General features: G+C 48.2%; 1 long non-coding RNA gene across 1 annotated transcript; it reads right to left on the bottom strand.

Annotated features, from left to right (window-relative positions):
• Positions 1-60,477: 60,477 nt before the first annotated feature.
• LOC139262262 (uncharacterized) lies at positions 60,478-119,366 on the bottom strand. Its single transcript, XR_011592933.1, has 3 exons — positions 119,332-119,366; positions 117,613-117,714; positions 60,478-60,576 (listed from the first exon to the last, which is right to left on the bottom strand). It is a non-coding gene; the product is annotated as an uncharacterized lncRNA (long non-coding RNA).
• Between the last annotated feature and the right edge of the window lie 24,813 nt (positions 119,367-144,179).

Below are 144,179 nucleotides of genomic sequence, written 5' to 3'. Positions count from 1 at the left end.
GTGCGGTTCCAGGACTCGTTCCGTCGATTCTGGTCCGACTGGAGAAGGAAGCAGGGGGGCTTCCCCTCCTTGAGGCTATGGTGGGACGTGGGCAAGGCTCACGTCCGCGTCTTCTGTCAAGAGTACGCGAGGGGGTCGACCAAGAGGCGGGCGGCCAGGGTCGGGCGCCTAGAAAAAGAGGTGCTTGACCTGGAGTCCCGTCTCGGTCAAGTCATCGAGGCCCCGGCCCTGCGGATGGTGTACAAAGCGAAGAAGGCCGCGCTGAAGGACCTGCAGCTCGTCGGGTCCCGAGGCGCGTTCGTGAGGTCACGGATCCGGATCCTGCGGGATCTGGACCGCGGCTCCCCCTTCTTCTACTCGCTGGAAAAAAGACAGAGTGTCCGTAAGCAGCTCTTGACGCTGCTGGCCGACGACGGCTCTCTCGTCTCGGATCCGGAGGGCGTCAACAACAGGGCCCATGAATATTACGGGGCTCTGTTCTCTCCGGAGCCGTCCAGCGAGGAAGCGCGTAGAGGTTTGTGGGAGGACCTGCTGAGGGTCGGCCCGGAGGGCGCCGAAAATCTGGAAGCTCCGCTAAGCCCTTGACCGGCTCTCAAGGGGAAAAGCCCCGGGGCTGGACGGGCTGACCGTGGAGTTCCACAGGGTGTTCTGGGACGTCCTGGGGGGGCGACTATGCGCGGGTCCTGGGGGAAAGTCTGGCGACCGGGGAGATGCCCCTCTCTTGGCGCAGGGCAGTCATTGTCCTGCTGCCTATGAAGGGCGATCTCCGCCTCCTTAAGAACTGGCGCCCGGTCTCCCTCCTCAGCACGGACTACAAAATCTTCGCCAAGGCGATGTCTGCTCGCCTTGGTGCCGTGCTGGACCACATGATCCACCCCGACCAGTCCGACACGGTCCCGGGCCGGACAATCCACGATAACATCCATCTGGTCCGGGACCTCATCCATCATTCCCAGGAGGCTGGTCTGTCGGTCGCCTTCCTATCTCTCGACCAAGAGAAGGCGTTCGACAGGGTAGATCACGACTCTGTTTGGAACTCTGCGCGCTTTCGGGTTCGGGACGCATTTCGTCGCCCGGATCCGACTTTTGTACGCCGCCGCGGAGTTTCTGATAAAGGTTAACGGGTCCTTGATGGCGCCCCTTCGCTTTGGGAGAGGGGTGCGCCAGGGATGCCCCATGTCCGGCCAGTTATATGCCATCTGCGTGGAGCCTTTCCTGCGCCTCCTGCGGACGAGGTTGACGGGACTGGCTCTGCAAGGGCCGGGCATGGAGTTTGTCCTCTCGGCTTACGCCAATGACGTGCTCCTCGCAGTAGAGGATCCCGCTGACCTGCGGAGGATGCGTGAGTGCTAGGAGATTTACTCGGCCGCATCCTCTGCCAGGATCAACTGGGAGAAATATTCCGGACTCCTGGTGGGTCAGTGGCGGGTGGACTCCCTGCCGGAGGAGCTCAGGCCTTTTGCCTGGAGCATGACCCATCTCCTCTATCTGGGAGTCTACCTTAGCCCCGACGAGGAAGCCTGGCCGGCGAACTGGCAAGAGCTGGAGGCCAAGGTCGCCGCTCGCCTAGGGCGCTGGAAAGGACTGCTCCGAGTGCTGTCCTACAGGGGTCGAGCGCTAGTCATAAACCAGCTGGTGGCCGCCATGTTGTGGTACCGGCTGGTCACTTTGACCCCTCCCCCTGCGTTTGTCACCAAGATACAGAAGAAGCTGGTGGACTTCTTCTGGAACAACAGGAAGCACTGGGTCTCTGCCGCGGTCTTGAGTCTCCCGCTTGGGGAGGGCGGTCAGTCGTTGGTGTGCGTCAGCACCCAGCTCGCGACTTTCCATCTTCAGACCCTGCAGAGATACCTTTACGTCGAGCCCCCTCCTAGGTGGCGTGCGCTGGCGACGTATTTCTTCCGCCAGCAGCACGGCCTCAACTACGACACGCAGCTCCTGTTTGTGAGCTTGGGGGGCGTCAGGACCGCCTTCCAGGAGCTGCCTGTCTTTTACAACTCACCAGGGTCTGGAACAAAGTCTCCACCAAGCGCAGCTCTCCACCGGCTGGAGTGGTGGCTGTCCTGCAGGAGCCACTGCTCGGGAATCCGTACCTCCACGACCGAGGTTTCAGGTGGCGGTCGGACGAGAGGGCTGTGGCTGGTGAGGTGACCAGGGTCAGGGACCTGCTCGATGGCGGAGGAGTGGGCTGGATGGCGCCAGACACGCTGGCGCGGCGCCTAAATTCTGCCAACGTCCGCCGCGCGGCCGATGCCATCGAGTCGCTAAAAACAGCTCTGGGCCCCGACTCCGTTAGGTGTGTCGAGGAGGCTCAAGCACGTGGGGAAATCCCGTCCGAACTGACCCCCGTCCGGACGGAATTCCTCATCGGCGCCAAACCCCGGAACCTCCCTCGGGAGCCGGCGCCTCACAACTTGAGCCGCCTCGAGGAAATCCCCTCCGTGCCTTTCAGTTCCGCACGGAGGGGTTTCCTGTACGGGCTGCTCCTGCATACTCTCAACTTTGTCATCCTCGCCTGCCGTCCGGACACGCCATGGTGTACCATCTTGCCGTCCGGAGGAGACGGGGGTCCCCGATGGAGGGCACTCTACGCGGGAGTCCTCCCACTATTTATCGGGGACTTGGCCTGGAGGGTGGTGCACGGAGCAGTGCGTGCAATAAATTTTTAAGCCGGTTCACAGGCTCCCAGGCCGCCTGCAATTTCTGCGGTCTGGAAGAGTCCGTGTTCCATGTTTTTACGAGGTTGCAGCCCCTGTTTTATTATTTAAAGGGGCTGCTCCTGAAATTCTGGCTGCACTTCAGTCCCACTCTCCTGATCTTTGGGCACCCTGTGCGGAGGGGAGCGGATAGGTCTGAGGGCCTCCTCGTAGGACTGCTCCTGGGCACGGCCAAGGGTGCCATCAGCCGGTCCAGGCAGCAGGCGGTCGAGGGGGTCGTTCAACCTGACTGCCTGCCTCTCTTCCGCGCGTGCATCCGAGCCAGGGTGTCCTTAGAGATGGAGCACGCGGTGTACACCGGTACGCTCGCGGCCTTCCGCGAGAGGTGGGTGCCGGAGGGACTGGAGTGCATCATCACGCCTGGTAATCAAATTTTAATTTGATTTTATGTTTTAAAGTTTAATATGTTTTAATTGCCTGTGTTTTTTAGTGTCCCCCTCCCTTTTATAGGGGGCACTTGGAGAGAAAAAAAAATATGATTTTAGTGCCCAAAAAAAACTTTAAAAAAAACAAAAACACAAAAAAACAAACAAACAAAAAAAGGGTCTTGGAAATGTTTGGTGTGCCCCCCAGATCGGGGGGACACGATTTAATGATTTAATGTTTTAGTTTCCTCCCAAAAGAGTTCTGTGGACAAGCACTCCAAGGTCCCTTTGTTCATCTACACTTCTAAATGGCTTACCGTTTAATGTGTATACCTTTTCCTTATTAGCCTTCTCAAAGTGCATTACCTCACACTTCTCGGAATTAAATTCCATTTGCCACTGCTCTGCCCACCTAACCAGTAAATTGATATCCTCCTGCAGCCAATGACTTTCCTCATCATTATCAACCACACAGCCAATTTTAGTGTCATCTGCAAACTTCTTAATCATACTCCCTATATTCAAAGCTAAATGGATATATACCACAAAAAGCAAGGGGCCAAGTACTGAGCTCTGTGGAACCCCACTGGAACATCCTTCCAATCACAAAAACATCCATCAACCATTACCCTTTGCTTCCTACTTCTAAGCCAAGTTTGGATCCAACTAGTCACTTTGCCATGGGCTTTAACCTTCGTGACCAGTCTACCATGTGGGACCTTATCAAAAGCTTTGCTAAAGTCCATATCCACTACATCGTACGCACTACCCTCATTGACCTTCTTGGTTACCTCCTCAAAAAATTCAATCAGGTTAGTCAAACACGATCTTCCCTTAACAAATCCGTGCTGACTGTCCCTAATTAATCCTTGCCTTTCCAAATGTAGATTTATCCTGTCTTTCAGGATTTTTTCCAATAACTTTCCCACCAATGAGGCTAGGCTGACAAGCCTGTAATTACTCGGCCTATCCCTTTCTCCCTTCTTAAACAAGAGTACTACATTAGCAGTCCTCCAATCCTCTGACACCATGCCCAAATCCAAAGAAGACTGAAAAATGATGGCCAAGGCCTCTGCTATTTCCTCTTTTACTTCGCTCAACAGCCTGGGATGCATTTCATCCGGGCCTGGGGACTCACCTATTTGCAAAGCAGCTAAACCCCTTAATACTTCCTCTCTCACTATATTTATTTCGTCCAGAATATCATACTCCTCCTCGATAGCAGTATCTGCATTGCCCCTTTCCTTTGTGAAAACAGATGCAAAGTATTCGTTAAGAACCTTACAAACATCATCCGCCTCCACACAAAGATTACCCTCATGGTCTCTAATAGGCCCTGCCCTTTCTTTAGTTACCCTCTTACTCTTAATATATTTATAGAACATCTTAGGGTTTTCCTTAATTTTACTAGCCAAGAATTTTTTGTGCTCTCTCTTAGCATTCCTAATATCCTTTTTAATTTTGCCTCTTAACTTTCTCTATTCCTCTAAAGATTCTATAGTATTTAGCTGTTGGTATATGACATATGACATAAGCGTCCCTTTTTTTCTTTATCCTCCCCTGTAAGTCCCTAGACAACCAGGGGGCTCTAGAATTACTTGTGCCACCCTTTTTCTTTAAGGAAACATGTTTAGCCTGAGCCTTCCGGATCTTTTCCTTGAATGCCTCCCACTGTTCTGACACTGATTTACCCACAAGTAGCTGTTTCCAGTCCACTGTGGCCAAATCATTCCTTAACTTAGCAAAATTAGCTTTTCCCCAATTCGCGACTTTTATTCCAGGCCTATCTATGTCCTTAGCCATAACCAACTTGAATCTGACTGAATTATGGTCACTGGCACCCGTGCTCTTCCACTAATACCCCTTCAACCTGCCCAGCTCCATTCCCCAAAACTAAATCCAAGACCGCCCCCTCTCGTGTTGGGCTTGCTACGTACTGACTAAAAACGTTCTCTTGAATGCATTTCAAAAATTCCGCACCCTCTATTCCCTTCACACTATATTTGTCCCAATCAATATTTGGATGGTTAAAATCACCTACTATTACTACCCTATGGTTTTTGGACTTCACAGCAATTTGCCTACATATTTGCTCCTCTATCTCCCTCCCACTGTTTGGGGGTCTGTAATACATGCAGTGTGATCACCCCTTTTTTATTTTTCAATTTGACCCTTATGTCCTCATTTGATGATCCCTCTAAAACATCATCTCTCCTCACCGCTGTAATAATTTCTTTAATCAGTACCGCGACCCCCCCTTTTTTACCCCCCTCTCTATCTTGTCTAAAAATCCTGTGACCAGGAATATTGATCTGCCAAACCTGCCCCTCTTTCAGCCATGTTTCTGTAATGGCTATAATATCATACTTCCAAGTATCTATCTGTACTCTTAGCTCATCTGCCTTATTCGCTATAATCCTTGCATTAAAGTATATACAATTTAGCACAGGAAGACCTCCTTGATTACTACTTAATAACCCTTGTTTCCTCTGTCTTACAGATTCGCTTTCTAAATTCTTGCTATCCACTTTCATGTGGACATAAAATATCTCATGGCACTATTTCAAAGAAGATCAGGGGAGTTCTCCCCGGTGTCTTGGCCAATATTTATCCCTCAATCAACATAACAATAAAAATAGATTATCTGGTCATTATCACATTGTTGTTTGTGGGAGCTTGTTGTGCACAAATTGGCTGCCACATTTCCCATATTACAACAGTGACTACACTCCAAAAGTACTTCATTGGCTGTAAAGCACTTTGAGACATCCAGTGGTCGTGAAATGCGCTATATAAATGCAAGTCTTTCTTTCTTTTTATTGGTAATTCTACTAGTGGAGAACCATCGTGGTTGAACTGCTCTGGAGTGATGAAAGTTGAATCAGAAAACCTGACAGACAATTTTTGTGCCATTGATCTCTTTGATTAACAGGTCTGATAAATTGTTAATGTACTTAAAAAAAATTACCATTGTTATGTTCAAGTGTCAGTTTGGCTCAGTTGGCAGTACTTTCACCATTGTCAGAAGGTTGTGGATTCAAGCCCATCTCCAGGATTTGAGCACAGAATCTAGGTTGACATCCCTATGCAGTACTGAGGGAGTGCTTCACTGTTGGAGTTGCTGTCTTTCAGATGAGACATTAAACCCAGGTCCCGGCTCCTTGTTCAGGTGGATATTGATGATTCCATGGCACTATTTGAAGAAGAGCAGGGGGATTTTCCTAGTGCTGTGGCCAATATTTATCCCTCAGCCATTACTATCAAACAGATCAATTAGTCATTTTTCCCACTGCTATTTGTGAGACCTAGTACGCAAATTGGCTGCTGTATTTGCCTACAAAACAGCAGTGACTACACTTCAAATGAACTTCATTGACTGTGAAACACTTTGAGACATCCTGCGGGTATGAAAGGTGGTATATGAGTGGAGGTTCTTTCTCTTGTCTCAGCTTGGATCAGAGGGCAGCGAGGCATATACACAGGATGCCTGCCTTGCTCACTAGTTTATTTCTTGTTCTGTACTACTCAGGCTGAGAGCAAATAGAGCACTCGCTGTCTTTTGGATGTAAAAACTTCTCTTCATAGATGTGAGGTCCAAGGCTATCAGCACTACTCGAGGTTTTATTAGTGTGTGTTAGGAGGCCAGTAGTTGTTATCAAGATCTGGTAAGAGGTATTTGAGAAACTGAATGAACCAAGTCAAATTTGCATAAATGTAAGACATGTCTGATGGGAATATAAGATATCCAATGTGAGGTGTTATCACCAGTAGAGTGAGCAATGTTCATTGAGAAGGTAAATTGGGAGAAAAGGTGTTGACGATTGGGAATATACAAATACCGAGGCACCTTAAAAATACAATTCTACACTGCTTGGGACCAAACATCATTCATGTTTGTGATTTAATCGGAAATGTGTTTGAGATTTGAATGTCCAGTACATGCATTGTAAAAGATAGATGTGCATTCAAAGGGCATTAAGTGTCAGGGAGAGGCATCATAGGCAAGATCAGCTGATAAGTTGTATTATTGGTCTGTGTGAGATTTGGACTTTTGGATTTGTGACATTGGATTGAATAGAGAGGAGAATGAGCATTGGGAGTGACACAAGAAAAACTAGTGTGGCACCTACATTGTTACTGGATCCATTGCTGATCAAGTGGATACAAAACAAGATTTGTGTATCGAGGTGAAAGTCTGACTTTGAGTTAATGTTTTCCTATATAACATTGTTCCAAATATCCATCTTCCAATTAACTGGTATTGACACTCTAGATAATCTCATTATCAGTCCCTCGCATAGGATAGCATGGTGTCATTCTCTAATGCTCCCAATGATCCTGGGTTGTTCTTTTATTCTGTCAATTTGCATTGACTGCAGTAATATGGGATTTGACTCATCATTACGAATTGATCCAAAATTTCTTGTTAACATGCTTGGCATTAAATAACTAAATGGAACATTGCCTTGTGAAGAGTCATGTAGATGGAGGCAGTTACCTTGGGAATATTAAACTGAAGATAGAAAGACTCATCATCATAGGCAGTGCCTCGAAATCGAGGAAGACTTGCTTCCACTCTAAAAGTGAGTTCTCAGGTGATTGAACAGTCCAATACGGGAATTACAGTCTCTGTCACATAAGAACATAAGAACATAAGAACATAAGAATTAGGAACAGGAGTAGGCCATCTAGCCTCTCGAGCCTGCTCCGCCATTCAACAAGATCATGGCTGATCTGGCCGTGGACTCAGCTCCACTTTTCCGCCCGCTCCCCATAACCCTTAATTCCCTTATTGGTTAAAAATTTATCTGTCTGTGATTTGAATACATTCAATGAGCTAGCCTCAACTGCTTCCTTGGGCAGAGAATTCCACAGATTCACAACTCTCTGGGTGAAGAAATTCCTTCTCAACTCTGTTTTAAATTGGCTCTCCCATATTTTGAGGCTATGCCCCCTAGTTCTAGTCTCCCCGACCAGTGGAAACAACCTCTCTGCCTCTATCTTGTCTATCCCTTTCATTATTTTAAATGTTTCTATAAGATCACCCCTCATCCTTCTGAACTCCAACGAGTAAAGACCCAGTTTACTCAATCTATCATCATAAGGTAACCCCCTCATCTCCGGAATCAGCCTAGTGAATCGTCTCTGTACCCCCTCCAAAGCTAATATATAATATATCCTTCCTTAAACAAGGTGACCAAAACTGCACGCAGTACTCCAGGTGCGGCCTCACCAATACCCTGTACAGTTGCAGCAGGACCTCCCTGCTTTTGTACTCCATCCCTCTCGCAATGAAGGCCAACATTCCATTTGCCTTCCTGATTACCTGCTGCACCTGCAAACTAACTTTTTGGGATTCATGCACAAGGACCTCCAGGTCCCTCTGCACCGCAGCATGTTGTAATTTCTCCCCATTCAAATAATGTTCCCTTTTACTGTTTTTTTTTTCCAAGGTGGATGACCTCACATTTTTCGACATTGTATTCTATCTGCCAAACCTTAGCCCATTCGCTTAACCTATCTAAATCTCTTTGCAGCCTCTCTGTGTCCTCTACACAACCCGCTTTCCCACTAATCTTTGTGTCATCTGCAAATTTTGTTACACTACACTCTGTCCCCTCTTCCAGGTCATCTATGTATATTGTAAACAGTTGTGGTCCCAGCACCAATCCCTGTGGCACACCACTAACCACCGATTTCCAACCCGAAAAGGACCCATTTATCCCGACTCTCTGCTTTCTGTTAGCCAGCCAATTCTCGATCCATGCTAATACATTTCCTCTGACTCCGCGTACCTTTATCTTCTGCAGTAACCTTTGGTGTGGCACCTTATCGAATGCCTTTTGGAAATCTAAATACACCACATCCATCAGTACACCTCTATCCACCATGCTCGTAATATCCTCAAAGAATTCCAGTAAATTAGTTAAACATGATTTCCCCTTCATGAATCCATGTTGCGTAAGCTTGATTGCACTATTCCTATCTAGATGCCCCGCTATTTCTTCCTTAATGATAGCTTCAAGCATTTTTCCCACTACAGATGTTAAACTAACCGGCCTATAGTTACCTGCCTTTTGTCTGCCCCCTTTTTTACACAGAGGCGTTACATTAGCTGCTCTCCAATCCGATGGTACCTCCCCAGAGACCAGAGAATTTTGGTAGATTATAACAAATGCATCTGCTTTTACTTCTGCCATCTCTTTTACTACCCTGGGAAGCATTTCATCAGGACCAGGGGACTTGTCTACCTTGAGTCCCAGTAGCCTGTCCAGCACTATCCCCCTAGTGATAGTGATTGTCTCAAGGTCCTCCCTTCCCACATTCCCGTGACCAGCAATTTTTGGCATGGTTTTTGTGTCTTCCACTGTGAAGACCGAAGCAAAATAATTGTTTAAGATCTCAGCCATTTCCACATTTCCCATTATTAAATCTCCCTTTTCATCTTCTAAGGGACCAACATTTACTTTAGTCACTCTTTTCCGTTTTATATATCGGTAAAGCTTTTACTATCTGTTTTTATGTTTTGCGCAAGTTTACCTTCGTAATCTATCTTTCCTTTCTTTATTGCTTTCTCAGTCATTCTTTGCTGTCGTTTAAAATTTTCCCAATCTTCTATTTTCCCACTAAGCTTGGCCACCTTATACGCATTGGTTTTTAATTTGATACTCTCCTTTATTTCCTTGGTTATCCACGGCTGGTTATCCCTTCTCTTACCGCCCTTCTTTTTCACTGGAATATATTTTTGTTGAGCACTATGAAAGAGCTCCTTAAAAGTCCTCCACTGTTCCTCAGTTGTGCCACCGTTTAGTCTGTGTTTCCAGTCTACTTCAGCCAATTCTGCCCTCATCCCACTGTAGTCCCCTTTGTTTAAGCATAGTACGCTCATTTGAGACTCTACTTCCTCACCCTCAATCTGTATTACAAATTCAACCATACTGTGATCACTCATTCCGAGAGGATCTTTTACTGGGAGATCATTTATTATTCCTGTCTCATTACACAGGACCAGATCTAAGGTAGCTTGCTCCCTTGTAGGTTCTGTAACGCACTGTTCTAAGAAACAATCCCGAATGCATTCTATGAATTCCTCCTCAAGACTACCCCGTGCAATTTGATTTGACCAATCGATATGTAGGTTAAAATCCCCCATGATTACTGCCGTTCCTTTTTCACATGCCTCCATTATTCCCTTGATTATTGTCCGCCCCACCGTGAAGTTATTATTTGGGGGCCTATAAACTACGCCCACCAGTGACTTTTGCCCCTTACTATCTCTAATTTCCACCCACGACGATTCAACATTTTGTTCATTAGAGCCAATATCGTCTCTCACAATTGCCCTGATATCATCCTTTATTAACAGAGCTACCCCACCTCCTTTCCCTTCTTGTCTATCTTTCTGAATTGTCAGATACCCCTGTATGTTTAATTCCCAGTCTTGGCCACCCTGCAACCACATTTCTGTGATGGCCACCAAATCATACCCATTTGTAATGATTTGTGCCGTCAACTCATTTACTTTATTTCGAATGCTGCGTGCGTTTAGGTAGAGTGTTTCAATACTAGTTTTTAAACCATGATTTTTATTTTTGACCCCTCCTGCAGCCCCTTTATATTCATACATATTGTCCCTTCCTATCACCTTGTGGTTTACACTTACCCCAGTGCTACTCTGCTCTGTTGCCTCCTGCCTTTTGCATTCTTTCTTGGGGTCCTGTTCATCTGAGCTCTCACCCACTCTAAGGCTCAGAGCCCTCTCCTGGGTTCCGAATACTCCTCGCATTGAGGCACCGAGCTTTCAGGCTTGCCTTTTTATTACACTTTGACCCTTTAGAATTTTGCTGTACAATGGCCCTTTTTGTTTTTTGCCTCGGGTTTCTCTGCCCTCCACTTTTACTCATCTCCTTTCTGTCTTTTGCTTCTGTCTTCATTTTGTCTCTCTCTATCTACCTGCATTGGTTCCCATCCCCCTGCCATATTAGTTTAACTCCTCCCCAACAGCACTAGCAAACACTCCCCCTAGGACATTGGTTCTGGTCCTGCCCAGGTGTAGACCGTCCGGTTTGTACTGGTCCCACCTCCCCCAGAACCGGTTCCAATGCCCCAGGAATTTGAATCCCTCCCTGCTGCACCACTGCTCAAGCCACGTATTCATCTGAGCTATCCTGCGATTCCTACTCTGACTAGCACGTGGCACTGGTAGCAATCCTGAGATTACTACTTTTGAGGTCCTACGTTTTAATTTCGCTCCTTGCTTCTTAAATTCGTCTCGTAGGACTTCATCCCTTTTTTTACCGATGTCGCTGGTACCAATGTGCACCACGACAACTGGCTGTTTTCCCTCCCTTTTTAGAATGTCCTGCACCCACTCCGAGACATCCTTGACCCTTGCACCAGGGAGGCAACATACCATCCTGGAGTCTCGGTTGCAGCCACAGAAACGCCTATCTATTCCTCTTACAATCGAATCCCCTATCATTATCGCTCTCCCACTCTTTTTCCTGCCCTCCTGTGCAGCAGAGCCAGCCACGGTGCCATGAACTTGGCTGCTGCTGCCCTCCTCTGATGAGTTATCCCCCTCAACAGTACTCAAAGCAGTATATCTGTTTTGCAGGGGGATGACCACAGGGGACCCCTACACTACCTTCCTTGCACTGCTCTTCCTGCTGGTCTTCCATTCCCTAGCTGGCGGTCACCTGCGGTGACCAATTCGCTGCACGTGCTACTCACGTCATTCTCAGCATTGTGCATGCTCCAGAGTGAATCCACCCTCAGCTCCAACTCCACAACGCGGACCGTCAGGAGCTGGAGGCGGATACACTTCCTGTACACATAGTCGTCAGGGACACCGGAAGTGTCCCTGAGTTCCCATATGTTACAGGAGGAGCATATCACGTGTCCGAGCTCTCCTGCCATGACTTAACCCTTAGATTAACTTAAATTGGCAACAACAATGCTAAAAGTTACTTACTGATCTAGAAGAGAAAAAAGAAAAACCACTTACCAGTCACCAGCCAATCACTTACCCCCTTGGCTGTGACGTCACCTTTCTATTTCTTTCTACTTCTTTTTTGCCTTCTCCCTGTAGCTGCATTCGCCTCTCGCCGTCGCTGCCCGACTCCTGCACTCTCGGCCTTTTGTAGGTCTCCACGCACCCCGGACTGTGGCCTCTCATCGACGCTGCCCGACTCCTGATCTCGCGGCCTTTTGTAGGTCTTCACACACCCCGGACTGTCGCCTCTCGCCGACGCTGCCCAACTCCTGATCTCTCGGCCTTTTGTAGGTCTCCACGCACCCCGGACTGTGGCCTCTCATCGACGCTGCCCGACTCCTGATCTCACGGCCTTTTGTAGGTCTCCACGCACCCCGGACTGTGGCCTCTCGCCGTCGCTGCCCGACTCCTGCACTCGCGGCCTTTTGTAGGTCTCCACGCACCCCGGACTGTGGCCTCTCGCCGTCGCTGCCCGACTCCTGATCTCGCGGCCTTTTGTAGGCCTCCACGCACCCCGGACTGTCGCCTCTTGCCGACGCTGCCCGACTCCTGATCTCGCGGCCTTTTGTAGGTCTCCACGCATCCCGGACTGTCGCCTCTCATCGTCGCTGCCCGACTCCTGCACTCGCGGCCTTTTGTAGGTCTCCACGCACCCCGGACTGTGGCCTCTCGCCGTCGCTGCCCGACTCCTGATCTCGCGGCCTTTTGTAGGTCTCCACGCATCCCGGACTGTCGCCTCTCATCGTCGCTGCCCGACTCCTGCACTCGCGGCCTTTTGTAGGCCTCCACGCACCCGGACTGTCGCCTCTCATCGACGCTGCCCGACTCCTGCACTCTCGGCCTTTTGTAGGTCTCCACGCACCCCGGACTGTCACCTCTTGCCGACGCTGCCCGACTCCTGATCTCGCGGCCTTTTGTAGGCCTCCACGCACCCTGGACTGTCGCCTCTTGCCGACGCTGCCCGACTCCTGATCTCGCGGCCTTTTGTAGGCCTCCACGCACCCTGGACTGTCGCCTCTTGCCGACGCTGCCCGACTCCTGCACTCGTGGCCTTTTGTAGGCCTCCACGCACCCCGGACTGTCGCCTCTCGCCGTCGCTGCCCGACTCCTGCACTCGCGGCCTTTTGTAGGTCTCCACGCATCCCGGACTGTCGCCTCTCGCCGACGCTGCCCGACTCCTGATCTCACGGCCTTTTGTAGGCCTCCACGCACCCCGGACTGTCGCCTCTTGCCGACGCTGCCCGACTCCTGCACTCGCGGCCTTTTGTAGGTCTCCACGCACCCCGGACTGTCGCCTCTCATCAACGCTGCCCGACTCCTGATCTCGCGGCCTTTTGTAGGCCTCCACGCACCCCGGACTGTCGCCTCTCATCGACGCTGCCCGACTCCTGATCAAACGGCCTTTTGTAGGCCTCCACGCACCCCGGACTGTCGCCTCTTGCCGACGCTGCCCGACTCCTGCACTCGCGGCCTTTTGTAGGTCTCCACGCACCCCGGACTGTCGCCTCTCATCAACGCTGCCCGACTCCTGATCTCGCGGCCTTTTGTAGGTCTTCACACACCCCGGACTGTCGCCTCTCGCCGACGCTGCCCAACTCCTGATCTCTCGGCCTTTTGTAGGCCTCCACGCACCCCGGACTGTGGCCTCTCATCGACGCTGCCCGACTCCTGATCTCACGGCCTTTTGTAGGTCTCCACGCACCCCGGACTGTGGCCTCTCGCCGTCGCTGCCCGACTCCTGATCTCTCGGCCTTTTGTAGGTCTCCACGCACCCCGGACTGTGGCCTCTCGCCGTCGCTGCCCGACTCCTGATCTCTCGGCCTTTTGTAGGCCTCCACGCATCCCGGACTGTCGCCTCTCGCCGTCGCTGCCCGACTCCTGATCTCGCGGCCTTTTGTAGGTCTCCACGCACCCTGGACTGTCGCCTCTTGCCGACGCTGCCCGACTCCTGCACTCGCGGCCTTTTGTAGGCCTCCACGCACCCCGGACTGTCGCCTCTCGCCGTCGCTGCCCGACTCCTGCACTCGCGGCCTTTTGTAGGTCTCCACGCATCCCGGACTGTGGCCTCTCGCCGTCGCTGCCCGACTCCTGCACTTGCGGCCTTTTGTAGGTCTCCACGCACCCCGGACTGTCGCCTCTTGCCGACGCTGCCCGACTCCTGATCTCGCGGCCTTTTGTAGGCCTCCACGCACCCCGGACTGTCGCCTCTTGCCGACGCTGCCCGACTCCTGCACTCGTGGCCTTTTGTAGGCCTCCACGCACCCCGGACTGTCGCCTCTCGCCGTCGCTGCCCGACTCCTGCACTCGCGGCCTTTTGTAGGCCTCCACGCATCCCGGACTGTCGCCTCTCGCCGACGCTGCCCGACTCCTGATCTCACGGCCTTTTGTAGGCCTCCACGCACCCCGGACTGTCGCCTCTTGCCGACGCTGCCCGACTCCTGCACTCACGGCCTTTTGTAGGCCTCCACGCACCCCGGACTGTCGCCTCTCATCGACGCTGCCCGACTCCTGATCTCACGGCCTTTTGTAGGCCTCCACGCACCCCGGACTGTCGCCTCTCATCGACGCTGCCCGACTCCTGATCTCTCGGCCTTTTGTAGGCCTCCACGCACCCCGGACTGTCGCCTCTTGCCGACGCTGCCCGACTCCTGATCTCACGGCCTTTTGTAGGCCTCCACGCACCCCGGACTGTCGCCTCTCGCCGACGCTGCCCGACTCCTGCACTCGCGGCCTTTTGTAGGCCTCCACGCACCCCGGACTGTCGCCTCTTGCCGACGCTGCCCGACTCCTGATCTCACGGCCTTTTGTAGGCCTCCACGCACCCCGGACTGTCGCCTCTTGCCGACGCTGCCCGACTCCTGCACTCGTGGCCTTTTGTAGGCCTCCACGCACCCCGGACTGTCGCCTCTCGCCGTCGCTGCCCGACTCCTGCACTCTCGGCCTTTTGTAGGTCTCCACGCACCCCGGACTGTCGCCTCTTGCCGACGCTGCCCGACTCCTGCACTCGTGGCCTTTTGTAGGCCTCCACACACCCCGGACTGTCGCCTCTCGCCGTCGCTGCCCGACTCCTGATCTCGCGGCCTTTTGTAGGTCTCCACGCATCCCGGACTGTCGCCTCTCGCTCTTGCCGTCACAGGTGGGACAGAGTCATTGAAGGAAAGGGTGGGTGGGGAGTCTGGTTTTCTACATGCTCCTTCCACTGTCTGCATGCTCTCGGCGATGAGACTCAAGGTGCTCAGTGCCCTCCTGGATGCTCTTCCTCCACTTAGGGCCGTCTTTGATTTTCTATCTACCAGTTAGATGGGGGGAAATTGATTGTACAATTTAAGGTGATTACAATATAACCCATCAAATTGTACTTTACCTTCGACTGGTGGAGCCTCATCACAAATACTTATTTTATTGGTCTTTTGGAGGCATATAAGTGCAGGTTAATGAAACAATAAATGGATTTGTGGTTGATTGAAAGCATTGTATGGTAGTAGTGGGTTTCAGAAGTTTCATTCTTGCACTTCAAGTAATTTGAACATCAAAAGTAGGGGAGGATGATTCCTCTCAGCGAAGTTACTACCTATCTGTGGCTGTTTTGAAACATTAATCACCTCTCCTGTAGTCTGTCTCTCTAGCTCTTCAGTTTGTTTTTCTCTCCCTGTTTCACATCCTTAATTCCACAGATCTTTGCCAACCCTACTGGTTCATTTTAAGATTCATCTTTCCTGCTGAAAGCACTTAAGCACTGAGGGCTGGATTTTTGCTCTTAAGATTTGGGGCGGTAATGGCGACGGGGCAGTCCTGCATCCTTGTCTGCAAAATTCGGCAAAAAATGAGATTCCATGATCGGTGGCGCAAAATCAGGCATTACACAAAGAAGTTTTTGTGCCCCAGCCGAAAATCACGGCGTTAAATAAGTCTGAATAATGTGCAGGACAAGGTTGTGCAGATGCCCTGATTTTTGCTGATTACGCTTGTAAATAATTTCTTTGATTTAATGCACTTCATTGTTATTCAGTGCCCTGCAGCATAATGTTGTATATTGACTGGTTTTCTTTTGGAGGGGGAGTTTTTGTTACTTTGTTGCAGTAAAATGTCTGTTTGATCCTTTGCCATTGGTGTCTTATGCATCATTCCAACGTTCACCGAGGTTGTGCCTTTATGGAGGCACATAGCGTGTCCAGTATTAGCTCCATCCATTTAAGGGAACTGGTCCATTATGAGCTGGCGATGTGTGTTGCCCAAAACTCACTATAGGTTTGTAGACAGTTTACTCGGTGGGTATTTACTCACTACAGTCACAACAATTTGGTGGGGCTTCGAGTATTGAAAGAAAGTTGTCGACAAACATTACATTTAAACCAAATAAACTTTATTTCCCAAAGTAGAATTAAAGTACAAACAGTGTATAAAATAGCACATAAGCCTCACTACTTGTCCTCATATTACCAGTTAACACAGGTGATCAATCTCCGCCACTGGTGTCCTGCTTTAAGCTCCCAGCTTAAGGTCCGGCTTCTCTCGAGGGTAGGTCCTAGGTCCTCGCTGCCTAGGTGGGGTTTCCCCTCCTGGTTTATACTATTCTATAATCTGTCTCATCTCCTTTGATTACACATTCGCCTGCCCTGATGATTAGTTTATTCTAAACTTTATTTTCCATGATTAGTTTATAATTGTTACTGGCTATGCTAAGGAAGGATTGACCAAACTTCAGTTTCAATTGCTAATTAATTTCTACGTTCAAGACACCTTAACCTTCCCATCTTATGTTGCCATAGCCTGCATATTTCTACATTCCTCCCTTTGATCATGCTAAATCGAAGATTATTATGATCACCCGTTCATGTCGTCATAAAGCTCCTCTCGTCTTGATTTGTGCAAAGCTTGATAAACCTCTACATTCTCAAGTCTCAGCTTGAACCCCTTTTCTAGTTACAACAGACTTCTCCATGTGAGGCATAAGCATACAAACACCACCACGATTAGGATCACTGTAACCTGTGGGAATATTCTGATTCAGCGATGGATGTTGATGCTGTTTCATATGTCGTTCCACCAGGTGTCTGCTGGAATATTTTTTATGTCTTTTCCTATTCCTTTGATATTTTGTTCCACCTTTACATAGGTTTGATGTACTAATTCCAGCTGGCTGTGGATCCTAAACAAATGTTCCTTTTTCAGCGCAATATCATTATCATATTTGGCAAAGTAGTCTCTCAGATGTCCCCTTAGTTTGTCAATCATGTTGATTTCTACAGCTGGCCTTCTTTCTATGTTGATGATTTCTTCATTCCCCAGTCTCATCGGTATTTGAGGATGTAGACAGAAGGTGGAATACTTTATGGGGCATACTCTATTCCCATAATGGTAAGTTTTTTCATTCGTGGTGATGCAGTAAGCCCTGTTTCCTTGGTAACTGGTTCTTACGATTGATTTCGTAGTTGCTTCCATCTTCATGGTGCAATTTTCGGACAGATTTCCTGGCGGGGTTGGTGGAATAGATTTTGTATGGACATATCACAAATCGCTCTGTTTGTTCGCATTGATCAAGTCTGGTGCCAGCCAAGGTATCGTTCTGTTTTACGGCATATAGCAACAGATGATCATACTGTTATGTATTTAACCCCTTGTAACCTGCATCACACCTGACCACCAGAGGGTCTACCTGTTGGAGTCCCAAGTGATCCCACCATCCCTTGGGAGCACAATATATAAGCAGGCCACCCAAGAGGTACCTGCACTCTGGAATCTTAATAAAGGAGCTAAGGTCACACTTGCTCATTACACACAGTACTCAGTCTGCCTATTTATTATGAGTGTAATAATTGGCGACGAGGTGACGAACAACCGCAAAAATGTAAAGAACAGTCGGCATCCAGGAGAAGTTCTCAGAAGGGGACGATTGGGAGGCCTTCGTGGAGATACTCGTCCAATACTTCGTGGCCAATGAGCTGGAAGGGGACGAGAACACTACCAAACAAAGAGCGATTCTCCTTACTGTCTGTGGGGCAACAACCTATGGCCTCATGAAGAACCTCCTGGCCCCGGCAAAACCAACAGAGAAATCCTATGAAGAATTGTGTACACTGGTCTGGGAGCACCTAAATCCTAAGCAAAGCGTTTTGATGGCGAGATATCGGTTCTACACGTGTCAACATCAGAGGGCCAGGAAGAGGCGAGCTACGTCGCCGAACTAAGGCGCCTTGCAGGACATTGTGAGTTTGAGGGATTCCTAGAACTATTGTTCATAGACTTTTTTGTACTGGGCATCGGACATGAGACAATCCTTCGCAAACTGTTGACTGTAGAAACTCCGAATCTGAATAAAGTCATATCAAAAGCCCAGGCATTTATGTCCACCAGTGACAACACCAAGCAGATTTCACAGAACAAAGAAGTTTCGGCTAGTACTGTGCATAAAGTAACGTCGGTTTTGAGCAGAAATGTACAGGGCAGAGCGTACACGCCGACTGCTGTGGCCCGACCTCAATTGATCCAGAGTCCGCCATCATCTATTAATGCGAGGCAATTAACACCCTGTTGGCGCTGCGGAGGTGATCATCAGCCCCATCAATGCCGCTTTAAGCACTATGCGTGCAATGGCTACAGAACAATGGGACATCTCCAACGAATGTGCAGGCGAGGTGTAAACCCTGAAAACCACCATGTTGCAGAGGAAGATTGGTCCACAGTGGATCAGACGGAATTGGAAACTTGTACGGAGGAGGCAGAGGTGTACGGGGTACATACGTTCATGACAAAATGCCCACCAATAATGTTGAAAGTTGAACTGAACGGTATTCCAGTGTCAATGGAGCTGGACACGGGGGCAAGTCAGTCCATAATGAGTAAAATGGCCTTTGACAGGCTGTGGGGAAAGAAGGCACTCAGGCCCAAGCTCAGCCCCATTCACACCAAACTAAGGACTTACACCAAGGAACTAATCCCTGTAATTGGCAGTGCTGAAGTCAAAGTGTCCTATGATGGAGCAGTGCACGAACTCCCGCTGTGGATTGTGCCAGGGGATGGCCCCACGTTGTTTGGCAGAAACTGGCTGGGGAAAATCCGCTGGAACAGGGACGACATCCAAGCGCTTTCGTCCGTCGACGACACCTCATGTATCCAGGTTCTAAGCAAGTTCCCTTCGTTATTCGAGCCAGGCATCGGAAGCTTTTCGGGGGCGAAAGTGCAGATCCATTTGGTTCCCAGTACGCGACCTATCCACCACAAGGCTCGGGCGGTACCGTACATGATGCGTGAAAAAGTGGAAATCGAGCTGGACAAGCTGCAGCAAGAAGGCATCATCGCGCCGGTGGAATTCAACGACTGGGTCAGTCCGATTGTTCCAGTACTCAAGGAGGACGGTACAGTTAGAACTTGCGGGGACTATAAAGTAATGATTAACTGTTTTTCGCTGCAGGAACAGTACCCGCTACCCAAGGCAGACGACCTATTCACGACCCTGGCTGGAGGGAAGACGTTCACTAAGCTGGACCTGACCTCGGCCTACATGACGCAGGAGCCAGAGGAGTCATCGAAAGGCCCCACCTGCATTAACACACACAAAGGTCTGTTTATCTACAACCGGTGCCCGTTCGGGATTCGGTTGGCTGCAGCAATCTTCCAGCAGAACATGGAGAGCCTGCTAAAGTCGATTCCTTGCACAGTGGTCTTCCAGGATGACATATTGGTTACAGGTCAGGACACCATGGAGCACTTGAAGAACCCGGAGGAGGTTCTTAGTCGGTTGGATCGCGTGGGACTCAGGTTGAAATGCTTGAAGTGTGTTTTCCTGGCACAGGACATCGAATTCTTAGGAAGGAGAATCGCAGCAGACGGCATCAGACCCACTGATGCCAAGATGGAGGCCACAGAATGTGCGGTCGTTCCTGGGGCTCCTTAACTATTTTGTTAATTTCCTACCTGGGCTAAGCACCCTGCTAGAACCCCTACATGCGCTACTATGCAAGGGAGATGACTGGGTGTGGGGTAATTCACAAGAGGCTGCCTTTAAGAAAGCTAGAAACTTATTGTGTTCTAACAAACTGCTTGTCCTGTTTAATCCATGTAAATGATTGGTATTAGCTTGCGATGTGTCGTCATACGGGGTCGGGTGTGTGTTACAACAGGCTAATGAATCGGTAATTTTGTAACCAGTTGCGTCTGCATCTAACAGTTTGTCCAAAGCCGAAAGGGCCTACAGCATGATTGAAAAAGAGGCTCTGGTGTGCATTTACGGGGTAAAAAATATGCACTAGTACTTATTTGGCCTCAAATTCGAGCTTGAAACTGACCACAAGCAGCTCATATCGCTACTCTTGGAGAGCAAAGGGATTAATACCAATGCCTCTGCCCACATCCAAAGATGGGTGCTCATGCTGTCGGCAAAAAACTATGTAATCCGTCACAGACCGGGCACAGAGAACTGCGCAGATGCTCTCAGTCGGCTACCATTGTCCACCACCGGGGTGGAACTGGCACAGCCAGCAGACTTGCTCATGGTCATGGAGGCATTTGAGAACAAGAAGGCACCGGTTACGGCCCGCCAAATCAGAACCTGGACCAGCCAGAATCCTTTGCTGTCCTTGGTAAAAAAACTGTGTCCTCCATGGGAGCTGGTCCAGTGTCCCAGTGGAAATGCAGAAAGCGATTAAGTCGTTCCTCAGACGCAAAGACGAGCTGTCCCTGCAGACGGACTGTCTTTTGTGGAGCAATCGCATAGTCTTGCCCAAGGAAGGCAGAGACACATTTATTTGCGAACTGCACAACACACACCCGGGCATCGTAATGATGAAAGCCATAGCCAGATCCCACGTGTGGTGGCCTGGCATCGACTCAGATTTAGAGTCATGCGTATGCCAGTGCAACACTTGCTCTCAGTTGAGCAATGCACTCAGACAGGCACCGCTAAGTTTATGGTCATGGCCATCCAAACCGTAGTCAAGGATCCATGTAGACTATGCGGGCCCATTCCTAGACAAAATGTTTTTGGTTGTCGTGGACGCTTACTCAAAATGGATTGAATGTGCAATAATGTCTGTAAGCACATCCACGGCCACCACTGAAAGCCTACGAGCCATGTTTGCCATGCACGGCCTGCCTGATGTCCTAGTCAGTGACAATGGGCAGTGCTTCACCAGTGCTGAATTCAAGGAATTCATGACCCGCAACGGGATCAAACATGTCACATCTGCGCCGTTCAAGCCCGCATCCAATGGCCAGGCAGAATGGGCAGTTCAGACCATCAAGCAAAGCTTGAAACAGTGTCGGAAGGCTCCCTGCAGATCCGGTTGTCCCAAGTACTGCTCAGCTACCGCACCAGACCCCTCTCACTCACTGTAATTCCTCCAGCTGAGTTGCTCATGAAAAGGGCGCTTAAAACAAGGCTCTCTCTTGTCCACCCTGATCTACATGATCACGTGGAGGACAAGCAACATCAACAGAGTGTGTACCATGACTGCGCAAATTTGTCACGCGATATTGAGATCAATGATCCTGTGTTTGTGCTCAATTATGGACATGGTCCCAAATGGCTCGCCGGCACGGTCACAGCCAAAGAGGGGAGTAGGGTGTTTCAGGTCAAACTGACTAATGGACAAATGCACAGAAAACACTTGGACCAAATTAAATTGCGGTTCACCAACGGCTACGAACAACCCGAAGAGGACCCCACCAACTTTGACCTTCCAACACACACACAAGTGGCAACTGACATCACAGGTGACCATGAAACCAAACTCATCATCCCCAGCAGCACGGCAAGGCCGACTGCCCAACAGCCCAGTGAAGAACTGACCAACCCACCCTCACCAACATTTGTACCAAGACGATCGACAAGGGAGCGTAAAGCCCCAGATCGTCTCACCTTGTAAATAAGTATACTGTTGACTTCACGGGGGAGTGATGTTATGTATTTAACCCCTTGTAACCTGCATCATACCTGACCACCAGAGGGCCTATCTGTTGGAGTCCCCAGTGATCCCAGCATCCCTTGGGAGCACAGTATATAAGCAGGTCACCCATGAGGTACTTGCACTCTGGAATCTTAATAAAGAAGCTAAAGTCATTACACACAGTACTCATTCTGACCATTTATTATGAGTGTAATACATACCTTACTCAGACTTCTCCCTGTATTCTCCCTATATTCTGGACCTCCACAAAATTCATCTTTCTTTGCTCTACCATAATTGGTATACCTACAACTAGACCCAAGGTACTACTACTGCTACTGCCCTTGCAGTCCTTGTTGAACCAAATTTTACTAAGTTTCCTCAGTTCACAATTGTTAATGTGACCATCATAATAATCGTTGCTTCTGACTAGTCTAAACAGTTGGGTATTGTTTATCCAGGTTGGTATTTTCCCCTGGTTAGCTAACATCAAATTTTCTCTTAGTTGATTCAAAACCCAGTCAACGTAAACACTACATAACGTTCGGCTTTAGATTATATTTTCCTGTCTCTGAGTTACCCGGATTATTTTATTGATGGTTTGAGCATGTCCTTCTAAAAGTCTCACTATCCCTTCCTGTGTCTGAGCATCTTCCTTGCCTGCCTGTGATGAGGTTCACTGATTGTTGTTCAAATCCTTTAGGACTCCCTTGGTCTGATTAGTCAAAGTTTTAATCTTATTGTTCAAATTTGTAATAACCAAGGTATTTACAGTTGCCATACCGGCACCATATACAGTGCCTACATCATTTACTAGTCCTCTCTTCCTTCTCATTTTTCCCTCGGTGGTACTATCTCCTACCTCTTGCTTAACCAAATTTGCGTAGATCTGATTCTGCTCCTTTGGACACCAGTCGGGCAATTTCATATTTAACATATTTAGCACAACGGGTACTAGTTCATACCGTACATTGTCATACACAACCTTTCTTGCCGGTCTTATAACAATGCCTCCCCTTGGACCTGGCTTGTGTTTGGGGCAGTCCCAAACCAGAAGCGGGGTCGTAGTGATCGGGGTGGTGGTCTGAACCATGAGCGGCGTAGTGGGCTCGGGGGTAGTAGGTGTCTAATACCTAAACCACTATCTTCCCTTGGTGTTTACATGAGCACATTGGTTTTAAGCTCTTCTGTGGGTTACTGATTATGTTTCTTACAGTTGGACTGCTGATAAGCTCTTAATGAACCTTCTTAAAATATTGTCATTCCAGGGAGCAGTCCAGTCCGCAAGAACACAACAGACTCCCCCCCCCCCCCCCCCCGCATCCCCTCCCCGCCAATAAAAACCATCCCTTTAAACACAGTTTAAATGGAACCATATAGACTGGACCTTTTCAAAAAAATAAGATTGAATTATCCCCTTAAATTTATGATAAATTTCCCTTCCCGAGTGCTTGAGCAGCAACTCATATCAATTTAGCTAATCGATTTTAATTTCACAATAAGCTATGTTCAGCCTTTGTGATTTAACAAAGCACAAGGTATCGGCACTGCATTTGGACGGAATTCTTTATCTTCATTGTCGAGTGTCGTGGAAGATAACACATGCCTCCAAATTATTAATTCCAAGCATTTTTTTAAAAGCAAAGTCTTAAGTTCAATTTTGTCACCATGCTGCGACATTTGAGATCCATCATTGCAGGTAAGAAGTTCAAACTCTTGAACATTCCTGGAGCTTTTCTCCTTTGTTCCAGCATAAGTTCAAGTTCGGTAACGTCTTGAAGTCACTTCTATATTAAACAACTCCTCTTGGTAATCTTGCACCATCAGCGCTCCTGCTTAGAAGAAGAAAAAAACAGAAACTCCATTGTGGCTTTCCTGCCAGCCCAATAGGTTAATTCATCAATTCTGATCCCCTTTCTGTTACTGAGGGAAACATCCACTCTAATTCGAAACTTAAAATTTTCTTAACATTTTACAAAATCTTTATTCAACTCTGCACAAGGCGTTGCTTTCTGAAGTCTTGTTCAGAGAGTTATCTTCCCTTTCCCATGCATTTTAAAAGTTGAGACACAGACCATTACTCATTACAATCATTCTGTAAAGCATTCCATGCATACCAACAGCATTTGCCTTTTTTCCCTGGTCACACATTCTTGAAATTGGTCTGAAATTTTATTTTTAAAATAACAATATATGTGTTTGCCTCATGTCCGGATCTAGAGGTTTTTCACACAATTTAAACCAACCAGAATTCCACCATGGCCATAATAAAAGTCTGGTTTTAACAGGTTAATTAACCTCAATAACTCCAATTCATTCAAACCAATCTCAAACTAACCAGTGCCAGTTGAGAAAAATTCTATAGACACACTTAAAGACAAATAAACATCCACATGCCTTTTTAAAAACAACCTTAAACATTCTCCCTGAAAATATCAAAGGTTTTTACACAGACAGGCTTTCACACACAACACATTTCATGACTTCTCAAACATCCATAGCAGCAAATTCTATGTTTTATTTCTCTCGGCACGAAAGTTAGAAGCTTAAGTGTTGGGTTCACCTTCTTAGACTCATAGAAATGCTTTTCTATTTTTTTCGTCTCTTAAACAAACGGTTTACTGCCGTAAACACAATGCTTCCCTTCTATGTTTTGTACGTCCTTTTGGATGCTGCAGGGTCCTTCTGCCCACCTTTTTTCAGCTATTCCTGCACCACCTTACTGACAGCTTTCAAATTTCTAAAACTGCATTTGCAGCTACTGAGGAGGATCTGCTTCAAGTTCACATCCCCCATCTCCGGGTTACCTCTTCAAAAATCCACCCTGCATCTATTAACATCCAGCGGACCATCCGTGGAACAATGGGGCCCATATCCCGGCTCAATGCTGCCAATTCATCCTCATCACAGTTATTGATCGGTCCCAGTGCTTCAGGAGCCGGCCAACCCTTACTATACTGGGTCTCATCATTGAGCTCCTTTATCTCCTCATTTAAGTTTACCCCAACTTCCCCCCGTGTCATAAGACAAGCCATACCCCTGGCAAGGATAATGCTCGGGTCAACTTACTGATTTTTTCATTTCAGGGCCCGTGATCAGACTCTTCATATACCCGATTTTGAGCTACCCTGTCTGCCACCTTTATATCTTTTAACTGACCCTCAGACTTGTCAACTCTCTCTGAGTTCCTATTTCCTTCCTCTCGCTGAGCCTGACACTGCCTTCTACTTTCAGTGGCCTGAAATTGCAGGTACTCTATCGTGTATCTAGCCATTTCTTAATGCGCTTTTCTCTCCTGCCTTTCAATGCTCAAAACTTCTGTCAGCCGGTTCACTACGGCCTCTCTCTCTCCTGCCCTACTTTCTGATTCCTGTTTCTCCTTTTCTAAATGCTCAACCTGCTCTGTGAGCATCTGAATTTGTTTCTGCATACATATTAACCAAATCGCCTTTTCCTTCGATTTCTTGTGTACGCTACTACCTGTCTACTCTACCGCTTTCTCATACAGACTGTCAGAGTGTAACATTTCTAACATCCAGTGTTCAGAAAGGTTGATGTTACCAAATACATACGAGGATATCCTATCCTCCATCGCGGGTTTCTTGCCCTTAACCCTGTCCATAATTATTGTTCTAAACCTTGAACGTCCTTTTAGTTTCCATACTGACTATCCTTAGTCCTTGTCTCTGACCAGTTCAAATACTGACTTTCCTTAGTTTTTCAATACCCTTTAAATTCACAGTCCCATCTGCGTCGCCAATTTGTTGCCCAAAACTCACTGTAGGTTTGCAGACAGTTTACTCGGCGGGTATTCAGTCACTATAGTCGCAACAGTTTAGTGGGACTTCAAGCATTGAAAGAAAGTCGTCGACAGACATTACGTTTAAGCCAAATAAACTTTATTTCCCAAAGTAGAATTAAAGTACAAACAATGTATAACATAGCTCATAAGCCTCACTACTTGTGCTCGCATTAACGTTAACAGAGGTGATCAATCTCCGCCATTGGTGTCCTGCTTTAAGCTCCCAGCTTAAGGTCCAGCTTTTCTCGAGGATGGGTCCTAGGTTCTCGCTGCCTAGGTGAGGTTTCCTCTCCTGGTTTATATTATTCTATAATCTGTCCCATCTCATTTGAATACACATTCGTCTGCCCTGATGATTAGTTTATTCTAAACTTTATTTTCCATGATTAGTTTATAATTGTTACTGGCCATGCTAAGGAAGGATTGACCAAACTTCAGTTTCAATTGTTAATTAATTTCTTTGTTCAAGGCACCTTAACCTTACTCTCGGGTCTTCCCATCTTATGTTGCCGTAGCCTGCATATTTCTACAAGATGCGAATCTTGGTCTGGCAGCACCTCCACGCTGCCTCCCCCGTGGATGTTGTGGCTATGCAATGGGGGCCTCGCCAGGCTCCTCTTCATCCTCCTCCTCCCTGAGATGGGCCTGCAACCCCCACTGGCAATGCCTGGCCCCTCATGATGGCCAAGTTGTGCAGCATGCAGCCCACCACAATAAATTTGGATATCTGTTGAGGGGATGATTCAAGGCTACCTCCAGAGTGGTCTGCCTGTAGGAGGTGGCATATCTCTGTCTGCCAGCATTTCCTTTTGGAAGCTCAGCCTTCTTACACACTGCTCCTCAGAGAGCTGGAGGTCTGAGCGTTGGTGCCTGTAAACCCGTGGGGGGTAAGCCCTCCTCTCCAGCTTTAATCGCGCAAGGCAGGGGAATATCTGCCGCAGCAGAGTATAATCGGTTGGGGGATATGCAGCGCTGCAATCCAGAGATAGAGTCTCTGTTTAAGGGCCCAGGGACCCTGTGGGGTAAGAAAATACAGGTCAAGCATGAAATGGTTATGGTAGAAGTAGAGGAGGGTCAGTGGGTGTGGTTGGTTCCTGAACCTATTCGGAGACTTCTCATGTCATGGATACATGACTCATTAGTTGGGGGCCACCCGAAATTAGAGGAGGCAGTTTCACTGTACTGTCTCTGCACCTTGTTACAAACTCACACGAGGCATGTATATATCAGACACGGTCACTCTGTGACCTTCACTTTATTCCCAGGACCAAGGAGTGCTGACCCTGGGTGGGACCTCCCCTTTTATACCTGGAAACCCAGGTGAGGAGTGTCTCCCGCAAGCTCACCCCCTGTGGTCAGGGTGTGCATTTCAAGGGTACAGGTACAGTGTGCATGAGTTACAGTTACATGACTATGTCATTGCAAGATGGTGAAATACATGACATCACCTCCCCCCTTAAGTCTTTTAGTTTCAGAGGTTAAGTCTATCGGGTGGTCGACGCTCTCTCGTGGAGCGCCGCAGTTGTGACTCTGGTGGCTGAGCCTCAGCACGCGTCTCTGTCACTTGAGGTGATTCCGGCCTGTCCGGGCTGTCCGGATGTGCTTGATCCCATTGCCCGACATAAACTCCTGGAATTCATGGCTGGTAAAACACAGGCCATTGGCGCTGACCAGGATGTCCGGCAAGCCGTGGGTCGCGAAAACCGTACGCAGACTCCATTGTGATGGATGTCGTGCACGAGTTCAATATGATGCACTCGATCCACTTTGAGTATGCATCGACTACGATCAAGAACATTTTCCCAATGAACGGGCCCGCATAGTCTACATAAATACGTGACCATGGCCTGGTGGGCTAGGGCCACGGGCTGAGTGGAGCCTCCCAGGGGGCATTGCCTAGCTGGGCACACGTCGTGCACCTGCGAACCCAGTGTTCCAAGTCTGAGTCAATCCCCAGCCACCATACATGTGACCAGGCAATGGCCTTCATTAACACGATGCCAGGGTGCTCGCTGTGGAGTTCCCTGATGAACGCTTCCCTTTCTTTCTGGGGCATGACTACCTGGCTGCCCCATAACAGGCAGTCGGCTTGGATGGAGAGTTCATCCGTCTCTGAAACGGCCTGACTTCCTCAGAGCACGCCCTGTGTGCGGGCGCCCAATTCCCAGTCAGGACACATTTCTTTATCATGGATAGGAGGAAGTCCCTGTTGGTCCAGAGTTTGATCTGTCGGGCTGTGATGGGGGAGCCCGCAGTGTCAAAAGCCTCAATGGCCATGACCATCTCGGCGCTCTGCTCCGACGCCCCCTCGGTGGTGGCCAGTGGGAGCCTGCTGAGTGCGTCAGCGCAATTTTCGGTGCCTGGCCGGTGCCGTATGGTGTAGTCATATGCAGCCAGCGTGAGGGCCCAGCACTGTATGTGAGCTGACGCGTTAGCGTTGACAATCTTGCTGTTGGACAACAGGGATGTTAAAGGCTTGTGGTCCGTCTCTAGCTCGAACTGTCTACCGAAAAGGTACTGGTGCATCTTTTTCACACTGTGCACACACGCGAGTGCCTCCTTCTCGACCATGCCGTATCCACGCTCTGCCTGGGAGAGCGACCTGGAGGCGTAAGCCACCGGTTGGAGTCGGCCGTCATCGTTACCCTGCTGCAATACACACCTACCTCGTAGGATGACGCATCGCATGTTAAAACCAATTTTTTTACAGGGGTCATACAACGTCAACAGTTTGTTGGAACACAGCAGGTTCCTCGCCTTATTGAAAGCCCGTTCTTGACAATCCCTCCAAAACCATTCACAACCTTTATGGAGGAGCATGTGTAACAGCTCCAACAATGTGCTTAAGTTCGGCAGAAAGTTCTCAAAATAGTTCAAAAGTCCCAGGAATGATCGCAACTCCGACATGTTGCCGGGCCTGGGCGCCTGGCAAATCGCCTCAGTTTTTGATTCAGTGGGCCGGATCCCGTCTGCGGCAACCCTCCTGCCCAGGAACTCAACCTCTGGGGCCAAAAACACACACTTGACCTTTTTCAGCCGCAAGCCTACCCGATCCAATCGGCGTAGTACCTCCTCCAGGTTGCGAAGGTGTTCCTCGGTGTCTCGACCCGTTATAAGGATGTCGTCTTGGAATACGACCGCTCCAGGGATGGACTTGAGCAAGGTGTGCATTTCAAGGGTACAGGGACAGTGTGCATGAGTTACAGTTACATAACTATTGTCATTGCAAGATGGTGAAATACATGACATTCACGGTTAATGAAATTCGCCTGGTGGCTGGGATTAAAACGCGATATAGCTGCATGCATACAGCTTTGTTTAACTTGTGTACAGTAAGATCCCGCATGCTACAAATCAAGGTGGGGGGGGGGGTGCGCGCTATTGCGGCAAGCTCGTAGGGGCCCATAGGAACAGATTCAGATCGATTTTGTCGGACCTCTCCCTGAAGTTCGTACAAAAACGGTTTCTGTTGGTTGTGGCGGACGCATTCATTCGGTGGGTGGAGGCATTTCCTACGGCCAACCGGACCAGTGCCACAACTGCTCGGGCATTAGCACAGGAAATCTTTGCACGATGGGGATTGCCACAGGTGATTGACTCGGACGGTGGCCCAGCCTTCGTCGGGGAAGTGTTCAAGGAGTTAAACGAATTCCGGGGAATCCCACAGCGACTTCATATTCCATATCATCCCCAGGCCACTGGGCAGGTGGAACGCATAAATCGCACACTTAAAGCTGAGTTATCCAAAGTATGTGATCTTGCTGGAGAAGATTGGGTTAACCTTTTGCCATTCGTACTCATGCGAGTGAGGTCCCGGGTGAATCGAATGGTTGGGTTGTCACCATATGAGACCTTGTCTGAACGATCCATGCCAATGTGGGAGAACATGTTTGTACCTATGGACCTGAGCCTAACATCCACCCTCATGATGGAGGAATGGGTCACCTCGCTCCAAAGACACCTAAATTTGGTCAATGGTTTGGTTGGACACATTGATTCTGAGCAGGTAGCTTGCACGAAAAAGGAATTTGATCACAAGGCTGTCCTTCATGTCTATCGGGTCGAGGGTCAGGTTATGGTGAAAGGAAGAGGCAAGAATTCCCCAAGGGAGATTGGGATGAGCCCTACAGAGTAATCGATAAATTGAATTCCTCTATGTATTTGATCGGGATGGGTACTGCATTTGTCTGGAAACATGTGATGCAACTGAAGTTCTTGGGGAAAACAGTAGAGCGCACGGATTAATGTCACGAATGAAGCGGGGAGATGGATAATGTTGGGTTATGCGATTTTTGCTGTTACGTGTTTACCCTTTCAGGGTCAAGAACTATGATACAGAGTGTAAATCTATGGGCCTAAAATTGTGGTCGGGGGCTTCCTTCGTACGAACTCCTCCGACCCCAAAAAAATCTGCAAAAGTACCTGGTGGTCCCGCAGGAACGTAGGATCCCAGTCGGAGGCCTAGATTCGCCACGCAGCACATGGGAAGACGCCTTTCAGGTACGTAAGTCCAAGCTGGAGTCACGTGGGCCTGGACAACCAATCACGATGCAGTATTCTCGTTGATAAAAATGGGAGCTCTGTTTGTACGGGTTCTCATTGCTATCAATGAGAAAAAAAAAACACCCAAACACAGCATAATAAATAAATAAATAAAACACCTGACATATTTAAAATTAATTAAAGTTAAATGTAATTAAACGTTTTCGAAAACATATCAATTTTTTGGAATTTTTGATAATGGGCCCGAAAACAGTGAAAGCTAAGTAACACCCAAGTACTGCCCAAAGGGCCGCTGAGATCCTGACGCTACGTTGGGCGGAAGTTTCATGAAAAAAATCTGGGAAAGACCGCCCGGCGACAAAAATGGGACTTATGCGCCAAATCTGGGCGGCAGCGGGCGGTAGCTCCCATTCTCGGCAGCAAATGCGATCCTCGCCAAAGTACCGCCGAGGATTGAGTCGGGCCCAGGGAAGGGGGGAACTGATAAAATAAAACATTTTCGAAACATAAACAAAAAGCCAAGCAGAAATCCTTCAGGGGACCCTATGCACCTAAATCCCTGCAAAAGAAATAAAGAAAAGAAGCGGACTAACCTTTTTTTGCAGGTCTTCATATTTACCGTTGAGGTAAGACCTGCCTCCAGGCGGTGGTCTCGTCTCCTGCTGGAGCCGAGGGCCGCCCGGACCAAACTGGCAGCTCGGCGGGCGGGAGGACTCTTGTGGGCATTGGAGGGGAGAGCGCCCAGAAGCAGCGGATGATAAGTCCACCAATTTCGGGCCCTAATAGGGTTAAAAATAAACTTACCTTAATGTACAAGGTTTTTACTATAAAAATGTGTATTTAAATTTAATTTTTATGTGTTTTAAAACTCTTACGCTGGTAAAAGTGAGCTATGCGCCTGCTTTCACTGGGCGTAACAGTTTGAAGGACATTTGCTGGGCATGAGTTGGGCAAATAGCCCGATCTCTCCCGCGCGGATGTCCTTCTCCCGGGGATGTGGAGAGAAATCTTTGGCAGATTGGAAAAGCCAGCTTTCAGCGCATGTGCAACGCGCCCCGAAAACCGGCTTTTGCGAGGCCTCGCCGGGTCTGTGCGCACTTCGTACAAACCCGGCAAGGCCGGGATTTTAGGGCCATTAATTGTGGATATGGGGTTTTGGCAATTATGTGTACGTAATGTATGTATTTGTAATGGGTTTGTTGTTACTAATGACCAGCTACAAATATATATGCGTCTGGATCTTACTGCTCTAATCGATCTCTTCTAATTGTGGACTGTGGTCATTTATAATTCTAGCGACATAAAGTGATCATACACCAACGGACTTTAAAATGGCATCCTGAGAATCTGAGTCTGCAGCAGCCCTACTTTGACCTAAACGTGCCTCTATTTGGAAGAAGGAAATGCGGAAGTGGAGTACAAGATTTCAACAGTTACAGAGTTTGAATCAAGCAATTGTTGTGGACATTAACCATCACACTGCGGAAATTGAGAACGTTCGCACAACTTTGGATCAGATTGGTCGTGAGGGCTGGTGAGAGTCGTTATTCGGATGTGATGAACACAATGATACACCCAGTTCTTATACTGATGCTGTTTCAGTTAATTGTACTGGTAATTTGGATTTACTATGGATGGTGTGTTTGAAAACAAGGAGTATAACTGGACAATGCTGCTGAACGAGCTAAGATGACCATACAAATGTTACCCAGATAAGGCCTGGCAGAGAGACAGGGAGAAGAATTGGGGGAATGTGGGAGTGAAAGCTCGTGTTTCTGGAATGCCTTCCTTTCGGCACAGTCTACGATGACACATGCTGGGTTCAAAGTTGAAGCAGCTTTCTGATGAACATGGAGTGCACTGAAGTTTGGATTAAAGCAGAGCTATTTTACAAAAACAAGATGCTAGACGATGCAGAGCCATTCGGCCATTCAAATGTGTCAATCTGGTCATCTGTGTGTTTAGAGTAATTAATGGCAAGAGTCGATTGCAGCAATAAGACCGGATTTCAGGACAATGGGTAGCTGGCCGTTTAGTCTACATCGCCTGTTTGTTAATTATTTGGATGTACTGTTGATATATTATGTATGGAATGTAGAATGTAGACATCGGAGCAGGCCAGAGAGCGGAAGGAGCAGCATGGCAGCATGCCACTCCAGGGAGCAGCATGTGCTGGTGCAGGAGAACAAAGGCAGCAAAGAGGGCGACTGGATTGGATGTCACCAAGATCCAGGTCAGTGATTGGAGCGTGGGCAGGTACAGCAGGAGCGGCGAGGTCGGGGCGAAGGAAAGGCGCGACTTCAGGGCCAGAAGAGATGAGGGGCCCAAGTGTCATGTATTTAACTGTCATTGTAACCCATGTATAAGTTGACCTAAGTCAGCAAAGAATGACTAAGAAAGCAATAAAGAAAGGAAAGATAGATTACGAAAGTAAACTTGCGCAAAACATAAAAACAGATAGTAAAAGCTTTTACCGTTATATAAAACGGAAGAGAGTGACTAAAGTAAATGTTGGTCCCTTAGAAGATGAGAAGGGGGATTTAATAATGGGAAATGTGGAAATGGCTGAGACCTTAAGCAATTATTTTGCTTCGGTCTTCACAGTGGAAGACACAAAAACCATGCCAAAAATTGCTGGTCACGGGAATGTGGGAAGGGAGGACCTTGAGACAATCACTATCACTTGGGGGGTAGTGCTGGACAGGCTAATGGGACTCAAGGTAGACAAGTCCCCTGGTCCTGATGAAATGCATCCCAGGGTATTAAAAGAGATGGCAGAAGTTATAGCAGATGCATTTGTTATAATCTACCAAAATTCTCTGGACTCTGGGGAGGTACCAGCGGATTGGAAAGCAGCTAATGTAACGCCTCTGTGTAAAAAAGGGGGCAGACAAAAGGCAGGTAACTATAGGCCGGTTAGTTTAACATCTGTAATGGGGAAAATGCTTGAAGCTATCATTAAGGAAGAAATAGCGGGACATCTAGATAGGAATAGTGCAATCAAGCAGACGCAACATGGATTCATGAAGGGGAAATCATGTTTAACTAATTTACTGGAATTCTTTGAGGATATAACGAGCATGGTGGATAGAGATGTACCGATGGATGTGGTGTATTTAGATTTCCAAAAGGCATTCGATAAGGTGCCACACAAAAGGTTACTGCAGAAGATAAAGGTACGCGGAGTCAGAGGAAATGTATTAGCATGGATAGAGAATTGGCTAGCTAACAGAAAGCAGAGAGTCGGGATAAATGGGTCCTTTTTGGGTTGGAAATTGGTGGTTAGTGGTGTGCCACAGGGATTGGTGCTGGGACCACAACTGTTTACAATATACATAGATGACCTGGAAGAGGGGACAGAGTGTAGTGTAACAAAATTTGCAGATGACACAAAGATTAGTGGGAAAGCGGGTTGTGTAGAGGACACAGAGAGGCTGCATAGAGATTTAGATAGGTTAAGCGAATGGGCTAAGGTTTGGCAGATGGAATACAATGTCATAAAATGTGAGGTCATCCACCTTGGAAAAAAAAAACAGTAAAAGGGAACATTATTTGAATGGGGAGAAATTACAACATGCTGCGGTGCAGAGGGACCTGGGGGTCCTTGTGCATGAATCCCAAAAAGTTAGTTTGCAGGTGCAGCAGGTAATCAGGAAGGCAAATGGAATGTTGGCCTTCATTGCGAGAGGGATGGAGTACAAAAGCAGGGAGGTCCTGCTGCAACTGTACAGGGTATTGGTGAGGCCGCACCTGGAGTACTGCGTGCAGTTTTGGTCACCTTTCTTAAGGAAGGATATACTAGCTTTGGAGGGGGTGCAGAGACGATTCACTAGGCTGATTCCGGAGATGAGGGGGTTACCTTATGATGATAGATTGAGTAGACTGGGTCTTTACTCGTTGGAGTTCAGAAGGATGAGGGGTGATCTTATAGGAACATTTAAAATAATGAAAGGGATAGACAAGATAGAGGCAGAGAGGTTGTTTCCACTGGTCGGGGAGACTAGAACTAGGGGGCACAACCTCAAAATATGGGGGAGCCAATTTAAAACAGAATTGAGAAGGAATTTCTTCTCCCAGAGGGTTGTGAATCTGTGGAATTCTCTGCCCAAGGAAGCAGTTGAGGCTAGCTCATTGAATGTATTCAAATCACAGACAGATAGATTTTTAACCAATAAGGGAATTAAGGGTTATGGGGAGCGGGCGGGTAAGTGGAGCTGAGTCCACAGCCAGATCAGCCATGATCTTGTTGAATGGCGGAGCAGGCTCGAGGGACTAGATGGCCTACTCCTGTTCCTAATTCTTATGTTCTTATATGTTCTTATGTACACCGTGAGAACATTGACCACTAGGTGGTGAACTTGTGGGAGACACTCCTAACCTGGACTTTCAGGTACAAAAGGGGAAGCTCCACCCACCTTCATCACTTCAGTGCTGGCTAATAAAAGTTATTGGTCACAGAGTGACCTTCTCTCAAGTATGGGCCTCGTGTGCATTTATACTGTATAGTAAGGACATATTATTGGCGACGAGAAACTGGGATTTAAACCACGTGAGCATGGCCACTAGCAGCACAGACGAGAGGTACTGTGTTGGTGATGATTGGGACGATTTTATTGCGAGACTACAGCAATGTTTTGTCACTAAAGAATGGTTGGGACAGGATTCGGCCGACAAACGCAGGGCTCATCTCCTGACGGTTTGTGGATCCAGGATGTACACCCTGATGAAGGACCTTCTCGCGCCAGAGCAGCTGGCGGACAAGACTTTTGAAGAGCTCAGTAAGTTGATCGGGGAACACTTTAAACCGGTGAGCAGCATGCACATGGCGAGACACCGGTTTTACACGCACTGGCGGCAAGAAGGGCAAAGCGTTCCAGACTAGTGGCAGATCTCCGGCGACTGGCGAGCCTATGTAAGTTCCCAGATGCATGCAGAGCGGAGATGCTGTGAGACTTTTTTATTGAGGGCATCGGGCACGCTGGGGTTTTCAAGAAACTGATTGAGACCAAAGACTTGACCCTGGAAACGGCGGCTTTGATGGCCCAGACATTTATCTCAGGGGAGGAAGAGACCAGAATGATGTTTGACAAAAATCTTGGTTTAAATGCAGCGAATGGAGAGGGAGTCAACATTGTTAACGCGGCACATAGTTCTCCAGGCAGACAAGGGCAATCGGACATGCCCCAGCATGTAGTCGAGCCCAAAGGGGGAATTCAACAGAGACAATGGTAAGCTGAATGGCGATTCATGCCATCGCAAGGGACAATGCGGCCAGTAATGGGGCCATCAACACCTGTCAATGGTGCGCTTAAGGACAATTACAGAGACAGTCAGAGACGATCGACTGGAAATGGACCTTTTGTTTCCAACAACGGCTCATGTTGGAGGTGTAGAGGCAAACACACAGCCAGAGCTTGCCGGTATCAGCAATATACCTGCAGAAATTGCAACGTCAGCGGTCACTTGGCGCGTATATGCAGGAAGCCTGCAAGCCAGGTTGATGTACGAGGAGGACGGGGACGATGTAAGCCCTATGAGGCCAAATGGACACTGGGGGAAATCGCTGGAAGCTGAAGTTCAGTGAGTTCATGTGGAGCACATATACAATTCGTACACCAGGACGCCACTGATAATGTTGAAAGTGCTCCTCAATGGCATCCCAGTTTCAATGGAGCTAGACACAGGGCCAGCCAGTCACTGATGAGTATCAAACAGTTCGACAAGTTGTGGGCGTCCAAGGCCAGGAGGCCAAAATTATTGCCAATTGACGCACAGCTACGGACATATACAAAGGAGATCATTCCGGTGCTAGGCAGCGCCACGGTAGTCGTGACCCACAAAGATTCGGAGAACAGGTTGCCACTCTGGATTGTCCCGGGGGATGGTCCCGCACTGCTGGGGAGGAGTTGGCTGGCTGTCATGAACTGGAAATGGGGCGAGGTCAATGCAATTTCTTCTGTGGAGCGAATATCATGCTCACAGATCCTGGACAAATTTGTCTCACTATTTCAACCCGGCATTGGCACTTTCATGGGGACCAAGGTAATGATTCATATAAACCCGAACGCCAGGCCAGTACACCACAAGGCCAGAGCAGTGCCGTATGTGATGCGGGAAAAGATAGAAGGTGAATTGGACCGCCTGCTGAAGGAAGGCATCATCTCGCCAGTCGAATTCAGTGACTGGGCAAGCCCGATTGTGCCGGTGCTCAAGGCGGATGGGTCGGTCAGGATATGTGGTGATTACAAGGCCAACATCAATCGGGTGTCACTCCAAGACCAGTACCCGCTACCGAGAGCGGAGGACCTCTTTGCGACGCTATCCGGTGGCAAACTTTTTTCAAAATTGGACCTGACCTCAGCTTACATGACCCAGGAGCTGGCGAGTGAGTCGAAGAAGCTGACCACCATCACGACACACAAGGGGTTGTTTGAGTACAACAGATGTCCGTTCGGGATTCGCTCGGCCGCCGCGATCTTTCAACGAAATATGGAAAGCCTCCTCAAGTCGATTCCAAGGACAGTGGTTTTTCAAGACGACATCCTCATCACGGGTTGTGATACTGAAGAACACCTCCGCAACCTGGAGGAGGTGCTACGCAGACTGGACCGGGTAGGTCTGCGACTGAAAAAGGCGAAGTGTGTCTTCCTAGCTCCAGAGGTAGAATTCCTGGGGATGAGGATAGCAGCAGACGGATCAGACCTACTGCGTCCAAAACAGAAGCTATCCAGAGAGCACCCAGACCCTCTAACACGACGGAGCTGCGTTCGTTCCTGGGGCTCCTGAACTATTTTGGTAACTTTCTTCCCAAATTGAGCACGCTGTTAGAGCCGCTACACATGCTCCTACGCAAAGGTCGCGATTGGGTCAGGGGGGACAGCCAGGAAAGGGCTTTTAATAGAGCACGCAACTTGTTATGTTCCAACAATCAGTTAACGCTATATGACCCATGTAAGAAACTAGTTTTAACATGCGACGCGTCGTCCTATGGGGTCGGGTGTGTGTTGCAGCATGTTAATGCCAATGGTCAGTTACAGCCGGTAGCTTATGCCTCCAGAAGTCTGTCCCAGGCAGAACAGGGCTACGGGATGATAGAAAAAGAAGTGCTAGCATGTGTATATGCTGTAAAAAAAAATGCACCAGTACCTGTTTGGCAGGAAATTTGAGCTGGGGACAGATCACAAACCCCTAACGTACCTTTTGGCCAACAACAAGGCCATAACTGCAAATGCATCAGCCCGCATACAGAGGTGGGCACTCACGCTAGCCGCCTATGACTATACAATTCGGCACAGACCGGGCACTGAAAACTGCGCCAATGCACTCAGCAGGCTACCACTAGCCACCACCGAGGGAGCAACCGAGCATGCTGCTGAGATGGCCATGGCTGTTGAAGCTTTCGAAAGTGAAGGCTCACCAGTGACAGCCCGTCAGATTAAAGTCTGGACAAACAGAGATCCGCTACTGTCTTTAGTCAAGAAATGTGTCCTGAATGGGGACTGGGCAGCCACGTATGGGGCATGCCCTGAGGAATTCAAACCATTTCACAGGCGCAAGGATGAACTCTCGATTCAGGCCGATTGCCTACTGTGGGGAAACCGAGTCGTGATGCTCCAGATGGGCAGAGAGATGTTTATCAGAGAACTCCACAATGAGCACCCGGGCATTGTCATGATGAAGGCAATTGCCAGGTCACACGTTTGGTGGCCAGGGATAGATGCAGACCTGGAACTTTGTGTTCGCAGGTGCAACACGTGTCCCCAGCTGGGCAACGCGCCCAGAGAAGCCCCCCTTAGCCCCTGGTCCTGGCCCGCCAAGCCATGGTCACGCATCCATGTAGACTATGCAGGTCCTTTCATGGGAAAAATGTTTTTGGTTGTAATAGACAACTACTCCAAATGGATCGAGTGCTACATTTTCAGTTCAAGCACACCCTCTGCCACGGTAGAAAGTCTACGACAATGTTCGCCGCCCATGGTCTACCGGACGTCTTGGTCAGCGACAATGGTCCGTGCTTTACAAGCATTGAATTCCAGCACAGGCCTGAGGCACCATAAACAGCAGACACTCTGGCCAGCGCCCAACAACCGGAGCCTCAACTCAGGCGCTCTACAAGGGAGCGTAAACCACCAGAGAGACTCAACCTATGATCCCAATAAGACTTTGGGGGAGAGGTGATGTCATGTATTTAACTGTCATTGTAACCCATGTATAAACTGACCTAAGTTGTACACTGTGAGAACATTGACCACTAGGTGATGAACTTGTGGGAGACACTCCTAACCTGGACTTTCAGGTATAAAAGGGGAAGCTCCACCCATCTTCATCACTTCAGTGCTGGCTAATAAAGATTACTGGTCACAGAGTGACCTTCTCTCAAGTATGGGCCCTGTGTGCATTTAAACTGTATAGTAAGGACATATTACCAGGGGCAGCACGGGCCAGCCCACACTGCGATATGTGTGCGTACTAGGCCCGTGCAGCAGAGTAGGTCTCCAGTCGTCCTGTTAATCCTTGCCACTGGACCAAGATCTAGCTCTGTCAAGCCGTGTGGTGGCTGGTGTGCAATGGTCACCACACATTAAAAAAATCCATGCACAGGCATCTTCCACCCTTCAGGATGTAGTTCTGGACCTGGAATATTGGGTCCTTCATTGTAACATCTGAGAACCCATCCCTTTTTGGCCTGGAAGCAAGTCATCCTTGCTTCGAGGGGCCGTTTATGATGATGATGTACTATTGATGTATTATGTATGGAATGTAGAGTTCAAAAAGCTGATTTTGTAGAAGAGATGTGAGGGAAGACTGTTTGAGCAGAGACACTAGATTTGGAATGTGTTTCTCAGAGAGCAGACTCTGGTTTTGTGAAGTGTATGTCTCAGTAACTTTCATACTGGTTTTTGTGTAGCATGAAAGTTTAAATAAAGACCTGATACTGGTATTACTGCAACTCAGTGTGTGTGTAATCTGATGTTTAAAGCAATGAGATGAAAAAGAGCAAGAAAGCAGTAAGGACACTGTAATGACAGATAAAACGCAGCGTGCTGTGCCCAACCGTTGCAGTCGATGTGATGTAGGATCCTCGTCCCTCTATTTAAATAGCACCTGCTGCACCCTGGGAAGGCCTGGTTTTTCACACGTTTCCTGGGGCAGACGTATAATGAGGCGTTAGGGCCTAATTTTGCATCCGGGGCGTTAACGGAGCGTCCTGATTTCAGTGAAACTAGAGGGTGGGGCGGTAAGTTTTTTGCACCGCCGCAAACCAAGAGTCAAATTTGCCGACTGGGCGGTAAAAGCTGGACATCCACCGTAATGCCTAGAAACACCCTTTACCGCTCCTCCGGGGTGCTAACAGAAGCGCAACCGAGCTGAAGATACAGCCCTTAACCTTCATTGTAGTGTAGTACTGAAGGAGTTTGGCATTGTCAGAGGTGCCGTTCTTTAAGTGGGACGTGAAACTGATGCCTGTTCCAGTGGTCCTTCTGGATGTTCAAGATCTCCTGGCTTTTTTTTAATAGGAGAGGGGAGTTCTCCCATTGTCCTGACCAACATTCCTCTCTCAAACAGCACTCCCCAAAAAACAGATTTACTGATCATTCATCCCACTGCTCATTGCGAAATCTTGCTGTGCGCAAAATGCTTTCCACGTTCACCTCCATCACAGCAGTGACTACTTCAAAGTAATTTATCGGCTGCGTAGTGCTTTGGTGTTTTTTTCGAGACATAATTCGAGATTTGAGTGTCCTGAGGTCATGAAAGTTGCTAGATAAATGAAAATCTTTCTTTCTAAGTTGTCCTCAAACACAAATATTATGTAACTATCATTTGTCTGAGCTTCAAACCCACGGTGGGTTCACTCAGGATTTTCAGTGGCTTATTATAAAATGATGAAAGGGATTGAGGAGCCAAAGGCTAGTTACTGGATTGCCTAATCCTAGTCTTCTAATCCTCAGCTGGGTGCTATAAACTTAACAAACTCTTCCACACTTTTGAAAGAATGTCAAGGCCTTGAAGCGGGTGCAGAGGAGATTTACTAGAATAGTGCCAGGAATGGAGGGCTCAAGTTATGTGGAGACACGAGATAAACTGGAATTGTTCTTCGTGCAGAGAATGCTCAGAGGAGGTTTGATAGAAGTGTTCAAAATCATAAAGGGTTTTGATAAGAGTAAATAAGGAGAAATTATTACAAAGGGGCGGTAACCAGAGGACAAGATTTAAGGTAACTGGCAAAAGAACCAGGAGCGACATGGGGAAACAAAGGGTATGCAGTGAGTTGTTATGATCTGCAATGCAATGTCTGGAAGGGTAGTGGAAGCAGATTTAATAGTAACTTTCAAAAGGGAATTGGATAAATACTTAAAGGGGAAATTTTTTCAGGGCTATGGGGAAAGAGGGGGAAGTGTGACTAATTGGATAGCTGTTTTAAAGATGGGTCGAATGGCTGCCTTCTGTGCTGTATCATTATACGATTCCATTCAATTTCCTGTTACAGTTAGTGACCTTTTTAACTCAGTGGTGGTGAAATTGATCATGGGCAGTAGCGAAGTGGCCACCTGTTTTACACCCTGCCCAATTTTCCTTTTCATTTGATTGCTATATAAATGCAAGTTGTTGTTGTTATTGGTCTGCCTCCGTATACAACTCCGCAAAGCCTACTACAGGGTCAAGTAACATCTTGGCTTGGGTGCCCCCAAGTACAGTACTGGGGGTAGTAGCACAGGGGAGACAATCTGTCCTTGGAGCCCTCAAGACAGAGTCTCGGTTAAGGAGATCTTCGAAGTGCTCCTTCCAGTCGGCCCTGACTGCCTCGGTGTTCTGAATTAGAGCCTCTCCATTCTTGGCCGGCAGTGAGGTGAGGCCTTGGGTGCTTGGGCCGCAGGTGGACTTAACTGCGGTGAAGAATCCTCGCATTTCATGGCTATCGGCCAACTGCTGGATCTCCTATGCTTTCTCCACCCACCATCTATTCTTTAGGTCGCGGGTTTTTTGTTGGACTTCGGCCTTCAGCCGCTTGTAGAGCTGCTTTGCTGCTTCCGAATTGGGATACTGCTTAAGCTCAGAAATACCTTGTGCTTGCGGCTAATTAGCTCCTGGATCTCCTGGTCGTTCTTGTCAAACCAGTCCTGGTGTTTCCTGGTCGAGTGACCGAGCGTCTCTTCGCAGGCACTGGTTATGGTGGCCTTGAAAGCAGACCAGACGCTGTGGGCACTCTGCGTCTTGGTGTCATCGAGGGTCGCCAGGTTGGCAGTGAGGTGCTGGCTGTATAGGGCTCTCTTAACTGGGTCTTTGAGTGCCCGGCGTTGATTTTTCTGTGGCATTGTTTCTGTTGCCATTGCTGCTTTGGGGCTATATTGAGGTTAATTATGGCGTAGCCTTGCACAATGTAGACCATTTTCCATACTTCATGAGCCTACTATCAACAAGGGCAGACATCGATGACGAGGTCCAACACCGCCTCCAGTGTGCCAGCGCAGCCTTCGGTCGCCTGAGGAAGAGAGTGTTTGAAGACCAGGACCTCAAATCTGGCACCAAGCTTATTCTCTACAGCATAGTAGTGTACCTGCCTTCCTATATGGCTCAGAGATGTGGACCATATACAGTAGACACCTCAAAGCGCTGGAGAAGTACCACCAGCACTGCCTCTGCAAGATCCTACAAATCCCGTGAGAGAACAGTGTCAGTGTTCATGCTCAGGCCAACATCCCCAGCATCGAAGCACTGACCACACTCGACCAGCTCTGTTGGGCAGGCCACATCGTCCGCATGCCCAAAACGAGACTCCCAAAGCGAGCGCTCTACTTGGATCACCTACATGGCTGAGGAAACATTTTAAGGACACCCTCAAAGCCTCCTTGATAAAATGCAACATCCCCACCGGCACCTGGGAGCACCTGGCCCAAGATCCCCCTAAGTGGAGGAAGAGCATCCAGGAGGGCGCTGAGCACCTTGAGTCTCATCGCCGAGAGCATGCAGAAAACAAGTGCAGACAGCGAAAGGAGCGTGCGGCAAACCAGACTCCCCACCCAACCTTCCCTTCAACCACTGTCTGCCTCACCTGTTACAGAGACTGTAATTCCCGTATTGGACTGTACAGTCACCTGAGAACTCGGAGTGGAAGCAAGTCTTCTTCGATTTCGAGGGACTGACTATGATGATGATGGGGTCTTCAAGTACAGTTCATAAGAAGCTAGAGCAGGATTAGACCATACGGTCCCTCGAGCCTGTTCCACCATTCAATAAGATCATGGTTGATCTTCTCCCTCAACTCCACTTTCCTGCCTTATCCCCATATCCCTTGATTCCGTTAGTGCCCAAGAATCATTCTTGAATATACTCAACGACTGAGTATCTACAGGGTTGGAGAATTCCAAAGAATCACAACCATCTGAGTGAAAAAAATTCTCATCTAAGTCGTATATGGCTTGGGGAGAGGGTGGGGTCACATCCTGCCCTTGGAGGGAGTTCAAAGGAGAACAATTAAGTTGATACATGGGTTTGACCCATTTGCTCTGAGTGTAATGAAAATCTTCACATTGTTCAAAGGGATCTTAGAGATTATCTTTTTGAGGGATTTACAAATCTCAAGGGAATTTGTGTGGAGAGAATGGATCTGACCTGGGTAAATTGGAATCAAAGCTCGGGAGGCAAAACGGTAATCAAACAATGGGCTGCCTTTACAGAGGAGAGGTTCGGGTACAGTTGAGAGGGAAAGGTAGGGCAACCAAACCCAGGACTCCCTGGACGACAAAATGGATGAAGAATAAGATGAAGCAGAAAATGGGGGCATATAACAGATGAAAGGTTGAGAATATGTGAGAACTAGGCTGAATATGGATAGATGGGATAAATGGGATAGATTCAGAACCGGTCATCCATGAGGCACTGTGGGCCATCAGCAGCATTGCTTTCCACCACAATCTGTAACCTCCTCGCACGGCATATCACTCACTCTGCTATTACCATCAACATAAGAAACATAAGAAACATAAGAAATAGGAGCAGAAGTAAGCCATACGGCCCCTCGAGCCTGCTCCGCCATTTAGTACGATCATGGTTGACCCGATCATGGACTCAGGACCACTTCCCTGCCCGTTCCCCATAATCCCTTATTCCCTTATCGGTTAAGAAACTGTCTATTTCTGTCTTACATATATTCAATGTCCCAGCTTCCACAGCTCTCTGAGGCAGCGAATTCCACAGATTTACAATCCTCTGAGAGGAGAAATTCCTCCTCATCTCTGTTTTAAATGGGCGGCCCCTTATTCTAAGATCATGCCCTCTAGTTCTAGTCTCCCCCATCAGTGGAAACATCCTCTCTGCATTCACCTTGTCAAGCCCCTTCATAATATGTTTCGATAAGATCACCTCTCATTCTTCTGAACCCCAATGAGTAGAGGCCCAACCTACTCAACCTTTCCTCATAGGTCAGCCCCCTCATCTCCGGAATCAACCTAGTGAACCTCATCTGAACTGCCTCCAAAGCAAGTATATCTTTTCGTAAATATGGAAACTATAGTGTATGGAGAAAGAGTCAGACTGAATACTGTGAGCTCAAAGTAATGTGTGATCTTAGTCTCTTATTGCAGGTCTCCAGAGTGCCTCTCCCACCTGTGAAGCCTCCTTAAATACCTGTGCTCCCAGGGGATTATGGGATCCCTTGGGACTCCAGGGGATGAGCCCTCTGGTGGCTGTACAGAGTAAATACAAGTTTACATATATAACAACACTCCCACCCCAAAGTCAATAGTGTAACTATTTACAATGTGAGTCGATCTGGGGCCCTTCTTGCCCTGGTTGATCGTCTCGGTGTGAAAGCTGGTGTTGTTGAATCATTTGTTGGGCCCTCGCTGGGCTGCTGTGCAGCTGGCCTTGCTGGGCTGCCTGGTGTGTTGCGCCCTGCTCGGCTGCTGTGGATGATGGGTTCTGCTTCATGGTCAACCGTGGTGCCTATTGCCACTGGTGTGTATGTTGGGGGATCAAAAAAAGGTAGGGTCCAAGGTGGGTTGCTCAGGATAGTCCATGAATCTGAATTTGATTTAGTCCAAGTGTTTCCGGTGAATAAGTCCATTTGAAAGTTTGACCCGAAACACCCTGCTCCCCTCTTTGGCCACGACAGTGCCGGGAAACCACTTGGGACCTTGTCCATAATTTAATACAAATACAGGATCAATGATTTCAATCTCGCATGACACATTTGCGCTATCATGGTATGCGCTTTGTTGAAGCCACCTGCTCTCTACCTGTACATGTAGATCAGGACTTATCTTAAAGCACTGTCTTAAGTGCTCTTTTCATGAGCAGTTCAGCAGGTGGGATCCCAGTGAATGAGTGGGATTTCGTGCAGTAGGTGTCATGTATTCAACCAGCATTGTAACCCATGTATAAACTGACCTAAGTTGTACACCGTGAGAACACTGACCACTAGGTGGGAGACACTCCTAACCTGGACCTTCAGGTATAAAAGGGGAAGCTCCACCCACCTTCATCACTTGAGTGCTAAGGAATAAAGGACAGGTCACAGACTGACCTTCTCTCAAGCATGGGCCTCGTGTGCATTTATACTGTGTAGTAAGGATGTATCAATGGCGACAAGAAACTGGGATTTAAACCATGCGAGCATGGCCACTAGCAGAACAGACGAGAGGTATTGTGTTAAGGAATGGTTGGGACAGAGATTCAACATTGTTAAAGCAGCACACAGTTCTCCAGGCAGACAAGGGCAGTCAGGCATGCCCCAACATGTAGTCGAACCCAGAGGGGGAGTTCGACAGAGACAATGGCAAGCTGAACAGTGATTCACGCCATTGCAAGGGACAATGCGGCCAGTAATGGGGCCATCAACACCTGTTAATGGTGCACTCAAGGACAATAACAGGGGCAGTCAGGGACGATCGACTGGCAAGGGACCTTTTGTTTCAAACCGCAACTCATGCTGGAGGCGTGGAGGCATACATTCACCGGAGTTTGCAGAGATGAGCAAAATACCTGCAGAAATTGCAGAAATGGACACTGGGGGAAATCGCTGGAAGCTGAAGTTCAGCGAGTTCATGTGGAGCATGTATACAGTTCATACACTAGGACGCCACCGATAATGATGAAAGTGCTCCTCAATGGCATCCCAGTATCAATGGAGCTAGACACGGGGGCCAGCCAGTGCCTGATGGGTATCAAACAGTTCAAAAAGTTGTGGGCATCCAAGGCCAGGAGGCCAAAATTATCGCCGATTGACGCACAGCTACGGACTTACACAAAGCAGATCATTCCGGTGCTAGGCAGCGCCACGGTAGTCGTGACCCACAAAGATTCGGAGAACAGGTTGGCACTCTGGATTGTCCCAGGGGACGGTCCCGCACTACTGGGGAGGAGTTGGCTTGCTGTCATGAACTGGAAATGGGGCGATGTCAATGCAATTTCCTCTGTGGAGCGAGTATCATGCTCATAGGTCCTGGACAAATTTGACTCATTATTTCAACCCGGCATTGGCACTTTCATGGGGGCCAAGGTAGTGATTCACATAAACCCGGACGCCAGGCCAGTACACCACAAGGCCAGAGCGGTGCCGTACGTCATGCAGGAAAAGATAGAAGGCGAATTGGACCGCCTGTTGAGAGAAGGCATCATCTCGCCAGTCGAATTCAGTGACTGGGCGAGCCCGATTGTGCCGGTGCTCAAGGCGGATGGGTCGGTCAGGATATGTGGCGATTACAAGGCCACCATCAATCGGGTGTCACTCCAAGACCAGTACCCGCTACCGAGAGCGGAGGACCTGTTTGCGACGCTATCCGGTGGCAAACTTTTTTCAAAATTGGACCTGACCTCAGCTTACATGACCCAGGAGCTGGCGAGTAAGTCGAAGAAGCTGACCACCATCACGACACACAAGGGGTTGTTTGAGTACAACAGATGTCCTTTCGGGATTTGCTCGGCCGCCGCGATCTTCCAACAAAATATGGAAAGCCTCCTCAAGTCGATTCCAGGGACGATGGTTTTTCAGGACGACATCCTCATTATGGGTTACGATACTGAAGAACACCTCCACAACCTGGAGGAGGTGCTACGCAGACTGGACCGGGTAGGTCTGCGACTGAAAAAGGCAAAGTGCGTCGTCTTCCTAGCTCCAGAGGTAGAATTCCTGGGGATGAGGGTAGCAGCAGACGGGATCAGCCCTACTGCATCCAAGACGGAAGCGATCCAGAGAGCACCCAGACCCTGTAACACGATGGAGCTGCGTTCATTCCTGGGGCTCCTGAACTATTTTGGTAACTTTCTTCCCAAATTGAGCACGCTGCTAGAGCCGCTACACGTGCTCCTACGCAAAGGTCGCGAATGGGTCTGGGGGGACAGCCAGGAAAGGGCTTTTAATAGAGCACGCAATTTGTTATGTTCCAACAATCTGTTAACGCTATATGACCCATGTAAGAAACTTGTGTTAACGTGCGATGCGTCGTCCTATGGGGTCGGGTGTGTGTTGCAGCATGTCAATGCCAAGGGTCAGTTACAGCCGGTAGCTTATGCCTCCAGGAGTCTGTCCCAGGCAGAAAGGGGCTACGGGATGGTAGAAAAGGAGGCGCTCGCATGTGTATATGAGGTAAAGAAAATGCACCAGTGTGCATTTATACTGTGTAGTAAGGACGTATCAGTAGGGATAGGCGAGTCTGCAGTGAGCCTTCAGTTACCCTCTTCAAGCCTTGCTTGACGGTATGCACTGCTCGCTCTGCCTGACCATTGGATGCTGGTTTAAACGGGGCAGATGTGACATGTTTGATCCCGTTACGGGTCATGAATTCTTTGAATTCAGTACTGGTAAAACATGGCCCGTTGTCGCTCACCAGGTCATCGGGTAAACCGTGAGTGGCAAACATGGCCCGCAGGCTTTCAGTAGTGGCAGCGGACGTGCTAGCCGACATTATCTCACATTCAATCCACTTGGAGTACACATCTACAACCACAAGGAACATTTTACCCAAGAATGGGCCTGCATAGTCGACGTGTACCCTAGACCACGGTTTGGAGGGGCAAGACCATAAACTTAGCGGCGCCTCCCTGGGTACATTGCTTAACTACGAGCATGTATTACATCTGTGAACGTAGGTCTCTAGTCCGCATCGATACCGGGCCACCACACATGGGATCTGGCTATCACTCTCATCATTACGATGCCTGGGTGAGTACTGTGGAGGTAATTTATGAAGGTGTCTCTGCCCTTCTTGGGGACCACTACTCGATTGCCCAACAGAAGGCAGTCTGCCTGTAAAGACATTTCATCTTTGCGCCGCTGGAATGGCTTTATCTCTTCCTGCATTTCCACTGGGATACTGGATCAGCTCCCGTGAAGCACACAGCTTTTAACTAGAGATAATAAGGGGTCCTGGCTCATCCAGGTTTTGATCTATTGGGCAGTTCTCACTCTCAAATGTTTCCATAACCATAGCTAGATCTGTAGGCTGCGCCATTTCCACCCCCGTGGTGGGCAATGGCAGCATCGGCGCAGTTTTCTGTGCCTGGCTTGTGGCGGATGGTGTAGTTGTATGCGGACAACGTGAGCACCCATCTCTGGATGCAGGCCGATACGTTGTTATTTATCCCTTTACTCTCAAAGAACAGGGATATAAGTGGCTTATGGTCAGTTTCCAATTATAATTTTAGCCCAAACAGGTATTGATGCATTTTCTTCACCCCATAGACACACGCTAACGCTTCTTTCTCAATCATGCTGTAGGCTCTCTCAGTGTTAGACAGACTCCGGGGTGCATAAGCAACCGATTGCAGTTTCCCGAAATCACTAGCTTGTTGCAATACACACCCGATGCCATATGACGCGCATCACATGCTAGTCCCAAACGCTTACATGGATCATACAACACAAGCAATTTATTTTTAAGCATAACAAGTTTCTCGCTTTTACAAAGGCATTTTCTTGGCATTTGCCCCATACCATTCGTCCCCTTTTCATAGTGAGACATGTAGTGGTTCTAACAGTGTGATAAGACCCGGTAAGAAGTTACCAAAGTAGTTCAGGAGTCCCAGAAACGACCGCAGCTCCGTCACGTTCTGTGGCCTCGATGCATTCTCGATTGCCTCCGTCTTCGTGTTGGTGGGCCTGATGCCGTCCGCCGCAATCCTCCTTCCCAGGAACTCCACTTCAGGCGCCAGGAAAACACACTTTGAGCATTTTAACCTGAGCTCCACGCGGTTGAGTCGACTAAGAACCTCCGCCAGGTTCTGCAGATGTTGACTGTGTTCCGACCTGTGATCAAGATGTCGTCCTGGAAGACCAGGGTGTGCGGGACCGACTTCAGTAAACTTTCCATGTTTCTCTGGAATATCGCCGCCGCTGATCGGATTCCAAACGGGCATCTGTTATATACAAAAAGACCTTTGTGCATGTTGATGCAGGTGAGGGCCTTCGATGATTCCTCCAGTTCCTGCGTCATGTAGGCTGAAGTCAGGTCCAGCTTCGTGAACGTCTTTCCTCCCGCCAGCGTTGCAAAGAGGTCATCGGCCTTTGGTAGTGGGTAATGGTCCTGCAGGGAGAAACTATTGATAGTTACTTTGTAATCGCCACAGATTCTGACGGTGCCGTCTCCCTTGAGGACAGGAACGATAGGACTGGCCTACTTGTTGAACTTGATCAGGGAAATTATGCCCTCTCTTTGCAGCCGGTCGAGCTCGATCTCTGCCCTTTCTCTCATCATGTACGGTACTGCTTTCGCCTTGTGATGGATGGGTCGCGCCCCCGGAATTAGGTGGATCTGCACTTTTACTCCTTGGAATTTCCCGATGCCTGGTTCGAACAGCAAAGGAAATTGTTTAAGACCTGGGCACACGAAGTGTCGTCAGCGGGTGATAGCGCTCGGATGTCGTCCCAATTCCAGCGTATCTTTCCCAGCCAGCTCCTGCTGAACACTGTTGGACCATCGCCCGGTACCACCCAGAGTGGTAGCTTGTGCACTGCTCCATCGTAGGAGACCTTTACGGTAGCACTGCCGATTACAGGAATCAGTTCTTTTGTGTAAGTTCTTAGTTTCGTGCGAACTGGAGTTAAGACTGGCCTTGAGGCCTTGTTGCACCACAACCTTTCGAAAGTCTTTTTGCCCATGATGGACTGGTTCATGCCTGTGTCCAGCTCCATTGACACTGGGAGTCCATTCAGTTCAACATTCAGCATTATTGGGGGAAATTCGTGGTGAATGTTTGTACCCCATGTACCTCTGCCTCCTCAATCTGAGGCTCTGGTTCATCGTGATCCTACATGGATCTGTCCTCCTCTGCAACATGATGGTTTGCAGGTTTAACAGGCTTTGCAGCTCACCTGCACACTCGTTGGAGGTGACCCACTGTTCCACAGTTCTTGCAAATGTACTCTTTGAATTGACATAATGGAGAACAAAGAAATGGCAGACCAATTGAACAAATACTTTGGTTCTGTCTTTATGAAGGAAGACACAAATAACCTTCCAGATGTACTAGTGGACCGAGGGTCTAGAGAGAAGGAGGAACTGAAAAACATCCTTATTAGGCGGGAAATTGTGTTGGGGAAATTGATGGGATTGGAGGCCGATAAATCCCCAGGGCCTGATTGTCTGCATCCCAGAGTACTTAAGGAAGTGACCCTAGAAATAGTGGATGCATTGGTGATCATTTTCCAACAGTCTATCAACTCGGGATCAATTCCTATGGACTGGAGGGTAGCTAATGTAACACCACTTTTTAAAAAAGGAGGGGGAAAGAAAACGGGTAATTATAGACTTGTTAGCCTGACATCAGTAGTGGGGAAAATGTTGGAATCAATTATTTAGGATGAAATAGCAGCGCATTTGAAAAGCAGTGACAGGATCGGTCCAAGTCAGCATGGATTTATGAAGGGGAAATCATGCTTGACAAATCTTCTGGAATTTTTTTGAGGATGTAACTAGCAGAGTGGACAAGGGAGAACCAGTGGATATGGTGTATTTGGACTTTCAAAAGGTCTTTGACAAGGTCCCACGTATGAGATTGGTGTGCAAAATCAAAGCACATTGTATTGGGGATAATGTACTGGCGTGGATAGAGAATTGCTTGGCAGACAGGAAGCAGAGAGTCGGGATAAACGGGTCCTTTTCGGAATGGGAGGCAGTGACTAGTGGAGTGCCACAGGGCTCAGTGCTGGGCCCCCAGCTCTTTAAAATATACATTCATGATTTGGATGAAGGAATTGAATGTAATATCTCCAAGTTTGCAGATGACACTAAACTGTGTGGTGGTGTGAGCTGTAAGGATGATGCTAAGAGGCTGCAGGGTGATTTGGACAGGTTAGGTCTGTGGGCAAATGCATGGCAGATGCAGTATAATGTGGATAAATGTGAGGTTATCCACTTTGGAGGCAATAACACGAAGGCAGAATATTATCTGAATGGCGGCAGATTAGGAAAAGGGGAGGTACAACGAGACCTGGGTGCCATGGTTCATCAGTCATTGAAAGTTGACATGCAGGTACAGCAGGTGTTGAAGAAGGCAAATGGAATGTTGGCCTTCATAGCTAAGGGATTTGAGTATAGGAGCAGGGAGATCTTACTGCAATTGTACAGGGCCTTAGTGAGGCCTCACCTGGAATATTGTGTTCAGTTTTGGTCTCCTAATCTGAGGAAGGACATTCTTGCTATTGAGGGAGTGCAGTGAAGGTTCACCAGACTGATTCCAGGGATGGTTGGACTGACTTACGAGGAGAGACTGGATCAACTGGGCCTTTATACACTGGAGTTTAGAAGAATGAGAGGGGATCTCATAGAAACGTATAAGATTCTGACGGGATGGGACAGGTTAGATGCGGGAAGAATGTTCCCGATGTTGGGGAAGTCCAGAAGCAGGGGACACAATCTTAGGATAAGGGGTAGGCCATTTAGGACTGAGATGAGGAGAAACTTCTTCACTCAGAGAGTTGTTAACCTGTGGAATTCCCTGCCACAGAGAGTTGTTGATGCCAGTTGATAGGATATATTCAAGAGGGAGATAGATATGGCCCTTACGGCTAAAGGGATCAAGGGGTATGGAGAGAAAACAGGAAAGGGGTACTGAGGTGAATTATCAGCCATGATCTTATTGAATGGTGGTGCAGACTCGAAGGGATGAATGGCCTACTCCTGTACCTATTTTCTATGTTTCTATGAAACGATGATCACCCTCGCAGCGCCAACAAGGTGTTAATGGCCTTGTATTCATCACCCTTGATAGTAGACTCTGAGACATCTGCGGATGTGTAGCTGCAGGTATGTGTGACCTGCCCTGTACGTTACAATTCAAAAACAACATCACTTTGTTCACAGTACTTGTAGCAGCACTTGCGTGCTGAGAGATTTGCTTCATATTGTCATTGGTAGCAATGAACGCCTGGGCTATCGCTATGGCCTTACTCAAGGTTGGGGTCTCTACAGTGAAAAGTTTGTGAAGTATGGTTTCGTGACCAATGCCAAGTACGAAAAAGTCTCTTCTGAGCATGTGCTCCAAATTTCCTTCAAATTTACAATGTCCTCCAAGGCGTCTTAGCTCAGTGACATAACTAACTACTGTCTGGCCTTCGGACCTTTTGTAGGTGTAGAACCTGTACCTCACCATCGGAATGCTTTCCTTCGGGTTCAAATGTTCTCGGACCAGTGTGCACAAATTGTCGTACGATTTCTCCGTGGGTTTCGCTGGAGTGAGCAGATTCTTCATGAGGCCATACGTTGGTGCCCCACAGACGGTGAGGAGGATCGCCCTTCGTTTGGCAGCGCTCTCTTCCCCATCTAGCTCGTTGGTCACGAAGTATTGGTCAAGTCGCTGCACAAAAGTTTCCCAATCATCTCCTTCCGAGAATTTCTCCAGGATGCCCACTGTTCTCTGCAACTTTGGGTTCGCTATCTGTATCTCATCGCCAGTTGTTGTGTATGGGGAAAGAGTCAGACTGAACACTGTGAGTTCAAAGTAAAGTGTGACCTTATTGCAGGTCTCCAGATTGCCTTTCCAACCTGTGAAGCCTCCTTAAATACCTGTGCTCCCAAGGGATTATGGAATCTCTTGGGACTCCAGGGCATGAGCCCTCTGGTGGCTGTACAGAGTAAATACAAGTTTACATGTATAACAGAAACCAAATACTTACGCAGTATTCCAGGTGTGGCCTCACCAATACCCTGAATAACTGTAACAAGACTTCCCTGATTTTATACTCCATCCCCTTTGCAATAAAGGCCAAGATTCCATTGGCCTTCCTGATCACTTGCTGTACCTGCAGACTCACCTTTTGTGTTTCATCTACCAGGACCACCATGTCCCGCTCTACTGTAGCACTTTGCAATTTTTCTCCATTTAAATAATAATTTGATCTTCGATTTTTTTCTGCCAAAGTGTATAACCTCACACTTTCCAACATTATACACCATCTGCCAAATTTTTGCCCACTCACTTAGCCTGTCTATGTCCTTTTCAAAGTTTTTTGTGTCCTCCTCACATATTGCTTTTCCTCCCATCTTTGTATCGTCAGAAAACTTGGCTACGTTACACTCAGTCCCTTCTTCCAAGTTGTTAAAATAGATTGTAAATGTTGGGGTCCCAGCACTGATCCCTGCGGCACCCCACTAGTTACTGACTGCCAACCCGAGAATAAACCATTTTATTTTCTGTTTTCCATTAGCTCTCTGTTTTCTGTTAGTTAGCCAATTCTCTATCAATGCTAATATATTATCCCCAACCCCGTCAACTTTTATCTTGTGTAGTAACCTTTTATGTGGCACCTTGTCAAATCCTTCTGGAAGTCCAAATACACCACATCCACTGGTTCTCTTTTATCCACCCTGTTCGTTCCTTCCTCAAAGAATTCCAGCAAATTTGTCAAACATAACTTCCCCTTCATAAATCCATGCTGACTCTGCCTGACTGAATTATGTTTTTCCAAATGTCCTGCAACTACTTATTTAATAATGGACTCCAACATTTTCCCAACCACAGATGGTAGGCTAACTGGTCTATAGTTTCCTGCTTTTTGTCTGCCTCCTTTTTAAAATCAGGGCATTACATTTGCAGTTTTCCAATCTGCTGGGACCTCCCCAGAATCCAAGGAATTTTGGTAAATTACAACCAATGCATCCACAATCCCTGCTATTTCTTTTAAGACCCTAGGATGCAAGCCATCAGGTCCAGGGGATTCATCCACCTTTAGTCCCATTATCTCACTGAGTACCACCTCCTTAGTGATTATGATTGTGTTAAGTTCCTCCCCCTGCTATAGCCCATTGACTATCCACTGTTGGGATATTTTTAGTGTCCTCTACCATAAAGACTGATACAATGTATTTGTTCAGGGTTTCTGCCATCTCCATGTTCTCTATTACTAATTCCTTGGTCTCATCCTCTAAGGGACCATCAATTACTTTAGCCACTCTTTCCTAGCTCCATCAAGCCAGGAGCCAACCCTGGTTCAATGTGGAGTGCACAATAGCATGCCAAAAATGAGATGCCAACCTGGGAAGCTACAACATTGGAACACATGCATGCTAAACTGTGGAAGCAGCATGCTATAGACCATGCTAAGCGATCCTACAATCAATGGATCAGATCAAACCAAAAGCAGGACAAATCCAATCCAGCCAATTACGCCCCCTCCCCCGCCCCTCCCCCCAGCCCCCCATCAGTCTACTCTCAATCATCATAGAAGTGATGGAAGGTATTGTCGACAGTGCTATTAAGCGGCACTTACTCACCAATAACCTGCTCACCAATGCCCAGTTTGGGTTCTGCCAAGACCACTCAGCTCCAGACCTAATTACAGCCTAGGTCCAATTATAGACAAAAGAGCTGAATTCCAGAGGTGAGGTGAGAGTGACTGCCCTTGACATCAAGGCAGCATTTGACCGAGTGTGGCATCAATGAGTCCTGATAAAATTGAAGTCAATAGGAATCAGGCGAAAATTCTCCACTGGCTGGAGTCATATCTAGCACAAAGGAAGTGGTTGTGGTTGTTGGAGGTCAATCATCTCAGCCCCATGACATCGCTGCAGGAGTTCCTCAGGGCAGTGTCTGAGGCCCAATCATCGTCAGCTGCTTCATCAACGACCTTCCCTTCATTATAAGGTCAGAAATGGGGATATTTGCTGATGATTGCACAGTGTTCAATTCCATTTGCAACTGCTCAGATATTGAAGTAGTCCATGCCTACATGCAGCAAGACGTGGATGACATTCAGACTTGGGCTGATAAGTGACAAGTAACATTCGCGCCCTCCAATTGTCAGGCAATGACTATTGCCAACAAGCAAGAGTCTAACCACTGCCTCTGACATTCAATGGCATTACCATCGCAGAATCCCCAACCATCAACATCCTGGGGGTAACCATTGACAAGAAACTTAACTGGACCAGCCTCATAAATAATGTGGCTACCAGAGCGGATCAGAGGTTGGGTATTCTGCGGCGAGTGTCTCACCTCCTGACTCCTCAAAGCCTTTCCACCATCTACTAGGCACAAGTCAGGAGTGTGGTGGAATACTCTCCACTTGCCTGGATGAGTGCAGCTCCAACAACACTCAAGAAGCTCGACACAATACAGGACAAAGCAGCCTGCTGGATTGGCACCCCATCCACGACCCTTAATCATTCAACCCTTCCATCACCGGCGCAACATGGCTGCAGTTGCACAGCAGCCTTTCCACCATCTACAAGATGCACAGTAGCAACTCACTAAGGCTTCTTCGGCAGCACCTCCCAAACCCGCAACCTCTGCCACCGAGAAGGACAAGGGCAGCAGGCGCGAACACCACCACCTCCAATTTCTCTCCAAGTTACGCACCATCCTGAATTGGAAATATATCGCCGTTCCTTCATAGCCACCACATGGCGTCATTGTTGGAGGTCACTGAGCAGCACGCACATGGTGCTGGTCAGGTATAAAAGGCCAGCCATTTTGAGAGTCAGGCACTTTGGGCCTAAATAAAGCAGAGCCAAGGTTGTACTTTGCTAAGTTAAACAGTACTCAGTTTGAACCTTTATTGCATACTTAACACCCCCCCCACCTCCGATCTCCCCCTGATACCACCCCCCCCGCCAGCCCGGCCTCCGATCTCCTCCTCCCCCCCCGATCATCCATCTCTGATCTCCCTCCGCCACCCCAACCCCCCAGCCTCCGATCTCCCTCCGCCATCCCCCCTCCACCCCTGCCCCCCCTTCCACCCATCAGCCTCCAATCTCCTCCTCCTGACATTTGCCTCCAATCTCCTCCCAAGCCCCCTGCCTCCGATCTCTCTACCCTGACACAGGCCTCCGATCTCCCACCAGCCCCCCGTTCTGCCTCCGATCTCACCCCTCCCCTAACCTTTCCGATCCCTCCCTCCCTCGCTCTGCTCCGCTCCCTGGGCTTGGGCCTGGTGCTGAAGGCCTACCCGGCAGACCGCCTGCCAGCCTCTCAATCCGGCTGGCTGCGGCCAGGACACGGGACACAAGGTGTTAATCAGGTCCTGCCGTTAAATTGCCAGGACCCAAGGGAAACCCATTCTTCCGGGTTTCCCGTACTCAAAACTATACCCCCGCGCTCTCCCTGCCTCCCCATTAATATCGAGATTCTATTCTGTATCTGACCTGTGATTGTTTAATGGAGTAGTGGAGAGGGATCTTTACTCTGCATCTTGACCTGGGAATGATTGATATGACAGTATTGCAGGAAAGAAAGAAATGACTTGCATTTCGATAGCGCTTTCCACGACCTCAGGACGTCCCGAAGGGCTTTACAGCCAATGAAATACTTTTGAGTGTAGTCGCTGTTGTAATGTAGAGAAATGTGGTAGTGAAATTGCGCACAGCAAACTCCCACAAACAGCAATGAGCAGATAATCTGATTTAGTAATATTGGTTGAGGAGAGAAACAAAAACAAGTTAGAATTCACTGCGGGTCAGACGGCATTTATGTTGCAGCAATCTATCAGAGAAATAAGTTGCTCAATAACCAAAAGCCTGATTTAAAAAAAAACTGTGTATAATAATTTTAATGAATCTAGACAAGTAGAATGATAAATGTTCTCTGGAATAAATTGCACAATTTATCAAAAAAAAAGGCACTGTGTGTACAGACTCACCAACTGCAAAATAAATATCACTTTTGTCACATTTAATTAGCCAGCGTTATGATGTATTGCTAAGGAGGCCTCCCTGTCTGTGTGTGTTTATAAGATGCTGACTATGGCACTCGCTGGACTGCGGTGTGTATATGTTATCCGGTGTAATTGAATGTGCAGTTGCCTGTGAAATCAGTCCTTTGGCATTTTGCCATGCCAGTGAGTTTGTAAGATGAGCCGTCAGTGCCCAGTCTGTGCGTGATTGATCTCAGGAGATGTCAATCGTGACCGCAAGGAAACAGTTAATTCTCCTTATTAACTTTTAGCTTCTACCTGCTAAGTGAGTTTCTGATAGAAAGCTGGAAACGCCAGTTTGGTTTCCAGTGGAATTAAAAGTAACTAGACACAGATTGTAGCTGATAAGCATTCGGCTACAAGCATTCTTTGTCCAAGCAGCTGTCCTCCGAGGGATTAAATCCTCGAAGGACCCATCTGCACAAAGCAAGCGATAACTCGCCTGCAGGAGTGTGTTGGATCCCTATAACTATTGCAGTCGGATGGCTTGATTGACAGTTCAGTCAATTTGATTGACAGTTTGGGGAGTGATTCTTGTTAAAACTGAAGTCCAGCTAATTGGTTGAGGTAATACTGTGAAACATATAAATTCTCATGCAGCCAGAGCGAAAGAAAAGTATAAAAAGAGGGGTGTTGGAATAGATACTTAAGGAGCCAACAAGGCTTGTCCAACCAGCCCTGCTCCTACGGCCCTGGATCCACACGCTGCCAGGTTGGCTTGCCAGGCAAGTCGCAAAGGATTTCCCATGAAAACCTGGGATTAAAATGATAGTTGGGCTTCGACAAGGCTTCTCAGTCACAAGGTTGTGGGTTCAAATCCCACTCCAGAGATTGAGCACAAAATATAAGCTGTCACTCCCAGTGCAGTGCTGAGGGAGGGCTGCACCGTCAGAGGTGCCGTCTTTGGGATGGGGCATTAACCGAGGCCTCGTCTGCCCTCTCAGGTGGGAAAGGTTGCCACATCTCAGTGGTCAGAAAGACCACCAGCAGCCAGAATGAAATGCTGACCTCAGCTTTCGAAGCAGTGATCATAATTTGGCCACAGGGAGGCTGGAGTGTCACCATATCCAGATAGGGTGGGGTCTTAGACCTTACGGAGACAGCACTGTCCTGAGGTTCCATCGGCAACTGTAGCATCAGCATACAAGTTCCACAATCACTTCCTGGAAGCCTCCGAGCCTGATCCTCACACGGTGCGGTTGTATCCTCATTTAGATTACCCAATTTTAATAGTGTGCTGTGGACAGGTCAGGTAATAACGACAGTGAGAAAGGTCACATTACCTCATCCATTAACAATAATCCCAGAGTTCTCCTCCGCTCTTTCTTGAATTATCCCAATTTCCTTTTAACATCAGTAGAGATACAGTCAGTAACACAGGGTGCTGGGGGAGGGATTACTGAGTGACAGTGTGGGGGAGCAGGATTAACATCAGTAGAGATACAGTCAGTAACACAGGGTGCTGGGGGAGGAGTTACTGAGTGACAGTGTGAGGGAGCTGGATTAACATCAGTAGAGATACAGTCAGTAACACAGGGTGCTGGGGGAGGGGTTACTGAGTGACAGTGTGAGGGAGCTGGATTAACATCAGTAGAGATACAGTCAGTAACACAGGGTGCTGGGGGAGGGGTTACTGAGTGACAGTGTGAGGAAGCTGGATTAACATCAGTAGAGATACAGTCAGTAACACAGGGTGCTGGGGGAGGGGTTACTGAGTGACAGTGTGAGGGAGCTGGATTAACATCAGTAGAGATACAGTCAGTAACACAGGGTGCTGGGGGAGGAGTTACTGAGTGACAGTGTGAGGGAGCTGGATTAACATCAGTAGAGATACAGTCAGTAACACAGGGTGCTGGGGGAGGGGTTACTGAGTGACAGTGTGAAGGAGCTGGATTAACATCATTAGGGATACAGTCAGTAACACAGGGTGCTGGGGGAGGGGTTACTGAGTGACAGTGTGAGGGAGCTGGATTAACATCAGTAGAGATACAGTCAGTAACACAGGGTGCTGGGGGAGGGGTTACTGAGTGACAGTGTGAGGGAGCTGGATTAACATCAGTAGAGATACAGTCAGTAACACAGGGTGCTGGGGGAGGGGTTACTGAGTGACAGTGTGAGGGAGCTGGATTAACATCAGTAGAGATACAGTCAGTAACACAGGGTGCTGGGGGAGGGGTTACTGAGTGACAGTGTGAGGGAGCTGGATTAACATCAGTAGGGATACAGTCAGTAACACAGGGTGCTGGGGGAGGGGTTACTGAGTGACTGTGTGAGGGAGCTGGATTAACATCAGTAGAGATACAGGGGCCGATATTCAGGTTCCAATAAGGTCTTTGGCCAGGGATTCCCAGGTGTCAGTGGGGATGTTGCTCTTTATCAAGGAGGTTATGATGGTGTCCTTGAAACGTTTCCTCTGCCCATCTGGGGCTCACTTGCCGTATAGGAGTCCTGAGTAGAGTGCTTGCTTTGAGAGTCTTGTGTCAGGCATGTGGACGATGTGGCTCGCCCAACAGAGCTGGTTGAATATGGTCAAATTGTATACCTGCCCAGATGCAGTTGCAAAATATAAAGATTTAATACATCAAAATCATTGAAAACAACTCACACAACAAAAATCAATGCAAAAAAGTAACAGAAAAACATTATTTGCTACCGTTGTGCATCTCCTTATAACCCCTCTTACACATGCCTATCCTGCTATTGCGCCTCAGTATCTCCCGTGTGGCTGCCTCATGGGTCTGGGAAGGCTGCCGTGTTCCCTGTGTGGAAGCTACAGATGTCCTTGTTGGACGCTCTCGACCAGCTTTGGGCCTGGAAGGACCGGCTGCAGATTGGTCAGCACCCTCCTGGGAGGGTTCAGTCTGACTTGGCTCGGGCGAGGCCATGTGTGGAGGCACTGGCGGAGTGACAGTGCTGGGGCCAGGAATGGTGTGATCCTGAGAGAGCACATCATCAGGATCCTGGTCCGAGGAGCCTGAGTCACTCACTGGGGTGGCACGTTACCACCGCCACCAAGCTGTGGGAGGTCAGGTCGGTGCTGCGGCACCACACTGGAAGGTCCCCCCATGGCCCGTGGAGGACCCAGCCACGAGGGCAACACTGTGGTGTCGGGTGGCATCGAGCTGTGAGACTGCATGAGAGCAGCCAGTGTCTCAAAGCCAGCAGACATGACAGCAGTTAGACGTTCCGTCAACTCTTGCAGAGCCGCGGCCATCCTCTCCAATCGTTCCCTTGTGCCTGTGCTGAAATGGCAGCTGCCACATCACCTGTGAGTTGTGGCATCATATCTGGATCCGCACGGTCTCTCTGGGAATCCACCATCGCCTGCACACTGGCAATGATAGGCTCCATGGTGTGCACAGAGCTGTTGACTATGCGGGAGGTGGACTCCTTCACACTCACCACTACTTCCGACAGCCTCCCTGGCACCCTTGTCAGTGCCCCCAACATCTGGGATTCTTGGCCTCCACCTTTCGTTCATAAGCCCCAACATCGATGGGCTTGTCTGAGTCTTCCTCTTCCTCATCGGACAAGTCCCCAAACGATGGAGTGCGACCCAGGGTGTCAGCAAGGCTGGAGCCTTCAATGTCCTCAATGCTGTCAGGATGTAGATCTCTATCATTCACATCAAGAGTCCCCTCTGGGCCTCACGACGGTGTTTCAGGAGGATTCTCTCCCTCGCCTCGGCTGTCATTTGGCCTCTCATCTGCAAGCACCAATGGGAGAAAGGCTGCCGTGAGGGGGAGGTGGGGGATTGACCCATAGAAGCTGCAACCTCCACACTTTCAGAAGGAAAGGCACAGTAGGTGCTGGCGCTTTAAGGGAGAGATAGCATTGAAGATCGGCCTCACTTACCCATGCTGCCCACATCGCCAGTACCGGAGACCATGGGGGCGGGGTGGGATGGGGGGTCTTATCTGCAAGCATAATTGGGAGAAGGGCTGCCGTGAGGGGGAGGTAGGGGATTGACGCACGGAGGCTGCAACTAGCAGACTTTCCGAGGGAAAGGCACAGTAGGCACTGGAGCATTCAGGGAGAGAGAGCATTAAAGGAGGGCCTTCACTTACCCACATCGGCATCGGCAGTACCCTGGCCCACAGGCACCTCGACCCTCTTCTCCAAAGGTGTGAGGATTTGAAGCTGGGCCTCGCCACCACCAGTCCTCCTTTGCTCAAGTTTGGCCTGCAAAACATAGAATGGTTGGTGAGTACCACTGTGAGTGCACAAATGTGTGTCCGTGACATGCAACTGTAACTGTGAGATGAAAGGGAGCCTCCATTGCGAGAACACACACATACAGGCCTCAACAGTGAAATGCTGCTTCAGTGACCATACAGTGAAGGTGGGAAATAAGAGAAGGATGAAGGAGAGGCTTTCAGATGGAAGCGCAGCAGTTGGTGGAACAGGTACTCACTTCCATCAAACAGGATGATGTCGTTCATCCTTTTCTGACATTGGGTTGCCATCCGATCATGGATGGAGGTCCCCGAGACCTCCACAGTGATCTCCCTCCAGGCATTGGTGAAAACTTCACGACTGGGTCTCCCTGCGACTGCGTACAGGATTCGTCTCCTTCCCTCGACAGCCTGCATTGGGGTCTCCAGCTCCGTGTTGGAGAATCGAGTTGCCCTCCTTGGTACAGCAGCACCAGCCTTGGCCTTCACGGCATGGCCTTCCCTCCTCAAGGCCCAGCTGCAAACCGGGGCCTTTAAGAAGGCCAGGGTACAGTCGGCTCGTTAGCTGGAAATCACCAGAGGGTGAATTTCCCCGTGGTAATTACGCTCCAATCAGCCCACCCACACCGCTGCAAAGTCCTGATTCCCGCCGCTCAGTACCACTGGCCATCATTCTTTTCAGAAAATTGGGGAAAATCGATCCGATGCCCGCCGCAACCATAACGGCGATAATGGAGGCAAAAAGATGGTATGTGTGCCTGAATTTCAGCCCCACAGTCAGTAACACATTATGCTGGGGGAGGGGTGACTGAGTGACAGTGTGAGGGAGCTGGATTAACATCAGTAGGGATACAGTCAGTAACACAGGGTGCTGGGGGAGGGGTTACTGAGTGACAGTGTGAGGGAGCTGGATTAACATCAGTAGAGATACAGTCAGTAACACAGGGTGCTGGGGGAGGGGTGACTGAGTGACAGTGTGAGGGAGCTGGATTAACATCAGTAGGGATACAGTCAGTAACACAGGGTGCTGGGGGAGGGGTTACTGAGTGACAATGTGAGGGAGCTGGATTAACATCAGTAGAGATACAGTCAGTAACACAGGGTGCTGGGGGAGGGGTTACTGAGTGACAATGTGAGGGAGCTGGATTAACATCAGTAGAGATACAGTCAGTAACACAGGGTGCTGGGGGAGGGGTTACTGAGTGACAATGTGAGGGAGCTGGATTAACATCAGTAGAGATACAGTCAGTAACACAGGGTGCTGGGGGAGGGGTTACTGAGTGACAATGTGAGGGAGCTGGATTAACATCAGTAGAGATACAGTCAGTAATACAGGGTGCTAGGGGAGGGGTTACTGAGTGACAGTGTGAGGGGGTGTATTAATATCAGTCGAGATACAGTCAGTAACACAGTCTTGTGATTGGGATGCTGCCATTTGTCCCAGTGGAGTTCCTGTTTATTCCTTATTTTTGTGTAATTACTGTCACTCTATGACTTAAAGTCTGCCATTTATCACCAGGTGCATGATGATTTACAACACTAATTAAATCATTAACACCAGTGAGGTAACCTGACTAAAATCATCCAACATTTTTCCAAACAGCTTTTTATCTGCAGTAAAAAAAAATTCCATACTGCATAAATGGTTGAATTAGGTTTTAATATCACCCTTGTGTGAAAGAATTGTTTACTCACAGATCTGTCACATCATCTGCTAATTATTGGTGCAGTAAGCTATGGATCTATTGGGATTCTTTAACAGTCATTAGAATACAATCATGAAGCTTCAAAGTAGTGAATTATTTCAGGCCAGCTATACTTCTTTTTTATTGCATATTTTCTTAAAGGTGTTGTGACAAACTGCACAGTGTTCAATCGCTTTGAGGACATAGAGGAAGCTACCTTCTGTATCAATGCATCAAAGCAATGATATCCTTCAGGAAAAGGTGCTGCAAATAAGCGTGAGGTCAGCAAGAAGGTAAAGAAAGCACTTGCATTTCTATAGCGTCTTTTACGACCTCAAGATATCGCACAGCGCTCTGCAGTCACTTAAATACTCTTGAAGTGACTTCTTCTTAGGCAGTCCCCCGGAGTCGAGGGTGACTTGCTTCCACACTAACATGAGTTCTATGGTGACAGATGAGACCAGTGCGGGATCTATAGTCTCCGTCACAGATGGGGTTGACGGTGGTTGGAGGGACGGGTGGATGGGGTGCTTGATTTGTCATATATGTTATGTTTTCGGTACAACCTCACAAATGCACAAGCTTTAAGATGGCTGATAATTTCAGGAAGCAGTCAGGTGACCTAACCTGTTTTTTCTTGTAAACAGCAATGGCTGCAATGCCACAGTAGTCCACAGGGTGGAGCTATATATATTACACTTCTCCCTCCTTAATGAAGAAGTAATTATAACAAACAATCATCATAAGTAACTTGCATGGTTATACATAAAGGATATGGACTTATTTTGCCATATTTACAAATCAAGCTTAACCACTAGGTTTCTGTTTCGAAGAGGATACCTTCGCTCTCGAACATAACCTTCCAAACATGGTGTCGAACTTAGACTCATTCGAGGCTGGTCCTGAGGAAAGTTTTCCTCCAAGGGATGCCCTTGATTTACATTTGAACTCTCTATAACTTCAGACTCTTTGTCTGCCTGACTCGCACTCAGACTTTAAATTCTGACTTTCTCTTGGACTTGTTTCCAGTACATTTGCTGTAGGATTTGCTACTGGTAATCTACTTGTAACAAGACTATCTGATGAGTCAGAAATAGTCGAATCATTCCAACTTTCAACTCTTTCAATGTCTGGAGGTAAAATATGATCAATGTGAACAAACCTAACCTGTCCATGATCAAACATCTTGACCAAATATGTGCGAGGACCACATATCTTCACCAGTCTTCCTGGTAATCACTTTAACCATTTATGGTGATGATTCTTCATTCTCACCTTCTGATTTAATTTCACACTTCTCTCTTTTACTCTATCTCTATCATGATTCTCTTTCTGTCTTAATTGTTTCTCTTTTATGGACTGTGCCAAGTTTGTTTTTAACAACAAAAATCTGGTTCGTGGCTGTCGTTTGAGAAACAACTCTGCTAGTGAGGAGTATTATGATACATAATTAGAAAATTAGTCAATTTGTGGTCCAATGACAACTGTTGTTTCTTTGGATTTGGATCCAACATCTGTTTGATGAGGGCACATTTTACAATTTGTACTGTGTGCTCTGCTGCACCATTTGAAGCAGGGTGATATGATGGAACCTTGGTATGTTTCACACCATTTTTGTTCGTGAATTCTTCTGAACAAAATTGTGGTCCATTATCAGAAACAATTTTTTCTGGGAGGCCAAATAAAGAAAATAATCTTCGCAAAATGTCGAATGTTTTACTTCTTGTTATTTTCCGCATTGGAAACACCTCAAAACACTTTGAATGGCTATCAATCACAACGAACAATTGTTGTCCTTCTAGCTCAGCAAAATCGATATGTAACCTTTGCCACACCCTGGGAGGCCATTTCCATGGCTGTAATGGTACTGATGATGGTTGCTTGCTTACCGATTGACATGTCGTATACTGACTGATGATGTACTCTATATCTTTATCTAGACCTGGCCATCATAGGTAACTGTGTGCAAAACTCTTGGTCAAGCAAATTCCCGGGTGCTGATTATGAAGATCTCCTAATAATTTGGACCTGAATTTATTTGGTATAACCACTCTTGCACCCCACATGATACAATCTTTATCGACTGATAATTAATTCCTACGAATGAAGAATTGATGAATATCTTTGTCTGTTACCTGGTTTGGCCAGCCATTTGTGATGTAATCATACACCTTTGACATAACTGGGTCACGTTTGGATGCTCTACCAATCCCTTTAGCTGTGACTGGCAGTTCATCAATGTATGAAAAATAGAACACTTCTTCCCTATCGGGTGGAACTTGTGATGGGGAAGGCAATCTAGACATAGCATCAGCATTATTGTGATCAGCTGATCGTCTGTATTCAATATTATATGTATATGCTGACAAAATCAAAGCCCATCTCTGCATTCGGGCTGCAGCTAATATTGGAACTGGGGACTTTGGATGGAGGATTGTTGTCAAGGGTTTATGGTCCATAACGATGGTAAACTTATGAGCATACAAATATTTGTGGAACTTCTTGACCCCAAAAATGAATGCCAAAACTTCCCTTTCGATTTGCACATAATTACATTCACTGGCACTGAGAGTGCATGAAGAAAAAGCAATTAGTCTCTCCTCTCCACTATCTAGCACATGAGAGATCAAGATCCACGGCGCGGCCCTGGGAACGTAGACCATTTCCCATATCTCGGGAGTCTCTTATCAACAAAGGCAGAGGCTTCACATGCTAGCTTGATCTCCTTAGCTATGTCATAGTGAAATAACATGGTGCTCTCTACCAATTAGCTTTTACACTCCTTGAATGCTGTGTCGCATTCTTCTGACCACTTCCAATGGACCTGTTTTTTCAATAGTTCATTCAATGGATGTAACACTGTAGCCAAATTTGGTGGGTCCCATAATAGTTCAAAAGACCCAAAAATCGAAGTTCAGTGACATTCTTGGGCGTTGGTGCATTTCTGATTGCATCCAGCTTTTCTTTGGTTGGATGTAAACCATCTTTGTCTACTCTGTACCCTAAGTACTCCACTGAGTTTTGAAATAACTCACACTTGCGAGCAGTCACTCATACTCTGTGCTTCTCTAGCTGTTTGAGGACTTCATTCAATATGTTATTATGAATTTGCCTGTTTGCTGCTGAAATTAGTATGTCATCTAACTAACATACTATCCCTTCAATACCTTGCAAACTCTGATTCATCACCCCTTGGAATATGGCAGGGCTGGAAGACACTTCAAATGGTAGCCTCATCATCATCATCATAGGCAGTCCCTCGGAATCGAGGAGGACTTGCTTCCACACCCAAAGTGAGTTCTTTGATGGCTGAACAGTCCGATCCGAGAGCTACAGACCCTGTTGCAGATGGGACAGACATTCGTCGGGGGAAGGGGTCGGTGGGGCTGGTTTGCCGCGTGCTCCTTCCACTGCCTGCGCCTGGCTTCTTCATGCTCCTCGCGTCGAGCCTCAAAGAGCTCAACGCCCTCCCGGATGGACTTTCTCCACCTCAGGCGGTCTGCGGCCAGGGTCTCCCAGGTGCCAGTGGTGATGTCGCACTTTACCAGGGCGGCTTTGATGGTGTCCTTATAACGTTTCCGCTGTTCTCCTTTGGCTCGTTTCCCATGAAGGAGCTCCACATAAAGCATTTGCTTAGGGAGTCTCGTATCTGGCATGCATATGTCCTCCCCAGGGAAGCTGACCGAGTGTGGTCAGTGCTTCAATACTGGGGATGTTAGCCTGGTCGAGGACACAGGATCTTACGGAGACATCGTTGGTGATATATCTCCAGTGACTTGAGGTGCCTTCTGTACATCGTCCATGCCTCAGACCCATACAGGAGGGTGGGTATTACTACAGGCCTGTAAACCATGTGTTTGGTGGTAGATTTGAGGGCCTGGTCTTCAAACACTCTTTTCCGCAGGCAGCCGAAGGCTGCGCTGATGCACTGGAGGCGATGCTGAATCTCCGCATCAATGTCTGCCTTTGTTGATAAGAGGTTCCTGAGATATAGGAAATGGTCCAGGGCCGCGCCGAGGATCTTGATGATTGGAGACCTATTAAATTGATACAGGCCTAGATGAGTATTTATAGTCAAGCATGATTTGGACTCTTCATCTAGTTCAAGTTGTAAGGAGGCATTTGTAAAATCCAACTTTGAGAAGATCTGACCACCTGTCAGTGTTGTGAACAAATCTTCTACATTTGGTAATGTATTCGGGATATTACCCTCTGGAACCTGGTTTGCGGTTACTTTATAATCACCACACAATCTTACCTTACCATCTGACTTAGGTACAACAACAATGGGTGTAGCCCAATTACATATATCTATCTTAGAGATAATGTTCTCAGTCTCTAGTCTTTTGAGTTCTTGCTCAACTTTCTCCTTGAGTGCATATGGTATGGGACATGGCTTGCAGTAAACCGATCTAGTGTCCTTCTGAACCCCGACACTTGCCTTGAAGCCTTGGATTGGACTGCCTGTTTCACAGAACATCTTTGGATACTTCTTGATGGCATCATCCTTTGATGCAAATCTTGTTTCAACATGAAAAATCTCATTCCAATCCAGCTTCAGTGATCCCAACCAATTTCTTCCTAGTAAGGCTTGTCACCTGCCACTACTAAGAGAGGCAAGCTCTGAAATTGATCCTTGTATTTCACTTGTACGGTGATACGGTCGACCACAGGAATGTTCTCTCCCGAGTAGCCTCGCAGCTCTAGCTTAGATTTCTTCAACGGGAAACCACGCAATTTGTCGAGGTATAGCGATTCCGGTACTACACTCATAAATGCACCAGTGTCGATTTCCATGGGTATCTTGATTCCTGCAACATCTACATGGATGATGATACTTTTCGAATTGCTGTGAGTTACCCTCATGCTCCTGGTGATGTGTAGCTCTAAAACCTCCTCATCCTGTTGTTTTTCTTCCATGCTATGTAGTCTCTGGGGATTTCTACTTATAGCTTTGAAAGTTGGTTTACTCTTCAGTCGACATGCCTTCGCAAGATGCCCAGTTTTCCTGCAGAAGAAACACTCTGCCTTCACATATGGACAACTTTGAGGAATATGTTGTCCCAGGCACCGATAGCACAACTTCAATGCTCTGTTACCTTGGCCAGTTACTAGGCCTTGGGGCCCAACTGCCTTTTACTTTTAACCTGCAGGTGATTCACCTCGGTTGTCTGACGACTGGAAATGGTACAAAATTTTCAGGAATATTGGTCGGCCATGTTCATTTACATAGTTGTCTGACAAGCTAAATCAAAATTCAAGTTAGGAGTTGTCAATAACTTTCTTCTGATCGCATCATTTTTCATCCCACAAACAAAGCAGTCACGCAATGCTCGGTCCTGAAAGTTTCCGAAATTAAGTGAATAGATAGCTTCTTTAATGCTACAATGTGCTCACTGATACTTTCATCAATGAATTGATCTCTTATTCTGAAACGATAACTTTCAGCAATTTCCAGGCGCTCAGGACTGTAGAGCTGAATCTGCTTAAGTGATGTGTACTTTGGCTTGACAGGCACAAGCACATTTTTCAGGGTTTCATACACCTCGGGCCCTGCTTTAGTTAAGAAAATAGCCCGTTTTCTTTCCAACACCACCTGGTTATGGTTTTCATCATCGGATACTATGATGATACTATTTGTAGTGAAAAACATTTCTAGCCGCTCCACATACGCTCTGAAACGTTCATGGTCGGGTTGAAACTCCCCCAAGCACCCTATTATTCCCATGGGCGCAGCCATCTGGACTCTGGCAGTTCAGCCAAATGCGCTTGTAACTTACCTTGGATTTTTAGCTGTTAATCAAAACAGAGAAGCTCTCAAAGGCTCTCTGTCAGATGGCTAAATCATCCACCAACAAAAATTTCAGCTAGGTTATCCAATTATCCTATCCTTCATCACCAATGTTATGTTTTCTATACGACCTCGCAAACACACAGGCTCTAAGATGGTTGATAACCTCAGGAAGCAGTCAGATGACCTGACCTGTTTATTCTTGTAAACATTAATGGCTGCAATGCTACAGTAATCCACTGAGTGGAGCTATATATATTCCGCTGTTTGTACTTGGCTTCCGCGTGCTCCCGGTGAAGAGACTCGAAGTTTTCAGTGCCTTCTCGGATGCTCCTCCTCCACTTTGACCGGTCTTGGGCCAGGGATTCCCAAGAATCAGTGTGGATGTTGCATTTTTTCAAGGAGGCTTTGAGTGCAACCTTGAAGCGTTTTCTCTGCCCTCCTGGGGCCTCACCTGCTGTGACGTAGCTCGGAGTAGAGTGCTTGTTTCGGGAGTCTAGCATCGGTCATGCGGACAATGTAGCCCGTACATCGGAGCTGATTGAGCATGGTCAATGCCTCGATGCTAGGGATGCCTGAGGGAGAACGCTGACATTGGTGCAATGAATTTGCAGGATTTTGCGGAGGTGTCTACTGTACATAGTTCATGTCTCTGAAGCAGATAGGAGGGCGGGTGACACTAGTGCTCTGTAGACCATGAGCTTGGTGCTGGTTTTGAAGTCCTGGTCTTCAAACACTCTTTTCCACCGGTGGCCGAAGGCTGCACTGACACACTGAAGGCAGTGTTGGACTTTGTCATCAATGGCTGCTCTTGCTGATAGTAGGCTCCCAAGATATGGGAAGTGGTCCACAATGTCCAAGGTTTTATCGTGGATCTTGATGGGAGCAGTACTGTGTGACGGGGTAGGTTGGTAGAGGACCTTTGTCTTACTAATGTTTAATGTGAGGCCCAAACTCTCGTACACGTCAGTGAAGGTGTCAACGATGGTTTGGAGTTCGGACTCCAAGTATGCACAAACACAAGCGTCATTTGCATACTGTAATTCAATGACAGAGGTTAGAGCAACCCTGGATCTGGATTGGAGGCGTCGGAGGTTGAACAATTTCTTGCTTGTCCTATAGATTAGCTCCAATCCAGCGGGGAGCTTGTTAAGGGTGAGTTGAAGCATTGCAGCAAGGAAGATTGAGAAGAGCGTTGGTGCGATGACACAGCCCTGCTTGATAAGCTGCACTTGTATTGAGTCTGTGGTGGATCCATTACAGAATCATGGCTTGCATGTCATTGTGAGGCAGGCGGAGGACGGTGACGGATTTTTGAGGACAGCTGAATTTGAGAAGGACACTCCATAATCCCATGTGTGTAGTCACTGTTTAATGGCAGTCCAATTCCGCACAGCAAGGCCCCACAAACACAATGTGATAATCATCCAGTGCGCCAGCGCAGCCTTCAGCTGCCTGAGGAAGAGAGTGTTCGAAGATCAGGCCCTCAAATCTGGCACCAAGCTAATGGCCTTCAAGGCTGTAGTGATACCCATCCTCCTGTATGTCTCAGAAACATGGACCATGTATAGTAGACACCTCAAATCGCTGGAGAAATACCACCTACGATGCCTCCGCAAGATCCTGCAAATCCCCTGGGAGGACAGACGCACCAATGTTAGCGTCCTCGATCAGGCTAACATCCCCAGCATCGAAGCACTGACCTTACTCGGCCAGCTCCGATGGGCGGGCCACATTGTTCACATACCTGACACAAGACTCCCAAAGCAAGCGCTCTACTTGGAACTCCTACACGGCAAACGAGCCCCAGGTGGGCAGAGGAAACATTTCAAGGACACCCTCAAAGCCTCCTTGATAAAGTCCCTACTGACACCTGGGAGTCCCAGGCCAAAGACCGCCCTAAATGGAGGAAGAGCATGTGGGAGGGCACTGAGCACCTCGAGTCTCGTCGCCGAGAACATGCAGAAACCAAGCGCAGGCAGCGGAAGGAGCATGCGGCGAACCAGACTCCCCACCCACCGTCTGTCCCACCTGTGACAGAGACTGTAATTCCTGTATTGGACTGTAGAATCACCTGAGAACTCACTTTTAGAGTGGAAGCAAGTCTTCCTCGATTTCGAGGGACTGCCTATGATGATGATGATGTTTTAGTAATGTTGGTTGAGGAATAAGTGTTGGACTGAACTCTCCTGTTCATCTTCAAAATAGAGCCTTGGGATATTTTAGGTCTACCTGAAAGGGCAGACGGTTTAATGTCTCATCCGAAATATGGCACCTCCAGCAGTGCCGCACTCCCTCAGTACTGCACTGTGAGCGTCAGCCTAGATTTTTGTGCTCATTCTATGGAGTGGGGCTCAAACCCATGGCCTTCTATCTCAGAGGTGAGAGTGCTGCCCACTGAGCCACAGCTCTCACAGGGCACCGGAGGAATAGCGAGGTAGATTTATCTCAGCCCATAACGTTCTCGGAGGTCTGCTCCCTCAGCACTAGAGCAACACAAAGTGATACTGGTAGACCCATCGTTTCAGCCTGTTCTTGCCCCACAGAACATATTTCTTCCTATCTCAACTCTAGTTTTTCTCCCCTAATCCACTCTCTTCCCACCTACATCAGCGACTCCTCCGACGCCCTCCGTCACTTTAACAGTTTCCAGTTTCCTGGCCCCAACCGTCTCCTTTTCACCGTGGAGGTCCAATCCCTCTACACTTCCATCCCCCACCAGATGGCCTGAGCACGCTGCGCTTCTTCCTCGAGCAGAGGCCCAACCAGTCCCCATCCACCATCACCCTCCTCCACCTGGCTGAACTTGTTCTCACATTGAACAACTTCTCCTTTAACTCCACTCACTTCCTCCAAATTAATGGTGTTGCTATGGGAACCCGCATGGGTCCTAGCTATGTCTGCCTTTTTGTGGGATATGTGGAACATTCTTTGTTCCAGATATACTCAGGCCCCCTCACTCACCCCTTTTTCTGCTACATTAATGACTGTATCGATGCCGTTTCCTGCTCTCGCCCTGAACTAGAAAATGTAATTCACTTTGCATCCAATTTCCACCCTTCCCTCACCTTCACATCGTCCATCTCTGACTCTTCCCTTCCCTTCCTCGACTTCTCCATCTCCATTTCTCGGGGTAGGCTTTCGACCAGTATCCATAGCTACCTAGACTACACTTCCTCCCACCCTGTATCCTGTAAGGACTCCATTCCATTCTTCCAGTATCTCCATCTCTGTCACATCTGCTCTGACGACCCACCTTTCACACTAGTGCCTCTTACATGTCTTCCTTTTTCCTCAAACAAAGGATTCCCCTCGCCGTGGTTAACATGGCCCTCGACTGTGTCTGTTCTATTTCCTGGACCTCTGCTCTCACCCCTTCCCCTCCCTCTCAGAACCACGACAGGGTTCCCCTTGACCTCACCTTTCACTCCTCCAGCCTCCACGTTCAACGGATCATCCTCAGCCATTTCCGCCACCTCCAGCGTGATCCCACCACCAATCACATCTTCCCCTCCCCTCCCCTCTCAGCATTCCGAAGGGACCGCTCCCTCTGCGACACCCTGGTCCATTCCTCAGTCACCCTCAGCACCCCCTCCCCTTCCCACTGCACCTTCCCGTGCAAGCACAGGAGATGCAACACCTGCCCTTTTACCTCCTCCCTTCCCATTATCCAAGGCCCCAAATACTCCTTCCAGGTGAAACAGCGATTTACTTGTACTTCTTCCAATTTAGTATACTGTATTCGTTGCTCACGACGCTCCTTCCAGCGGGTCCTGATTGCCCCCGTGTCCTTAATGAGTGTCTCCCCATTCTTGGCCAGCAGTGGGGTGGGGCCTTGGGTGCATGGGCTGTAGGTGGACTTGACTGCGGTGAAGAATCCTGGGCGATAGTGTGTTGGCAGCCTCTTTCACATCTCTCCAGATTTCTATTTACATTGACTTTAACCATTTTACACTATCATTCAAAGTCAAAACCTACCCTGTATTCTCTGGCTTATTAGTCCAGGCCTCTGAGTTACTGAAGCTACAAGAAAAAAGTCTAGAAGACACATAAATTGAATACCCCAGCCTCGCTGAATTTCTACAAGTGAAAGCTGGATTTGTTTCTGGCTCCGGCGGAGATCACCTCTCACAGAAGGTAGGTACTGCAAGGAATTTAATGGCCTGAGTGATCTCCTGGAAAAGTTTCGATTGCCTAGATGGGTCGGAGAGGAATTTCCCAGATTTTTTCCTCCCAAGTTGGCCTGTTTTTTAAAAAATTGTTTTTTTGCCTCTCCCAGGAGATCACAAGGTTTCGGGTGGGGTGGAGTGTATAAGTTGTGATGCACAAGGTATTGCAATTGTTTGGGACAGGCTTGATGGACCAAATGGTCTTTACCTGTCTGTCATTGTTCATATGTTTGTTCATATGTTCGTAGTGCCATCCGTTCAAGTGGAAATTGCAATATGCATTCATGAAGTCTGAAATGTAATAGTTTATCTCCCAGCACTGGATACAGTGATTGTAGAAAATAAAGAACCTTTGTACAGAAATTGGAGCTAAATTTGTGGGGGTCAATTTTCTTGGCCCTCCTCCTGGTCACACCCCTGGTACAGGCTCAGCCCTTGCTACGGCCTTATACGGAGATCCTGAATTAGGAAAAGCACTATGCATGCCCTCTGACCTTAGGGCATTGTGGCTGCTGTGGGAGATCAAGCACTGTGGCCTGAAAATGGAGGTTCGGTGAGGGGTGGAAGAAAGTCTCCCTGCCCCCGGGTCTGTTTTTTGGCTTGCTGCCTGCTGCCCTTGGTCCTTCCCCCACCCCCGCCTCCTGCGATCTGAGGCACAAGTACCATTGCCAGCCTCTTGGAGCACCACCTAGGCCACAAGTACAGCAAAATCAGGGTGGGACCGGCCAGGAGTGCCAATGTCCCACCTTATTATCATAGCACCACCAGACCTGCTTCAGTCCTTTGGGGAAGCCTCAGAAAACCTGGGTCAATGCAAAGGGGATGATGGCCCCGCATTACTCGACTCTCTCCCCTCCTCCCTCTCTTAAAAAAAAACTTGCATTTCTATAGCGCCTTTCATAACCTCAGGACGTCCCAAAGTACTTTACAGTCAATGAAGTACTTTTGAAGTGTAGTCATTGTTGTAATGTAGGAATCACAGCTGCCAATTTGAGCACAGAAAACTCCCACAAACAGCAATGAGATAATAACCAGATCATTTGGTTCATCCATGTTGGTTGAGGGATAAATATTGTCTGGACACCGGGAACAACTCCCCTGCACGTCTTCAAAATATTGCTGTGGGACCTTTTACGTCTACCTGAGACGGCAAACTGTTTAACATCTCATCCAAAAGATGGCACCTTCAACAGTGCTGCCTCAGTACTGTACTGGGAGTGTCAGCCTGGATATTGACCCGGATTTGCTGTCAGTGGCGAAGGAACGGCGCTTGACATTCCTTAAGCTTACAGATGCCTACAGACTTTCCATGGGGTTTTAGGCAGCAAATTACTGTTATCGGGAGTCTGATACAGAGTGGCGCCCTCTACAGGGGATCTGTGGCGTATGTGAGCAGGTCAAGCAACAGCATGTCTCTTCAACCAATCAGATTGAAGAATCCTCACTGAGCCTTGCAGAGTCCAAATCAGGAAGTATAAATTAGAATATTTAATTCAATGTAAAATCATGTACATAAAGCAAAATAAAGAGAGGGGTTTAAGAGAGAGAGATAAAAGAGACTAAAAGGAAAAGTAAATATTTTTTTTTAAATTCCCAACAATTTTTAAAGAATGAGACTCCACACTACACTTGAATGGATAAACCCTAACTTTTTTTTTGGGGATGTTTAGTGGGTATTCAACTTCACACCCTTCGTATAATTTCAATGCAGAGTCTCTCAGCGAGGTACTGTTAGAGTGAAGTTTGCGAAGGAGCAGAGCAGGGCAAATCCCGATTTCTGCATATAACTGCACATGTGCAGACACTGGAAGTTGCTGTCCGATTTACTCCAAAATAATGGTGAGCGCTGTTAGCCTTGCCGTTAATCTCAACGCAATATCTAGTCCTATGTGTTCAAGTCTCTGGAGTGGGACTTGAACCCATGACCTTCTCAGCGGCGAGAGACTGCAACTACTGAGCCACTGCTAATACAAGGATAATTGTAGCGCTCCTATTGCTGAGATTAGCTAATAACTTGGACCAGGAACAAGCTTCTTGATTCTGAATGGCTTAGCTACCTGGTATGTAAACTCTCATAGCCATCACATGAGCCTTGGGTGGAGCTCATTTCAAGTTGGCCATAAAATAACTCAGTGCAAGGTTTAGCCATCAGTAACCATCGACAAAATGCACTGCTGCAAATTATCAAGGCTTCTATGGCAGCACCTCCCAAACCCATGAACTCCACCACCTCGAAAGACAAAGGAGTGCAGTGTATGGGAACACCACCACCTCCAAGTTCTTCTCCAAGGCACTCACTACCCCAACTTGGACATATATCTCTGTTCATTCATCATCGCTGGAACTCCCTCGAATAGCATTGCATGAGCACCTTCACCACACGGACTGCGGCAGTGCAATAAGAAGGCTCCTCAAGGGCGACTAGGGATGGGAATTAGATGCTAGCCTTGCCAGCATCCCAAGAATGAATGAAAAAAGATCCACCCCAACGGGTCAACATTTTTTCCATTTGTGGAATAGTACAGAATTCCTGGTGCAAATGTCACTGTCCACCTATTTTGCATAGTCCGACTGTCACTTTATCATATATTCTTCACATAGTTCTGACGCAGTTTGAAAATGAATTTCCCTATTGCTTGTTCATTGAAAAGATAGGTTGGAACAGCGAAGTGTATAATTTGGGTTGTAACCAGCTAAAAGAGTGAGGTGTCAGTGTGGATATAGAGAAAAACACTGAAGCAATTTAAACATAATCTCCCCTCTGCCATTTGAAGTGACGAGGATTTTCGAGCACTGGTTATTAAGTTTTCCCAGCTGTACACTTCCACTTAAGGAAGGGAAGCGATTCTTCTGATCAGGCCTAGTTTCTCTGTTATGCTGCTCAGTGTGTGTAGTTATTAATCTATTCATTCTAATTGGGTCTTATTAACCCTGATTGAACACCACAGAATGTTAGCAGAGATCATCCAAATGTCTTCCTTGGCTTAGATCCAGAATCTCAAATTGTGCTTAAAACTTAGTTTTTCTCTCTCTAAATCCATTATTAATTGTAACCCGATAAATTGTGTCACTCCAGAGGACAGATTGCAGCAGCGAAAATTAATTAAATATTCGATTACTCCAGAGAATGGAGAATACTTTTGCAGTGTATGCACTCCCATGGTTTATGGTCATACATTGAGTCAGTGTAGTTTGTTGTTTGTGCTGTGATTCAGCTCAGTATAATTGTGTCCCGTGGATTCATCGCCATGTAAATGAGCCACTCCGCATTGAATCATACAACAGCAACAACAATAACCTGAATTTATATAGCACCTTTAACGTAGTAAAACGTTCCAAAGCACTTCACAGGAGCGTTATCAAAAGAAATTTGACACCGAACCATATAAGGTGATATTAGGGCAGGTGTCCAAAAACTTGGTTGAAGAGGTAGGTTTTAAGGAGCATCTTGAAGGAGGAAAGAGAGGCGGAGAGATTAGGGGGAAGAATTCCAGAGCTTGGGGGCTAGACAGCTGAAGGAGTGGCCTCTAATGGTGCAGTGATTAAAATTGAGGATGTGTTAGAGGGCAGAATTGAAGGAGCACAGATATATTGGAAGGTTTTGGGGCTGGAGGAGTTTACAGAGATAGGGAGGGGCGAGGCCATGGAGGGTTTTGAAAACAAGGATGAGAATTTTAAAATCGAGGCGTTTTTCAACCGGCAGCCTATTTAGGTCAGGGGTGATGGGTGAACGGGACTTGGTGCGAAGATACAGAACATTCGGCCCATCGTGCCTGTGCCAGCTCTTTGAAAGAGCTCATACAAAAGCAAAATACTGCAGATGCTGGAATCGGAAATAAAAACAGAAGAAGCTGGAAATACTCAGCAGGTCAGGCAGCATCTGTGGAGAGAGAAACAGATTCAGGTCTATGACCCTTCATCAGAACTGGAAAAAGTTAGCAGGTTTTTAAGTAAGTGTAAGGGCAGAGAAAGGGGGAAGAGAGGAAATAACAAAAGGAAAGAGCTATCCGATTAGTCCCACTCCCCCTGATCTTTCCCCATAGCTCTCAAAATGTTTCCTTTTCAAGTATATATCCAATTCCCTTTTGAAAGTTACCATTGAACCTGCTTCCACCGTCCTTTCAGGCAGTGCGTTCCAGATCATAATAACTCGCTACATTAAAAAAACCTCATCCCTCTCTGGTTCTTTTGCCAATAATCCTTAATCCTCTGGTTACCGATCCTGCTGGCCGTGGAAACACTTACTCCCTATCTATTCTACCAAAACCTCTCATCATTTTGAACACCTGTATTAAATCTCTCTTTAACCTTCTCTGCTCTAAGGAGAACAATGCCAGCTTCTCCAGTCTCTCCACATAACCGAAGCATTCTGCATCAAAAGTGTTTTCCTACTAACTCATTTACAAGTAATAATTACCTGCTTTCCACACCACAGACACAGCTGAAGTAAGCTATAATTTTAAAAAATGGATATGCTTATTTGTACTGCAAAAATAGCCACCATGCTCCAACCTTTGTCTATGATTGGTCCCCTTGGAGGATAAGCCACACCCTGAGGTTTCACTGGAATGAGTAACTGGAACCGCCCATCCCAAGGTCTCACTAACTTTGTAAATTGTAACTTGATCCATTTTGACTTCCTGAAGTGACAGAGGACGGAGCTCCTCAGAAGATAGCAAGGGCCAGCCAAAGTACCTTACCCTGGTCCAAGTGCATGCCTCCCCCCGCCGAAGTGCCTTACCCCAGTCCAAGTGCATCCTCCCGCCACCTCCCCCACCACCCCCCCCGCGCCCTCCCCCTCCATCCCACCATAGATGGGGCATTGTGTATGGATTGTTAACAGGTTTATTTGAGTATGAAGTGAATAGTGACAGTATCATGACTTCTGGATATCATCCACTCCAACGATGTCCCTTGTAGGGAGTTGGAAGAACATCGAAACATAGAAACATAAAAAATAGGTGCAGGAGTAGGCCATTTGGCTCTTCGAGCCTGCACCACCATTCAATATGATCATGGCTGATCATGCATTTCAGTACCCCATTCCTGCTTTCTCTCCATACCCCTTGATCCCTTTAGCCGTAAGGGCCGCATCTAACTCCATTTTGAATAGATCTAACGAACTGGCGCCAACAACTTTCTGTGGTAGAGAATTCCACATGCTCACAACTCTCTGAGTAAAGAAGTTTCTCCTCATCTCGGTCCTAAATGGCTTACCCCTTATCCTTAGACTGTGACCCCTGGTTCTGGACTTCCCCAACATCGGGAACATTCTTCCTGCATCTAACGTGTCCAATCCCGTCAGAATTTTATATGTTTCTATGAGATCCTCTCTCATTCTTCTAAATTCCATTGAATACAAGCCTAGTCGATCCAGTCTTTCTTCATATGTCAGTGCTGTCATCCCGGGAATCAGTCTGGTGAACCTTCGCTACACTCCCTCAATAGCAAGAATGTCCTTCCTCAGATTAGGAGACCAAAACTGCACACAATATTCAAGATGTGGCCTTACCAAGGCCCTGTACAACTGTAGTAAGACCTCTCTGCTCCTATATTCAAATCCTTTCGCTATGAAGGCCAACATGCCATTTGCCTTCTTCACCGCCTACTGCACCCGTATGCCAACCTTCAATGACTGATGTACCATGACACCCAGGTCTCGTTGCACCTCCCCCTTTACCAATCTGTCACCATTCAGATAATAATCAGTCCTCCCGTTTTTACCACCAAAGTGGATAATCTCAAATCTATCCACATTATACCGCATCTGCCATGTATTTGCCCACTCACCTAACCTGTCCAAGGCCCCTGCAGCCTCTTAGCATCCTCCTCACCGCTCACACTGCCACCCAGCTTAGTGTCATCTGCAAATTTGGAGATAACGTGATCAGTTTTCCCTGAGTTCCCTCTCTCCCCTCCGATTCCTCCCCCACCCGTGTTTCTCTCTCTCTCTCTCACTATCCCCCCAGCCTCTCTCTCTCCCAGCCTCTCTTGCCCCCCAGTCTCTCTCTCTCTCTCTCTTTCCACAGTCTCTCTCTCTCTCTTTCCCCAGTCTCTCTCTCTCTCTTTCCCCAGTCTCTCTCTTTTTCGGCCCCCCGCCGCTTCTCTTAGCCCCAGGCCTGCCGGGGGGAAGAGAGTTGGTGGGGGTGAAGAGGGGAGAGGGGAGAGGGGAGAGGGAAGAGGGGAGAGGGGCCAGGGCCTGAGCAGGTGAAGAGAATCAAAGCCTCGGGTCCTGCTTCTTGGCACCATGTGGAGGGAATGATTCAGGCCGGGGGGAGGGGGGGGGGAGCGGGGTGGAGCTTGACAGGGGCGGGGCTTGACAAATGCATGTCTGTCAAAAAAAGTGCAGTACAAATAGTTGCACTGAAAAAAAATGTAGCTATTCAGCAGTGACAAAAGCTGCAAACTGGGAAATAGTTAGGGCGGCGCCATATTGATGTTTCATCACATGCACTCCTTCGGCATCCACAGACAGCACATCAGTCTCCATCAAACCTTTACCCTGTGGTACCAGGGATCAGGGACTTCAGTTATGTGGAGAGACTAGAAAAAGTGGCAGTATTCTCCTTAGAGCATTGAAACATAGAAACATAAAAACATAGAAAATAGGTGCAGGAGTAGGCCATTCGGCCCTTCGAGCCTGCACCACCATTCAATAAGATTATGGCTGATCATTCCCTCAGTACCCCTTTCCTGCTTTCTCTCCATACCCCTTGATCCCTTTAGCTGTAAGGGCCATATCTAACTCCCACTTGAATATATCCAATGAACTGGCATCAACAACTCTCTGCAGCAGGGAATTCCACAGGTTAACAACTCTCTGAGTGAAGAAGTTTCTTCTCATCTCAGTCCTAAATGGCTTACCCCTTATCCTAAGACTATGTCCCCTGGTTCTGGACTTCCCCAACATCGGGAACATTCTTCTCGCATCTAACCTGTCTAGTCCCGTCAGAATCTTATACATTTCTATGAGATCCCCTCTCATCCTTCTAAACTCCAGTGAATAAAGGCCCAGTTGATCCAGTCTCTCCTCATATGACAGTCCAGCCATCCCTGGAATCAGTCTGATGAACCTTAGCTGCACTCCCTCAATAGCAAGAATGTCCTTCCTCAGATTAGGAGACCAAAACTGAACACAATATTCCAGGTGAGGCCTCACTAAGGCCCTGTGCAACTGCAGTAAGACCTCCCTGCTCCTGTATTCAAATCCCCTAGCTATAAAGGCCAACATACCATTTGCCTTCTTCACCGCCTGCTGTACCTGCATGCGCACTTTCAGTGACTGATGAACCATGACCCCCAGGTTTCGTTGCACCTCGCCTTTTCCTAATTTGCCGCCATTCAGATGGTTAATAGGAGACATAATAGGCATTCAAAATAATCACGAAGGCTTTTGATGACGGGCTGAATGAACTTCTTCCATGCTGTAACATTTTATGATTCTATGACAGGGTAGATAGGGAGAAACTGATAAGAGGTACTAAAGAGAAAATAAGGAGAAATTCTGGAGATGAAAGTGGGATTGGACCTGTTTTTATTTGTAGTTTTAAGACACACTGGTGTTGTTTTGAAACATTTGCAAAGAGGTGCTGCAAACTGGTGAGATATTGTGAATGATTTCACAGACTGGATAGCCAGGGCTTGCACAGTATATAGGGGGCAAAATTTCCCAGTGCCCCATTTAGGGGCAGTATCCCAGTCGGGGAGGGACTTCTGCACCCGGAATGGAGGTCTCGCCCCGGCCACAAAATTAGGGTGATCGCCCCTCACAGGAAGTGGAGTGCAATGTCGTGCGCACCACTTCCTGTTGGGACGGTATCCGGGGCGCTACGAGGTGGGATCGGCAATGTTACGCGGCGTAGCACTAACGCATTTCAACGCCCCCTCCACTTCAGTTAAAGGGGAGGGCCATTGCACACTCTGCAGGGCCTCTGAGGGCCTCCACTGGGGCCACCAGGGCGGCGTGGTGCTGAGGCTGCAGCCAGGCACTCAAACGGAGTAAGGAGCGGCCCGGACCATTCCAGGGAGACTGCAGGCGGGCTGACCGATGAATCAGCCAAAATGACAAAATGGCGCACGCGACGCAGCCCGGTTTGCGACCCGCGCTCTGCAGCATCGCGAGGTGTGAGATAATTTCCTCCATGGGGCAGAAACGGGTTGGTGTGGTTCGCTAATGGGTCGCTGCACATAGCGTTGATGTCATCGCTGGTTGCGTGGCGGACCGGGGCATGGCACTACTGTGCCAGCGCCTCCACTAACTCGCGGGCAACTTCACGGGAGCTGTTAACCACCTCCCCCCCTCACTCCCCTCCCCGGGATGAAAACAGGCTTGCACCCATTAGCAATGGGAGGAGTGCAGCAGGAGAATTTTTGCCCCCTGATGATCACAGTTTGGACATCTCTGGACTAAGGGATCTGTTTTTTGGAACATCATTATGGGGATTTCAGCAGTAACTGAGCACTTCTGTACTCAGTCACTGCCTATTCAATACAGTCACTGGAGAAATACCACCAACGATGTCTCCGCAAGATCCTACAAATCCCCTGGGAGGACAGAAGCACCACATTAGCGTCCTCGACCAGGCCAACGTCCCCAGCATTGAAGCACTGACCATACTTGATCAGCTCCGCTAGGCAGATTGTCCCTCAGCGACTATCTGTCCCACCTGTGACAGGAACTGTGGCTCTCGTATTGAACTGTTCAGCCACCTAAGGACTCATTTTAAGAGTGGAAGCAAGTCTTCCTCGATTCCGAGGGACTGCCTATGATGATGATGACAGTGCTTCTTAATGTACTGCCAGCACCCAATGGGAGGTTGCCTGGGGTGTGAGACTGCATACCAGAGTTAGTGATTGAGGCAGAGACCATGTCAGCTTTTAAGAATCGGTCAGATAGGTGGTTGAAGGAGAAGGAGCATAATGGGCAAAAGGGTTAGGGCAGGCACATGGGATTAGCACTGCTGCTCATGTGACGGATAATTACCAACATGGACTATGTAGTTTTATGAATGTGATTTCTGAGAATGTGATTCCATTAAAACACCATTAATTTACAGAGAAAATACAGGCATTCTCCTGCTTTCCGTTAAAAGAGGAATTCTAGCCCCAAACGTATATACAGATACAATTTTAAGTGAGCTCTGTTGTGATATAACTACAGGTGAAATTTGTACTGTCACCAAATAAAGGAGTGCTCATTTCTGTCCTGTATTTATTCTGTGGGCTTTCTCTGGAGTAATGCATTCAGTTCTGGGCTCCGCACCTCAGCAAGGATATATTGGTGTTGGAGGGGGTGCAACGCAGATTCACCAGAATGATAGCATGGGGCGTATAGAGTTAGATTATGAGGACAGGCTGCATAAACTCCCTTGAGGTCATCCAAAACTCAGCAGCCCGTGTCCTAACTCGCACCAAGTCCTGCTCACCCATCACCCCTGGGCTCTCTGACTACATTGGCTCCCGGCCAAGCAACGTCTAGATTTCAAAATTCTCATCCTTGTTTTCAAATCCCTCCATGGCCTCGCCCCTCCCTATCGCTGTAATCTCCTTCAGCCCCACAAGCCCCCGAGATATCTGCGCTCCTCTAATTATGCCCTCTTGAGCATCCCTGATTATAATTGCTTAACCATTGATGGCCGTGCCTTCTGTTGCCTAGGCCCTAAGCTCTGGAACTCCCTCCCTAAATTTCCCAGCCTCTCTACTTCTCTTTCTTCCTTTAAGACGCTCCTTAAAACCTACCTCTTTGACCAAGCTTTTGGTCACCTGCCCTAATTTCTCCTTATGTGGCTCGGTGTCAATTTTTTTGTCTTATAATACCCCTGTGAAGCACCTTGGGATGCTTTACTACGTTAAAGGCGCTATATAAATACAAGTTGTTGTTGAGTATGGAAGATTGAGGGTGATCTGATCAAGGTGTTTAAAGTGTTAAAAGAATTAGATAGGATAGATATTGAGAAACTATTTCCTCTAGTGAGGAAATCAAGAACGAGGGGACATAATCTTAAAGTAGAGCTCGGCTATTTTGGAGGGAAATCAGGAAGTAATTTTCACATAGAGGATGGTAGAAATCTGGAACTCGATCACCAAAAGATCATGGATGCTGGAACAATTGGAGCTTTCAAGACTGAGGTTGATAGATTTGTGTTAGATAAGGGTACCAAGGTTCAATCAACTAGAATCATAGAATAGTACAGCACAGAAGGAGAGCATTCGGCCCATCGAGTCTGCATCGACTCTTTCGAAGAGCAATCCAGTTAGTTCCATTCTCCCGCTCTTTCCCCATATCCCTGCAATTATTTTCTTCAAGTATTTATCCAATTCCCTTGGAAGGCTACTATTGAATCTGTATCCACTACCCTATCAGGCAGTGCATTCCAAAGCCTAACCACTCATTGCGTAAAAAACGTTTTTCCTCATGTTGCCTCTGGTTCATTTGCCAATCACCTTAAATCTGTGCCCTCTCAATTTTATCAACCCTTCAACCACTGGAAACAGTCTCTCCTTATTTACTCTATTTAAATCCTCCATGATTTTAAACAGTATCAAATCTCCTCCGAGCATTCTCTGTTCCATGGAGAACAACCCCAGCTTCTTTAGTCTATCCACATAACTGTATTCCCTCATCCCTGGAACCATTCTTGTAAATCTCTACAGTATCCTCTACAAAACCTTCATGTCCTTCCTAAAGTGTGGTGCCAGAATTGGACCCAATACTCCAGCTGAGGTCGAACTAGTGTTTTATATCAGTTTAGAACAACTTCCTGGCTTTTGTACTCTATATAGGGGCCGAAATTCAGCACCGCTGGAAACCTGGTGTTCCTCCCAACTTTTTGGGGTCATTATTGCCAAAAAATTTGGCGGTGGCCCGATCCATATTCAGCTCCAAAAATTGAAAAAATGGGTTCCAGCGCTAAGGAACCCTTCCAAAGTCCATTTTTCAGCAGTGTGGCCTAATTGGAGCGGAATTCCCGCGGAGAAATTCAGCATGCAGGTAAGTGTTTTTGACAAACCAGCTGCTCCCTGGCCTTTTTAATGGGCAGGGTTTGCAGCTAGGCCCTGAGGGGGGAAGGAGTTGGATTGAAGGATGGCTGGCGTGAGACTAGGAAGGAGGGCGAATAGGTTTACGGATGTGGAGCTCGAGACCCTGATGCAAGGTGTGGAGGGTAGATGGGGAATGATGTTTCCAGACGTGGGGAGACCAAGCAGACAGGTCATAAAGAATGGCTGGAATGAGATAGCACAGGAGGCGTCAGGCACCTCCATATATCAGAGGATGCCAGTGCAGTGCAGGAAGAGATTCCATGATATCATCCGGTTTATGAAAGTGGGTACCTCTTCCACCAACTGCTGAACTTGCATCAGCGAGCCTCTCTTGTTTCCCATACTCACTGTTTAGTCACTCAAGCAACATTTCATTGTTCACACCTCTATACATATATATGTGTGTTATCGCAATGAAAGCTCCTTTTCATCTCACACTTATAGCTGCATGTCAGGGACAAACACTTGTGTATCATTTCTGTGCGTCTTCACAGTTGTACTCGCCCACCATGCTTTCTTTTGCAGGCTAAACTGGCTCACAATAGCAGGCGAGCAAAGGATGACCGGGGGTGGTGACGCAGACACACAGGTCCTCACACCTCTGGAGGGGTGGGCTGAGGCGCTGGTCAGCGGGCATGGTGTATTCTCTGTGTCCGATGGTAATACGGACGCCGATGTGGGTAAGTGAAGGCCCTCCTTTAATGTTCTCTCCTTCAATGCGTCAGCGCCTACTGTTCCTTTCCTTCATAGAAGTCTGCTGGTTGCATCCTCCATACCTTCATCCCCCACCTCCCCCTCACGGCAGCCCTTCTCCCATTTATGAAACACTGAGTGGCAGCACACCACAAACGGACACTTCACCTGTGAGACCAGCTGCAGGCCTGAAGCACAGGCCTGTGGTCAGAAGCTGACAAGCACTGATGATGAGATTGAGGCCTCAAGCGATCAAGAGACCATTGTCAGCACTCCCCGGCTCTTCCAGACAACTGATGAGGAAGTGGACGAGGAGGAGGACACAGATGGCACAAGTGCGTCACTGCTTCCACCCACACGCACCAGCTCAGATACTGGGAGTGCGCGGTCTGATATAGTTGACGTGGTAGGTGGGGCAGCACTAAGTGTTGCACCGGGGCCTAGCGGGCTGCAGCATGGTGAGGGGGCTCGGCAACCTCAGGTACCACCTCTCCGGGGGGGCGAGTCCGCACCGGAGTTCTGCCGGCAAGGACTCAGACGATGCCATCGATGTAGCGGTTTATGAAAGAAGGGTGGAGGCCATGCATTCTGAGATGTTGGGGGCACTGACAAGGATGCCAGGGAGGCTGTCGGAAGTGGTGAGGAGCATGGAGGAGTCTGCCTCCTGCATAGTCCACAGCTCTGCGCCCTCCATGGAGCCCATCATTGCCAGTGTGCAGGCGATGGTGGACTCCCAGAGAGACCGTGCGGATCCAGCTGTGATGCCGCAACCTGCAGATGATGTGGCAGCTACCATTTCATCACAAGCGCAAGCGAGCGATCACATCGGTGCTGGATTGGAGAGGGTGGCCGCGGCCCTGGAAGCTCAGAATGCTCTGATGCACTCTGGGCAACAGACCACGGAGCGTCTAACTGCTGCCATGTTAGCTGGCCTTGAGACTCTGGCTGCTCTCATGCAGTCTCAGCTCAATGCCACATGACACCTCAATGCTGCCTTCGCAGCTGGGTCCACCACGGGCCACGGCGCACCTTCTGGTGTCACGCCACAGCATCGACCTGACCTCCCTCAGATTGGTGATGGTGGTAACGTGTCACCCCCAGGGAGTGACTCAGACTCCTCGGACCAGGATCCTGATGATGTGCTCTCTCAGGATCACACCATTCCTGGCCCCAGACCTGTCACTCCGCCAGTGCCTCCACGCATGGCCTCGCCCAAGCCAAGCCAGACTGAACCCTCCCAGGAGGGTGGTGACCAGTCTGCACCTGGCCCTACCAGGGCCAAAGGTGTTCGAGGGCATCCAACAAAGACATCTGTAGCTCCCAGACAACAACCACAGCAGCCTTCCCAGGCCCATGATACAGCCACAGGGGAGACACTTAGGCATAGTGTGAGGTTAGGCACGCGTAAGAGGTGTTATAAGGACATGCACAGGGGCAAGATATGATTATTAGTGGTAGTTGATGGGAGTCTTTTTGTTGATATGTTTTTGCACTGAATTGAATATTTTGATAAATCTTTATGTTTCATTTGGGAGTGGGCAATTGTGTGTGAAGGCACTCATTGTGATGGACATTGAAAGTGGGAGCTGAAGGGTCATGTGTGGATGGGATTATCTGAAGCGAGCAGCTATGAGACGCAGTTGCACCTCCCTTGCAGGGTTGCACTGGGGATGACACCTCCTAGGTCGGTGGTGACAGGGATCCTCCACCACCTCCTCCTCCTCCTCCTGCACCTCCTCCTCCTCAGGTGGTACTGCTGGCTCAACCTCCGGCGGCTGGCTCCTCATGAGGGCCAGTTGTGCAGCATGCAGCAGACTACCACGAATATGGAGACCCATTGAGGAGAGTACTGCAAGGTGCCACCAGCGCGGTCCAGGCACCAGAACCTCTGCTTGAGGATTCCTATGCACTGCTCGATGATGCACCTGGTAGCACAATGTGCGGCATCATAGCACTGTCCTGGGGTTCCGCAGTGGAGTGAGCAGCCAAGTGGACAGGAGATATCCCTTGTTGCCAAGCAGCCATCCACAATCCTGATTCGGGCCGGTGAAGAAGACGGGCACACTGCTCTGGTGCAGAATGAAGGAATCGTGGCTCCTGCCTGGATACCGGGCATCGACTGCCAGGATCCTGCGCTGGCGGTCACACACCAGCTGCACATTGAGGGAGTGGAATCCCTTGCGGTTCACAAAGATCTCAGGGTGATGTAGTGGTGCCCTCAGCCCAACGTGTGTGCAGTCTGTGGCACCCTGCACCCTCGGGAAGCATGCAATTCGGTCAAATCCGGCCTGCCGCTCCACCCGTTTGTCCCTTGTCATGGGGAAGGAGATGTACTGGACCCTGCTCCTGTAGAGTGCATCGGTGACCTGCCGGATGCACTGACGTACGGAGAATTGCGAGATGTTGCCAATGTCTGCAGTGGCGGACTGGAAAGACCCCGTGGCATAAAAATTCAACGCGATGGTGACCTTGGTCTCTTCGGTCAGGGTGGTCCTCAGTGTTGTGTGAGGCTGGAGATCTTCGCGCTGGACAGCGCAGAGCTCCCTCAGTACTTCTTTCCTAAATCTTAGCCTTCGCAGGCATTGCTCATCACTGAGCTGGAGGAAGGAAAATGAAGGTCTGTAGACCCATTGAGGGTAGGGCCCCTTTCCCCCAGGTCTGTGTTGGCCACCTCCCCTGGCAGCTGGATGATGCCCATCTCCCTGGTCCTCCTGATTGTCAGCCACCTCTGGAGGCTGTAGCTGGCAGGGCTCCTGGCCCATTATTTGGTGGGGGGGTGGGGGGGTCAGCATACCTCACCCTCCTCCTGATGCCATCTGCCTCCTGGCTGCCCTCTCTAGCTGCAGGTCTGCATATACCTGCAGGCCCTTCTCTGTTAGGCAGCCATGACTGCTGCCACCCTCTTGCCCGCTGCCTCTCTAGACTTTGCTGACGGCAACGCCTTCTTCTGCATGCCGCCCTGCGTCTGCCCAGGTGTTCCCCTGCCAACACTGATCCCATTGTGATTGAGGCTGCACCCTGTCAAAAGCAGGCCTCTGGAGCACAGAATGAGGCCTACAGGCCTCCACTAAAGTGAGAGCTGAAAGTCCTCAGAAGTCTCACAAAACCTCTGAACACCACTCAGCAGCTTCAATGTGGGCAAAAAATAAAGTTAACTTTCCTTCAAAAATCGCCGATCACGGGAATAGTCCGTTGACCTTGTCCAACGGTGTCGCATTCCACGGCAAAGTGGACCGACACAAAAACCTCGCGGGGTCACTGCTGAAAATAAACCTCTCTTTTAACTGCTGAAAATGGGTGGCATGGTCACCTAGCAGCGGCGCACACCCTGATAGCGTCACCATGGGCCGAAACCCTTTACTGCTGATTCAACCCGCCGATTCCGGCGGAAGTGCGCATTGCTGGAACCCCCACCCCCCCAAGCTGAATATGCTTTGGGGGGGAGGGGGGCAAAACACCTAAACACGGCGGCCGATCGATTTTAATGGTCCCTCCAGGGACACTGAATTTCGGCCCCTATGCCTCTAGTTATAAAGCTGAGGATCCCATATGCTTTAATACCTGATTTGTTAACCTGTCCTGCCATCTTCAAAGAAATGTAAGCAAGCACCCCCAGGCCTCTCTCTTCTTGCACCCCCTTTAAAATTGTAACATCTAGTGTGTATGGTCTCTCCTCATTTTTCCTACCAAAAATGTATTACCTCACACTTCTCTGCGTGAATTTCACCTGCAATGGGTCTGTCCATTCCACCAGCCTGTCTACGTCATCCTGAAGTCTATTATTGTCCTGCTCGCTGTTTACTGCACTTCCAAGTTTTGTGTCATCTGCCACAACTCTGCTTTCTCTCCTTTAGTCAATTTTGTATCCATACAGCTACTGCCCCTTTTATCCCATGGGCTTCGGTTTTGCTAACAAGTCTAGTATGTGGTACTTTACTTTTTTTGAAAGTCTATAATCCACAACATCAACTGCGTTGCCCTCATTCAACCTCTCTGTTACCTCATCAAAAAACTCAATCAAGTTAGTCATACACGATGTGCCTTTAACAAATCCATGTTGTCTCTTCTTTATTAGTCCATGCTTAACCAAGTGACTGTTAATTACTGCCAGCCTGTCTAGGAGCTCCTCTTTATTTATTTTTCTCTCATCCTGTATCCCAGCAATCTCCTCGTTTACCATAGCTTTTGCAAAGCCCTCTTCCTTGGCAAACACTGATGCCAAGTATTATGTATGTATAATGTATGTACAGTAACACTAGACCACTGAATGTACCTTCACACTGTATACACCATACCTGTACCACCAGAGGGTGCTACTGGTGGAGACTTAAGGGTCACCTGCACACTGCAGGTAACCAAGTATAAAAGGGAGCGCACCTCATTGTGTCCTTGCTCAAGGAGCTGCAATAAATAGACTAAGGTCACGACAGTTCAAGTACAATACCCTTATCTCGTGGAGTCATTATTAGAGTGCTTGCATATACTACAATTGGTGACGAGATTACAAATTTCCACGCACAACATGTCTAACCTAAGCAACTTCCAACAATTTGCCGATGGGGAAGATTGGGATGTCTTTGTGGAAAGGCTCAAACACTTTTTCATCACAAATGACCTGGCTGGAGACACACCGACCTCACTGGCTGATAAGCGCAGAGCCATCCTGCTCAGCAGTTGTAGGCCCACTGTCCATGGCCTCGTCAGGGACCTGCGATCCCCAGCAAAGACGACAACCAAAACTTACGCGGAAATCGTAACTATAATACAAGAGCAACTCAAACCTAAAGAGAGCATCCTCATAGCCAGACACCGGTTCTACACCCACCTGCGGCCCAAAGGCCAAGAAATTGCAAAATATGCTGCAGACCTGAGAAGATTGGCTGCACTGTGTGATTTTGGCGACCACCTCACCGAAGCATCTTCGTTATTGGAATCGGCCACGAGGACCTCCTCCACAAGCTGCTCTCTGCGGACACAACGGTCACCCTGAAGAAGGCAATTAAAGTGAGCCAGGCATTCATGATTTCAGCCTGCGATTCCAAGAGAATGATGACTCACCCCCAGGACTCTAACCCGACGAGTATGGTGAACCGAATGGCGCTTTTCAGAGGCAAGGCTGCTGCCCCGAGTCCCGCAAACCTGAGTCCGCCACATGGGGCCAACCGGCTAGCCCCGTGCTGGTGCTGTTTAGGAAATCCCAGAGCCCACCAGTGCCGATACAAAGGCTATACTTGCAAAGGCTGTAACACTAAAGGTCATCTCCAGCGAATGTGTGCATGGAATTTTACTCACCGAGTCGCTAAAGAGTTGGCCGATCACCCGGGCTCCAGCGCTGATGAAGAGGAAGAGAGAGTCTACGAAGCAGCTCAGCCCCTGGAAGAGGTGTATGGAGTGTATACCTGCTCCACCGAGAGTTCCCCGTGCAAAATGGAAGTAGAAATTGATGGTGTTCCAGTCTCGATGGAAGTCGACACAGGGGCGAGCCAATTGATGATGAATCAGACGGCCTTCGAAAACTCTGGGACAATCCCGCCAAACGACCCAAAATGCTCCCAATCCAGGCGAAGCTGCTCACTTACACAAAAGACACCATCCCAGTCGTTGGCAGTGTGGATGTCCAGGTGTCCCATGGTGGCGCGATGTACAAGCTACCTTTGTGGATCATTACCAGTGATGGTCCAACGCTGCTGGGAAGAAGATGGATGAAGCAAATCCAAATCTGTTGGAGCTGGGAAAGCCACCAGGGCCCGACGATCGACGTCCTATGCAGCCCCAAACTTGGGTCCATTGCAGCACCTGGAAATCCTACTGTCCAGCTTGACTGCGTGGCGATGACACAGACTGCACAACTCAACGACGAGATGATCCAACCTGAATGACCAGACCTCACCTTCCGAGTTCCAGTGGCAGGACTCCGAGGGAAGAAGATCGGCGCAGAAGATAGATTCCCGGCTTCCATGGCAGAAGCCGGGGAGAAAAGGCACACCGCAGCCTACCTTGTGGAGAGAGAAAAGATGGCGCCCGCACCACGAGGTGAAGCACTTGAAATCAAGATGGCCGCGACCAGACCACGAGGGGCAGTTGAGGGAGCAACACGTGCTGCCGAGCAGCGAACCGGATTGGGGTAAAGATTGCAAGGCCCTTTTAAAGAAGATCGGCAACCCAAAACAATTAAAGGGACAGTTCCACTCTTGGTACAGTGATGCCGGTGACACTAATGATAAAGGTGTAGTTAACGAATGCAAGTATACAAATATACCGTTGAAAAGCGATGCTGGTGACGCTAATGTAAAAGATGCAATCAACAAATGCAAGTATATAAATGTACTGTTGAACAGTGATGCTAGTAATGCTAATGAGAAAAATGTAAATAACAAAGGCAGGTATCCAAATGTAATCTTACACAGAGATGCTGATAGTACACAGGAAAGTGTTGTAATGGACAAATGTGAAAGTGTAAAGACAAATAACAATGTCGAGTCAGATGATGTCGAGTTCTACATGTACGCCAACAAAGCCAAAGACAACCTCCTGTGGGAAGCACCCAGGTCCAGCGGGCTACCCGATCATGTAGCCTGCGCCTCCGGGACCAATATGATGCCCCAGGGAGGGTGGCCACACACCCAGTGGGAGCATACCCACTGCAGGGGCAGCGATCAATGAATGGCACAGTCACCACCACTGGCATCCTGCCCCAGATCGGCCCTACCCCCCTGGCCACCAGGGCCAGCACCGGGAGCAAGAGGCCAGAACCCTCCAGCCCTCCCAGCGGGACCTGGGATGACCAGACTTCCACCACCACTGAAGGGCTGCAGGATGACCTTGCAGCCCTCAATGGAGGACAGGGAGGCCATACACCCCTGTGGCTCTGCCCACCACTAAACGTCCTCATCCACCCAGACAATACCACGTATGTACTTTACTTAAAACATGTACTTGCTCCACCACTGCTGAACTCAAAAACAGTGACATAAACAACCTGATTCCTTATTCTCTGTACATGTATGCCAATGCAGGTGTTGAGCCACACACATGGTCTATGTATAAGGGGGGGAAATGGATGTATGTAGCCATGAACACATGGATCACACCCAGAACCCACACAACCCTAACTACAACCTCCAACCATCCACTGCTGACCATTTCCCAATGTTGTGGCAATAAGGACTTGGGGGTCCACAGGGAGAGAGACATTCCCAAGCAAAGACAAAGTGCAAGGGCTTTGGGGACTCAAGTCGAGGGCCAGAGCACACAGTGCAAAAGCCTGTTGCACAAGACTTAGGGTGTTACATTCAGTAACACTAGACCACTGAATGTACCTTCACACTGTAACCACCATACCTGTACCACCAGAGGATGCTACTGCTGGAGACCTAAGGGTCACCTGCACACTGCAGGTAACCAAGTATAAAAGGGAGCTCACCTCATTGTGTCCTCACTGAAGGAGCTGCAATAATTGGACTAAGGTCACTACAGTTCAAGTACAATACCCTTACCTCGTGGAGTCATTATTAGAGCGCTTGCATATACTACACCAAGTATTCATTTAGTACCTCAGCCATGCCTTCTGCCTTCTTCAATAGTTCTCCATTTTGGTCCCTAATTGTCCCCACTGCTTCTCTGACAACTCTTTTACTGTTAATATGCCTACAATCTGGTAGTTTCATGGTCTGGTTACTGGTATTATTACTGGTATTATTTTCCAGATTTATTTAATTAACTGAATTTAAACTGCCCAGCTGCCGTGGTGATCAGGTTAAGTCCAGTAACATAACCACTATATTACCGAGCCCCTAGATACAGTAGCATAGTGGCTTGGGGCTATACACTCTTGAGTTTAGAAGAATAAGAAGTGATCTCATTGAAACATAGAAGATTCTGAGGGGGATTGACAGGGTAGATGCTGAGAGGTTATTGGCCCTGCCTGGAGAGTCTAGAACAAGGGGGCACAGTCTCAGGAAAAGGGGTCGACTATTTACGACTCAGACGAGGAGGAATTTCTTTATAAGAACATAAGAAATAGGAGCAGGAGAAGGCCATGCAGCCCCTCGAGCCTGCTCCACCATCTAATACGATCATGGCTGATCCAATCATGGACTCAGCTCCACTACCCCGCCCGCTCCCCATAACCCCTTATCCCCTTATCATTTTAAAAACTGTCTATTTCTGTCTTAAATTTAATCAATGTCCAAACTTCCACAGCTCTCTGAGGCAGTGAATTCCACAGATTTACAACCCTCTGAGAAAAGAAATTTCTCCTCATCTCAGTTTTAAATGGGCGGCCCCTTATTCTAAGATCGTGCCATTTAGTGCCCTATCAGTGGAAACATCCTCTCTGCATCCACCTTGTCAAGCCCCCTCATAATCTTATACATTTTGATAAGATCACCTCTCATTCTTCTGAATTCCAATGAGTAGATGCCCAACCTACTCAACCTTTCCTCATAAGTCAACCCCCTCATCCCCGGAATCAACCTAGTGAATCTTCTCTGAACTGCCTCCAAAGCAAGTATATCCTTTCTTAAATATGGAAACTAATACTGTACACAGTATTCCAGATGTGGCCTCACCAATACCCTGTATAACTGTAGCAAGACTTCCCTGCTTTTATACTCCCTCCCCTTTGCAATAAAGGCCAAGATACCATTGGCCTTCCTGATCATTTGCTGTACCTGCATACTATCCTTTTGTGTTTCATGCACCAGGATCCCCAGGTCCTGTTGTACTGCAGCACTTTGCAATTTTTTTCATTTAAATAATAACTTGCTCTTTGATTTTCTTTTGTCAAAGTGCATGACCTCACACTTTCCAACATTATACTCCATCTGCCAAATTTTTGCCCACTCACTTAACCTGTCTATGTCCTTTTGCAGGTTTTTTGTGTCCTCCTCACACATTGCTTTTCCTCCCATCTTTGTATCGTCAGCAAACTTGGCTACGTTACACTCAGTCCCTTCTTCCAAGTCGTTAATATAGATTGTAAATTCACCCAGAGGGTTGTGAATATTGGGAATTTTCTCCCCGAAGGTCTGTGATCGCTGAGTCAGTGAGTATATTTAAGGCTGAGATAGATAGATTTTTGGACTCCAGGGGAATCAAGGGATTATGGAGATCAGGCAATAAAAGTGGAGTTGAGGTCGAAGATCAGCCATGATCTTATTGAATGGCAGAATAGGCTCGAGAGGCCATATGGTCTACTCCTGTTCCTATGTTCCTAACATCTTTTGAGATATAAACAGTATCCATTAATGCCACACAGGTGTCAGCCATCGCTCAGTCAGAAGGTCGTGAGTTTGTCCCATTCTAGTGAGTTGAGCACAAAATCTAAGTGCTCTGATCATCATTTTTCAATCATCCCTGGCTACAGGAATGGTGCCAGACAATTGGAGAACTGCTGACGTTGTACCAGTGTTTAAAAAGGGAGGAAAGGATAAACCAAGTAATTACAGGCCCGTTAGTTTAACCTCGGTGGTGGGCAAATTATTGGAATCAATTCTGAGGAACAGTTTAAAACTTCATTTAGAAAGACACAGATTAATCAAGGACAGTCAGCATGGATTTGTTAAGGAAAGGTCATGTCTAACTAATTTGATTGAATTTTTTGAGGAATTAACAAGGAGGGTCGATGAGGGCAGTATGTTTGATGTAGTATACATGGATTTTAGCAATGCTTTTGACAAAATCCCACATGGCACGCTAATCAAAAAAGTTAAAGTCCATGGGATCCAAGGGAGAGTGGCAAATTGGATCCAAAATTAGTTCAGTGGCTAGAAGCAAAGGGTGTTTTTACGATTGGAAGGCTGCTTCCAGTGGGGTTCCACAGGGCTCAATGCTCAGTCCCTTGCTTTTTGTAGTATATATTAATAATTTAGATTTAAATGTAGGGGTCATGATAAAGAGTTTTGTGGATGATACAAAAATTGGCCGTGTGGTTGACAGTGAGGAGGAAAGCTTTAGACTGCAGGAAGATATCGCTGAACTGGCCAGTTGGGCAGAAAAGTGGGAAATGGAATTCAATCCGGAGAAGTATGAGGTAATGCATTTGGGGAGGAGCAACAAGGCAAGGGAATACACAATAAATGGGAGGGTACTGAGATGAGGAGGAATTTCTTCTCTCAGAGGGTTGTAAATCTGTGGAATTCGCTGCCTCAGAGAGCTGTGGAAGCTGGGACATTGAATAAATTTAAGACAGAAATAGACAGTTTCTTGAACAATAAGGGGTTATGGGGAGCGGGCAGGGAAGTGGAGCTGAGTCCATGATCAGATCAGCCATGATCTTATTGAATGGTGTAGCAAGTTTGAGGGGCTGTATGGCCTACTCCTGTTCCTATTTCTTATGTTCTTATGTTAACAGAGGGACCTTGGTGTGTATGTCCACAGATCCTTAAATGTAGCAGGACACGTCGATAAGCTGGTTAAAAAGGCATTCGGAATTCTTTCCTTTATTAGCTGAGGCATAGAATATAAGAGCAGGGAGGTTATACTTGAACTGTATACAAGACTAGTTAGGCCACAGCTAGAGTACTGTGTGCAGTTCTGGTCACCACATTACAGGAAAGATGTGATTGCACTAGAGAGGGCACAGAGGAGATTTATGAAGATGTTGCCAGGACTGGAAAATTTTAGCTATGAGGAAAGATTGGATAGGCTGGAGTTATTTACTTTGGAACAAAGGATGGTGAGGGAAGATTTAATTGGGGTGTATAAAATTATGAGGGGCCTAGATAGAGTGGATAGGAAGGACCTATTTTCCTTAGCAGAAGGATCAATAACCAAGGGAACATAGAATTAAAGTAGTTAGTAGAAGGTTTAGAGGGGAGATGAGGACATTTTTATTCACCCAGAGGGTGGTGGGGGTCTGGAACTCACAGCCTGAAAGGGTGGTAGAGGCAGACACTGTCATCACATTGAAAACAGTACTTGGATGTGCATTTAAAGAGCTGTGACCTACAGGGCTACGGACCTAGTGATGGAAGGTGGGATTACGCTAGGTAGCTCATGTTCGACTTACACGGACACGATGGACCGAATGGCCTCCTTGTTATATATGTAAACTTGTATTTACACTGTACAGTCACCAGAGGACTCATCCCCGGGAGTCCCAAGGGATCCCATAAAAAGGTATTTAAGGAGGCTTCACAGGTGGGAGAGGCACTCTGGAGACCGACAATAAAAGACGAAAGTCACACTATACTTTGAGCTCACAGTGTTCAGTCTGACTCTTTTTCCTTACACAACAACTGGTGACGAGGATGGGATACAACGGGCCATGTTTTACCAGTGCTGAGTTCAAATAATTCATGACCCGTAACGGGATCAAACATGTCACATCTGCCCCGTTTAAACCAGCAGAGAGAGCAGTCCAAACCATCAAGCAAGGTTTGAAGAGGGTAACTGAAGGCTCACTGCAGACCCGCCTATCTGAGTCCTTCTGAGCTACTGCACGAGACCCCACCCACTCACTGGGATCCCACCTGCTGAACTGCTCATGAAAAGGCACTTAAGACAAAGCTCTCGTTAGTTCACCCTGATCTACATGAACAGGTAGAGAGCAGGCAGCTTCAACAAAGTGCATACCATGATAGCGCAAATGTGTCACGCGAGATTGAAATCAATGATCCTGTATTTGTATTAAATAATGGACAAGGTCCCAAGTGGCTTCCCGGCACTGTCGTGGCCAAAGAGGGGAGCAGGGTGTTTCGGGTCAAACTTTCAAATGGACTCATTCACCGGAAACACTTGGACCAAATCAAACTCAGATTCACGGACTATCCTGAGCAACCCACCTTGGACCCTACCTTTTTTTGATCCCCCAACATACACACCAGTGACAACCAGCACCACGGTTGACCACGAAGCAGAACCCAACACACCAGGCAGCCCAGCAAGGCCAGCTGCACAGCAGCCCAGCGAGGGCCCAACAAATGATTCAACAACACCAGCTTTCACACCGAGACGATCAACCAGGGCAAGAAGAGCCCCAGATCGACTCACATTGAAAATAGTTACACTATTGACTTTTGGGGGGGGGGGGGGGGAAGAGTGTTGTTATATATGTAAACTTGTATTTACTCTACACAGCCACCAGAGGGCTCATCCACTGGAGTCCCAAGGGATCCCATATCCCATAATCCATTGGGAACACAGGTATTTAAGGAGGCTTCACAGGTTGGAGAGGCACTTTGGAGACCTGCAATAAAAGATTAAGATCACACTTTACTTTGAGCTCACAGTGTTCAGTTTGAATCTTTCTCCATACACAACAACTGGCAACAAGATACAGATAGCGAACCCAAAGATGCAGAGAACAGTGGGCATCCTGGAGAAATTCTCAGAGGGAGATGATTGGGAAACTTTTGTGGAGCGACTCGACCAATACTTCGTGGCCAACGAGCTAGATGGGGAAGAGAGCGCTGCCAAACGTAGAGCGATCCTCCTCACTGTCTGTGGGGCACCAACGTATGGCTTCATGAAGAATCTACTCACTCCAGCGAAACCCACGGAGAAATCGTACGACGATTTGTGCACACTGGTCCGAGAGCATTTGAACCCGAAGGAAAACGTTCTGATGGCGAGGTAATGGTTCTACACCTACAAAAGGTCTGAAGAACAGGAAGTGGCGAGTTATGTCGCCGAGCTAAGACGCCTTGCAGGACATTGCGAATTTGAAGGACATTTGGAGCACATGCTCAGAGACTTTTTCGTACTTGGCATTGGCCACGAAACCATACTTCGCAAACTTTTGACTGTAGAGACCCCAACCTTGAATAAGTCCATAGCGATAGTCCAGGTGTTCATTGCCACCACTGACAATACGAAGCAAATCTCTCAGCACACAAGTGCTGCTACAAGTACTGTGAGCAAAGTGATGTTGTTTTCGAATTGTAATGTACAGGGCAGGTCACACATACCTGCAGCTACACATCCGCAAATATCTCAGAGTCCACCATCAAGGGTGATGAATGCAAGGCCATTAACACCTTGTTGGTGCTGCAGGGGTGATCATCGTTTCCATTCATGCCAATTCAAAGATTACGTTTGCAAGGGCTGTGGAACAATGGGATACCTCCAATGAGTGTGCAGGCGAGCTGCAAAGCCTGTTAAACCTGCAAACCATCATATTGCAGAGGAGGACAGATCCACGGAGGATCACAACGAACCAGAGACTCCGATCGAGGAGGCAGAGTAGCATGGGGTGCACATATTCACCACGAATTGTCCCCCGATAATGCTGAATGTTGAACTAAATGGACTCCCGGTGTCAATGGAGCTGGACACGGGCGCGAGCCAGTCCAGCATGGGCAAAAAGATTTTCGAAAGGTTGTGATGCAACAAGGCCTCAAGGCCAGTCTTAACTCCAATTCGCACAAAACTAAGAACTTTTACGAAAAAACGGATTCCTGTAATCAGCAGTGCTACCATAAAGGTCTCCGACAATGGAGCGGTGCATAAGCTACCACTCTGGGTGGTACCGGGCGATGGTCCCACATTGCTCGGCAGGAGCTGGCTGGGAAAGATACGCTGGAACTGGGACGGCGTCCAAGCGCTATCGCCCGTTGATGACACTTCATGTGCCCAGGTTTTAAACAAATTTCCTTCGCTGTTTGAACTAGGCATCGGGAAATTCCAAGGAGCAAAAGTGCAGATCCACCTAATTCCAGGGGCGCGACCCATCCATCACAAGGCGAGATCAGTACCGTACATGATGAGAGAAACGGTAGAGATCGAGCGAGACCGGCTGCAAAGAGAGGGCATCATTTCCATGATCGAGTTCAACGAGTGAGCCAGTCCTATCGTCCCAGTCCTCAAGGGAGACAGCACCGTCAGAATCTGTGGCGATTACAAAGTAATTATCAATCGTTTCTCCCCACAGAACCAATACCCACTACCAAAAGCCGACGACCTTTTTGCAATGTTGGCGGGAGGAAGGACGTTCATGAAGCTGGACCTGACTTCAGCCTACATGACGCAGGAACTGGAGGAATCATCGAAGGTCCTCACCTGCATCAACACGCACAAAGGTCTTTTTGTTTATAACAGATGCCCGTTTGGAATCCGATCGGCGGCGGCGATATTCCAGAGAAGCATAGAAAGCTTACTGAAGTCGGTCCCGCACACCGTGGTCGTCCAGGACGACATCTTGGTCACAGGTCGGAACATAATCGAGCATCTGCAGAACTTGGAGGAGGTTCTTAGTCGACTCAACCGCGTGGGGCTCAGGTTAAAATGCTCAAAGTGTGTCTTCCTGGTGCGTGGAGTTCCTGGGAAAGAAGATTACGGCGGACGGCATCAGGCCCACCAACGCGGAGACGGAGGCAATCGAGAACGCACCGAGACCACAGAACGTGACGGAGCTGCGGTCATTTCTGGGACTCCTGAACTACTTTGGTAACTTCTTACTGGGTCTCAGCATACTGTTAGAACCAGTCTTACTACGTAAAGGGGATGAATGGCTTTGGGGCAAAAGCCAAGAAAATGCCTTTGTAAAAGCGAGAAAATTGTTCTGCTTTCCATGTAAACGTTTGGTGCTAGCGTGTGATGCATCGTCATATGGCGTCGGGTGTGTATTGCAACAAGCTAATGATTTTGGGAAACTGCAACCAGTTGCTTATGCATCCAGAGTCTGTCTAAGGCTGAGAGAGCCTACAGCATGATTGAGAAAGAAGCGTTAGCGTGTGTCTATGGGGTAAAGAAAATGCATCAATACCTGTTTGGGCTAAAATTCGAATTGAAAACTGACCATAAGCCACTTATATCCTTGTTCTCCGAGAGTAAAGGGATAAATACCAACACATCGGCCCACATCCAGAGATGGGTGCTCACGTTGTCCGCATACAACTACGCCATCCGCCACAGGCCAGGCACAGAAAACTGCGCCAATGCTCTCAGTAGGGTGCCATTGCCCACCACAGGGGTGGAAATGGCACAGCCCGCAGATCTAGCCATGGTCATGGAAGCATTTGAGAGTGAGGAATCACCCGTCACTGCCTGGCAGATTAAAACCTGGACAAGCCAGAACCCCTTATTATTTCTAGTGAAAAGCTGTGTGCTTCACGGGAGCTGGTCCAGTGTCCCAGTGGAAATGCAGAAATAGATAAAGCCGTTCCAGCAGCGCAAAGATGAAATGTCTATGCAAACAGACTGCCTTCTGTGGGGCAATTGAGTAGTGGTCCCCAAGAAGGGCAGAGACACTTTCATCAATGGCCTCCACAGTATCCACCCAGGCATCGTAATGGTGAAAGCGATAGCCAGATCCCAAGTGTGGTGGCCCGGTATCGATGGGCGGGGTGGGGGGAGTGGGTGGGGAGGGGGGGGGGGGAGTGTTGTTATATATGTATACTTGTATTTACTCTGTACAGCCACCAGAGGGCTCATCCCCTGGAGTCCCAAGGGATCCCATAATCCCTTGGAAGCACAAGTATTTAAGGAGGCTTCACAGATTGCAGAGGCACTCTGGAGACCTGCAATAAAAGACTACGGTCACACTTTATTTTGAGCTCACAGTGTTCAGTCTGAATCTTTCTCCATACACAACAGGGATAAGGGATTATGGGGAACGGGCAAGAAGTGGACCTGAGTCCATGATTGGATCAGCCATGATCGTACTAAATGGTGAAGCAGGCTCGAGGGGTCGTATGGCCTACTCCTGCTCCTATTTTTTATGTTTCTTATGTTGGGGCAGCAGGGCCCGAGGCAGGCGGCGAACCCGGGAAGTCGGGTTTCTCATAGGCCCTGTCGACTTTAACGTCAGGGCCTGATTTGAATATGAGGCCTTGGATTCCCGCCTGCAGCCAGCCAGATTGAGAGGCTGGCTGATTGCAGGCGGGTAGTCCTCAGATAGGAGGGGTAGGTCTGGGGGAGGGAACATAAGGTCAGCATGGTCGGGGATCGGTGGGAGTGAGGGCATCACGGGGTCAGCATGATCATGGATTGTGGACGGGGTGGGGGTTGGGAATTGGCAGGATCAGGATCGTGGGGGGGGAGGGATCAGGGATCGGTATGGCAGTATCGGGGATCGGAGTGGGGGGAGGGGTGATCAGAGACATCCTGAAGGGATCTATGATCGCGGGGAGTGGGTTAGGAAGGGACCCTGGATCCAGGAGGTAGGTATGATGCCACTTACCTCCTGGGTGCAGAAGTCCCTGCCTCGGTTTAACTGCCAGGTTTCAAGGATTGTCTGAAACCTGTCCACATGTAGTTAAATTCAAAATGGAGGTGAAAAAAGAGGCTTCCAGCCTCATTTCAATATTTGAATTGGCATACCAACCCTTGGAGTGGGTTGGTTGCCCATCCCCCCCCGTCCTGCCTCAATCCCAACTGGAGGGGGATGGGTTGGAAGTGACCAGGTTAGGAATACCATCTTTTTAACTGCCCCCACGCTCCAAACCCACCTGTTTTTTTGTCGGGGAAATTCCGGCCTAAGTAGCTGATTTATCCTTTGGTTACTTGCAGATAAAAAGGGTCAAAGGATGGACTGCCTCCTATATTCTGAGCATGGTACCTTCTGTGAAAACTGGCAGCTCATTTAAAATACAACACAGATAATCATCAAAGCCCATCACACCCATCCAATGCTTCTCTCTAATTGGGTTCAGAGGAGGTCGAGGGAAATTTTGCACAACAGCAGAGTTACAGGCAGCATTTTATTACAATGTTTCAATAAATCTCGATTAAAATTCCACGCACTTTTCATCTTAGACTAATAAAAAGATGATTCTTGATCTTTTCTGGCCCCATTATCAATGAACAAATTGAAACTTTGGGACCTTGATTATCAATTGCATTTAATTTAATCTTCTTTCTTTATAGGTTCATAATGCAGAAAGTACAGAGGAGATTTAAAAAAGGGACAAAGAGAGATATGCTAATAGATTAGCGGTTATCACAAAAGGGAACCCAAAAGTCTTTTAAAAACACATAAATAGCAAAAGGGCAGTCAAAGAAAGGTGAGGCCGATTAAGGAATGAAAAATAGATATTCTTGTGGAGGCAGAAGGCATGGCTGAGGTATTAAATGAGTACTTTGCATCTTCCTTCAATAAATAAGAGGATGCTGCCAATGTAGCAGTAAAGGAGGCAGCAGCAGCGATATTGGATAGGATGAAAGCAGATGAAGAATAGATAAAAAAAGGGAGCGAGATAAACCTGACAACTACAGGCCAGCCAGCCTAATGTCAGTTGGAAACTTTGAGAGACAATAATCCAGAACAAATTTAAATGGCATTTGGAAAAGTATGGATTAATAAATAAAAGTCAGCATGGATTTGTTAAAGGCAAATTGTGTTTGACTAAACTGATTTGATTCTTTGATGAAGTAACAGAGTGGGTTGATGAGGGTAGTGCGATTGATATTGCGTATATGGACTTTCAAAAGGCATTTGATAAAGTACCACATAATATATTTGTTAGCAAAACTAAAACCCATGGGACTAATGGGACAGTGGCAGCATGGATATAAAATTGGTTCCAGGACAGAAAGTAGAGAGTAGTGGTGAACGGTTGTTTTACAGACTGGATAGAGGTCTGCAGTGTTCCCCAGGGGTTAGCATTGGCACCACTGCTCTTTTTGACATGTGCTAATGACCTGGACTTGGGCACACAGAGCATGATTTCAAAGATTGCCGATGACACAAAACTCGTAAACGTAGTAAACAATGAGGAGGATAGTAACAGAAATCAGGAGGATATAGGCTGGTGAAATCAGCAGATACGTGGCAGGTGAGATTTTACGCAGAGACGTGTGAAGTGACACATTTTTGTAGGAAGAATGGGGAGAGGCAATATCAACTAAATAACACCTGCCTGGGAGTCTTTGAGGCTGCCACAGATGCTATGTCTGTAATGTACTTATGAATGACTCCACGAGGTAATGTGTTGTACTCAAACTGTAGTGACCTTGGTCCTTTATTCCAAACTCCAGAGTAAGGAACAAGCATGGTGTGCAGCGTTTTATACTGGGCCCTGCCACCAGGGCAGGAAACCCCCAGTTTCCACCAGTTGCACCCTCTAGTGGTGCCAACATGTATACACACAGTGTAAACCTTATTGACAGTACATCAGGTAAACAAGTCTCCATCTGATGCAACCACACAGTGACTACACAGAGAGTACATCTGTAGTCTGCATCTACAACATCACTCTCCCCCAAGTCCTTTGTGCCAATTACCTTTGCACTATGTGCTCTGGCTTAGCTCTCCCCAGACTTAAGTGCCAATAGCCCTTGCACCTTGGCTATGCTTTGGCTTGGCCCTCTCCCTGTTAGCCCCCAAGTCCTTTTGCCACAACGTTGGGTAGTGGTTACCAGTTTGGATGGTTTGATGATGCAGTGGAGGTTCCAGAGGGTTCTGGGTGTGATCCATGTGTGTGTCCATGGTTACATACATTCATTTCCGCCCCCCCTCCCACCCCCCACAGTGAGGTCATGCAGCTGGCCCGTTACATTAACATAAGGATCAGACACAGTGCAAGTACAAAGAAAGGAAGAAGAAAGTTTTTTACAGTTTGTATCGTGACACCTTGGTTCGGTGACTTACATTCATTACATTTTACGGTCGTGCGCCAGGATTGGGTAGATTGCATTCATGGTTCAGTCATGGTAAGTACTGAGGTAGCAGTACAGATATGTGAGGACGCAGGTTCCAGAGCAACCGGACGGGGTCCTAGTCGTCTGATGGCGGCGCTGCGCCCCCTGCTAGCGGGGTGGGCTTGGTTCGCTCACCTAGCCAGGACTCAGGGCCTTTGCCGTTGCCTAGTGGTGGGCAGAGCCACAGATGTGTGTGGCCTCCCTTCCTCCTTTGAGGGCTGAAGAGCCTTCTGCCTGCTCTCTAACGGTGTTGGGAACCTGGCTGTTCCAGGTCCCCTTTGGGGAACTCGTTGGTTCTGAGCTTTTGCTCCCGGACATGGTCGATGTAGCGACTGGGTCTGGGGGCTGCACCGTCTCCAGACGGTTGGTGGGCAACGGCGGCCGACTGCGTGTATTGGCACCGTTTTTGTTTTCGGGTCCGTGGTGAATAGTGCGATCGGGTGCCTGCAGCGTGGGATAGACCTGGGACAGAGTATCAGGATCAGTGCTCGCTTGCTACTTTTGGGGACACTCTATTCCCGATATCTCACAACAACATTTTGTTCACAATCTTAATCGGTTCGTTACATTGATTGCCATGCATACAATGTCTCTTTAAGTTAAGTTGGTTGCAGGTCTCCTTTAAGAGAACCCTGCTGGCTTTACCCCAGTCAAATCCTTTGTTAGACACCACGTGTTGGTCCCTCAGCGTTGCACCTCGTGATATTGCCGCGGCCATCTTTTTTTTCAGTCACGCGGCACCTCGCTGCATCAGGGACGCCATCTTGTCTCTGTCCTCGAGGTCGACTGCCTTGATCCGTTTCTCCCACGATTCTGCCACAAAAGCTGGAAGAGTGCATGTGAATTCGATCTTCCTCCCCAGGAGTCCTGCCACTGGAGCCGGGAAGGTACTTTCCGGTCGGATCATTGCCACGCAGTCGTGATGGATGGTCTGTGCCTCAGGTGTTGCGCTGGGCTGTTCTCTGGTGCCTGGCCCAAGCGAAGGTGAGGTTTTGCTCTGCCTCTGAGCATGGGGGACATCGATTGCTGGAGTGAAGAGGCTTCCCATTTCCACTGGATCTTCCCCATCCATCTTCTTTGGAGTAGCCTTGGACCATCACCTGCAACAATCCACAGAAGTAACTTGTGCACCACGCCATTATGGATTACACTTACATCCGCACTACCAAGGACTGGGATCTGCTCCTTGGTGTAGGTGTGCAACTTTTCCCGTACTGGAACCAGTTTTTCGTTCCATAGCCTCTTGAAGGCATTCTGGCTCATCACTGACTGGCTCGCTCCCGTGTCCACTTCCATAAAGACTGGAACGCTGTTTATCTCGACTTCCATCTTCACTGGAGGACAATCGGTGGTGCAGGTATACACTCCATACACTTCTTCTTGGGGCTGAGCTGCCTCTCTGGCCAAATCATCATACTCCCCGCTGGATTCAAAGTCATCTACCGACTCCTCTGCTAGATGGTGAATCACATTTCCTTTCCACATATGCTGGAGTTGGCCTTTTGTGTTACAGGCTTTGCATACGTACTCAGCAAACCGACACTGGTGAGCCCTATGGTTTCCTCCGCAACGCCAGCATGGTGCTACTCGATTGGCACCCCTCGACGTACCCTGAGTTCTGGAACCCTGAGGTCTGTGCTCTCTGCCCTGGACAAAGCCACGTTCTACAGTCTTGCCTGTGAAAGGTACCATTCTGTGTACAGTACTTGCCGGGTTCACAGGACGAATAATTTGCTTGGTGCTGCAGGTCGAGGTCATGAACGCCTGACTGATGCTGATGGCTTTCTGCAGGTTGACTGTGGTGTCGGCAGATAATAGCTTGTGAAGGAGGCCTTCGTGGCCACTTCCTATAATGAAGATGTCTCGCAATGCTTCGTTGAGGTGTGTACCAAAATCACATGGTGCCGCAAGTCTCCTGAGGTTAGCAGCATATTTTGCAATCTCCTAGCCCTCAGGTCTGCAGTGAGTGTAGAATCTGTGCCTGGCCGTGAGGATGCTCTCTTTTGGTTTAAGTTGGTCGCGAATTAATTCAGTCAGCTCATCGTATGTCTTATCTTTGGCCTTCATGGGTGCCAGTAAGTCCCTGACAAGGCGGTAGACCTCGGGCCTACTGCTGGTCAGCAGTATAGCCTTGCAGTTCTCCGCCAATGCGTCCGTCTCCCCGCCATGAAATATTGCTCAAGCCTTTCCGTGAAAGCATCCCAATCATCATCCTCTGCAAAGTCTCTTAGTATGCCAAAGGTAGCCATAATATCACATGAAAGTCCTTATTCTCGTCGTCAGTTATTATGTCTGTAATGTACTTATGAATGACCCCACGAGGCAATGTGTTGTACTCAAACTGTAGTGACCCTGGTCCTTTATTCCAAACTCCAGAGTTAGGCACAAGCATGGTGTGCAGCGTTTTATACTGGACCCTGCCACCAGGGCAGGAAACCCCGATCTCCACCAGTTGCACCCTCTAGTGGTGCCAGCATGTATACACACAGTTTAAATCTTATTGACAGTACATCAGGTAAACAAGTCTCCATCTTATGCAGCTACACAGTGACTGCACAGAGAGTACATCCATAGTCTGCATACACAACTACAGGGACAAAAAGTGGATGGGGGTGGGGGTTTGGAAAGCACTGCATTTTCCATGCACTGACCTCCCTCACTTCAACGAGCAATAAGCTTGAGAACAAAGTAACCACTGCAGTCAGAGGATACTTTCTGGCTGTGTCCTGCAGGCGAAACGCAATGGGGAAGAAACACTGCGGGGCTTCCCCAATCTGTCACCGTAATTCCGGCGGAAACGGCAATGAAATACGCAAACCTGGGTTTTTCCCCGATCTTCCGCCAAAGTTAGAGTGGGAGACCGGGCGGAAATCTCTCTGGAATTTCCCCGGCGAAGATCCCACATTGGCTGCTGTTTCAGAACAGTTTGTAAATGAAATTAAAACCAGATTCTGCGACAAGAGGAAGAAGAATTTAGACAGCAGGACCCATCTTCCCAAAGGCTTGCTTTTGGTGGAGACGAGTGAAATTCAACTTTAATTGGTCACTTTTGATGAAACTGATCCAGTGTGGGTCAGGGAGACAAATATCAACCCATGGTCGTCTGACCTGTCTCAGGGTAAATAAACATAAGAACATAAGAAATAGGAGCAGGAGTAGGCCATTCGGCCCATCGAGCCTGCTCCGCCATTTAATAAGATCATGGCGGATCTGATCATGGACTCAACTCCACTTCCCTTCCCGCTCCCCATAATCCTTTACTCCCTTATTGCTCAAAAGTCTGTCTATCTCCGCCTTAAATATATTCAGTGACCCAACCTCCACAGCTCTCTGCGGCAGAGAATTCCACAGATTTACAACCTTCTGAGAGAAGAAATTTCTCCTTATCTCAGTTTTAATGAGACTGAGACTTATTCTGAGACTATGCCCACTAGTTTTAGTTTCCCCTATGAGTGGAAATATCCTCTCTTGCATCCACCTTGTCAAGCCCCTTCATTATCTTATATGTTTCGATAAGATCACCTCTCATTCTTCTGAACTCCAATGAGTATAGGCCCAACCTACTCAACCCATCCTCATAAGTCAACCTCCTCATCACCGGAATCAACCTAGTGAACCTTCTCTGAACAGCCACCAATGCAAGTATATCCTTCCTTAAACACGGAGACCAAAACTGTACGCAGTACTCCAGGTGCGGCCTCACCAATACCTGTACAGTTGTAGAAGGTTTTATCTGCTTTTATACTCTATCCCCCTTGCAATAAAGGCCAACATTCCATTTGCCTTCCTGATTATTTGCTGTACCTGCATACTAACTTTTTGTTTTTCATGCACAAGGACCCCAGGTCTCTCTGTACAGTAGCACTTGCAATTTTTTTCCAAGCTCGAGGTGCCAAAAGGCTTACTCCTGCTCCTATTTCTTAAGTTCTTATGTTCTTCTGTTCATTGAATAACAAAGGTATATTCACTGGATTTATTATGAAAACAACTTTACCTAGAGCAGCATTTAGCAGTTGACTGACCTCTTACAAACTCTGCCGTGCATAGAAATATAGAAACATAGAAAATAGGTGCAGGAGTAGGCCATTCGGCCCTTCGAGCCTGCACCACCATTCAATATCATGGCTGATCATTCACCTCAGTACCCCTTTCCTGCTTTCTCTCCATACCCCTTGATCCTTTTAGCCTTAAGGGCCATATCTAACTCCCTCTTGAATATATCTAACGAACTGGCATCAACAACTCTCTGCGGTAGGGAATTCCACAGGTTGACAACTCTCTGAGTGAAGAAGTTTCTCCTTATCTCGGTCCTAAATGCCTTACCCCTTATCCTTAGACTATGACCCCTGTTTCTGGACTTCCCCAACACCGCAAACATTCTTCCTGCATCTAACCTGTCCAGTGTCGTCAGAATTTTATGTGTTTCGATGAGACCCCCTCTCATTCTTCTAAACTCCATTGAATACAGGCCCAGTCGATCCAGTCTCTCCTCATATGTTAGTCCTGCCATCCCGGGAATCAGTCTGGTGAACCTTCGCTGCACTCCCTCAATAGCAAGAATGTTCTTCCTCAGATTAGGAGACCAAACTAACACAATATTCCAGGTGAGGCCTCACCAAGGCCCTGTACAACTGTAGTAAGACCTCCCTGCTCCTGTACTCAAATCCCCTAGCTATGAAGGCTAACATACCATTTGCCTTCTTCACCGCCTGCTGTACCTGCATGCCAACTTTCAATGACTGATGTACCATGACACCCAGGTCTCGTTGCACCTCCCCTTTTCCTAATCTGCCGCCATTCAGATAATATTCTGCCTTCATGCTTTTGCCCTCAAAGTGGATAACCTCACATTTATTCACATTATACTGCATCTGCCATGCATTTGCCCACTCACCTAACCTGTCCAAGTCATCCTGCAGCCTCTTAGCGTCCCCCTCACAGCTCACACCGCCACCCAGCTTAGTATCATCTGCAAACTTGGAGATGTTACACTCAATTCCTTCATCTAAATCATTGATGTATATTGTAAATAGCTGGGGTCCCAGCACTGAGCCCTGCGGCACCCCACTAGTCACTGCCTGCCATTCTGAAAAGGACCAGTTTATCCCGACTCTCTGCTTCCTGTCTGCCAACCTGTTCTCTATCTACGTCAGTACATTACCCCCAATACCATGTGCTGTAATTTTGCACACCAATCTCTTGTGTGGGACCTTGTCAAAAGCCTTTTGAAAGTCCAAATACACCACATCCTCCGGTTCTCCCTTGTCCACTCTACTAGTTACATCCTCAAAAAATTCTAGAAGATTTGTCAAGCATGACTGCCCTTTTATAAATCCATGCTGACTTGGACCGATCCTGTCACTGTTTTCCAAATGTGCTGCTATTTCATCTTTAATAATTGATTCCAACATTTTCCCCACTACCAGTGTCAGGCTAACTGGAGTATAATTCACCGTTTTCTCTCCCTCCTTTTTTAAAACGAGGTGTTACATTAGCTACCCTCCAGTCCATAGGAACTGATCCAGAGTTAATAGACTGTTGGAAAATGATCACCAATGCATCCACTATTTCTAGGGCCACTTCCTTAAGTACTCTGGGATGCAGACTATCAGACCCTGGGGAGTTATCAGCCTTCATTCCCCTCAATTTCCTTAACAAATTTCCTGACTAATAAGGATTTCCTTCAGTTCTTTCTTCTCGCTAGATCCTCTGTCCCCTAGTATTTCCCGAAGGTTATTTGTGTTTTCCTTCGTGAAGACAGAACCAAAGTATTTGTTCAATTGGTCTGCCAATTTCTCTGCTCCCCATTATAAACTCACCTGATTCTGACTGCAAGGGACCTACGTTTGTCTTCACTAATCTCTTTCTCTTCACATATCTATAGAAGCTTTTGCAGTCAGTTTTTATGTTCCCAGCAAGCTTCCTCTCATACTCTATTTCCCCCCTCCTAATTAAACCCTTTGTCCTCCTCTGCTGAATTCTAAATTTCTCCCAATACCAGGTTTGCTGCTTTTTCTGGCCAATTTGTATGCCTCTTCCTTGGATTGAACACTATCCCTAATTTCCCTTGTTAGCCACGGTTGAGTCACTTTCCCCGTTTTATTTTTACTCCAGACAGGGATGTACAATTGCTGAAGTTCATCATGTGATCTTTAAATGTCTGCCGTTGCAGACTGACTCTAGCTCAGATATATCTCGGAGCTTAATTGCAACGTTGACACAGCTTTTGCCAATAATAAGGGAAGGTATCCATTTTCCTCCTCAAACATGCATCATTACAGGCTGCTTACTCAATGAATGATTCTCAGACAAAAAAATGTCCTTTTACCTCTCTGTCCTTGCCAACTACCGTCCCATCTCTAACCTCCTGTTCCTCTCTAAAGTCCTTGAATATGCTGATGCCTCCCAGCCCCATGCCCATATCACCCACAACTCCCTGTTTGAATCCCTCACTCCCCTAACCAAATTGACAAATGACATTTTCTGTGAATTTGACTGTGGTGCATTATCCCTCCTTGTCCTCCTCGACATCTCTGCAGCCTAGCCATATCCTGCACTGCCTCTCTTCTATTGTCCAGCTTGGTGGCATTGCCCTTGCTTGGCTCCACTCTTACATATCTGATCATAGCCAGAGCTTCCCTAGCAGCGGCTTCCCTTCCCACTCAGCACTGCCACCTTGGGAGCCCCCCATGAATTCATCCTTAGCCCTTCCTCTTTAGTATCTGCATGCTGCACCTCAGCGTCATCCGTCATATACATGGGGTAATCTCCTCAGGTACCAAAATTACTGTTGTATATGCAGACTATGGATGTACTCTCTGTGTAGTTGGATAAGATGGAGACTTGTTTACCTGATGTACTATCAATAAGGTTTAAGCTGTGTATATACATTCTGGCACCACTAGAGGGTGCAACTGGTGGAGACCGGGGGGGGGGGGGGAGCGGGGGCATTCCAGGCACAGATTCTACACCCACCGCAGACCTGAGGGCCAGGAGATTGCAAAATATGCTGCCGACCTCAGGAGACTTGCGGCACTGTGTGATTTTGGCATGCACCTCAACGAAGCATTGCGAGACATCTTCGTTATAGGAATTGGCCACGAGGGCCTCCTTCACAAGCTATTATCTGCCGACACCACAGTCAACCTGCAGAAGGCCATCAACATCAGTCAGGCGTTCATGACCTTGACCTGCAGCACCAAGCAAATTATTCATCCTGTGGACTCAAACCCGGCAAGTACTGTACACGGAATGGTGCCTTTCACAGGCAAGACTGTAGAATGTGGCTCTGCCCAGGGTAGAGAGCACAGACCTCAGGGTTCCAGAACTCAGAGTCCGCCGAGGGGTCCTAATCGAGTAGCACCATGCTGGTGTTGCGGAGGAAACCATAGGGCTCACCAGTGTCGGTTTGCTGAGTACGTATGCAAAGCCTGTAACACGAAGGGCCACTTCCAGCGAATGTGTAAAAGAAATACGACTCATCGTCTAGTAGAGGAGTCGGTAGATGACTTTGAATCCAGCGGGGAGTATGATGATTTGGACAGAGAGGCAGCTCAGCCACAAGAAGAAGTGTATGGAGTGTATACCTGCACCACCGATTGTCTTCCAATGAAGATGGAAGGTGAGATAAACGGCGTTCCAGTCTTCATGGAAGTGAACACGGGAGCGAGCCAGTCAGTGATGAGCCAGGATGCCTTTGAGAGGCTATGGAACGAAAAACGACCCGAGCTAGTTCCAGCACAGGAAAAATTGCACACCTACACCAAGGAGCTGATCCTTGGTAATGCGGATGTAAGTGTAATCCATAATAGCGTGGTGCACAATTTACCTCTGTAGATTGTTGCAGGTGATGGTCCAACGCTACTCGGAAGAAGGTGGATGCGGAAGATCCAGTGTAAATGGGAAGACCTCTTCACTCCAGCAATCGATATCCCCCATGCTCAGAGGCAGAGCAAAACCTCACCTTCGCTTGGGCCAGGCACCGGAGAACAGACCGGCGCAGCACCTGAGGCACAGACCGTCCATCATGACTGCGTGGCAATGATCCGACCGGAACAACCTAAAAGTACTTTCTCGGCTCCAGTGTCAGGACTCCTGGGAAGGAAGATCAAATTCACATGCACTCTTCCAGCTTTTGTGGCAGAATCACGGAAGAAAAGGATCAAGGCAGTCGACCTCGAGGACAGAGGCAAGATGGCTTCCCTGATGCAGCGAGGGGCAGCGTGGCTGAACAAAAAGATGGCCGCGGCAATACCACGAGGTGCAACGCTGAGGGACCAACACGTGGTGTCTAACAAAGGATTTGACTGGGGTAAAGACAGCAGAGTTCTCTTAAAGGAGACCTGCAACCAACTGAACTTAAAGAGATATTGTATGCATGGCAATCAATGTAACGAACCGATTAAGATTGTGAACAAAGTGTTGTTGCGAATTGTCGGTACTATTCCTAATGTAAGGAACAAAATGTTGTTGCAAGATGTCGGGAATAGTGTGTCCCCAAAATTAGCAAGCGAGCGACCTCAGGAGGGTGAAGGCACTGATCCTGATATCCTGCCCCAGGTCTATCTCACACTGCAGACACCCGATGGCACTATTCGCCACGGACCTGGAAACGAAAATGGCGCCAATAGGCACAATCAGCCGCTGTTGCCCATCACCCAGGTGGAGATGGCGCAGTCCCCAGACCCAGTCGCTACCTCGGCCATGTTCGGGAGCGAAAGGTCAGAACCCCCACTGCATCATCGAAGCGTCCAAACTGGTAACCACTACCCAACATTGTGGCAAAAGGACTTGGGGGTTAACAGGGAGAGAGCCAAGCCAAAGCATAGCCAAGGTGCAAGGGCTGTTGGCACTTAAGTCTGGGGAGAGCCAAGCCAGAGCACATAGTGCAAAGGCAATTGGCACAAAGGACATGGTGGAGAGTGATGTTGTAGATGCAGACTATGGATGTATTCTCTGTGTAGTCACTGTATAGTTGCACAAGATGGAGACTTGTTTACCTGATGTACCATCAATAAGGTTTACACTGTGTATATACATGCTGGCACCACTAGAGGGTGCAACTGGTGGAGACCGGGGGTTTCCTACTACCTGGTGCAGTATAAAACACTGCACACCATGCTTGTGCCTCACTCTGGAGTTTGGAATAAAGTATCAAGTTTGAGTACAACACATTGGCTCGTGGAGTCATTCATAAGTACATTACAGACATAATAATTACATCCAGCTCTTTTCACCTGCCTCAAGGAAATTACATGGCTTCCAAATCGGGGGGTGGGGGGTGCAGCGGAGTATCTGTATTGTGATGCAAAGTACATCACAAATGCATGGGACCGACTGAATGGTCCCCGTTGGCCTGTTCCTGTTCAGAAAGAAAGAAAAAGAGAAAGAAAGAAAAAGAGAAAGAAAGATGTGTGTTTACATAGCGCCTTTCACCACCTGAGGACATCCCAAAGCTCATTATAGCCAATGAAGTACTTTTAATGTGTAGTCAATTTGTAATGTAGGAAACATGGCAGCCAATTTGAGCACAGCAAGGTACCACAAACAACAATGTGATAATGACCAGATCATCTGTTATTTTAGTGATGTTGGTTGAGGGATATATATTGGCCCAGACACCAGGGATAACTCCCCTGCTCTTGTACGAATAGTGCTGCAGGATCTTTTACGTCCACCTGAGAGGTCAGACCTTGTTTTGAGGGGCTTGGTTTAACACCTCATCTGAAAGATGGCACCTCCGGCAGTGCAGCACTGCCTCAGTACTGGAGTCTCACCCCGTAATTTTGTGCTTAAATTTCTGGAATGGGACTTAAACCCACAATCAACTGATTGAAAAGAAAAAAAGATTGTGTGCATAGACAATATTTTCAATTTTATGAATGTTTTACATATATTCTGTTTAACTGCTTCCAAAAGAGCTTTATTGAAATAACTGCAGTGAACTTTCAGCCCAACCTAGACACCAGAGGCCATGGATACTCTGAAATGGATTAATTTGAATGAGGCTAATGGCAAATGCTCTCCATGACAAGCAATTGCCACTATATAAAATGCTATAGATGACATCTAGATACCAATAACATTTAATTACACAGCTAGGAATTGTGGCTGAATTCTTGCGGTCAGTGAACTAATGGAGTATCGGTAATATGGGGAAATAACAGCCAATAGGTGTAAAATGATAATCTGCACTGAGAGAAAATAATTGTATGCCTCCCCACTGGAGCTTTAACCCTTTCCTGACCAGAGCATGGGATTACATAGAAACATAGAAACATAGAAAATAGGTGCAGGAGTAGGCCATTCGGCCCTTCTAGCCTGCACCGCCATTCAATGAGTTCATGGCTGAACATGCAACTTCAGTACCCCATTCCTGCTTTCTCGCCATACCCCTTGATCCCCCTAGTAGTAAGGACTTCATCTAACTCCTTTTTGAATATATTTAGTGAATTGGCCTCAACAACTTTCTGTGTTAGAGAATTACACAGGTTCACCATTCTCTGGGTGAAGAAGTTTCTCCTCATCTCGGTCCTAAATGGCTTACCCCTTATCCTTAGACTGTGACCCCTGGTTCTGGACTTCCCCAACATTGGGAACATTCTTCCTGCATCTAACCTGTCTAAACCCGTCAGAATTTTAAACGTTTCTATGAGGTCCCCTCTCATTCTTCTGAACTCCAGTGAATACAAGCCCAGTTGATCCAGTCTTTCTTGATAGGTCAGTCCCACCATCCCGGGAATCAGTCTGGTGAACCTTCGCTGCACTCCCTCAATAGCAAGAATGTCCTTCCTCAAGTTAGGAGACCAAAACTGTACACAATACTCCAGGTGTGGCCTCACCAAGGCCCTGTACAACTGTAGCAACACCTCCCTGCCCCTGTACTCAAATCCCCTCGCTATCCCCTCAAATCCCCAACATGCCATTTGCTTTCTTAACCGCCTGCTGTACCTGCATGCCAACCTTCAATGACTGATGTACCATGACACCCAGGTCTCGTTGCACCTCCCCTTTTCCTAATCTGTCACCATTCAGATAATAGTCTGTCTCTCTGTTTTTACCACCAAAGTGGATAACCTCACATTTATCCACATTATACTATACATTAGTAAGAATGAACTTGCATTTTCTTGGAGTCTTTCGGGACTCAGCAACTCCAAAGCGTTTTATAGCCAATGAGGTTTTTCAGAATGATAAATGGCTAAAATAATTAAATTATGAGAACCAGTTGCATAGACTAGGCTTGTATCCAGAACAAAGGGGGCAAAGCCTTAAAACTAGTGCTCGGCTGTTCAGGGGTGATGTCAGTAAATACTCCTTCACACAAAGAGGAGCAAAAATCTCTTCCCCAGAAAGCTGTTGTGGCTGGGGGTCAATTGAAAACTTCAAAACAGGGATTGATAGATTTTTGTTAGACAAGGGTTACGGAACCAAGGCAGGTAGGTGGAGTTAAGATACAGATCAGCCCTGATCTAATTGAATGGTGGAACAGGCTGGAGGGGCTGAATCACCTACTGTCCCTATGTTCCTATATGTATCACTGTTGCAGGAAACACAGAAGCCAATTTGCACACAGCAAGGTCCCACAAGCAGCAAAGTGATAATAATCAGATCATCTTTTTTTTTTAAATGATTTCCTGAGGTCGTAAATGTGGTTATATAAGTGCAAGTCTTTAAATCCAACGAGCCCATTGTTGCTCTGCTTTGCGCCCTCAGTAGTGTCAGCTGTGGCTTAGTGGGTGGCACTCCTGCCTTTGAGTCAGAAGGTTGTGGGTTCAACTTCCACTCCAGGGACTTGAGCACAAGAAAATCTAGGCTGACAATCCAGTGCAGTGCTGAGGGAGTGCTGCATTGTCAGAGGTGCTGTCTTTCAGATGAGATGTTAATCCGAAGTCCTGTCTGTTCCCTCAGGCGGATGTAAAAGATTCCATGGCACAATTTTGCAGAAGAGCAGAGGAGTTATCCCTGGTGTCTTGGCCGATATTTATCCCTCAATCAACATATACTTGCTTTGGAGGAAGTTCAGAGAAGGTTCACTAAGTTGATTCTGGGGATGAGGAGGTTGACTTATGAGGAAAGGTTGAGTAGGTTGGGCCTCTACTCATTGGAATTCAGAAGAATGAGAGGTGATCGTATCGAAATGTACAAGATGGATGCAGAGAGGATGTTTCCACTGATAGGGGAGACTAGAACTAGAGGGCATGATCTTAGAATAAGGGGCCGCCCATTTAAAACAGAGATGAGGAGAAATTTCTTCTCTCAGAGGGTTGTAAATCTGTGGAATTCGCTGCCTCAGAGAGCTGGAGAAGTTGGGTCATTGAATAAATTTAAGACAGAAATAGACAGTTTCTTAAACGATAAGGGGATAAGAGGTTATGGGGAGCGGGCGGGGAAGTGGAGCTGAGTCCATGATCGGATCAGCCATGATCTTATTGAATGGCAGAGCAGGCTCGAGGGGCCATATGGCCTGCTCCTGCTCCTATTTCTTATGTTCTTATGATCTTATACCAACAATAACAGATTATCTGGTCATTATCACATTGCTGTTTGTGGGAACTTGCTGTGCGCAAATTTGGTGCCAGCTTTCCTACATTACAAAAGTACTTCGTTGGCTGTAAAGTGCATTGAGACAGCCGGTGGTTGTGAAAGGCGCTATATATATCCAAGTCTTTCTTTTTAATAGTGCTTTTTAACACAGTATTGTGGGACTGGAAGAGCATAATGTAAAATGATAATCTCTTGTCAATGGTAGCCAGTTACACAAAGAACGACACACTGATGGATTGGGGATAAAATTGCTTCCAATAATGTAGCAGAATCGCCTACAGTTCAGTCTGATCACAGTATTAGAGAGCAAATACCAGAAACCAAATAACATTGCCCAGTAATAATGGAGTACGGTAGCATAGTAGCTATGTTACTGGACTAGTAATCCAGAGGCCTGAACTATTGATCTGTTCAAGTCTTACCACGGCAGCTGGGGAGTTTTAAATTCAGTTAATTAAATAGATCCAGAATTAAAATTCCAATAATACTGACCATGAAACTGCCAGATTGTCATAAATATCCATGTGGTTCACTAATGCCCTTGAGGGAAGGAAATCTGCCATCCTTACCCGGTCTGGCCTAGATGTGACTCCAGACCCACAACAATATGGTTGAATCTTAACTGCCCACTGAATTCTCAAGGGCAATTAGAGTTGGGCAATAAATGTTGGACTTGCCAGCGATGCCTACATCTCGTGAATTAATTTTTAAAAAGGTACACAGGGCTCTATTTTCCCCAGTGATTTGCGCCGTTTTTTTGAGCAGGCTGCTCTTTTTGGCCTAAGTTGAAAAACCACAGTTTCCCCAATCAACTTGCACCAGTTAGTTACGATTTTTTTAAGTCTGTTTTTTTTCAGCCAAAGGGGGCATAACCAGCCACCTACGTCATTTAGGGAAGTTTGGTCAGCTGAGAGTTACTCCAGTTCTGTTTAGGCTAGCGTATGTGGCCGCTGCTGAAAACCCTTCCCTGGAGTTAAGGGAATTGGCGCAGATAAGGAAATCGGCTCAGGTAAGGAAATTGGCGCAGCACACTAAAATAATTGAAAAACACATAGCAGCAACTTACCTCCAACCTCGCCCAAAGGCTGTCCGGTCCCATTCTAGGTCTCTGGTTCACTCAGAGAGAGGGAGAGAGAGAGAGAGAGAGAGAGAATGGACCGAGAATCGACCAAGAATGGGACCGCACTGGCAAGCCCTTCGGGCGGGATTGGAGGTAAGTTGCTGCTATGTGTTTTTCAATTCTTTTAATGTGTTGGGAGGTGGCTGTATGCTTCAGCTCGCATTGTGTCCCTGGTTACCATGGCAGCCCAGTCTTTTTGGCGCAGATCAAGGCTCCACCCCCAAAACTAAAGGTCGGGTTAAGCCACGGCAAAATGAAGAAACCCAACGGGATAACTTAGAATCTTTTTTTTGGCGTACTTAGGCCCCAAAAAATCAGGCGTAACTCTTCAAGTATGCCCAAAAATTGAGCCCACAGTCACTAGGTTTACAAACCCTTCCACCAAGATTAATCTTGCAGAGACTCCCATGAGCAACCCGGGGAGAGAAAAAAATTAGCAAGGGGAACTTTTTCTCTCATATTGCTTCAGCCAAACAGCACAAATTGCAGGGCCACAATATGCCCAGAATACAATGCAGCATTGGTGCATGCACAAGCTAACTGGTAAAACCGCGTAATGGATAGAGTGGTTTCTGGAGTGCAGAGAATTGTGGATATTCTAACTGCTATTGTTGACTAATTTCTGTGAGGCTGGATGTGATGGGCAACCAATGGCGGGAGTGGAGGGGGGGGGGGGGCGAGGCAGTTGGAGGTGTGAGGTCATGTGATGAAACCTGACAGAATACAGTACAAGCAGAGACGGCAACCCGAACAGACACTCACTGGTGTGGCATTTGAACATGTGCTTGCTTGCATCCTCTGGGGCAGTGAATTTCCTTGGGGATTCTCCTGATCAACCAACATAACTTCAATGGAAACCCCATTTATGCACGTAAGCCCAAGGGAATTCCTGGCACCAATCTCTAATATCAACATGTAGTTTTACAGGCTGGGATGAGGGACTTCAGTTATGTGAAGAGACTAAAGAAGCTGGAATTGTTCTCCTTAGAGCAGAGAAGGTTAAGGGGAAATTTAATTGAGGTGTTCGGAATATGAAGGGTTTTGTTAGAGTAGGCAGGGAGAAACTATCCACTGGCAGGAAGGCCAGTAACCAGAGGACACACATATAAGATAATTAGCAAACAAACCAGTGGAGAGATGAGGAGAATTTGTACACAGCAAGTTGTTATGAGCTGGAATGCACGGCCTGGAAAGGTGGGAGAAATAGATTCAATAATATCTTTCAAAAGCAATTGGCTATATACTTGAAAAGGGAAAATTTGCAGAACTCTGGTAAAGAACAGGGGGGAGTAGGGTTAATTGGATGGCTATTTCAACGATGGACAGATTGGCCTCATTCTGTGCTGTAAGATTCTGAAATCTGAACTATTCCCCTGACAATTCTTAGGGGGCACATGTAAAGTTCAAATCTACGTACCTGATAGGTTGGTCCTCATGCTCTGATTTAGGATTATCCATCAATGAGGCAACGGTGCTAAAAACATCCCTTTCCAAATCTCCAGACCCAAAAGCACATACCCTGTTAATGAGACAAATGATTGCAAATAAGACTGAGCTGTTTGCGTTTCAAGGACTGAGTTACTAGGCTGGGGATGTTGCACATGTTTGGACAAATGGGCCAACCCTGAAACTTTAACCCAGTCCATCTAAACTGGGCCTTCTGGATCTTCCAGATCGACACTCTTTTCTTGTTGTTTTGAGCTGACAACTTAAACTGATTAAGTTTAATCTCCAATTTTTTTCCTTGGGATGTGGGCAATACTGGCAAAGCAGCATTTCTGTTGGGTAAAGGTATCAAGGGATATATTGTAAAATCGGGTAAAGAAATAAAAAATGAAAGACTTGGATTTATATAGCGCCTTTCACAACTACCAGACGTGTCAAAGTGCTTTACAGCCAATGAAGTACTTTTGGTGTGTAGTCACTGTTGTAATGTGGGAAATGCAGCAGCCAATTTGCGCACAGCAGGTTCCCACAAACAGCAATGTGATAATGACCAGATAATCTGCTTTTTTTGTTATGTTGATTGAAGGATAAATATTGGCCAGGACACCAGGGTTAACTCCCCTGCTCTTTCTTGAAATAGTGCGATGGGATCTTTTACATCCACCTGAGAGAGCGGTCAGGACGTCGGTTTAACAGCTCATCCAAAAGACAGCACCGTCGACAGTGCAGCACTCCCTCAGCACTGCACTGGAGTGTCAGCCTAGATTTTTTTTGTGCTCAAGTCCCTGCAGTGGGACTTGAACCCACAATCTTCTGACTCAGAGGCGACACAGTAAATGGAGTTGAGATACAAATCAGCCATTAGTTGATTGAATAGCGGAGCAGCCTCCAGGGGCTGAATTGCCTACTCCTGATCCTATGTTCCTACCAAATTCCAGTTGGCTTGCAAGCATTCAGAGTCAACCAAGTAGTGTGGGACTGGAGACCAATATAGACCAAACCAGGTAGGGGTGGCAGGTTCCCTTCCCTGACCATCATTAGTGAACCAGTTGGGTTTCCAACACAAGCTGGTATCTTTCACGGTCATTTTTCACAAATTACCAGATGTATTGAATTCAATTTCAAAACTCAAACTCACCACAACTGGGTTGCTAGTTCAGTTCCTTTAACTACTAGGCAATCATTTGGCCATTCCTTACTGTGTGACTTACAAACATATTTTGGGATGATGATTTGTGATAGTGGGCAAGACACTGGAGGAAAGATACTGTCACAATGTACGACTAGTCTGGGCGCGGAGCGATCGGTGGTTGACGACAGTGAATAATATGCTGTGTGCGATTAATACGGAATTAATAGTCGCCATAATGATGACTGGAAAAAGGTCAAAAGGAATAATTATTATGAGATACAGAAAGATACTCTGATTGGAATGTTATCCACTGTGCTCTAAATAGCAAAAGGAAATAAATGTGTCAGAGCTGTCATACGGTCACTAGCTTGCACGCATCTCCCGAACAGTCTGTGAGGCGTCTTTCCCCGGTAATTGATTGCACTATGATTTTGTCAAAGTTGTTCCCACAGTGACATTCAGGCGATTTACAATGACACATGTGCCAGGTCCCCTCAAAACAAACAGCAAAGCATTTAACAAAGGTGTCCGCCATGGCTCAGTGGGTAACATACTCACCTCTGAGTCAGAAGGTCATGAGTTCAAATCCTGCTCCAGAGGCTAATACTCACAGTGCAGTACTGAAGGAGTACAGTACTTGTCTTTCGGATGAGATGTTAAAACGTGGCCCTCTCAGGTGGATGTAAAAGATCCCATTGCGAAGAAGAGCAGTGGAGTTCTCCCCAGTGTCCTGGTCAATATTTATCCCTCAACCAACATAACTGAAACAGATTATCACATTGCTGTTTGTGGGAGCTTGCTGTGGACAAATTGGCTGCTATGTTTCCAAAATTACAACAGTGACTACACTCCAAAAGTATTTCATTGGCTGTGAAGCACTCTAGGATGTTCTGAGGTCGTGATCATCATCATCATAGGCAGTCCCTCGGAATCAAGGAAGACTCGCTTCCACTCTTAGCATGAGTTCTTAGGTGGCTGCACAGTCCAATGCGCTAAGTGCCCGGGCAATTATGGCGGTGTGGCGTTCCGGTCTGTCACTGTTGGGTTGTCCATGAGGGTCCTGACGTTCCAGGTCCCGAACTTCATGTTAGAGGAGTGGAGGATGCCTGTGCGTGATTTCTTTTAACGTGGGGTGATCGTTGCACACCGGCTACCTCACGGGCTTAGCTGAGCGAGGTCTTGGTCCAGTGGCAAGGGGGTCCAGGATGACTGGAGACTATAGGATTGCAAGTTCTTCTCCCTCACTGTCTTAATAACATAAACACAGTACTGTGGGAGGAAATCACACTGTGCTATTAGTAATCACCGCATTAACATGTTAATGGTATGGCACTCAGCTATTTTAATGAAAACATTATGCTGTTTACTTTAACTGGCTCACTGCCTTTGCTAAAATGGAGCACCGAGTAATTTCATACAACAATTTTCATACAACGAGTGTGTTTGTCGCTGATATATGCTCCTCCCCCATCCCCACCCCACATCCTCCCGACTGTTGAATTTCATTGGTGTGCCGTTTGTAGTGAATGCTTTCACGTTAAATCCTGACAGTGCTGTTTTAACACCGGGGGGAATTCTTCTCTGCCAAAATTGCTAAATTACGCACCCAATTCCCACTTTTCCGTTCACGAACAGATGGAACATTGCAGGCTTTGAATACACAACTTCGCAGTAGGGGTTACAAAGTGGAATTTTTAGCCCTCGTGAATGAGTCACTCATTTTACATAAACTGGCCAGGAACTGCACTAAAATAGCCCGGGCTGCAGATTAATAGTGGGACTAAATATAGCGCAAAGACCTAATTGCGTCTTTACTTTTCGTTTTGCCTTGAGCTAAATATCTCATCCGATTGTAATCCCTCAGATCATTAGCTGATGAGCCACTGCATATGATGAGTAAATACAGCTCAACCACATTAAAAGCATTCCATTTAAGGAATTAACAAGTGCCGTTCCATTCTCAGCACCATCAAACCCACAGTAATTAGGCAATGCTAACAGACTTTCTTGCTAGACTTGTCAATGTTTTTTCCTGTGGAGTAACTGAGTGCTCTTAGCATATTGCAGAGGACTTAAACTGTCGCAAAGTGATCAGATTGGAAGTTGAACAAATACTAGCTTGAGTAATTAGTTTAGGTTTCAGGTAAGAATAATGTCACTGCTCTTTTTCATTTTTTTCTTATTCGTTTTGGTGAATTTGTTCTTGTTTCATGGGCCAGATGCCAGTATCGATCACTTGCAGTATAGTGCAGCAAGTTGCTCTCTTCTGAAAGAATTTGCGGTAAACCTGTCCCATCCACTCTTTCCCTCAATGACTATCTGCCCTACCTGTTACAGGGACTGTGGTTCTCGTATTGTACTGTTCAGCCACCTAAGGACTCATTTTAAGAGTGGAAGCAAGTCTTCCTCGATTCCGAGGGACTGCCTATGATCTCGTCTGACAAGGTGCCTTAACCCCTACCTCAGATCACTCATTGCTGTACCATGGTGACTCCTTTCTTAGTCCCCACACCAGACAGCCTTCTGGCCTTTCTGGGTGCGATGGCTAATTTAGCGCCATGTCCGAGCAGTTTGGTGAAATGGGTCGCACCCAGCAGGAGCCGAGTTCCATCGCATTCTGCCAGCACCATCAGTTTTGGCGGCCGCTAACACTGGCAGGCTTGTAGCAATGTGGAATTTCTAGGCCTTAGGCTTTTCAGAGGAATCTGTGGTAAGAGGCGATCTTACAGAGGTTTATAAGATTGTTAAGTATATAGAAAAAGCTAATCCAGAATATTAGTGTAAATTAAATTGCAGGAGAAGAACAAGTAGTAAAACTAGTGAAAAGTAATTTTAGAACTGATACCAGGTCATTTTTATTCACACAGAGGGTGATTAATGTGTGGATAAGCTTCCAGATTATGTCATAGAGGGAAAACCCCGCTAATCATTTAAGGAACAATTGGTCGCTATAATGGGGCAACATTAAGATCTCTCTGGATGGATGAATTAAGATGGGCCGAATTGCCTTCCTGGTCTGTAATTATCTTGTGGCTATCACATTTTTAACAGAGTTGATTAAGAGGTCCAAAGTGATGTGTAACATCCAAGCCAAATGAACAAAGCTAAGATGGAAGTGGTAGCTCGGCCTAGAAATCTTATAAGAATCCTATAACTCTTCATCACCTCCACCACCCTCTACTGGCACAACAGGAACAGTCAGGGTCCCTGGGGGCCGGTTGATGCATTAACTGAAATTGCTCAATGCATCTAAACCTTCATGACGCTATTAGTTGTGAAATACTGACCAAACACATAAAAATTGCTTAAATACCCTTACACTTCATTATCTGCTGCATTCCTTCTGTCCGTACTGTTGCCTCGAAAGATGCACAATCCCACCACACATTGGCCCCAAGTTTCCACACGCGGCGAAAAAGGTGCACCTCAGAGCTGGGCGCCTGTTTTTCGCGCTGAAAACGGCGCCGGAAAAAAAGTGCGGTATTCTCGAGCTCCTTGGAGCTCGATGTCTGCTTGGCGCGGCGCACAGGGGGCGGAGCCTACCACTCGCGCCGATTTTGTAAGTAGGAGGGGGCGGGTACAATTTAAATGAGGCTTGTTGGTGCCGGCAACCCTGCGCGTGCGTGTTGGAGCGTTCACGCACGCGCAGTCTGAAGTAAACATTGGCACTCGGCCATTTTTAAAAGTGCTGCAGAAAAAGTGAAGATTTGTTTCTTGGACCCCTGCAAAGGCTTGCATTTTAATTTTCTTGATATTTCTGTGTGTGAGGTAGTGCTTTTAGCAGCACTGCTGAATAAATCACCTGCTGAAATCAGTGAGTTCAGCTTTTCACTGCTAAACTTGCAGAACCGGTGCCTGCAAATTAAGGACTGTGTGTTTGGAGAAATAAAAGTGCCAATTCAACTTTGCAATCGATCAACTTCCACCAAGAACAAAGAATTTCTTGCATGAGGAAGCAAACCATTGCATAATATGTGGTGCACCCATTCTGCAAATTTAAATATAAAGATGTCGATGTGGCTGCCTCTCCCTGTCCAAATGGCCTCAGTCAGTCCCCCTCACAGCTCGAAGGCTGCTGCTGTTCTTTCTTCGGCTCCCGACCAGCCACTGACGCCGCTGCAATCCCATGGCCGAATGGCCTCAAGTCCGTCCAGGTGCTGCATCTTCGCGGGGAATGAAGGCCTGCCTCAAGCACCGCAGCTCAGCTCGAAGGCTGCTTGCTGCCGCTGTCGTCGAGACACTGACGCCACACCGCTGCCTGTCTCCAACATGAAAGGCCTGCCTGAAGCACTTTCACACAGGTAGGAAGATGGTTTATTTAATCTTTTCTTTGCTTATAAATTTTTATTCAGGTTGGATTTATTTGTATAATATTTGTATAAGTATAACTAAGGATTGATTGTAGAATTTAATGACTTCCCTTCCCCCCCTCCCCCCCACTCCCCCCCCCCACCTCGTTCCCTACGCCTAATTTGTAACCTGCGCCTGATTTTTTAAAGTGTAGACAAGGTTTTTTTAAGCGTACAAAAATCTTCACTTACTCCATTCTAAGTTAGTTTGGAGTACGTTTTCACTGTGGAAACTTTGAAATCAGGCGTCAGTGGCCGGACACGCCCCCTTTTGAAAAAAAAATTCTGTTCCAAAGTGAAACTGTTCTAACTGACTAGAACTGCAGAAAACTAAATGTGGAGAATTCCGATTTCTAAGACACTCCGTTCTACACCAGTTGCTCCTAAAAATCAGGAGCAAATCATGTGGAAACTTGGGGCCATTGAAACTCTGAGCACTGTGAGTGGATCGAAGGAAGATATTCAAATATGAGAATCTGAAAAATATGGTGATTTAAAGAAAATAGAAAAGACTTGCATTTATATGGAACCTTTCATGACCACCAGACATCTCAAAGTGCTTTACAGCCAATTAAGTACTTTTGAAGTGTAGTCACTGTTGTAATGTGGGAAATGCAGCAGCCAATTTGCACACAGCAAGCTCCTACAAACAGTAATGTGATAATGACCAGATAATCAGTTTTGTTATATTGATTGAGGGATAAGGACAACAGGGATAACTCCTCTGCTCTTCTTCAAAATAGTGTCATGGGATCTTTTACATCCACCTTCGAGGGCAGATGGGGGTTTCGGTTTAAAGTCTTATCCAAAAGACTTCCTCAGCACTGCACTGGAGTGTTAACCTAGATTTATGTGCTCAAGTCTCTGAAGTGGGATTTGAACCCACAACCTTTTGACTCCGAGGCGAGTGTGCTACCCACTGGGCCACAACGGACACCTGTAGGAGAACTTGATGCTGATTTCTTCTGTCAAAGCACAACTTTATTTCAATTTTAGAGCCCAGGATTTCCATATTCATTAACCATGGATCTCACGTGGCTTAGACCATCATTGTTGTCGCCTTCTCGTTATTGGAGAATCTTCACCTGATAATATTCACTACAATGTTTAATATAGTGAAATCATATTCCAGAATTTGCTAGCAAGCTGTTTTATTCCTTCCTTCTTTCTTTTGGCCTGATCAGCCTGGCATCCACTCCATCCCCAGGAACTCGCTTTCAAAGCCTCTGAATGTAATGACTTGTCACTCTCTAGCAATGACCATAGCTCAACACGAGTCACCTGACAGTTTTTCTCCCTCTCTCAGGTTGTAGACTGGTCCTTGATCAGCAATCTCATTCTATTGGGAATTGCTGGTGTGACCCTGTGACCTCTCACTCTGCCTGGCTACATCATGTCACCAATCATTCTGCTAATCAATGTTCCTATCAAGCACTCTCTCGTCACTTTAGCTTTTTTGCCTCAGTCCTCGGATGTAGGATTAAAGCTCCCTGTTAAATGCCCCATCTCAGGCTGAGTGAAGATTAGATGCGGAGTAAAGCTGCCTCCGCACTACCCCATCTAGCATGCTCATGAGAGCTGGATTTTCGGCTTTTAGGATTTCGGGGCGTTAATGACAACAGTACTTACCTCACTGCAGTCGCTACAGCTTGGAATGCCCGCTTTCACAGGCGTTCCCACCAGACACGCTGCAAGGCGTACAGGTCGGGCGGGAGTCAAAGGTTGAGCCGGTGTTGCAACCAAGAATGTTGACACAGACTCGCCACTTTCGGGCGATAATGCTCTGCGTCCTGCCGAAACCGGCCCTGAAAACTCCGGTGGGGCGCTGCAAGCTGGGCACCCGCCCGGAAGAGCTCACCTCCAGGGTGAAAGCAGAGGCTGAGACAGCAATGGAAAATCCAGCCCTCAGGGTTGTAGAGTAAAGATTGGATGCAGAGTAAAGCTACCCCGGGTCTGCTCCATTAAGCGCACTCAGGGTTGAAGGATAAATACAGAAAAAAAGTCCCTCTACACTGTTTCATCAGCATTCTCGGGGTTGTAGTGTAAAGATTAGAGTAAATAAAGTGTAACATTCCCTGCACACTTCAACATCAACCACTCCAAGGTCAGATATAGTATGGATTAATTGCAGAATGAAGAGTAACGCTTGCTCTGTGTTGTCCCAGTAATGTGCGTTTCCTCTCGGAAAATCATCCTACCCCATCCATGTGATATTCCATTTCTAACCTCAGAATCTCTGAGTGGGACTGACAATTAGAACATAAGAACATAAGAAATAGGAACGGGAGTAGGCCATACGGCCCCTCGGGCCTGCTCCGCCATTCAATAAGATCATGGCTGATCCGATCATGGACTCAGCTCCACTTCCCCATCTGCTTCCCATAACCCCTTATCCACTTATCGTTTAAGAAACTGTCTATTTCTGTCTTAAATTTATTCAATGTCCCAGCTTCTCCAGCTCTCTGAGGCAATGAATTCCACAGATTTACAACCCTCTGAGAGAAGAAATTTCTCCTCATCTCAGTTTTAAATGGGCGCCCCTTATTCTAAGATCGTGCCCTCTAGTTCTAGTCTCCCCTATTAGTGGAAACATCCTCTCTGCATTTATTTTGTCAAGCTCCCTCATAATCTTATACGTTTCGATAAGATCACCTCTCATTCTTCTGAATTCCAATGAGTAGAGGCCCAACCTACTCAACCTTTCCTCATAAGTCAATCTCCCCATCCCCAGGATCAACTAGTGAACCTTCTCTGAACTGCCTCCAAAGCAAGTATAAATATGGAAACCAAAACTACACGCAGTATTCCAGATGTGGCCTCACCAATACCTTGTATAGCTGTAGCAAGACTTCCCTGCTTTTATACTCCATCTCCTTTGCAATAAAGGCCAAGATACCATTGACCTTCCTGATCACTTGCTGTACCTGCATACTATCCTTTTGTATTTCATGCACAAGTATCCCCCAGGTCCCGCTGTACTGCGGCACTTTGCAATCTTTTTCCATTTAAATAATAACTTGCTCTTTGATTTTTTTTCTGCCAAAGTGCATGACCTCACACTTTCCAACATTATACTCCATCTGCCAAATTTTTGCCCACTCACTTAGCCTGTCTATGTCCTTTTGCAGATTTTCTGTGTCCTCCTCACACACTGCTTTTCTTCCCATCTTTGTATCGTCAGCAAACTTGGCTACGTTACAGTCAGTCCCTTCTTCCAAGTCGTTAATATAGATTGTAAATAGTTGGTGTCCCAGCACTGATCTACACACTTCAGAAGCTGAATTAATAGTGCCCACAAATTCACATAAGGAAAAAAAATCAAATTCACATCACTAAGAATCATTACAGCTAGCCGATAGGGGATTTGGTTGGACTTGTGTTCAGCTGATAGGTCAATGTGCCAATACAATGCACTACCCTGCTTCCTGCCCCTCATTGCTGGACTGTAAGGTTTACAATCTAAGTGCAACATGTAGCCCTTCATACGGACTCATTTTGAATGGTGATTGTTTTAAGGCTTAAAGCTTGGACTTCTACTGGATCAGGCTGCAGGTGTTGGGTTGGGTGGAACTTTTGAAGCAGAGTAAGTATTTGGTTAAGAAGTGTACAGTATAGGCGACTGGATTGGACATCACCATAACCCAGGTTGGTGATTGCAGCGTGGGCAGGTACAACAGGAGCGGCGAGGCCGGGGCACAGGAGTGGCGAGAGGTCGTGGAGCGACATGATCGGGGCTAAGGAGAGGCATGAGTTCAGGGCCCAGAAACGGCGAGGGCCCATGGGCAGCACGGGCCAGCCCACACTGCGATGTGTGTGCGCACTGGGTCCATGCAGCAGAGCTGGTCTCCAGTCGTCTTGGGTAATCCTTTGCACTGGACCAAGACCTAGCTCTGTCAAGCCCGTGTGGTGGCTGGTGTGCAACGGCCACCACACGTTAAAAAGATCCACACACAGGAATCTTCCACCCTTCAACATGTAGTTCAGGACCTGGAATATTAGTTCCTTCATTGAAACACCTGTGAACTCATCCCTTTTTGGCGTGGAAGCAAGTCATCCTCGATACGAGGGACCGCCTCTGATGATGATGATAGGGCAGAAGTTATGCTCAACATTTATAAATCACCAGGTAGGCTCCAGCTGGAGTGTTGTGTCGCATTCTGGCGCCACATTTTAGAAACATAGAAACATAGAAAATAGGTGCAGGAGTAAGCCATTCGGCCATTCGAGCCTGCACCACCATTCAATAAGATCATGGCTGATCATTCACCTCAGTGTCCCTTTCCTGTTTTCTCTCCATACCCCTTGATTCTTTTAGCCATAAGGGCCATATCTAACTTCCTCTTGAATACATCCCATGAACTGGCATCAACAACTCTCTGCGATAGGGAATTCCACAGGTTAACAACTCTCTGAGTGAAAAAGTTTCTCCTCATCTCAGTCCTAAATGGCTTACCCCTTATCCTTAGACGATGTCCCCTGTTCTGGACTTCCCCAACATCGGGAACATTCTTCCTGCATCTAACCTGTCCAGTCCCGTCAGAATTTTATATGTTTCTATGAGATCCCCTCTCATCCTTCTAAACTCCAGTGAATACAGGCTCAGTTGATCCAGTCTCTCCTCATATGTCGATCCTGCCATCCCTGGAATCAGTCTGGTGAACCTTTGCTGCACTCCCTCAATATCAAGAACATCCTTCCTCAGATTAGGAGACCAAAACTGAACACAATATTCCAGATGAGGCCTCACTAAGGCCCTGTACAGCTGCAGTAAGACCTCCCTGCTCCTATACTCAGATACCTAGCTATGAAGGATTTCAAGGTTCTGAGAGAGCGTGCAGAGGAGATTTATTAAATAGTATCAAGGATGAGGGACTTCAGTTGTGTGGAGAAGCTGGAATTGTTCTCCTTAGAGCAGAGAAGGTCAAGGGGAGATTTAATAGAGGTGTTCTAAATTATGCAGTGTTTTGATAGTTGCCGTTGTTACGGCGACAGGTTTCATGTCGTGCGAATGTTCTGATGTCGAGAGACGGAACACTTCATTAACATTATAAAATCAGGCTCCCATGGTGCAATTAGGAGCCTCATTTCAATATACTTGCTGCTGTGTAGGTTTCCCAAGGCTCGGGAAACCCGCCAATACAAGGGAGGCGGGAGCAGCCGGCTCCACAAGGTAAGTGCCTTTATCTTGTGGTCCGGGGGAGCAGGAGTGCTACCTGTGTCCCCTCAAGGAATCCCATTGGCCTCTCCTCTGCTTAGCACAGCCTATCTCTTCACCCCCCCCCCTTCCGATCAACATCTCCCCCCCCTGCCAATCCCCGATCTGTTGCTCCCTCCCTCCACGATCGTCAGTCCCCCCTCTTCCAACAGCCCGCATCTCTCACTTACTCCCTCCCTCACTCTCCCGATGGTTTCTCTCTTCCCGCCTCACCCCACCCCCCAAAGCCACAATCGCTCACTCCCTCACGCTTGCCCGGCACTGTCCCCAAGGGTCCCGGCTGGCAGCTGGTCAATCTGCCATTTTGTCTGGCTGTTGGGCGGGAAACAAAATGAGAATGAGGTGCTGTCATTAAATTGGGCAGGACCTCCGCGCTGCCAGGCCTGGCGGGTGTCCCCCGCGCGAAGATGGTTCCTCCCAATAAATATCGTGGCTAATCAGTCTACAACAGAGCCAGACATGAGGTGAGGAAAACTCCAGTGGTGGAGAGCTTTGGGAACCATAGGTCCAAAGTCACCTGTTCCTCCCAACCATGCTAAGCTTACCACATGTCCGGGGAAAGATTCAGTATCGCCCGGTTTGGGGGCGGTAGCAGTTGGAAGGCGCAAGAGGTGAACTCTCGCCCCTCTCCGGAAATTCGGGTTACCACTAAATCAAGTGCTCTAGTTCCTACCTGGGGCGCTAATGACGCGGACACCTCGGCAGTGTTACGCACTGGGCCGCGCAGCGCTGCCTCATCCAAGGGGCCCTTCCCTCGCTTAAAGGGCCCATGCTGCCGACACTGCAAAAGAAAAAGGTACCTACCTGGACCACCAGGGAACAGGGGTGCCATGCAATCAGCCCGGCACTCAAGCAGTGTGATCGCGGCCAGGAACCCACGAAGAAACCGGATCAGGAGCGGGAAAATGAAGGTAAGTGCCTCTAATTTCCGCCCCAGTAGCGGCTGGCCGCCCAATACGCGTCCCCGGAAGCTGCCGGTGTTTTCGCCCGGTGCAACTGCAGGGTATGAATGCCAATTTTGGGGAATGGGCGCTAACGGGGCGAGGGGCACAGCAATGACTTGCAGGCTCAAGAGATCGGGGCGCAAAGCCGTAGTGCTGCTGCTGCTAAACCCTGCCCAATATGGCGGGTGTCGTTAACAGCAGCTCGCCCGGTCGCACTCGTTTGTGCCCCGTCAGTGCCCCGTGCTAACAGGAGGCACAAATGAGTTGAATTTGAGTTGAGTTGAAAGAAATCCATTTAATTTGCATTTGAATGAATCAACACTAACTGCTTCCATCATCTCCCCAGGAAGCCCGTTCCACAGGTTGACCACTCGCTCACTGAAGTATTGTTTCCGCAGATTGGTTTCGCGTTTACCCCCCTTGAAGCGCAGGCCGAGTCCTCTGGCTCTACTGTTGTAGACAAGGTGAAACAGCTTGTCAGGGGCTACATAATTCTTGGATTTATTTTGCATTGAGTAACCACAGAGGGGTAGACAGGGCCTCGGTTTAATAGCTCATCCGAAAGATAGCTCCTCCGACAGTGCAGCACTTCCTCAGTACTGCACTGGGAGTGTCGGTATCGATTATGCACTCAGGTTTTGCAAGATGTGTGAGGCCACATGAAGGGGATAGTCTGAGCACACTTTGCGATCAAAATTGGGTTGTGGACGCCGCCCGTTACTGCGCGCGGGAGGCGGCAGACGGACGGAAAAGGCCTACCGTCATCGGTAAGTGGCGTTGATGCCTCGACCTAAATTGAGTCAGCTCTTTGGCACAGACACCAAGAGGCAGTGCTGCGCCAGCTAACGCCACCCACGTGGTGACATCATCCAGCGTACAACGCCTCTTTGAGGCCTCTGTCGTGACATTTGCTTTGTACGGCAGCCGTACAAACAGGTGGCCGTACAGCCGGGAAAAAGTGGTGGTTAACGAGCGGATCTCGGACGGAATCGGCCAGAAAGGAGGGTACCTTTTTCTCTTTATTTATTTCTGCGTATTTTCATTAGTTTTAAGAGTGGGGAAATGTGTGTGTGGGTCGGAGAAGTGTTAGGTCTTTTTTTCTTCCTGTTTTTTTCAGCATGGCGGCAGCCTCCCGTGGGGAAATTCAGTCAGCCTCCTGAGCTCCCGCCCGAGGATAAGTGTGCAATGCCACTTTTTAAGCGCTGCTCTCTCATCTTTTGGGTGTAAAAACTGAATTTAGCGCCTAATGTCCAGCAGTAAAATCAGCACTCAGGCGGTGACACCGTCTCAAAAACGGCCATAACGAATTTGGACCCTTTGGCTTTACACCAGCTGGAATTTGACTGTAAGCAGCATGCAGCAATCCTTGAAAGGTTTTTAAACTTAAACTAATTTTATAACTTTCTAAAGGAATTGAAGAAATTGTTGAAAAGGAGAAATTTGCAGGGCTGTGAGGAAAGAACAGGGAAGTGGGATTAATTGGAAAGCTCTTTCAAAGGGCCAGCACAGGCGTATTTGCCGAATGGCCCCCTTCTGTGATGCATGATTCGATTGATTCAAATTCTCATGACCTTCTAACTCAGAGGTGAGTGTTCAGACAAGGCTGACAAAGAAAGTAATAGGAATAAGAATAAAATAGAGGCATAAGCATAGATATCTCATAAAATTCTTTCTGGAAGTTGGTGTTTCATTAGGCAAGATTTACAATCCTTGGCCTGGTTTATGATCAGTGGGAATTATCTTTTGGAACTCGATGTTCTGATATCTGCTTCTTTCTACTTTCCCTGATTTTTTTTTTACTGTTCAGCTCTGGTCCCATCTGGAGTAAGTAATTGAAGTCATATATTCATATTTCTCAGGGAGTTTGTAATTTAAGGTCCTTGCTCTTCATGTTACCCCTGGTGAGCCTTTTAGATAACAACTTGCATTTATATAGAACCTTTAGTGTAGTGAAACATCCCAAGGCGCTTCACAGGAATGTTATCAAGCAAAATTTGACACCGAGCCACATATTGAAAGGCGACCAAAACCTTGGACAAAGAGGTAGGATTTCAGGGGCATCTTGAAGGAGTAAAGCGAGATAGAGAGGCAAAGAGGTTTAGGGAGGGAATTCCAGAGTTTAGGACCCAGGCAGCTGAAGGCACGGCTGGCAACGGTGGAACGATTAAAATTGGGGCCGCGTAAGAGGCGAGAGTTGGAGGAACACAGATAACTCTGAGGGTTGCAGGGCTGGAGGAGATTCTTCTTAGGCAGTCCCTCGGAGTCGAGGATGACTTGCTTCCACACTAAAAATCAGTTCTCATGTGACTGATGAGTCCTATACGGGACTTACAGTCTCCGTCACAGGTGGGACAGACGGTGGTTGAAGGGACGGGTGGGTGGGGTGCTTGATTTGTCGTGCGCTCCCTCTGCTGTTTACGCTTGGCTTCAGTTTGCTCTCAGCGTAGAGACTCGAGGTGTTCGAGTCTCCCGGATGCTCTTCCTCCACTTTGGGCGGTCTTGGGCCAGGGACTCCCAGGTGCCAGTGGGGATGTTGCACTTTTTCAAGGAGGCTTTGAGGGTGTCCTTGAAGTGTTTTCTCTGCCCACCTGGGGCTCACTTGCCGTGTAGGTGTTCCGAGTAGAGTGTTTGTTTTGGGAGTCTCGTATCGGGCATGTGGGCGATGTGGCCCACCCAACGGAGCTGGTCGAGTGTGGTCAGTGCTTCGATGCTGGGAATGTTGGCCTGAGCGAGAACACTGATGTTGGTGCGCCTATCCTGCCAATGGATATGCAGGATCTTCCAGAGGCAACGTTGGTGGTACTTCTCCAGTGTTTTGAAGTGTCTGCTGTACATAGTCCATGTCTCTGAAGCATATAGGAGGATGGGTATCACTACTGTTCTGTAGACCATGAGCTTGATGCTGGGTTTGAGATCTTGGTCTTCACACACTCTTTTCCTCAGGTGACTGAAGGCTGCATTGACACACTGAAGGCAGTGTTGGACTTAGTCTTTGATGTCTGCCCTTGTTGACAGTAGGCTCCCGAGGTATGGAAAATGATCCACGTTGTCCAAGGCCTTGTTGTGGATTTTGATAATCAGGGAGCAGTGCTGTGTGGTGGAGGCAGGTTGGTAGAGGATTTCTGTCTTATGGATGTTTAGCGTAAGGCCCATGCTCTCGCACGCTTCGGTGAAGGTGTTGACGATGGCTTGGAGTTTGGCCTCCGAGTGTGCGCAAACACAGGTGTCATCTGCGTACTGTAATTCAATCATAGAGGATGGGACGACCCTTGGATCTGGTCTGGAGGTGATGGAGGTTGAACAGTTTTCCATTTGTTCTGTAGATTAGCTCCACTCCAGCAGGGAACTTTCTGAGGGTGAGATGGAGCTTTGCAGCAAGGAAGTTCGAGAAGAGCGTTGGTGCAATGACACAGCCTTTCTTGACCCTGGTCCGGATGTGGATTGGGTCTCTGGTGGATCCGTTGGTCAAGATCACTGCTTGCATGTTGTCATGGAGCAGGCGAAGGATTGTGACAAACTTATGGGGGCAGCCGAATTTGAAGAGGACACTCCATAATCTCTCATGGTTGACAGTGTCAAAGGCCTTTGTGAGGTCAAAGAAGACCATGTACAGGGGTTGGTGCTGTTCCCTGCATTTCTCTTGCAGTTGTCGTGCGGTGAAGATCATGTCCATTGTGCCCCTTAGTGGGCGGAATCTGCATTGCGACTCTGGGAGGAGTTCTTTAGCCACAGGGAGAAGGCAATTGAGGAGGATTCTTGCAATGACTTTCCGTGTGGCTGACAGCAGGGAAATTCCTCTGTAGTTGCTGCAATCTTCTTGAAGATGGTCATGATCAACGCGTCTCTGAGGTCCCCTGGCATGCTCTCCTCCTTCCAAATGAGAGTAGTGAGTTTATGTATTCGTGCCAATAGTGCTTCTCCACCATGTTTTAGTGCTTCAGCGGGAATTCCATCTGCTCCAAAGGCCTTGTTGTTTTTTAGTTGTCGAATGGCCTATTCTACCTCGTACCAGGCTGGGGTTGTGCTGAGATGGTAGCGGGTAGCATGCTGCGGGATGGAGTTGAGGACACTCATGTCGAAGACAGAATCTCGGTTAAGAAGATTTTCGAAGTGCTCCTTGCAGCGAGCACTGACTGCCTCTCTGTTCTTGATAAGTACCTCTCTGTTCTTGGCCAGCAGTGGGATAGGGCCTTGGATGCTTAGGCCACAGGTGGTCTTGACTGCGCTAAAGAATCCATGCATGTCGTGGTTGTTGGCTAGTTGCTGGATCTCCTGCGCTTTCTCCACCCATCATCTGTTCTTTAGGTCGCAAATTTTTTGTTGCACCTTGGCCTTCAGATGTCTGTAAAGCTGTTTTCTTGCTCTCGAGTTGTGTTGCTGTTTCCAGTTCCAGAATGCCTTGCGCTTGTGGCTTAGCTCCTGGATCTCCTGGTTGTTCTCATCGAACCAGTCTTGGTGTTTCCTGGTCGAGTGGCCGAGCATCTCTTTGAAGGTGCTAATTATGGAGGCCTTGAGTGCAGACCAGTCACTGTGGACATTCTGCATCTCTGAGCCACTGGGAGTCATCAGTGAGGGGCTGGCTAAATAGTATGTTCTTAGCAGGGCCTTGGAGTGCTCCAGCATTGATTTTCCTGCGGCATTATTTCTGTTGCCATCGCTGTTTTGGGGCTATATTGATGTTAATGACAGAGCAGATTAACCAGTGGTCCATCCAGCAGTTGTCAGCTTCTATCATGGCGCGGGGATGCACACGTCCTGGCGGTCCCTTGCTCGGATGACGTAGTCTAGCAGATGCCAGTGCTTGGAGCGAGGGTGCTGCCATGAAGCCTTGTACTTGTCTCTCTGACGGAACAAGGTGTTGGTTATGATAAGGCCATGTTCTAAGCATTTTGTCAGGAGGAAGGTACCTTTGGAGCTGGTTTTCTCTACATCCTCTCTGCCAATCACACCTCCCCAGAGGTCTGTATCCTTTTCAACTCTGGTGTTAAAGTCACCCAGGAGGATCAGCTTGTTGGCCGTTGGTACTCAGGATAGGGATTGTATTAAGTATCGAATAACTCCACTAGGCTAAGTACGGTGAGCTAGTTCAGGCATGGCCTTACTTCAGTTTATTTACTCTCAAAGTGAGGATTCAACATGGCTGCCAACATTATATACACAGCTTGTACATGTCTGCCAGTGACCATTAGGACTCCGACAGTCGCGCCCTCCGGTGGCAGGTAAAACCCAGTTATCATACATAACATCATTCCCTCAAAGTCCTTGGTACAGGTTGTATTTACAAGTTGAGATGGTCCAGGGCCTTCCACTTCCTGGTTGATCTTCTCAGTTCGAACCCAAGCTTGGGTGAGTTAGTAGGACCACTGCTGCATTGCGGAGCAGTCGGTCTGACAGGACTGTCGGGGATGATAGGTTCGTCTTCATGAATGACACAAGGGTCAACTGTTGGTTGGATGTTTGTTGGTTGGTTGATGATGATGTCATCTTCAATTTGTTCTGGGTTGTCTGCGAATCGCAGTTTGCTTTGGTTGATGTGCCTCTTGCATGATTGGCCATTTAACCATTTGACTACAAACACCCTGTTCCCCTCCTTGGCCAAAACAGTACCAGCAACCCACTTTGGACCATGACCATAATTCAGGACAAACACAGGGTCATGAACAGCAATGCCACGTGATACGACCGTGCGATCGTGGTACCATTGCTGCCATTGCCTTCTGGTTTCGGCATGATCATTGAGATCCGGGTGTACAAGGGAGAGTCTGGTTTTGAGACCTCTTTTCATTAACAGCTCGGCAGGAGGGATCCCGGTGAGCGAGTGGGGTCTCGTCCGGTAACTGAGCAGAATGCGGGACAAGTGGGTCCGTAGTGAGTCATGAGTCATGCGTTTTAGGCTCTGCTTAATGGTTTGGACAGCCCGCTCCGCTTGACCGTTAGATGCGGGTTTGAAAGAGGCAGACCTGACATGCTTGATGCCATTGCGAGTCATAAACTCGTGGAACTCCGAACTGGTGAAACACGGTCCGTTGTTGCTGACAAGGACGTCGGGTAGGCCATGGGTGGCGAACATGGCCCGAAGGCTTTCAATAGTGGCTGTGTACGTGCTGGATGACATAATTACGCCTTCAATCCATTTGGAGTAAGCGTCCACTACCACTAAAAACATTTTGCCGAGAAAGGGGCCGGCAAAGTCTATGTGGATCCTTGACCACTGTTTGGATGACCACGACCACACTCAGCGGCGCCTCCACAGGTGCGTTACTCAGTTGCATGCAAGTGTTGCACTGATGCACATGCTCCAAGTCTGAGTCAATGTCGGGCCACCAAACATGAGACTTGGCAATGGCCTTCATCGTGACAATGCTTGGGTCGGTACTGTGTAAATCTCGCACAAACGTTTCCTTGCCTTTATTTGGCATAACAACACGATTACCACATAACAGACAATCAGACTGAATATACAATTCATCTTTGCGACAGCTATAAGGTTTAATTTCATCCTGCATTTCCCTGGGAATGGCAGACCAATTTCCATTTAGGACACACCTTTTTATGCTTGACAGTACAGGAACCTGCCTGGTCCAGGTCCTAATTTGACAAGCCGTGACGGGTGACCCCTCGCTCTCGAAGGCATCTATGACCAACAGCAAGTCTGCGGGCTGCGGCATTTCCACCCCGGTTGTGGGCAATGGTAGCTGGCTAAGCGCATCAGCACAGTTTTCAGTGCCTGGTCTGTGGCGGATAACATAATCATGTGGATAATATCAGTGCCCATTTTTGGATGCGGGACAAGGCATTGGTGTTTGTACTTTTACTCTCAGAAAACAATGAAATGAGTGGCTTGTGGTCTGTTTCAAGCTCAAACCGAAGCCCAAACAGATATTGGTGCATTTTCCTAACCCCATATACGCATATTAAAGCCGCTTTCTCTACCATACTATCGGCTCTTTCAGCCTTAGACAGACTTCTGGATGCGTCTGGAACTGGTTGGAGTTTGCCTGATACATTGGCTTGCTGGCGCACACAACCGACTCCATATGATGAGGCGTCGCAGGCCAGCACTAACTGCTTACATGGGTCATAGTGTACCAGTAATTTATTGGAACATAGCAGGTTCCTGGCTTTCTCAACAACATCTTGAGATTTGCCCCAAATCCAGTCGTTACCTTTTTCAACAACATGTGCAAGGGCTCGAGCAATGTGCTCAAACTAGGTAGAAAGTTCCCAAAATAGTTGAGAAGAGCCAGGAACGAACGCAGCTCCATCACACTCTGGGGTCTGGGTGCATTCTTGATGGCCTCTGTCTTTGAGCCCATAGGCCTGATGCCGTCTGCTGCAATCTTTCTCTCCAGGAACTTGACTTCTGGTGCCATGAAAACACATTTGGAGCATTTTAGCCTGAGTCCCACTCTGTCCAGACAACGTAGAACCTCTTCCAGGTTGTGCAGGTGTTCAGTGGCGTCACGATCGGTGATCAGGATGTCATCTTGGAACACGACAGTTCTCGGGACGGACTTCAGCAAACTCTCCATGTTTCTCTGAAATATGGCTGCCGCCAAGTGAATTCCATGGTGTATATACAGTCCTTTGGGCGTGTTGATGCACGTCAGTTTTTTCGTAGATTCGACCGGCTCCTGTGTCATGTAAGCGGAGGTCAAGTCCAATTTGGTGAACGACTTCCCCTCCCCCTAGCATTGCAAACCAGTTGTCAGCCTTGGATAACGGGTACTGATCCTGTATCGAGACTCGGTTGATCGTTACCTTGTAGTCACCGCAGATCCTGACCGTGCCATCACTTTTCAACACCGGGACAATTGGACTGGCCCATTCGCTGAACTCGACTGGTGATATGATTCCTTCCCTTTAAAGTCTGTCCAGTTCGACCGCGACCTTCTCCCTCATCATGTATAGAACCGCCCGAGCCTTGTGATGGACGGGTCTTGCATCCGGGCCTAGGTGGATCTGCACCTTTGCTCCCGTGAAGTTGCTGATGCCTGGTTCGAACAACGAGGGAAACTTGCTCAGCACTTGAGCACATGAAGCGTCATCCACTGATGATAAGGCTTTAATATCATTCCAGTTCCATTTAATTTTCTCAAACCAACTCCTGCCGAACAGTGTTGGGCCATCATATGATACCTTTACTGCCGCGTTGCCAATGATTGGTATGAGCTCTTTGTTGTAGGTATGCAGCTTTGCATTGATTGGGCTCAGTTTGGGTCTTTTTGCCTTAGTGTCCCACCGTTTTTCGAAAGCCCTCTGGCTCATTATTGACTGACTTGCACCCGTGTCCAATTCCGTGGATACTGGAACCCCATTTAATTTAACTTCCAGCATTATCGGAGGACTTTTGGTAAAAGAATGTACCCCATACACTTCTTTGTCCTGTACCTTGGGTCAAGTTGCCTGTGCCGCTTGATCCACGCTGGATCGATCATCCTCAGCCACGTGATGTGTCGCGGCACGTTTGCTCGGTTGCGGACACATTCGCTGAAGGTGCCCAATTCTTGCACAGCCTTTGCAAACGTATTGCTTGAATCAGCATTGGTGGGCCCAATGATAGCCCCCACAACGCCAACAAGGCGAGATTTGATTCACCCCTGATGGCGGACTTTGAGCAGTTACAGGTCAGACAAACGCGGACGAGTAGGCCCTGCCATGTGCAGCTCTGCCTGCCGACGATATTATTTTATGCACGGTACTTGCTGGTGAGTTTCGATGCTGGGAAGATATCTGTTTCGAGTTTCCGTCCGTGGACATGCATGCCTGGACGATCGTGATGGCCCTGCTCAGGTCTTGAGATTCAGCAGCCAGCAGCTTTCGAAGGACGACCTCGTGGTCAATGCCAAGCACGAAAAAGTCCCGCAACATTTCCTCCAATGTAGTTCCGAAGTTGCACGGCCCAGTGAGATGTCTCAGGTCGGCGACAAATTCCGTCACGTCCTGGCCCTCGGAGCGATTGTGAGTATAGAAACGATACCTCGCCACGATAATGTTTTCCTTCGGTTTAAAGTGGTTCCGAACCAGCGTACACAATTCATCGTAAGTCTTATCCATTGGTCGAGTCGGTGAGAGTAGTTTCTTGATAAGGCTATAAATTTTTGACCCACAAATGGTGAGGAGAACCGTCCTGCACTTAATTGCGTTATCGGTTCCTTCCAATCCATTGGCGAGGCGATCTGTGAAATCCTCCCAGTCTTCCCCTTCCATGAATCTTTCCAAAATTCCAACAGTTGTGGTTGCGTGAAAGTTTGTATTTTTAACTTGCCACCAATTGTTAAGTATCGAATAACTCCACGAGGCTAAGTATGGTGAGCTAGCTCAGGCATGACCTTACTCCAGTTTATTTATTCTCAAAGTGAGGATTCAACATGGCTGCCAACATTATATACACGGCTTGCATGAGTCTGCCAGTGACCATTAGGACTCCAACAGTTGCGCTCTTGGTGGCAGGTAAAACCCAGTTATCATACATAACAGATTATTCGAGGCTGGAGTAGAACTCCTCTTTGGTCTCGTCTGTAGCTTCCAGTGTCAGGGCATATGCACTGATGACCGTAGCGCACTGGTTCCAGGCTAGGGTGAGCCGAAGAGTCTTGAGGTGTTCGTGGCATCGTCAGACCCAACCTGGACGGAAGCAGCAGCAGCAGGAGAAGCAGGAGCAGGAGTCAGCCACCACAGCGAGCAGTGCAAGCCACCCTGAGAAGGCGACGGAATCACGGAGGGTGACAAAACCGGTGTCACAGGATCCCAGCTGACTAATTGGAGGTTGAGCCCAGCGGTGGGGTCGGGACCCAGGAGAAGTCAACGAGGTGCGGAAGGCCCAGAGGTCAGCGAGGTTCTGAGGTCGGCGAGAAGAGAGAGTCCCGGAGATTGGAGAGGAGTGAGAGGTCTGGCAGTCAGCGAGGCCCGGAGGTCGAGATGCAGCGCAGTGTGGACCAGCGGCGGGGTCGTGGCCCAGGAGTGGCGGGGTCATGGCCCAGGAGTGGCGGGGTCATGGCCCAGGAGCGGCGGGGTCATGGCCCAGGAGTGGCGGGGTCATGGCCCAGGAGCGGCGGGGTCATGGCCCAGGAGCGGCGGGGTCATGGCCCAGGAGTGGCGGGGTCATGGCCCAGGAGTGGCGGGGTCATGGCCCAGGAGTGGCGGGGTCATGGCCCAGGAGTGGCGGGGTCGTGGCCCAGGAGCGGCGGGGTCGTGGCCCAGGAGCGGCGGGGTCGTGGCCCAGGAGCGGCGAGGTCGTGATGCAGGAGCGGCGGGGTTGTGGCCCAGGAGCGGCGGGGTCATGGCCCAGGAGCGGCGGGGTCATGGCCCAGGAGCGGCGAGGTCATGGCCCAGGAGCGGCGGGGTCATGGCCCAGGAGTGGCGGGGTCATGGCCCAGGAGTGGCGGGGTCATGGCCCAGGAGCGGCGGGGTCATGGCCCAGGAGTGGCGGGGTCATGGCCCAGGAGCGGCGAGGTCGTGATGCAGGAGCGGCGGGGTCGTGGCCCAGGAGCGGCGGGGTCATGGCCCAGGAGCGGCGGGGTCATGGCCCAGGAGTGGCGGGGTCATGGCCCAGGAGCGGCGAGGTCATGGCCCAGGAGCGGCGGGATCATGGCTCAGGAGCGGCGAGGTCATGGCCCAGGAGCGGCGGGGTCATGATCCAGGAGCGGCGAGGTCGTGACGCAGGAGCGGCGGGGTCGTGGCCCAGGAATGGCGGGGTCATGGCCCAGGAGTGGCGGGGTCATGATCCAGGAGCGGCGAGGTCGTGACGCAGGAGCGGCGGGGTCGTGGCCCAGGAGCGGCGGGGTCGTGGCCCAGGAGCGGCGGGGTCGTGGCCCAGGAGTGGCGGGGTCGTGGCCCCGGAGCGGCACAGCATGGGCCAACAGTGAGTTCGTGAGAGAGAGCGGTCCTGTGGAAAGGAGAAAGGAGGACAGTTGCTGTATGTGTGTGTGTATGTACTAGGCCCATACAGCGGAGCCTGGTCTCCAGAGTTCTTGAGCCCCCTTGCCACTGGACCAAGACCTTGCTCTGGCAAGCCCGTGTGGTAGCTGGTGTGGGCCCAGCCCTGGATGCCCACATGTGCCCGGGCAGCTGGCATCGCCTACGGCCTAGTCCTTACCCTCGTCTCCCTCCTCCTCCACCTGGTTGGTCCAGCTGGGCTTGGAGTCAAAATCCACGGCGCGCATCAGCCGAACGGCAGTTTAGCTAGAGGCACAGGTAGTTCTGTGGTTGGAATGAGAACTGTAAATTTAAAACGAGCCCCAAACATCAGCTGTGGCTCAGTTGGGAACGCTCTAACCACTGAATGCAAAAGACAAGGCTGAAGCGTTTGCAACCATCTTCAGCCAGAAGTGCCGAGTGGATGATCCATATCGGCCTTGTTGTGTATTGCTCTGGTACATTAAATGTATGATATAAGTACAATGGTGCACCACAGAGGGCGCTGTGGTGGGAGACCTGAAAGTACCTGCACGAGGCAGTATAAAAGACTGCCCACCACACCTGGGAGGCACTCTGGAGCTTTCAATGAAGGACTAAGGTCACAGCAGTTAGACTTACACCAGACTGTGTGGAGTCAGTGATTTGTGTGCTACATACACCAAATTGGCGACAAGGAAGCGGACGAACTCCACGCAACCATGGCTACTCTGGGCTCGCTAAAGGATTTTACGGTGGGCAATGATTGGGAGGCCTTTACGGAAAGGCTCGAGTACTACTTCACAGCAAACGACCTGACGGGGAGCACGGACGCAATGAGAGATAAGCGTAAGTTGTGGAGATGAGGTTTACTGTCTCGTCAGGGATTTGCTGGCACCTGGGAGCGCCAGGGACAAGTCATACGAGAAGCTGACTGAACTCATTCGTGACCAGTTGAAACTGAAGGAGAGCATCCTCACGGCCAGATACAAATTTTACCATCACTGCAGATCTGAGGGCCAGAACATCACCAAATATGCTGCAGACCTCAGGAGACTCGCGGCGCCGTGTGATTTTGGCGCACACCTTGACGAGGCGTTGCGGGGCGCTTTCGTTATGGGGATTGGCCACGAGGGCCTCCTTCACAAGCTGTTAGCCACGTAACCCACAGTCACTCTGACAAAGGCCATCGCCATCAGCCGGGCACATATGACCTCAACTTGCAGCACCAAGCAAATGATCCACACAATCTCGAACCCGGCAGGCACTGTGCACAGGATAGCGCCCACCACGGACAGAACTGCAGAATGTGGCTCTGCCCGGGGCAGGGAGCACGGACCTCGGAGTCCTGGAACTCAGAGTCCGCTGAGGGGGGCCAATCAAGTAGCACCATGCTGGCGCTGTGGAGGAAGCCATGGGGCTCACCGGTGCAGGTTTGCGGAGTACACGTGCAATACCTGCCACACGAAAGGCCACCTTCAGCGTATGTGTAAAATAAATCGGACTCACCATGTGGCTGAGGAGATGGGGGATGATCCACTGTTCAGCGAGGAGCAGGTAGAAGAAGATGAGGTGTTGGGACTGTATACGTGCACCGACGATTCGCCCCCAGTGATAATGGAAGTAAAAATTGACGGAGTCCCAGTGAGTATGGAGGTGGACACGGGCTCGGGTCCGTCGTTGATGAGTCAGAGAACTTTTGAGAAACTGTGGGACAACCCAGCTGCACGACCCAAGCTGGTCCCGGTCACGACAAAGCTGCGTACCTACACCAAGGAACTGATACCTGTTCTCGGCAGAGCGGATGTGCAGGTATCTCACGGGGGCGAGATGCACGGTTTACTTTTGTGGGTCATTGCAGGCGATGGGCCAACACTCCTCAGCAGAAGATGGATGGGAAAGGTCCGTGGGAGCTGGGAAGACTTCACTCCTCCACAGACTGCTGCTCCCCGGGTTCCCAAAGAGCAGCACCAACCGAGCTGGAGCTGCAGCTTAAATCCACACACAGGCGACAGCAGCCCAGAACTCCTGACCCCAAGCAATCCTGCAGCCTCAGCCTCCACAGATGAGCAGACCCTGGAAGAACAAAGTTACAGGTGCGGGCCTATTGCTGGGGTGCGGGCCGGTGAGGCGCTGCGGGCAAGAAGCGGGAGGCCCATCGGTGGCTGGCGGATCCGGGGGGCCCACGCAGCGGAACAGTCGGGCGACGGCAGCGGCTGCGATGGCGGCGGCCACGGCAGCCGCAGGAGAGGCGGCCACGGCAGCTGCAGGAGGGGCGGCAAGTGGGGAGATCAACAGCTGGAGTTTGTGTGGAGACAACGGCGGGAGCGGAGGCTGCGGCGGCGGCGGGCGTGACTCGGGGGACCGTAAGCCAGAGCGGCGGATGCAGCAGCAGGCATGGAGCGACTCACAGGGACTGTGACTGATCGAGTCCAGACCGACCTCTGCAAGATGGGCCGTTTTCTTTTTCATTTTTTTCCCCTTTCCCTGCTTCCTTGTCCCCTCTTCTTTCTTCGCCAGCGAGCTCAAGATGGCGGTGAGCCTCGTGGCAACGGAGCCCTGCAGACAAAGGCCAGCAGAACACTTAAGATGGCGGCGCCTCGTGGGAAGCCACAAGATGGCGTTTTAAAAGGGAAATGCTCCCGGGAGTCTTAAAAGGGCCTTACACCATTGGCGGTCCCCACGTAAAGACTTTTGTAAGGCAAGAGCGAGTCTAAATGTGCTATGTGAATGTAGGATGATGGATTTATGATAAGAATTAATATTTCAATGCTGAATGGTTACTGTGTTTAACATAATGGATATGAATTACGAAATATGATAAGAGTTAATATTTCAATGCGGAATGGTCACTGTGCTTGAAATCATGGATTGAATAACGGGAAGAGTTGATACCACGAGGTTCAAGAAAAAGGGACATGGATCCGTGACTAACATTACCAATGGGCTAATGCGATGTTCGATTTAGTGGATTCAAGCAACGGCTTTTTGAACTGGGGGGAGGGGAGTGAGATGTTGTGTATTGCTCTGGTACATTAAATGTATGATATAAGTACAATGGTGCACCACAGAGGGCGTTGTGGTGGGAGACCTGAAAGTACCTGCACGAGGCAGTATAAAAGGCTGCCCACCACACCTGGAGGCCACTCTGGAGCTGTTCAATAAAGGACTATGGTCACAGCAGTTAGATCAACACTAGACCATGTGGAGTCAGTGATTTGTGTGCTACATGCACCACAGGCCTCCTCCTGAGGTCCCCACCATCACAGAAGCCAGCCTTCAGCCAATTCGACTCACTCCACATGATATCAAGACTGAGTGCACTGGATACAGAAAAGGCTATGGGTCCCCACAACATCCCGGCTGTCGTGCTGAAGATGTGCTCCAGAACTAGCCGCACCTCTAGCCAAGCTGTTCCAGTACAGCTACAACACTGGCATCTACGTGACAATGTGGAAAACTGCCTGAGTCAGAAGGTCGTGGGTTGAAGCCCCACTCCAGCGACTTGAGCCCATAATGTAGGCTGACACTCCCAGGGCTGCACTCTCATCGGGCGGATCCTATGACGCTGAAGAGCCAACAACCAACTAGAATGAAAACATACAACTCCTACACCGATATACTTACCAGCAGCCATTACTTAATAAGTCACAGCTGCAAGTTCAATTATTAGTGCCAAATATTAATAAACAGTTAAGGAAATATATCATCTGCTAATAAACTGGGGCACTCAAGCAGAACACCCTCCAATGTGAATTAGCATTTATCAACAGTTCACATTGTCCAGTAGGACTGTCACATATAATCATTACAAACCCTAATTACATTATTAGGAGTTAGTTGAAGTACAATAAAAATACAAATTATCAAAGGTGCCGTTTTGTGGATGAGACATAAAACCAAGGCTACGTCTGCCCTCTCGGGTGGACATGAAAGATCCCACAGCACTAGTGGAAGAAGAGCAGAGGGGTTCTCCACGGTGTCCTGGCATCCCTTAACCAA

This window comes from Pristiophorus japonicus, chromosome 4 (genome assembly GCF_044704955.1).
Source record: "Pristiophorus japonicus isolate sPriJap1 chromosome 4, sPriJap1.hap1, whole genome shotgun sequence".
Classification (NCBI taxonomy): Eukaryota; Metazoa; Chordata; class Chondrichthyes; family Pristiophoridae; genus Pristiophorus; species Pristiophorus japonicus.
The sequence above is the reverse complement of the archived record's forward strand: the minus strand, read 5'-3'. Positions and strand labels throughout refer to the sequence as shown.